Raw genomic sequence first — 143040 nt, forward strand, 5'->3', positions numbered from 1 at the left:
TCCAAGACCTTGGAAAAAGAACGGAGGCAAAGATCAAGAAGACACAAGAAATGCTTAACAAAGACCTAGAAGAATTAAAGAACAAACAAACAGAGATGAACAATACAATAACTGAAATGAAAAATACACTAGAGGGCTTCCCTGGTGGCGCAGTGGTTGAGAGTCCACCAGCTGATGCAGGGGACACGGGTTCGTGCCCAGTCCGGGAAGATCCCACGTGCCATGGAGCGGCTGGGCCCATGAGCCATGGCCGCTGAGCCTGCGCATCTGGAGCCTGTTCTCCACAACAGGAGAGGTCACAACAGTTAGAGGCCTGTGTACCGCAAAAATAAATAAATAAATAATACACTAGAAGGAATCAATAGCAGGATAACTGAGGCAGAAGAATGGATAAGTGACCTGGAAGACACAAAGGTGGGATTCACTGCTCTGCAGAAGAGAATAAAGAAAAAAGAATGAAAAGAAATGAAGACAGTCTAAGAGACCTCTGGGATAACATTAAATGCAATAACATTTGCATTATAGGGGTCCCAGAAGGAGAAGAGAGAGAAAGGACCCGAGAAAATATTTGAAGAGATTATAGTCAAAAACTTCCCAAGCATGGGAAAGGAAATAGCCACCCAAGTCCAGGAAGCACAGAGAGTCCCAGGCAGGATAAACCCAAGGAGAAAAATGCTGAGACACATACTAATCAAGTTGACAAAAATTAAAGACAAAGAAAAATTATTGAAAGCAACAAGGGAAAAATGACAAATAACATACAACGGAACTCCCATAAGGTTAACAGCTGATTTCTCAGCAGAAACTCTACAATCCAGAAGGGAGTGGCATGATATATTTAAAGTGATGAAAGGGAAGAACCTACAACCAAGAGAACACTACCCAGCAAGGATCTCATTCAGATTCGATGGAGAAATTAAAACCTTTACAGACAAGCAAAACCTAAGAGAACTCAGCGCCACCAAACCAGCTCTACAACAAATGCTAAAGGAACCTCTCTAAGTCGGAAATACAAGAAAAGGATCTACAAAAACAAACCCATAACAATTAAGAAAATAGTAATAAGAGGATACATATCGATATTTACCTTAAATGTGAATGGATTAAATGCTCCACCAAAAGACACAGGTTTGCTGAATGGACACAAAAACAAGATCCATATATATGCTGTCTATAAGAGACCCATTTCTGACCTAAGGACACATACAGACTAAAAATGAAGGGATGGAAAAGGATATTCCATGCAAATGGAAATCAAAAGAAAGCTGGAGTAGCAATACTCATATCAGATGAAGCAGACTTTAAAATAAAGAATGTTACAAGAGACAAGGAAAGACACTACATAATGATCAAGGGATCAATCCAAGAAGAAGATATAACAATTATAAATATATACGTACCGAACATAGGAGCACCTCAATACATAAGGCAACTGCTAACAGCTGGAAAAGAGGAAATCGACAGTAACACAATAATAGCAGGGGACTTTAACACTTTACTTACACCAATGGAGATCATCCAGACAGAAAATTAATAAAGAAACACAAGCTTTAAATGACAGAATAGACCAAATAGTTTTAATTGATATTTATAGGACATTCCATCCTAAAACAGCAGATTACATGTTCTTCTCAACTGCACACAGAACATTCTCCAGGATAGATCACATCTTGGGTCATGAATAAAGCCTCAGTAAATTTAAGAAAACTGAAATCATATCAAGCATCTGTTCCGACCACAAGGCTATGAAACTAGAAATCAATTACAGGGAAAAAAACTAAAAAACACAAACACATGGAGGCTAAACAATACGTTATTAAATAACCAAGAGATCACTGAAGAAATAAAAGAGGAAATCAAAAAATACCTAGAGATAAATGACAACAAAAACATGATGATCCAGAACCCATGGGATGCAGCAAAAGCAGTACAAGAGGGAAGATTATAGCAATACAAGCCTACCTCAAGAAACAAGAAAAATCTCAAATAAACAATCTAACCTTACACCTAAAGGAACTAGAGAAAGAAGAACAAAACCCAAAATTAGTAGAAGGAAAGAAATAAAAATCAGAGCAGAAATAAATGAAATAGAAACAAAGAAAACAATAGCAAAGATCAATAAAACTAAAAGGTTGTTCTTTGAGAAGATAAACAGAAATGATAAACCTTTAGCCAGACTCAAGAAAAAGACAGAGAGGGCTTCCCTGGTGGCACAGTGGTTGAGAGTGCACCTGCCGATACAGGGGACACGGGTTCGTGCCCCAGTCTGGAAAGATACCACATGCTGCGGAGTGGCTGGGCCCATGAGCCATGGCTGCTGAGCCTACGCATCCAGAGCCTGTGCTCATCAATGTGAGAGGCCAAAACAGTGAGAGGCCCGCGTACCACCAAAGAAAAAAAAAGAAAAGAAAAGGAGGGAGAGGACTCAAATCAATAAAATTAGACATGAAAAAGGAGAAGTTGCACCAGACACCACAGAAATACAAAGCATCCTAAGAGATTACTACAAGCAACTCTATGCCAATAAAATGGACAACCTGGAAGAAATGGGCAAATTCTTAGAAATATATAACCTTCCAAGACTGAACCAGGAAGAAATAGAAAATATGAACAGACCAATCACAAGTAATGAAATTGAAATTGTGATTAAATATCTTCCAACAAACAAAACTCCAGAACCAGAGGGCATCAGAGGTGAATTCTGTGAAACATTTAGAGAAGACCGAAGACCCAACCTTCTCAAACTCTTCATAAATTTGCAGGGGAAGGAACACTCCCAAACTCATTCTATGAGGCCACCATCACCCTGATATCAAAACCAGACAAAGATACTACAGAAAAAGAAAATTAGAGACCAATATCACTGATGAATATAGATGTAAAAATCCTCAACAAAATACTAGGAAACAGAATTGAACAACACATTAAAAGGATCATACACCATGATCAGGTGGGGTTTACCCCAGGGATGCAAGGATTCTTCAATATACACAAATCAATCAATGTGATACACCATATTAACAAATTGTAGAATAAAAATATGATCATCCCAATAGAAGCAGGAAAAGCTTTGGACAAAATTCAACACCGATTTATGATAAAAAGTCTCCAAAAAGTGGGTATAGAGGGTATCTACCTCAACATAATAAAGGCCATACATGACAAACCCACAGCAAACATCATTCTCAATGATGAAAAACTAAAAACATTTCCTCTAAGATCAGGAACAAGACAAGGATGTCCACTCTCACCACTATTATTCAACATAGTTTTGGAAGTCCTAGACACAGCAATCAGAAGAAAAAGAAATAAAAGGAATACAAATTGGAAAAGAAGAAGTAAAATTGTCACTGTTTGCAAATGACACGATACTATACATAGTGAAACCTAAAGATGCCACCAGAAAACTACTAGAGCTAATCAATGAATTTGGTAAAGTTGCAGGATACAAAATTAATGCACAGAAACCTCTTGCATTCCTATACACTAACAATGAAAGATCAGAAAGAGAAATTAAGGAAACAATCACATTCACCACTGCAAAAAAAGAAAATAAAATACGTAGGAATGAACCTACCTAAGGAGGTAAAAGACCTGTACTCAGTAAACTATAAGACACTGCTGAAAGAAATCAAAGATGATATAAACAGATGGAGGTATAAACCATGTCCTTGGATTCGAAGAATCAATATTGTGAAAATGACTATACTACCCAAAGCAATTTACAGATTCAATGCAATCCCTATCAAATTACCAGTGGCATTTTCTACAGAACTAAAACAAAAAAATCTTAAAATTTGTATGGAGACAGAAAAGACCCCGAATAGCCAAAGCAGTCTTGAGGGAAATAAAAGAGCTGGAGGAATCAGACTTCCTGACTTCAGACTATACTACAAAGCTACAGTAATAAAGACTGTATGGTACTGGCACAAAAACAGAAATATAGATCAATGGAACAGGATAGAAAGCCCAGAGATAAACCTACGTACCTACAGCTAACTCATCTATGACAAAGGAGGCAAGGATATACAATGGAGAAAAGACAGTCTCTTCAGTAAGTGGTGCTGGGAAAACGGGACAGGTACATGTAAAAGAATGAAATTAGAATACTCCATAACAACAAAAATAAACTCAAAATGGATTAGAGACCTAAATGTAAGACCAGACACTATCAAACTCTTAGAGGAAAACATAGGCAGAACACTCTATAACATAAATCACAGCAAGATCCTTTTTGACCCACCTCCTAGAGAAATGGAAATAAAAAACAAAATAAACAAATGGGACCTAATGAAATTTAAAAGCTTTTGCACAGCAAAAGAAAACATAAACAAGATGAAAAGACAACCCTCAGAATGGGAGAAAATATTTTCAAATGAAGCAAATGACAAAGGATTAATCTCCAAAATTTACAAGCTGCTCGTGTAGCTTAATATCACAAAAACAAACAACCCAATCCAAAAATGGGCAGAACACCTAAATAGACATTTCTCCAAAGAAGATATACAGATTGCCAACAAACACATGAAAGGATGCTGAACATCACTAATCATTAGAGAAATGCAAATCAAAACTACAGTGAGATATCACCTCACAGCAGTCAGAATGGCAATCATCAAAAAATCTACAAACAATAAGTGCTAGAGAGGCATTTATTGGAGAAAATGGAACCCTCTTGCACTATTGGTGGGAATGTAAATTGATATAGCCACTAGGGAGAACAGTATGGAGGTTCCTTAAAAAACTAAAAATAGAACTACCATACGACCCAGCAATCCAACTACTGGGCATTTACCCTGAGAAAACCATAATTCAAAAAGAGTCATGTACCACAGTGTTCATTGCAGCTCTATTTACAATAGCCAGGACATGGAAGCAACCTAAGTGTCCATCTACAGATGAATGGATAAAGAAGATCTGGCACATATATACAATGAAATATTACTCAGCCATAAAAAGAAACAAAACTGAGTTATTTGTAGTGAGGTGGATGGACTTACAGTCTGTCCTACACAGTGAAGTAAGTCAGAAAGAGAAAAACAAATACCATATGCTAACATAGACATATGGAATCTAAAGAAAAAAAACGTTTAAGAAAAACCTAGGGGCAGGACAGGATTAAGGACACAGACGTAGAGAAACGACTTGAGGACACGGGGAGGCGGAAGGGTAAGCTGGGACGAAGTGAGAGAGTGCCATAGACATATAGACATTACCAAATGTAACATCAATAGCTACTGGGAAGCAGCCACATAGCACAGGGAGATCAGCTCAGTGCTTTGTGACCACCTAAAGGGGTGGGATACAGAGAGTGGGAGGGAGATGCAAGAGGGAGGGGATATGGTGATATATGTATATGTATAGCTGATTCATTTTGCTATACAGCAGAAACTAACACTCCATTGTAAAGCAATTATACTCCAATAAAGGTGTAAAAGGAAAAAGAAAAAAAGAAAGCACAGAGATAAACCTACACACCTATGGTCAACTAATCTATGACAAACCAGACAAGACTATACAATGGAGAAAAGACAGTCTCTTCAATCAGTGGTGCTGGGGAAAATGTACAGCTACTTGTAAAAGAATGAAATTAGAACACTCCCTAACACCATACACAAAAATAAATTCAAAATGGATTAGAGACCTTAATGTAAGACCGGACAGTGTAAAACTCTTAGAGGAAAACATAGGAAGAATACTCTGACATAAATCCCAGCAAGATCTTTTTGGATCCACCTCCTAGAGTAATGCAATAAAAAAGAAAAATAAACAAATTGGACCTAATGAAACATAAAAACTTTTGCAAAGCAAAGGAAACTACAAACAAGATGAAAAGACAACCCTCAGAATGGGAGAAAATACTTGCAAATGAATCAATGGACAAAGGATTAATCTCCAATATATACAAACAGCTCATGCAGCTCAATATTAAAAAAAAATGACCCAATACAAAAATGGGCAGAAGATCTAAATAGACATTTCTTCCAAGAAGACAGATGGCCAAGAAGCACATGAAAAGCTGCTCAACATCACTAATTATTAGAGAAATGCAAATCAAAACTACAATGAGGTATCACCTCACACCTGTTAGAACGGGCATCATCAGAAAATCTACAAACAACAAATGCTGGAGAGGGTGTGGAGAAAAGGAAACCTCTTCCACTATTGGTGGGAATGTAAATTGATACAGTTACTATGGAGAACAGTACGGAGGTTCTTTAAAGAACTAAAAATAGAATTACCATATGATCCAGCAATCCCACTACTGAGCATATACCCAGAGAGAACCATAAATCAAAAAGACACGTTCACCACAATGTTCATTGCAGCACTATTTACAATAGCCAGGTCATGGAAGCAACCTAAATGCCCACAGACAGACAAATGGATAAAGATGTGGTACATATATAAAATGGAATATTACTCAGCCATAAGAAGGAATGAAATTGGGTCGTTTGTAGAGACGTCGGTGGATCTAGAGACTGTCATACAGAGTGAAGTAAGTCAGAAAGAGAAAAACAAATATTGTATATTAATGCATATATGTGGAACCTAGAAAAATGGTACAGATGAACTGGTTTGCAGGGCAGAAATAGAGACACAGATGTACAGAACAAACGTATGGACACCAAGGGGGGAAAGCCATGGTGGGGGTGGGGGTGGGATGAATTGGGAGACTGGGATTGACATGTATACACATATAAGTTTAAAATACATAACCAATAAGAACCTGCTGTATAAAAAAATAAAATTCAAAAATTAAAATAAATAAAATTATAAAAAATAAAACAGAAAAAAAGTTCTTCCCTTCGCATAGATGTATTTATATGAATGAATTATTACCATGCTTATACCTATAAATACAAAAAAGAGGAATAAAATCTACCTTGAACCAAAAAAGGAAAAAGAAAAAATACCAGAACCCACCAGTTATACAGAGGAAAACCCTATCAGGGCACTTGCTCCAGTGGTAAACAATTCTGAAGTTGGTCAGAGGTGGGGAATCGTCTCCCATGAAGCCAGCAGCACCCCCCACAAGGAGCGTCCTCTTTGCAAAGCTGGCGGACCGTGCCAAGGCATATCTGAGTAAATGTGAGCTGAGCTCCAGGCCAGCTGCTGCTGAACTTTTCCCACCCTTCCCAGGTAAAACACCTGAATGTGTGCAAGGACTTGAAAGGCTAGAGGAAGGGCCATGGAGCCACACCAGTGACAGCATGCAGGCCGACTTGGTGCCTGCAGGCCAGGGCACACTCTCACCTCTCCATTCTCTGATCAAAATATAAAGTTTCCTTTGCTTCTGAACCGAACTCAGTCTTGATCTGTTGACTCCAATGACACTGGGCAGGGGGACCCTTGTTGGGGCCCACTCTGGAGGATCAGTAACAGAATTTGAGAACATTGTAACTTCAGTGAACAGATGTGTGAACCAAACTGTAAGGAATGCAGAGCAGTGTCTAAGGCTCATGTAAAATAAGATGTTTCTAACACTTCCATTTGATATTTCCATCACTTTATTACAAGCAAGGTCAGTGGAGGGTTATTGTCTTATTTGTCAGGTCAAGTTTAGAGAAATTAAGTGATTGTTTTCCAAGGATGTACATCTAATGATCTTGGCTGAAGCTTCAATCTTCTTTTGAACGCTTTTCCTTTGAAAATGATACCATTCTTTCAGCTCCCCCATTTCTGAGGAATATAAAATCTTGAAACTTACTGTTACCAAAGGGGAAAGGTGCGGGGAGGGATAATTTAAGATTTGGGGATTAACACATACACAATGCTATGTATAAAATGGATAATTAACAAGGGCCTACTGTATAGCACAGGGAACTACAGTCAATATTTTGTAATAACCTATAAAGGGAAAGAATCTGAAAAAACAGATATCTATATCTACATCATCTACCAAGTCCAGATAAAATGTAACTTAAGGGAGGCCGATGGTGACCGCTTCTGACCCTCAATCATCTAAAACTTGGACTCTGCCTACTGCCCAAGGCCCTTCATGAACATACATGAATGTACCCATAGCTTAAAATTTCCCCAGTTTTGGGCTTCTGGGAGACACTGATTTGGAAAGATCCCTGGTGTTCCCCTTGCTTGCAGGGGACCCTTCCTACTGCTGAAACATGCCTGTCACACCCAGAGGATGGTACACCGTCTGATCAGGAAGAGTTTGGAAAAGGTACCTCATCTCCTTATCTCCAAATGCTTAGGTTCCCCCCACCAGCCTCTTTCCGAACAATCTCCCTACTTAACGAAGTCAGCACCTTCAACATCCAGTTTCGCACAGTTTGGAATTTTTCTGGAGGATGAAGGGGAAGGGGGAGAACCATGAGAGACAAGCCCTAGGTGTTTGGACAGGAAAATGCCACTTTAATTTCCATTTAGTAAGAGGAATTAACCAAAGGTTCACCTTGCCCTGGAACCAGAATTGGGCTTGAAGCAATCCTGCTGTTTTGTTGCTAGATCTCAAAGAAACAAGTTGAAAAATGGAGGTCAGGAGCACTGCAATTCACTGCAGTGTTTAAAATGATACCTATCATCGAAAAATGTCTTGAGGTAAGTCATGGAAAAGGATTTTAACGAAAGGCAGAACTGCAGGAAAGGAATTTCAAGAGGTAGATTGAACTAGCCATTAAAGCACATGAAAAAGTGGTTGAACTTCACCAATAATGCAGTTGGCCAATAAGGGCGTATGCATTTTTCCTGAACATATTCAGGAAAAACACATACGCCCTATTTGGCCAACAAAACAGGCTGGCAATGCAAATCAACACTACAAAGAGGTATCAATTCGAATCAGTCAGAAGGGCTATCCTCACAAAATGTAAAAACCAGAAATTGCAGGACAGGGCTTGGAGAAAATGGAACCCTGCTACGCTGATGGTGGGAATGTAAATTGCCAATGGCCAGGCTGCAGAAGTGTATTGTGTTTCCTAAAAAATTTTAAAAACAGAGATACAGAGCATACAACACTTGCACTCATGTGCGTATATCCTGTGAAAACCAAAAATCTACAGGACACAAGCACCCCAAAGTTTAGTGTTGCTCTGTTTACAAGACCCTCGAATTGGAGACAATGTAAATGTCCTTGGGGAAAAAAATGGATAAAGAAGATGTGGTACTTACAGACAATGGAATATACCTCAGCCAGGAAATCAATGAAATAAGGCCAGTTGGAGCAACTCGTGTGGACTTAGGTACGATCATTCTAAGTGACATAAGTCAGACAGAAAAAGAGACTTATCATGAAATATCACTTATAAGTGGAATCTAAAAGTGGCTACACATGAACTAAATTACAAAACAGAGACAGAATCACACATTTAGAAACCACACTTATGGCTGCTAAAGGTGAAAGGTGGGGTGGGGTGAGGCATAAACCATGAGGTTGAAATTAGCACAGATACGGTTCCAAACCAAATAGCTAATTGACAAGACCAACTCTATAGCTCAAAGAACTGGACTCACAACACTCTAGTCACCGGAAAAGAATATATACGACTGGTAAGGATCTAAAAAAGAATTTATTGAGATCTCTCTGTAAGTGAATCAAGAAGATGTACAGCAACAAGAAACACAACATTGAAAACCAGCTGTACCCCATTATAAAAATAAATTACAAAAAAAAATTTAAAAAGGCAGTGAGAGAGAGAAATTCCTACAGAATTCCTTCAGGGTCTCTGTTGCACCCTGGATTGACCACATCTAGACCCATAGATAGAAGGGACTTAAGGATGACACTCGTGGAGTGAGAAAATTGGTGAGGATGGGCCAGCAAATGCAGCACCTTTAGAATAATACTGCCTGGCCCATTCCAAGGGTCCCAAATCTCCAGGTGTAGGGGAACCTTCCTAGCACTAAATTATGTAGGGGACACACAGAGGATGATACACTGCCTGATCAGGAAGAGTTTGGAGAAGGTACCTCATCTCCTCATCTCCTGGTGCTCGGGTGCTCCAGCCTCTTTTCTAACAATCTACTCACCAGGGGAAGTCAGCACCTTCAACATCCTGTTTCACACAGTTTGGAATTTGTCTGGAGGATGAAGGGGAAGAGGGGGAACCATGAGAGACAAGCCCGAGGTGTCTGAACAGGGACATGCCACTCTAATTTCCAATCAGGAAGAGGAATTGACCAAAGGCTCAGCTCACCACCAAAACCAGAATAGGGCTGGAAGCAATCCTGGAAAAATGCCTTGAGGTAAGTCATGAAAAAGGACAAGAAAACAAGGCAGAATTGCAGGAAGGGGTTTTCAAGAGGTAGATTGGACTCGCCATGAAAGCAAATGGAAAGGGATAGAACTTCTTCAACGATGCCATTGGCCAAAAATGGCGTATGTGTTTTTCCTGAACATATTCAGGAAAAACACATATGTGCCTTTTCGACAACCAAAGAGGCGAGCAGTGCAAATCAACACTACAAAGAGATATCACTTCACAGCATTCCGAAGGCCATCCTCACAAAGTGTAAAAACCAGAAATGCAGCATAGGGCATGGAGAAAGGGAGCCTTTTTACAGTGATTGTGGGAAGGTAAATTGCCAACGGCACTCTGGAGAAGTGTATTGTGTTTCCCCCCAAAATCTCAGAAACAAAGCTACAGAGCATTCGGCACTTCCACTCATGGGTGTATATCTTGGGAAAAGCAACACTCGACAGGCCACAGGCACCACAACGTTTAGTGCTGGTCTGTTTACAAGAGCCTCGACTAGGATACAACCGAAATCTCCTTGGAAGGAAAACATGGATAAAGAAGATGTGATACTTATGTACAATGGAATATAACTCAACCATGAAATCAATGAAATAAGGCCAGTTGCAGCAACTCAGGTGTACTTAGGTACGATCATTCTCAGTGACATAAGTCAGACAGAAAAAGAGACTTATCATAAGATATCAGTTATAGGTGGAATATCAACATTGCTACACATGAACTAAATGACAAAAGAGACACAGAAACACACATTTAGAAAACACACTTATGATTGTTAGAGTGCAAAGGTCAGTTGAAGTGAGGTATAAACCAGGAGTTTGAAATGAGCAGATGCCGTTCCATAGACCAAATAGGGAATCAACAAGACTTGCTCTAAAGCTCAAAGGACTGGACTCAGCAGAATCTACACACTGGAAATGATTATATACGACTGGTAAGTATCTGAAAAAGAATTTATCGATGTCTCTCTGTAAGTGAATCAAGTGGATGTACAGCAGCAAGAAACACAGCACTGAAAATCAGCTACACCTCATTATAAAAATAAATTCCAAAAAAAACCCCCCACACACAAAAACAAAGACAGTGAGTGAGAGATAAATTCCTACAAGTTCTTACAGAATTCATTCAGGGGCTGTGATGCAACCTCAAATGAACACATCTAGACCAAGAGTTTGGATGGGACCTAAGGCAGGACACTCGTGGGGCTGAGAGGCTTGGTGAGCATGAGTCAGCAAATGCAGCCCCTTTAGAGTAATGCTGCCTGGTCCTGATTCCATGGGTCCCAAATCTCCAGATGCAAGCCACCCTTCGTACAGCTAAAACATGCATGGGACACCCAGAGGATGGTACACCATCAGATAGGGAAGAGTTTGAGAAAACCACCTCATCTCCTCATCTCCTGGTGATCAGGTTCCCACCTCCAGCCTCTTTCCTAGCAATTGCCCCACTTGGGGAAGTCAGCACCTTCAACACCCTCTTTCGCACACTTTGGAATTTGTCCGGAGGATGAACTGGAACGGGGGGAACAATGAGAGAACGCCTAGGTTTTTGAACAGGCACATGCCACTCTAATTTCCAATGAGGAAGAGGAATTGACCAAAGGCTCAGCTTGCCCTCAGAACCAGAATAGGGCTTGAAGCAATCCTGCTGTTTGGTGGCCAGTTCCCAAAGAAACAAGTTGAAAAGTGGAGCTCAGGGGCTCTGCAATTCACAATCCTGCAGCATTGTAAAAGATACCTAACGTGGAAAAATGCCTGGAGGTAAGTCACGAAAAAGGACTTGAAAGCAAGGCAGAGTTGCAGGAACGGGATTTCAAGAGGGAGATTGGTCTCACCTCAAAAGCCCATGGAAAGGGACAGAACTTCTTCAACGACTTGGATACAACCAAAATCTCCTTGGAAGGAAAACATGGATAAAGAAGATGTGATACTTATGTACAATGGAATATAACTCAACCATGAAATCAATGAAATAAGGCCAGTTGCAGCAACTCGGGTGTACTTAGGTACAATCATTCTCAGTGACATAAGTCAGACATAAAATTGAGACTTATCATCAGATATGTTATAGGTGGAATATCAAAATTGCGACACATGACCTAAATGTCAAAAGAGACACAGAATCACACATTTAGAAAACACAATTATGACTGCTAGAGTGCAAAGGTCGGTTGAGGTGAGGCATAAGCCAGGAGTTTGAAATGAGCACAGATATCATTCCATAGACCAAATAGGCAATCAACAAGACTTACTCTAAAGCTCAAAGGACTGGACTCAGCACACAACACACTGGAAAAGATTATATATGACTGGTCAGAATCAGAAAAAGAATTTATTGATGTCTCTCTGTAAGTGAATCAAGTGGATGTACAGCAGCAAGAAACAGCACTGAAAATCAGCTACACCTCATTATAAAAATAAATTCCAAAAAAAACCCCCCACACACAAAAACAAAGACAGTGAGTGAGAGATAAATTCCTACAAGTTCTTACAGAATTCGTTCAGGGGCTGTGATGCAACCTCAAATGAACACATCTAGACCAAGAGTTTGGATGGGACCTAAGGCTGGACACTCGTGGGGCTGAGAGGCTTGGTGAGGATGGGTCTGCAAATGCAGCCTCTTTACAGTAATACGCTTTGTCCCCCTTCCATAGGTCCCAAATTTCCAGGGGCAGGGGACTCATCCTACAACTAAAAGATGCATTGGACACCCAGAGTATGGAACACTGTGTGACCAGGAAGAGTTTAGAAAAGGCACCTCATCTCCTCATCTCTTGGTGGTCGGCTTCCCCCCTCGAGCCTCTTTCTAACAATCCCTCCACTTGGGGAAATTAGCACCTTCAACATCCTGTTTCACACAGTTTGGAATTTGTCTTGTGAATGAAGCCCAATGAGGGGAACCAATAAGAGACAAGCCCTAGGTTTTTCAACAGGCACATGCCACTCTAATTCCAATAAGGAAGAGGATTTGACCAAAGGCTCACCTTGCCCCTGGAATCAGAATAGGGTTTGAAGCAATGCTGCTGTTTTGTGGCCTGTTCCCCACAAAATATGAAAACTCCACCTCAGGGCCCTGCAATTTTCAAACCGGCAGGGTTGTAAAGGATATCTATCATCGAAAAATGTCGTGAGGTAAGTCATCGAAAAGGACTTGAAAGCAAGGCAGAACTGCAGGAGAGGGATTTCAAGAGGTAGATTGGACTCGCAGTTAAAGCACATGAAAAGCAGCTGAACTACACCAATGATCCATTTGGCCAAAAAGGGCGTATGCATTTTTTCTGAATATATTCAGGAAAAATGCATACTCCCTTTTTTGCCAACCAAACAGGCGGGCAATGAAAATCAACACTTCGCATCAGTCAGATCAGCCATCATCACAAAGTGTTAAAACCAGAAAAGCAGGACAGGGCGTGGAGAAAAGGGAGCCCTGTTTCGCTGACGCTAGGAACGTAAATTGCCAACGGCAACTCTGGAGAAATGTGTTTCCTAAAAAATCTAAAAAACAGAGCTACAGAGCATATGGCACTTCCACTCATGGGCGTATGTCTTGGGAAAAACAAAATTCGACAGGACACAGAGAACCCAACTTTTAGTGCATCTCTGTTTACAAGAGCCTCGACTTGGATACAACCTAAATGTACTTGGAAGGAAAAACGGATAAAGAAGATGTGGTACTTATGTACAGTGGAATGTTAATGAGCCATGAAATCAATGAAATAAGGCCAGTTGCAGCAACTCGGGTGGACTTAGGGCGATCATTGTCAATGACATAAGTCAGACAGAAAGAGACATCATAAGATATCACTTAGAGGTGGAATCTAAAAATGGCTACACATGAACTAATTAAAGAAGAGAAACGGAGTCACACATTTAGGGCTTCCCTGGTGGTGCAGTGGTTAAGAATTCACCAGCCAATCAGGGGAAACAGGTTCGAGCTCTGGCCCGAAAAGATCCCACATGCCGCAAAACCACTACACCTGTGCGCCAGAAATACTGAACCAGCATTCTCCAGCTGGCAAGCCACAACTACTGAGCCCACGTGCCACAACTACTGAAGCCCGCACACCAGTGCCCATGTTCTGCAACAAGAGAAGCCACCCAATGAGTAGCCTGTGCACCGCAACCAAGACCCAACTCAGCCAATTAATTAATTTAAAAAACAAGTTGCCATCTGACAGTGCCTGGTGAGGGCCAAATTTCTGGTTCATAATGTGGGTCTTCTGGCTCTGCAATTAAATGATGTAATGGGCATTATATCTTTTGTGTGCTACATTTATTAGGTCACTAATCCCATATTTGAGGTCTCTGGCCTCGTGACCTAATCATCTCCCAAAAGCTCCACCTCCTAATACCATCAACAAGGGAGCTGGTTTTCAAGATTTGAAAATTAGAGGCACAAAATGTTTATACCATAACAGGGACCACATGGTTAATTTATTTTTCCTTTCATGTTAAAAGTTTTGCACATATATATTTATTATATAATCCTGAAACCCTTGTTTTTTTTAAGATTCTTTTCCCATATAGGCCAGTACAGAGCACTGAGTAGAGTTCCCTGTGCTATACAGCAGGTCCATACCAATACTTATCTATTTTATATATAGTAGTGTGTATATGTCAGTCCCATTCTCCCAATTTATCACTCCCCCATTTATCCCCTTGTAACCATGTTTATTTTCTATATCCATGACTCTATTTCTGTTTTGTAAATAAGTTATTTTCTACCATTTTTTTTAGATTCCACATGTAAGCAATATCATATGATGTCTGTCTTTCTGTGTCTGACTTGCTTCACTCAGTATAACAATCTCTAAGTCCATCCATGTTGCTGAGAAACCCTTAATTGTTAAGGATAACTCTCAATTTTTTCCAGTTTCATCAGCAATTCTTTCTGGCAGACATGTGATAATACTTTTTAAACAGGGGTATTGAGAAAGGCTCCTGACCTGCAAACAAAAAAACCATCATTCATATAGTGAAAACTTTGCACATCAAAGGATGACAGCACTTGGTCTCTATCATTTTGCACCCACTGCTGACAGAGGGCAGAGGAGTTTGACTCACTAACCTTCCTTATGTGCATTTCTTCCTAATGGGGTATTCCACCTAAAACTTATAAGAAGCGGGACTGCATCATGGAACATACCAATCACTACTACAGATTCTGAAGCGGCAAAAATAATAAAAATAAAAACATGACGAAATCATCCAAAGGGTTCTTTCTACATTGTTACATTAGTTTCCCTCCCACTGTGAAACCATTTCAAACGCTGTCACTTGAACATGTTTTTATTTTTTTCAACAACAATAAGGTTAACCTGGAGTCACATGCTCCAGTAATATTACACGATCCCTTGTGCAAGTATATAGGGATTCAAGAAGCTGTGGGAGGCTATCATGAGAGGTTGCCTGGAGTAATTAGGACATTTCATTTAATGTTGGCTCTTCTCTCTAAGATGTCTGCTGTCCTCTTCTTTTTGTAGCTACTGGCATTGAGAAAGTGAGCAAGGTAAGGCCCTTCTCTTTTCTTGCCCATGAATGCACCCGTGATGAACCCCACAGACCTTGGTGCTTCCAGAATCCCCTGAAACTCCTGACCTTTCATGCATGGCATCACATAGAAAAAGATGGTGACGTATATATTTGTATAAAACATGCTATAAAGTTTTCGACTCTTCCCTTCCTCATAATTCCAAAGAATATATTTTTTGGATTTCTGATTAATGCTGCTGGAGTTGATACATAAGTTGAGGGAGGTATCAGGGCACACCAAAAGAGAGTAACTGCACAGAAAATACAAGCAGATACATTTCTGTGTAGTTTCAAGCAGCTTATTTCCTATATCAACCATGGTGATATGTTGACCTTTCCTTTTTCTACTAGTAGTACAACAAACAAATATAAAGGATATTTAGGCTGCTTGTTTTATTCCCACCTCTCAAAATTGATCTGCATTCACATATAGGACAATGAGAGGTCCTTACTACCATCTTACCCAATACTGGAAAACTAGAGAATGTCCAAATTTTTCCAGGGATTATTTTCATATTCTCCAATCAGGCCTGTGAGGGAATCTTACCTATTCTGTTTAATGAAGTCATATCTCGCATGGCACCCATCATCACCAATACTGGAAAGAAATTTGAAGGGTCTTAGATTTTACCATATTTGAAATTCCAATATTTTAGCCTGGCACGTTTTTGGATTTTACAAAAACATGTTTTAAATGAGACAAAAAATAATTTTTATGAAACAAACAGAGAGCAATATTTGTATATTTTTATCTGTTCCACTTGCACACAAAAGTCTCATGAGGTGATGTAAAGCAGTCCTGTTGGATGCTGTGCATGTGTAAGTATGGATTAAAGCTTAGGAATCTTAAGCTTCAGTCATCTGAAACTTTTAAAGTAGGATGCAAGCAATCCTGTCCAACATTTGAACAGAGCAAGACACTGTCTTTATTATTTTTGTCAGGTAATTAATCTGTCTTTTGCCCCAAGGAAAAAAACAACTGGCAACTTCCATCAATGTGTTGTACAAAAATCTTTGAACAGAGAGTGCAAGCAGAGGCTGATAAAAGATGTGAAAACAAAAAGAGAGAGACCCTTTTGGCATTTTCTCCTAACTTATTGCAATGTCCCATTTAAAATGTGGGAATAATCAATCTTCTGAGGAAAAAGGCCCAAAAAAGGTTTTTGCTTTTGTCGAAAAATGGGATTGCTGAAGATTTCAGGAGGTAAGAAGAATTGGTGAGAATGACCATGAGACATCAGATAAAAGTCAGATCCATGGATGAAGTGATGTTTACCTCTGTGAATCAATGAGAGGTCGGAGCAAATGAAAATAAAGTTGAATACAACATTTTTTTTTTTTGCGGTACGTGGACCTCTCACTGTTGTGGCCTCTCCCGTTGTGGAGCACAGCCTCCAGACGTGCAGGCTCAGCGGCCATGGCTCACAGGCCTAGCCGCTCTGCGGCATGTGGGATCTTCCCAGACCAGGTCAAGAACCTGTGTCCCCTGCATCGGCAGGCGGACTCTCAACCACTGCGCCACCAGGGAAGCCCTGAATACAACATTTTATGAATAAATGTAACCTTTCAGGTATCCTAGAAAAAATTAATTTTCACTATGATACAACATATTTAGTTTACAAAGTTAACTTAAATTTAAAGCTTAATAATTAGATTTATTGAAGGAACCAAAACATCTTTGTTGTTTAGAATAAATAATGTGCTTTGCTACAGATAAGGAGGCTCATAAATAAATAGAAATATGACTAAATAAGTAAATAAAGAGGAAAATATAAAATTAGATGTTATTAAGAACTGACAGTCATCTAAAGAAAGAGGAGTGACAGAAAGAGAGAAGAACTCATATCAAACATATATAAAAAACTTCTAAATAAGAAGTCTTCAGATGTTTTTTTAAAAAGTCTTCAATAAGAAGATAATGTAAGAGCAAAAATGGGGAAAATATACCAAAAGATATTTCAAAAAAGAGAGTACAGAATGTTAAGTAAACATATTAAAAGATGCTTGGCTTCTTAGTAGTCAATTAAATGAAACAAAAGCAATCCTTGGAATTATCACTCACGAACCACAAAGTTCAAATGAAAATGACAGGTATTATCAAGTTTGACAAGAATGTGTGTAATCCTTGAATCTGATTCACTGCTGCTGAGCATGAAAATTCATACAAATGTTTTGAAAATATTTAGAGGTACATAAAAAGATAAACACAAGAAAGCTATGACTCGAAAATTTTACTACTACATGTATGCTGAACAATAATTTATACACATACCACCAAAGCTCAAGTTCTAGAATTTATATACTAGTGCTATTCTCAACAGACACAAACTAAAAATCACTCATATTTTAATACACATTGGAATAAATTACTTAGTAGTTAAATGTTTACACTATGGAATATGCAACAGTGTCAATACATGGTTACAACCGGCAACCGTATAAGTATATTCACAAACAACATAAGTAATAAAGTAATAAGTAATAAAATAGTCCTGTCCAAAAGTGGTTATACTGTGTCATAACATTTATAAAAAATACAAAATACAGGTAAAGTGATCTTTTTGTTACATACCAGAACAATAGTAAACCTTAAGGGGAGCCACTAGAATGGGACCAGGGGGCCTCTGAGGGTCTGGAATTTTTCCATGTCTTTATCTAGAAGCTAGGTATAGAGTGTATTCAGATTCTGAATTTTCTGAAATTTGTCATTTTCTTACAAACCGTGCATGTTTTTAGTTGTTTTTTATACATAACAAAAAGTAAAATATATAGACTAGGAAAGGTAATTATATTAGCACTTTAATATCCATGCTTTTCAAGGTGGAAGTGAAAGATATTGAACACTTGACATTGTGATTACTTCTTAAAAGCAAGCTGAATATTTGAGATTAATAAATAAGACATACTTCATATATAATACTCAAAGAGGAGGGGTAGAAAGGAGTATTATTTTTTTAATTTAATACACAATAGTTAAGATAGAAAATAAAGAAAACAGACTAGGTTTAAAAAGGAGCACACTGAACTTCCTTGGTGGCACAGTGGATAAGAATTTGCCTGCCGATTCAGAGGACAGGTGTTCAAACCCTGGTCTGGGAAGATGCCACATGCCAGAGAGCAACTAAGCCTGTGTGCCATAACTACTGACCCTGTGCTCTAGAGCCCACAGGCCACAACTATTGAGCCTGCATGACACAACTACTGAAGCCCATGCACATAGAGCCCATACTCCACAAGAAGAGAAACCACCACAAGGAGAAGCCCGTGTACCACAATGATGAATAGCCCCCGCTTGACACAACTAGAGAAACCCTGTGCAGCAACGAAGACCCAACACAATGAAAAATAAATAAAATTAAATCTTTTGACTTATGAGATGACTTACTAACATGGCTGCAGTTGGAGGCCTCAGTTTCTTGCCACATGGATCTCTCCTTAGGGCTGCTTGAGTGTCCTCATGACATGGCAGCTGGCTTACCCCAGGATGAGTGATCTAGGAGAAAACAAATCAAAAGCTGCAATGTCTTTTATGACCCACCGTTGGAAGCTGCACTTTGTCATTTCTGCAATGTCTTAATAGTTAAACACTCAGCCCTTTTCAAGTGCGAGGGGTCATACAGGTGCACGAAGATTGGGAGATAATTATGGGATGATTAGGGCCATCTTGGAGGCTGGCTACCAAGGTGGCTGACTAGCCAAAGACTGAATTTTGTTTTCTTCACATCTGGAGAGAAAATGGTCAGTGAATCCCATTGGTGGTCTTTGAGATGTATGAAAGTTACCTCTTGCTCTCACCTCCAGCTGTGTGGCTGAAGGGTCTTGGTGCTCCGGCCAGGTGTCAGCCTGTGCCTCTGAGGTGGGACAGCCAAATTCAGGACCCTGGTGTACCAGACACTTCCGGCGCCATGAAATGTCAAAAGGCAAATGCTCTCCCAGGGATCTCCATCTCAATGCTAAAACCCAGCTCCCCTCAAAAACCAGCAAGCTCCTGTGGTGGACACCCTATGGCAAACAACAAGCAAGACAGGAACACAGCCCCACTCATTATCAGAGAGGCTGCCTAAAATCACAATAAGGTCACAGACACCCCAAAACCCACAACCGGATGCAGACCCGCCCACCAGAAAGAAAAGATCCAGCCCAACCCACCAGAACACAGGCACTAGTACCCTCCATCAGGAAGCTTACACAACCCACTGAACCAAACTTTGCCACTGGGGGAAGACACCAAAAACAACGGGACACTACGAACCAGCAGCCTGCATAAAGGAGGCCCCAAATACAGGAAGTTAAGCAAAATGAGAAAACAGAGAAACACACAGCAGATGAAGGAGCAAGGTAAAACCCCACCATACCAAACAAATGAAGAGGAAATAGGCAGTCTACCTGAAAAAGAGTTCAGAGTAATGATAGTAAAGATGATCCCAAAATTGGAACTAGAATGGAGAAGATACAAGAAGCATTTAACAAGGACCTAGAGGAACGAAAAAGCAAACAATGATGAACAACACAATAAGTGGAATTAAAAATTTTCCAGAAGGAAACCATACGAGAATAACTGAAGCAGAAGAATGGATAAATGACCCAGAAGATAAAATAGTGGAAATAACTATTGCAGAGCAGAATGAAGAAAAAAGAATGAAAAGAATTGAGGACAATCTGAGACACCTCTGGGACAACATTAAACACAACAACATTCGAATTATAGGGGTCCCAGAAGAAGAAGAGAAAAAGAAAGGGACTGAGAAAGTATTTGAAAAGATTATAATTGAAAACATTGCTAATATGGGAAAGGAAAAAGTTATTCAAGTCCAGGAAACTCAGAGAGTCCCATACAGGATAAATCCAAGGAGAAATATGCCAAGACACATATTAATCAAGCTATCAAAAATTAAATACAAAGAAAAATTATTAAAAGCAGCAAGGGAAAAACAACAAATAACATACAAGGGAATCCCCATAAGGCTAACAGCTGATCTTACAACAGAAACTATGCAAGCCAGAAGGAACTGGCGGGACATATTTAAAGCGATGAAAGGGAAAAACCTACAACCAGGATTACTCTACCAAGCAAGGATCTCATTCAGATTTGACGGAGAAATTTAAAACTTTACAGACAAGCAAAAGCTAAGAGAATTCAGCACCAACAAACCAGTTATACAACAAATGCTAAAGGAACTTCTCTAGGCAGAAAACACAAGAGAAGGAAAATACCTACAATAACAAACCCAAAACAAGTAAGAAAATGATAATAGGAACATACATATTGATAATTACCTTAAATGTAAATGGATTAAATGCTCTTGACAAAAAGCTTTTGACAAAATTAAACACCCATTTATGATAAAAACCCTCCAGAAAGTAGGCATAGAGGGAACTTTCATCAAAACAATACAGGCCATATATGACCAACCCACAGCCAACATCGTTCTCAGTGCTGAAAACTTGAAACCATTTCCACCAAGATCAGGAACAAGACAAGGTTTCCCACTCTCACCACTAAAATTTAACACAGTTTTGGAAGTTTTAGCCACAAGAATCAGAGAAGAAAAAGGAATCCAAATCGGAAAAGAAGAAGTGAAGCTCTCACTGTTTGCAGATGACATGATACTATACATAGAGAATCCTAAAGAGGCTACCAGAAAACTACTAGAGCTAATCAATGAATTTGGTACAGGATACAACATTAATGCACAGATATCTCTTTCATTCCTATACACTAAAGAAGAAAAATTTGAAACAGAACTTATGGAAACACTCCCTTACCACTGCAACAAAAAAATAAAATACCTAGGAATAAGCCTACCTAAGGAGACAAAAGACCTGTACTCAGAAAAGTATAAGACACTGATGGAAGAAATCAAACATGACACAAAAAGCTGGAGAGATATACCATGTTATAGGATTGGAAGAATCAACATTGTGAAAATGACTATACTACCCAAAGCAATCTACAGATTCAATGCAATCCCTATCAAACAACCAATGGCATTTTTCAGAGAACTAGAACAAAAAAATTCACAATTTGTATGGAAACACAGAAGACCCCGAATAGACAAATCAATCTTGAGAAGAAAAACAGAGCTGGAGGAATCAGGCTCCCTGACTTCAGACTATACTACAAAGCTGCATTAATCAAGACAGTACGGTACTGGCACAAAAACAGAAATATAGATCAATGGAACAGGATAGAAAGCCCAGAGATAAACCCACGCACATATGGTCACCTCATTTTTGATAAAGGAGGCAAGAATATACAATGGAGAAAAGACAGCCTCTTCAATAAGTGGTGCTGGGAAAACTGGGCAGCTACAAAAAGAATGAAATTAGAAGATGCCCTAACACCATACACAAATATAAACTCAAAATGGACTAAAACCTAAATGTAAGGCCAGACACTGTAAAAGTCTTAGAGGAAAACATAAGCAGAACACTCTATGACATCAATCATAGCAAGATCCTTTTTGACCCACCTCCTAGAGAAATGGAAATAAAAACAAAAATTTAAAAATGGGACTAATGAGGCCGGGCGCGTTCCGCAGGGCCGACGGTTTGGGCGAGGTTGCTTGGGCCAGCGAGGGTGCGGGGCTCCGGAGCTCGGGGCTCGCCCCCGCCACTCCGGGTAGGCGCGCCGATGGCGTTTCTAGGGTGACGCTGCGCACGCCGACTCTCTCCGGGGACAGAGGAAACACCTATGAACCCTTCGGCCTCCTTCCTGGCCGGGCGCCAGAACATTGGGTCAGAAGTTGAGATTTCCACTATCGAGAAGCAACGGAGAGAGCTACAGCTTCTCATTGGAGAATTAAAAGATCGAGATAGAGAGCTCAATGATATGGTTGCAGTACATCAAAGACAACTTCTTTCATGGGAAGAGGATCGGCAGAAAGTGTTGACTTTGGAAGAACGTTGCAGCAAATTAGAAGGTGAACTACATAAAAGAACTGAAATAATCAGGTCACTCACAAAGAAAGTAAAAACCCTTGAATCGAATCAAATTGAATGCCAGAGTACTCTTCAAAAGACTCAACTACAGCTTCAAGAAATGGCCCCAAAGGCAACCCATTCCACTCTCCTCTCTGAAGACCTTGAGGCTAGAAACGAAAATCTCAGCAACACATTAGTGGAACTTTCCGCTCAAGTGGGACAATTGCAAGCTCGAGAACAGGCTCTCACCACCATGATAAAGCTGAAGGACAAAGATATTATCGAGGCAGTCAATCACATTGCTGACTGTTCGGGTAAATTTAAATTGTTAGAGCATGCCTTACGCGATGCTAAGATGGTGGAGACCTGTATTGTGAAAGAAAAGCAAGATTATAAGCAGAAATTGAAGGCACTTAAGCTTGAAGTCAATAAGCTAAAAGAGGATCTAAATGAAAAGACAACAGAAAATAATGGACAACGAGAAGAGATCATTCGTCTCAAGCAAGCGAAAAGTTGCCTGCATGATGAATTGGTTTTTGCTGGTAAAAATAGATGATTAGTTTAAGTAACCTGAACGTTCTACGATACTACCATGATGGGCTAAATGAATTGTACCTCTCTCAAAATACTTTATGTATTTAATTAATTTATTTTAACACCCTTTGAGAAATGAGGAGGGACCAGGCAGGGAATTTTAAAGCTGTTATTGTGCCTCCCAGTTCACTCTGTTTCCTCTTCTGTAAAATGAGGAGCTGCTCTCCCTTCTAGCTTGAGTGCATGACTATACTAGCTCACTAAAAACATAGTACTTGTGCTTAAAAATTCAATAAGAAAGAATCTTTTGAGCCAAGTATTTGCAAATACTAGATAAAAATTAGGAATTCAACAGTTTTTCAATTTTGCAAATAGATCACCTGTAGTTATTACAGTTGGAAAATACTCATGTGTTTTGTTACATCAGTACGACCGCAAAATAATAATGTTGGGGATGAATTTTTCATGACTTAAAAGCAAGTTTGTCAATAAAGTGTAACTTAGGCCCCCTTCTGATAAACATAAAAGTGGCACTCCCCACTCTCCCTCACCGCCATGTTCTCCTACACTCTAACCCCAACCCACCCCAGTGTGTCAGAGTTTCTAGCCTCTCCTTTCTCTGCTCCCAACTGAGAATCACTGATATTTAGAGCTTATCTATATATGGCCCTGACAGCCAAGAAGGTTTTGTTAGACTTGAATTTTGGTGGTTTGTATGAAGAAAATCATAGGTTTGGAGGTAAAGTTCCAAATAGAAATTAAATGAACTGGGACTTCCCTGGAGATCCAGTGGTTAGGACTCCGCGCTTCCACTGCAGGGGGCGCAGGTTCGATCCCTGGTCAGGGAACTAAGATCCCGCATGCCATGTGGTATGGTCAAAAGAAAAAAGAATTTAATTAACTAAGTGAACATGTTTGGGTCTACTCATACCTACTCTCAATGTCCTTCCTGCTAGGAAGAGACTACATTTCTATAAGTTAAAGGGCAGAATACAGTATTATATTACATTTTTTTCAAATAAAATGAAATTTTTAATTTTAATCTCATGTGATTAAAGATTGGGGAAATGCAGTTTCCTACCACTAGAGGTCACTATTTCCATTATTTCTAGGATTCCTGTGTCTCAAAGTAATTATGTCTTACATTGTTACAGATACTTACATAAAGATATACATATATTTGTACATCTACACGAAGATATGCATATGTTTGTAGCCTTATAGTGGAATTCCCGCAATCTTTGGATCAGCATCTGTGTGCCAGGCACTCTGCTAGTGACTAAGAAGCTCATAGGCCCAAAGAGAGTTTAGTGCTCTACAGATGCTGTGAATAAAATGTGCGAGGTCAGAGGAAGGAAAAACATTTACAGAACATTTTAATAATCTCCTTTTTTTTGGTTCATCTGTTTTTACTCATATGTTCTATTATGTATTACTAGGTAAAGTATATGTAATTTGTTAGATAATACTCTAATAAATCCATTTTATGAAAATAAATAAATAAATAAAAATGGGACTAATGAAACCTAAAACCTTTTGCACAGCAAAAGGAAAACAAAAACAAGACAAAAAGACAACACTCAGAATAGGAGAAAGTATTTGCCAATGAAGCAACTGACAAAGGATTAATCTCCAAACTTTACAAGCAGCTTATGCAGCTCAATATCAAAGAAACAAACAACTCAATCCATAAATGGGCAGAAGAACTAAATAGAGGTGTCTCCAAAGAAGATATACAGATTGCCAACAAACGCATGAAAGAATGCTCAACATCACTAATCATTAGATCAATGCAAATCAAAACTACAATGAGGTATCACATTACACAGATAAGAATGGGCATCATCAAAACAAATCTACAAACTATAAATGCTGCAGAGGTGTGGAGAAAAGGGAACACTCTTGCACTGTTGGTGGGAATGTAAATTGATACAGCCACTATGCAGAACAGTATGGAGGTTCCCTAAAATCTAAATATCCTACTACTGGGCATATACGTTGAGAAACCATAATTCAAAAACAGTCATGTTCCACAATGTTCATTGCTGCTCTATTTACAATAACCCAGACATGGAAGCCATCTAAGTGTCCATCAACCAATGAATGGATAAAGAAGATGTCGCACATCTTCAATATACAATGGAACATTACTTAGCCATAAAAAGAAATGAAATTGAGTTATTTGTAGTGAGGTGGATGGACCTAGAGTCTGTCATACAGAATGAAGTAAGTCAGAAAGAGAAAAACAAATACTGTATGCTAACACATTTATATGGAATCTAAAAAAATGAAAAGAAAACGGTTGTGAAGAACCTACCGGCAGGACAGGAATAAAGACGCAGACATAGAGAATGGGCTTGAGGACACGGGGAGGGGGAAGGGTAAGCTGGGATGAAGTGAGCGAGTGGCATGGACTTATATATACTACCAAATGTAAAACAGATAGCTAGTGGGAAACAGCCACATAGCACAGGGAGATCTGCTTGGTGCTTTGTCACCACCTAGAGAGGTAGGACAGGGAGGGTGGGAGGGAGATGCAAGAGGGAGGAGATATGAGGATATATGTATATGTATAACTGATTTACTTTGTTATAAAGCAGAAACTAACACACCATTGTACAGCAATTACACTCCAATAAAGACATTAAAAATAAATAAATAATTTATTTTTAAAAAAACAAAATTAAATCATTTAAATAAATAAAAGAGAGCACACAATAACATGGTAACTCTAAACCTACGTATTTTCAGTACTATACTAAATGTAAATGGATTAATATCTCCTATTAAAGTGTAATTTTTTATATTATGTGCAACTAAATTGTTTTTAACAATATACAGGTAAAATAAAAGAATTAAATTAAAAAGGAGACTATATTCCATGGATTTAAAAACAATAAAACAATTAGCATATAGTATGCATCTTAGAGAAAGTAGTCTTTAAGTTCAGAACAGTTTGTCATTATTATAATTAGTATTATTATCCCAATTTCTCAAATAATATTTCAATATTTTTTCTATATGAAAAAATATTTTACTACTTTTTTCTTTGCTTTCTTGTGGTCTAATACATGGCAAATATTTAGGTGCTAACATAATCTAAAAATGTATGTTGTTTTCTTACAGCCAACAAAAAGTGAATCAAGAAGAAATAGATAGCTTGAACAGACTGATCACTAAAAGTGAAATCGAATCTGTAATTTTAAAAAACTCCCTACCAATAAAAGTCCAGGATCAGATGGTTTCACAGGCAAATTCTACCAAATATACAAAGAAGAACCTACACTGATTCTTCTCAAACGCTTCCAAAATATTGAAGAGTAAGGAATACTTCCAAAGACATTCTATGAAGTCACCATCATCCTGCTATCAAAACCATAGGTGGGGGACTTCCCTGATGGCACAATGGTTAAGAATACACCTGCCAATGCAGGATACACGGGTTCGAGCCCTGGTCCATGAACATCACATATGCTCGTTAGCAACTAAGCCTGTGCACCACAACTACTGAGTCTGCGCTCTTGAGCTCGGGAGCCACAACTACTGAGCCTGAAAGCCACAACTACTGAATCTCGTGTGCCTAGAGACCATGCTCAGCAACAGAGAAGCCACCAAAATGAGAAACCTGTGCACCACAACAAAGAGTAGCCCTCGCTCACCGCAACTAGAGAAAGCCTGCGCACAGCAACAAACACCCAATGCAGCCAAAAATAAATAAATTTATTAAAAACAAACAAACAAAACCAGATGGGGACTTTTCTGGCAGTCCAGCAGTTAAAATTTTGCCTTCCAGTGCAGGGAGGGGCAGGTTCAATCCCTGGTCGGGGAGGTAAGATCCCATATACCTCAGAAACAAGAAACCAAAACATAAAACAGAAGCAATATTGTAACAAATTCAATAAAGACTTAAAAAAAAAAAAACACAGAGGGCTTCCCTGGTGGCGCAGTGGTTGAGAGTCCACCTGCTGTTGCAGGGGACGTTGGTTCGTGCCCCAGTCCAGGAGGATCCCACGTGTCGCAGAGTGGCTGGGCCCATGAGCCATGGCCACTGAGCCTGCATGTCCGGAGCCTGTGCTCCACGACGGGAGAGGCCACAACAGTGAGAGGTCCGTGTACCACAAAAAAAAAAAAAAAAAAAAACACAGAGAAAGACACTACTAAAAAATAAAATTACAGGCCAATATCTTTGATAAATATAGATCCAAAAATTCTCAACAGAATATTAGAAAACTGAATCTGACAACACATAACAAGATCATACACCATGGCCAAATTTGATTCACCCCAGGATCACAAAGTTGTTTCAACATATGCAAATCAATCAAAGAGATACACCCTATCAACAAAGGAAAAGCAAAAAACAAATGATCATCTCAATAGATGCCGAAAAAAGCATTTGAAAAACCTCAACAGCCATTCATGGTAAAAAACGCATACCAAAGGGGGTATAGAGGGAACATATCTCAACATAATAAAAGCTATTTATGACAAACCCACAGCCAATATAATACTCAATATTCATAAGCTGAAAGCCTTCCTGCTAAAATCTGGAACAAGAGGATGCCCACTCTCACCTCTTCTCTTCAACATAGTATTGGAAGTCCTAGCCACAACAGTCAGACAAGAAAAAGAAATAAATTCTAACCAAATTGAAAGGGAAGAGGTAAAATTGACACTATATGCAGATGACATGATAATACATATAAAAGAAACCCTAAGAATTCCACAAAGAACAACTAGAACTGATAAACAAATTCACCAAAGTTGCAGGATACAAGATTAACATACATAAATTGGTTGCATTTCTTTCTTTTTTTTTAAATTTATTTTGGCTGCATTGGGTCTTCATTGCTGCACACGGGCTTTCTCTAGTTGTGGCCTGTGGGGGCTACTCTTCCTTGCGGTGTGCAGGTTTCTCATTGCAGTGGCTTCTCTTGTTGCAGAGCACAGGCACTAGGAGATGGGCTTCAGTAGTTGTGGCACATGGGCTCAGTAGTTGTGGCTCATGGGCTCTAGAGTGCAGGCTAAGTAGTTGTGGTGCACAGGTTTAGTTGACCCACAGCATGTGGGATCTTCCTGGACCAAGGCTTGAACCCATGTTCCCTGTATTGGCAGGTGTATTCTCAACCGTGGAGCCACCAGGGAAGTCCCTGGTTTCATTTCTTTACACTAACAATGAAATATCAGGAAGTGAATGTAAACAAGCAATCCCTTTTAAAATGGCATCAAAAAAATAAAATGCTTAGGAGTAAACCTCACCAAGCAGGTGAAAGAATTATAAGCTGAGAACTACAAAACATTAATAAAGTAAATTGAAGATGATTCAAAGAAATGGAAAGACATCCCACGCTCTTGGACGGCAAGATATAATGGTGTTAAAATGGCCATACTACCCAGGGCAATCTACAGGTTTAATGTGATCCCTATCAAATTACCCATGACATTTTCCCCAGAACTAGAACAAATAATCCTAAAATGTATATGGAACCATAAAAGCCAGAATAGTCAACACAATCCTGAAGAAAAAGAACAAAGCAGGAGGCATAACCCTCCCTGACTTCAGACAATACTATAAAGTTACAGTAAGCAAAACCACAAGGTATTGGCACAGAAGGAGATATATGGATCAATGGACTAGAATAGAGAGCCCAGAAATAAACCCACACACCTATGGTCAATTAACCTTCGAAAAAGGAGGCAAGAATATACAAAGGGGAAAAGACAGTCTCTTCAGCAAGTGGTGTTTTGAAAGTTGGACAGCCATATGCAAATCAGTGAAGTCAGAACATACCCTCACACCATACACAACAATAAACTCAAAACGGCTTATATGCTTAAAATAAGATAGGACACCTTAAAACTCCTAGAAGAGAACATAAGCAAAACATTCTCTGACGTAAATCATACCACAGTTTTCCTAGGTAGTTCTCCCTAGGCAGTACAAATACAGTAAGTCACCTACATATAAACCTTCAAGTTGCAAACTTTCAAAGATGCAAACGTCCATTCACATGTCCAGTCATGTAAGTTAGTTCATGTGTCTGGTTGGCATACATTGTCATGTGTGTGCATCCTCTATAAGTGGTTGTGCTTTTGTGTAGTTTACAGTACTGTGTAGAGTACAGTAATACAGTACCTTTATTTCAAGCCCAAGATGTCTGGAGGCAAGCGTTAAAGCAGCGGTGATGTAGCTAGTACTGCTAAGAAGCACCAGGCGATAATGATGGAAACAAAATTGAAAATAATTGAAAGAGTGGAGTGAAGCAAAAAGATGTTAGACATCGCTCATTTTTATAACATGAATCATTCAATCATTGGCACGATTCTAAAGAACAAGGACAAGATCATGGAACGTGAAGTCTGCGGTGCCGATGATGTTGACAAAATATTGAAGAAGCATGGAAAAGTGATGGAGATGCAGAAACTTCTCAGTGTATGGATGTAGGATCAATGTCCTGCTCAGCTTAATGCTGATTCAAGAGAAAGCTAAAAAGCCTTTATGAAGACTTGAAGAATAAACATGGCAAGGAATCAGAGGACACATCTTTTAATGCCAGCCATGGCTGGTTTCATCGGTTCAAGGCTAGACCCAACTTTCACAATGTAAAAGTAAGTGGACACATATATATGGAATGTAGAAAAATGGTACTGACGAACCTAGTGACAGGGCAGGACTAAAGACACAGATGTAGAGAACGGACTTAAGGACATGGGAGGGAAGGGGAGACGGGGACGTAGTGAGAGAGTAGCACTGACTTATATACACTACTAAATGTAAAATAGCTAGTGGTAAGTTGCCACATAGTATAGGGAGATCAGCTCGGTCCTTTGTGCCCCCCTAGAGGGGTGGGATAGGGAAGGTGGAGGGAGGCTCAAGAGCGGGGGATATGGTGAATATATGTATACATAGAGCTGATTCACTTTGTTTTAAAGCAGAAACTAACACAATGTTAAAAAGAATTATACTCCAATAAACGTGTATTTAAAAACCCCACAACATTGTAAATCAACTACACTTGAAAATATTTTTTTAATGCAAAAAAATTTTTTAATTAATTTGATTGTGTGTGCGTACCACAGGTTCAATATATAAATTATGTCAAATTGATTACATTGTTTTTCAAAATAAAGAATTTTTGATATTTTACATCAGCTTCATAATATAAAGGCAGAAAAACTATATTATTTTTTTCGTAAAGTTCAGAAGTAGCCATTTTGCTCATTCTATATACTACAAACCACTAACTGTATTAAAAACGGATTTGTGACCTCTTCCTTCCAAAGAAATATTTCTCCACTCACACAGGTTTAATAGAAGGTTCCACCATGAACTGACTTGCCACCTTAGAGACACGAGATTTGCATCCTGAAATCTCTTTCTTGCAAAAATGTCCAATTAGCATCCTAGCATTACAGAAAAGAAATGCTTTTGTACAGATCTCAAATTCCAGGGAACTTTATTCAAGACATCATGTATTTTTAAATTATCAACACTCACCTGAGGTCTTTAAAAATCAACAAAAACATAATTTTGTGTTCCTTTTCATTTATTCTGGTTCTAACTGGTCATTCTAAATGAAAGTATTTGAGTATGTTAATGTCATCGTATAACATAATACTTCAAATGACTACCAAAGATCTCTCCAAAATGAAATATGAGGAACTCATAATTAGGCTCTCCAAAGATTTATTCTCTGAATCTGTATTAGCCTTCTGCTGAACTCCACACTGTTCATTATTCTCTGAGAATATTCTTTTTCTTGTATGGCCGTCTCACATGCTGTTTCATTTCATGTAGCTTTTTCCTACAATTTTATGCCTAGTTTATTTCTGAGAAAATGCTTTATTTCAGATTGATAATTATAGACACAAAGACTTCTCTATAATTCCCTGATTGTTTCAGGAACTCCTTCTTTTTTTTCTAATACCTACATTCTGAAGCTCTCCACAGAGCATTACTAAAATTGCATTTACATAAGTATCTACATATTAATCACACAATAATGCATTTACAATTGTATTATGATTTATTGCTAACTTTGGAGCATAAATGTAGCTGTATTATTTACCACCCTCTTGGAAATCACTTTAATATTTGCACTTAGGACTTGAAAGAGAATAGATAAATAAAAACCTGAAGAATATGCAAATACAAATTTGTATATTTCTCATAAAATTAGGTGATTAGCAAACCTTTAGCCAGAAAAAAGAAGAGCCCAGATACTCTGCAGGCATGATACTCGAGAATGTGTGGTCTTCCAGCAGGAAAACGTGCAGTAATCCATGTGGCAGAGTTTACCTCTGACCAACTGGGGTTAGTGACCTATGCATTCCTTACATGTAACATACCAGGAGAGGAAAAAGGGAATTTGTCAGTTGTGGCAATAAGTATAATGAAGTTTTGTAGCAGGTCATGCTCATATATTCAACACAGGTACAATCAAAATTATACTCAATTCTGGTAAATCTAAGTCTGTATCTTTTACCTTGTCTTTAACTATGAAATGTCGGAACTGACTTACAAAAAAAACAAAATGTTTTTTTTTGTTTGTTTAATTATGGTCATGGTGAGTAAGACAAAACTCAAAACAGCTAATGTGACTTAGTGATTCTCTCATCAGGAAACACAGTTTCTACTTCCCTGTTTATTCTCCACATCCTGTAGTAAGTAAAGTTTCAATAAATGATAAATCTACATGGCAAAAAGAAAAGAAAACCTACATGGGTTGATAAGATAATTTTGACAGGTTTTACCACGTATGTCAGTGTTTCTGGGGCTGGAAACAAGCCAAAGCTCCCTACTCGCATATTTTCACTGATGTCATTCCCCTTGATCCTCAATTTGAAAGTGGATAAAAATGTTTTCTATGTTTTCTTCTTTAAGAAATTAAATAAAGAATGCTGTCTAGACATGATTCTCTAATGATTTTCAGTCAGTGGTCATCAACAGAGGAAAAGCACAGAATCTCATCCCCACAGAAGGATGACATTCAGTCAGGTAAGAAAATTCTCCCCCAAATCAGAGCTTCATCTTTAACATGCAATCAAAGGCTTTCACAGGTTCTGCATCACTCTGCAGTCAGCCCTACCATATGGGATTGGCTCTGAGAATCTCACATCACATGACTGACAAACATGTCATAGTACACTGATCTGGTACCAGATCCTGCCTCTCTTAATGAACTCCTGCAGGGACATTGGAATATTCTAGGAGGTTTCCTGGAGCCATCTACCCTATACAGGTACACTTCCAAGTAGAAACAAGCTTTGATTCTCAATGGGACCCCTGCTCTGTCCAACCAACCTCTCTAGAAATATGATGTGCTAATCTCTCCTGATTAGAACATTTCAAGGTCTCTCCCTGTGCTAATTTAGTAAATGTAAGAGAGAAAGAAGAAAGAGGCAAACTATGCAGGGAGCAATATATAACATTCCTTTATTTAATGTATTTATCTGATATACCCAAATATTGAGAAATATAGATTCATTTCATAACAGTCAAGAAAAGAGAAGGAGGAACCTCCATGCCAACAGTATATATAAAATGGAATCAATATTGTATAACCTCCTGCTTAAGCTTAATTACAAGGTACTAACTCTTCTCATAAAGAAGCAACAACTCTCCATCATTTGAAGCACACTGAGGACTCAGACAGCTGGACACTGAGGGTGTAGTCTCCTCACTCGAATTCTGTACCTGCAACACAGAGCGCTGAAATATTCCCAAGAATTATTAAGGATGAGGTGGGGAACTGAAATAAGAAAGATGAATCCATAGTCTGCCCTACCATCTGTTCTGCGGGATATTACCACCATCGTGGCCCAATATGACCTTCTCATTTTTCTCTGGGCCTCCCTACATTCCATCTCTATCCTCTCATTATATCTTACCTACACTTGGAAACAACTCTAGTTTTTCCACTTATCCTTATCAACAAGTAATCCAAATAGCAACTGCGTATATAACTCCTTTGAAATCAAAGGTCTGACTCAGTAATCCATGACCTTCGAAGTCCAAAGTTTTCCTAATTTCCTTTATTATTTTTTTTCTACTTTCCATGTACTTACACTCTCAGGACCTCCACTGTTCTCAAGTTTGTCTTCCCTCCAAAATATGTCAACCTGGACCTAGACTTAAGTACCAGCCTCTAATTATCTCATACGGAATCTAGTTTTTAAAAAAGCCTCAGCAAACTTTTGGACTTTATTAAAGACTCTTTAAGATAACCCACGGGAGATAACAGTACACCCATATATATCTATTTAATACACCCTCAGAGTAATTTTTAATTTTTTTATAAAGTCTCTTCTGGCCAATGAAGACTCTCGCCTCTTCTTCTTCAAAATATGCAGTGTCTCACCCTTTTGACTACTCTCTGCTCCATCCAAGGTCCACTCCCTTTCCTGATATTACATTCTTTCCCAATTTTTTATGTTGGTAAAATAAAATAACATAAAATATAACATGTTAATTATTATAAAGTGCACCGTTCAGTGATATTAAATACATTATATTATTGGGCAACCAATATCACCATTTACTTTCTAATTCTTTTCTATCTTTTAAAACTATAACTTAATATCCTTTAAACATAACTTTCCTTTTTGTTCCATAACCACATGAAAAGCATCATTACCCTCTCAATTTCTATGGTGTTGACTACACTAAGTATCCCATATAGTTGAAATAAGTAGTTGTATTGTTATGACTCATTAAACGTCACAAAAATGGAATTTTTGGTAGCTACATTTCGTCAAGATCCCTCCATGTTGTAGCATACTCCTAGATCTTTTCCTTCTTAAGACTGAATAATATTGTATTATATGGGTATACCACATTTTGTTTATCCAGGAACTAGTGGATGAACACTTAGGTTGCTTTCATATTTTAGCTATTGTAATTATTACTGCTATAAACATTGGAGTACAAATATTTCTTTAAGACCCTGATTTCAATTCCTTTGGGTATACCTCATAGTAAAATTCCTGGATCATGTAGTAATTCTATTTTTCAATATCTGAAAAATTGACATACTGTTCTGCAAAGCAGCTGTATCATTCTACATTCCCACTGACATAGCACAATGCTTCCAACTCCCTCACATCCTCACCAATACTTGTTTTCTGCTTGTGTATGTGTCTGTGTTTGTGTGCGTATGCATGCACACAAATATATAAACATGCATTTAGTGATACGGAGCATCTTTTCAAGTGCTTAGTCATTTGTACATCTTTTTGAAGAACCATCTATTCAAGTCTTTTATCCATTTTTGAATCAGGATGCTTGCTTTTTGTTGAGTTGTAGGAGTTCTCTCTATATTCTGAATAGAAATCTCTTGTCAGATATATGGCTTTCAAATATTTTCTCCCATCTTGTGGGTTGCCATTTTATTCTGTTTACATTTGTTTGATACACATTTTTTTAAAATTATGTACTGAAAATTGTTTATTTTTTGGTTAGCTCTGCCTTTGTTATTCCTTCGTTTCATATTGAGGAAACACTGCCAACTCCAATGTCATGAAGCTCTTGTCGTGTGCCTTCTTCAAAGACTTTTTATTTTATTAGGCAGTATATTTAGTTTCTTAATACATTTTCATTAATTTTTGCCTATGATGTTAGGTAAGGGTCCAACTTCCTTCTTTTGCATGTTGACAACAAGACCTCTCAGCACCATTTGTTGAATGGTGCTTGGCACCATTGTCAAAAATGACTTTGACAAGACTTTGACAAGTCTTGGCAACTTGTCAAAAATCATTTGGCCATATATCAGTGTTTATTTGTGGGTGCTCTATTCTATTCCACTGGTCTTGAATAAGGGAGGAAATAGTATAATGTATCCAGGTTGATGAAGAACATAAGGAAAAACCAGTACTGAGAATTAGTAGGGCAATATAAATGAGCAGGGAGTAAAGGACAGTGTGAGAGAAGATCCTGTATTTGCGAGTTCAGGGAAATATGATCATGCTAAAACCACTAAAAACCTGACTGAACAATACAGTAAATTTTTTTGCAAGAAACATAACACTTACCCATCTCTGGGAAACATAGTATGGGCATAAAGGTAAACTACACACAAATATATTAAAAAGGGAAGGGTTTTCATAGTGTGAGAATATGGTGGGATTTGAAATACAATTTACTTCTGTTCTACCGTTCTCTCTAAAATTTATCAGAGTGTATATACAAGCAATTCCAATTCCAGTAATGTTCTTAACAGGTTTATATATGAACTTCAGCAGACCAGTAAATGTATATTCATAGTAGGACTGTTCCATAAACCCAAAACCATAAAACAAAAACTGGAAAGACAATAGTTCACTTTGTCAACACACATACAGATGGAATGATGGTTAACAGTCCAAAAACAGAAGGTGAGCATGGGTGCAAGACGTTAATCTCCAGGCTGGGGTGGGGTGCAGAGTTTGAGGGTAACACAGGTAGAAAATCCTTTTGTCCTATCCTTGATTTTTGAGGTATGGAAATTCACAGGTCACTACCTTCATTTAAAAATGAATGAATGCACTATTCAATTTTTTAAAACAGGTGAAGTGAACATGAGTGATATAAATTTCAAACTGCCACAAATCAAATAAGATACTAAGAAAAATTAAATAATATGATTTAAGAATGAAGCAGAGAGATGGTCCTAGATGGTAGCATAGAAAGAACCAGAGCTTGATGCCTCTCATGGACACACCGAAGTCACAAATATTTACAGAATAGTAATTGATGAAAAGGCCAGGACCTACCATAAAAGATGTTTTACAGCTAAAGACATAAGGAAGGCACCACGACAAGACAGGAAGGAAGGGGGAAAGTCTCAATATACTCAAGACCCATACCACCAGGTGGGTGGCCCAAAAGTCGGAGAATAATTACAATTTCTGAGGTGTTCCCAGGTAGCAAGGGGTATGAACCCCAACATCAGGCTCCCAAGCCCAGGGATCCTGTGCTGGGATGAAGAGTCCATAGAAAGTTGGGCTTTGAACACCAGTAGTGCTTATTTTCCAGAGAGCCAGAAGGTTGTGGGAAATAGAGGTTCCACTCTTAAAGGATGCTCACAAAATCCCACATGATCCGAGAATCAGAACATAAGCAGGAATTTGAAAGCATCCTGGGTCATACCTACCTCCTGATCTGGGAGAATCTCCCAGAGAGGCAAGAGGCAACTACAGCACACCCTCAGGGACATAGACACTGGCAGAATCCATTTTGGGGAGCTCCTTCTACCTCGTGGCCACTGGTAGCAGCAACCATAATTTCAGAATCCTCCCTCCAGCTTATCAGCCACAAGACCGAGCCCCACTCATTTCCACCAGACTATAGACACAAGCACTAGGGGGCTGCAGGCCAAGCAGCTAACTGAGTAGGGGCACAGCCACACCCACCAGCCAACAGGTGCCTTCAGACCCTATCAACGCACAGCTGCCCCTGGATATGGCCCAGCCACCAAAAGCCCCAGGACCAGCCTCCACACGTCAGAGCACAGGCATAGATCCAAGACCCCCAGAAACCCTCAGACAGAGACACTGGATCCCATCTCCACCCACCAGGGGGCAGGCACCAGCCTCAGAATCCCTGACCCCTCTGACAAGTGAGCCTGCTCTGGCCTTGGAATCAGCCTCACCTGTCGGCAGGTGATTACTGCACCAGGACTGGATGGAGCTTGGACCTACCCAACAGCAAACCTGCTCTAGCAGTGGAATCAGCCTCATACACCAACAGGCACACACCAGCTCCAGGAATAACACAGCCCAGCAGCCAGTGTAACCAGGCCACTCACTTGCAGGCCAGAAGCAGCTATGGACTCAGCTGGATCCTGACCCTGCCCATCAGAATGCCAACACAAGATTACGGATACCTCAGACCCTGCAGATAGCTGTGTCAGGGACAGTGATCCAACACCAACTCTGAGAATCCTGGGCCCCACCGCCAGAACTCAGGACCTGTGTCTTCCTCCCAGTAGTGAACCTGACCCCAGGACCAGTGATTGGGCACTAGCCCTTATATCACCTGAACTGCAACTCTACCCATAAGTGAACCAGCTCTAGATTTGATGTCTCCCAGCGTTGTACAGCCAGATGCCTTATGATTTAGTCCCAGCAAGCAACACAAACAGCCTCCATACAAGGCAGAGCCTGGCAAACATGCAGCCTGGGGGCAGCCAAGCCTACCAGACAACCCACAGTAGTTAGCCCACCACAACAGAAGAGCCCAAGCAGTCCACAAAGGGGGTACACCTAGATCATATAGTTCTGGTGACCAGGGGACAGTGGGCTGCTGGGACACATAAGACATCTCCTACAAAAGGCCACTTCTCCAAGGTCAGGAAATGTAATGAACCTACTACATACGTAGCAATAAAAACAGTAAGTTAGAAAAATGACATGACACAGAAACACGATCCAAATGAAGGAACAAAATAAAAACCCAGAAGAAGATCTAAGTGAAGTGGAGATAACAAATTTACTCAAGAAAGAGTTCAAGGTAAGGACTGTAAAGATGATCAAAGAACTCAGGAGAAGAATGGACAAACAGAGCAAGAAGTTAGAAGATTTTTAAAACAGACTCCTAAGAACAACCAAACAGAGATGAGGAATACAATAAACGAAATGAAAACTACACTAAAAGGAAACTACTGTAGACTCAGTGATACAGAGGAATGGATCAGAAAACTAAAGCACAGAGTACTGGCCATCACCGAAGATGAAGAGTAAAACAATAGAATAAAATGAATTGAGGAAAGTTGAACAGACCTGTGAACAACATCAAGTGTACTAACATTTGCATTATACTGGTCCCAGAAGGAAAAAGGAAAGAGAAAGGGGTGTAAAACATACCTGAAGACATAAAAGCTGACAACTTCCCTAACCTGGGAAAGAAAACAGACATCCATGTCCAGTAAACACAGTAAGGCCAAAACAGGAGCAACCCAAAGAGGACCACACCAAGATTCATTGTAATTAAAATAGCAAAAAAAATAAAGATAAAAAGACATTATTAGGGCTTCCCTGGTGGTGCAGTGGTTGAGAGTCCACCTGCCGATGCAGGGGACATGGGTTCATTCCCTGGTCCAGGAAGATCCCACATGCCACGGAGCGGCTAAGCCCGTGAGCCATAGCCGCTGGGCCTGCGCGTCCAGAGCCTGTGCTCCACAGCAGGAGAGGCCACAACAGTGAGAAGCCCACGTACCAAAAAAAAGAAAAAAAGAGGAAAAAAAAAAGACACTATTAACAGGCGCAAAGGAAAAGCGTCAAGTTACATACATGGGAACTTGAATAAAGTTATCAGCGGACTTTTCAGGATAACCTCTGCATGCCAGAAGGGAGTGGCATGGTATATTCAAACTCATGAAAGGGAAAATCCTATAACCAAAAATACTCTATCCAGAAAGGCTCTCCTTCAGATTTGATGGAGAGATCTAAAGTTTCTAAAGCAAAACTAAGAGTTCAGCATCACTTTACCAGCTTTATGAGATATCTTAAAGGGGCTATTCTAAGTGAAAAAGAAAAGGCCTCGACATAAACATTAGGAAAGGAAACTTACTAAAGGAAAAACCTCATTGGTTAAGGCAAATACTCAATAAAGGTAGTAATCAACCATGTACACAGCTAGTAGGAAGGATGAAAGAAAACACTAATAAAATCATCTATATTCACAATAAGAAGTTAAGGGACACACAAAACAAGTAGATATAAAATATAAGGTCAAATACAGTAACTGTAGGGGAGGAGAGTAAAAATGCAGGGTTGTTAATGTCCATTTGAAATTAAGACCTCAGCACTTAGTAATCTCACACACACACACACACACACACACACACACACACACACACACAAACTGAAAGAAATCCAAACATAATATTAAAGATAGTCCTCACATCACATATGAAGGCAATAAAAGGGGAAGAAAGGAACACTGAAAACATTAATTAGGGATTCTAAAAATACCCAGAGAGAAATGAAAATCAACACACAATGATCCAAAACCTATAGGATACAGCCAACACAGTTCACAGGGGGAAGTTACAGAGATACAAGCTTATTCTTAGGAAACAAGAAAAATATCAAATAAACAACCTAACATTACACCTGAAGGAATTAGAAAAAGAAGAAAAAACAAAACTGTAAGCTGTCAGAAAGAAACATTAAGAAAACAATACCATATGCAATTACACCAAAAAGAATAAGATACCTAGGAACAAACACACCTAAGCAGGTAAAAGACATGCACTCAGAAATCTATCAGTCATTGGTGAAAGAAGTTGAAGGCAACAGAAGAAGATGGGAAAATATAGCAGGTGCATGGATGGGAAGAATTAATACTGTTAAAATAACCATACTACCAAAGACAATCTACAGATTTGATGCAATCCCTATCAGAATACGAAAGCATTTTCACAGAACTTGAAAAAGTAATTTTAAAATTTGTATAGAAACACAAAGACCCCAAATAGCCAAAACAATCTTGAGAAAGAACAGAGCTGGAGGCAGCACACACCTTGACTTCAGACTATACTACAAAGCTACAGTAATCAAAGAGAATAGTACTGGAGACAAAACAGATATAAAGATCACTGGAATAGAATAGAGATCCCAGAAATAAACCCACACACTTATATTTAATTGATTTATGAAAAAGCAGGCAATAAGGAGAAAAAACTATCTCTTCAGTAAGTGGTACTGGGAAAATGGGTCAGCTATATGGAAAAGAATAAAATTACAATATTTTAGCACACCATATATAAAATAAACTCAAAAGTGAATAAAGACCTAAATGTAAGACCAGAAACCATAAAACCCCTAGAGGAAAATATAGAACATTCTTCAACATAAATGATAGCAACAATTTTAGGTTCAGTCTACTAAGGCAAATGAAACAAAGCCAAAAATAAACAAATGGGACTTCACTAAACTTAAAAGATTTTGCATAGCAAAGGAAACCAAAGAAAATATGAAAAGACAACGTGCTGAAAGAGCAAAAATATTTGCACATGGTAAGAAGTTAACACAAAAAGAGTACCAATCAAGGGTTAATATCTAAAATATAGAAACAGCACATACAATTCAATATCAAAAAAACACCCAAAATCTTTTTTTAAAAAGTGAGAAGACCTAAATAGTCATTCTCCAAGGAAAAAATACAGATAGACAGCCAGAACTCACAAGGATGTTAAACGTAGCTAATCAGCAGTAAAATGCACATCAGAACTGTGAGATATCACTTCACTCTTGTCAGAATGGCTGTCATCAAAAAGATCATAAATAACAAAGGTTAGTGAGGATATGGTGAAAAGTAAACTCTTGTACAGTGTTGATGTGAATGTGAATTAGTGCAGCTACTGTGGAAAGCAGAATGGAGGTTCCACAAAAAACTAAAAATAGAATATTAATTAATATCCATTAATTTCACTCTTGGGAATATATCAGAAGAAAACAAAAACACTATTTCAAAAAAATAACTGCACCCTAAAGTTCAAAACAGTGTTATTTGCCATAGACAAGATATAAAGTCAAACTAAGTGTTCATCAATAGGTTAGGAGAAAAAAATTATTTTTTATGATAACTTCAAAAAAAATGAAAATTTGCCATTTGCAAGAACATGGATGGACTTAGAGGGTATTATGCTTAGTAAAATAAGTTGCAGAGAAAATAAGCCTGTTATGATATCATTTACACATGGCATCTAAACAACTGAATACAACAACACAACAGACTCACAGATTAAAGAACAGACTAGTGGTTACCAGCAGGGAGAGACAGGGTGGATGCGCAAAGTAGTGGTAGGAGATTCTGATGAACAGTCCACTATGTATAAAATCAATAATCTACAGTGATGTACTGTATAGCATGGGGAATGGAGGCACTCTTTTTTTTTTTTTTTTTTTTTACGGTACGCGGGCCTCTCACTGTTGTGGCCTCTCCCATTGCGGAGCACAGGCTCCGGACGCGCAGGCCCAATGACCATGGCTCACGGGCCCAGCCGCTCTGCGGCATGTGGGATCTTCCCAGATTGGGGCACGAACCCATGTCCCCTGCATCGGCAGGCAGACTCTCAACCACTGTGCCACCAGGGAAGCCAGAGCCACTCTTTTATAATAAGTATAAATGGAGAAGAACCTAAACATTTATGAATCACTATGTTGTACCTCTGAAACTGATATAATAATATAAATTAACTATAGATCAATAAAATATAAAGAAAAAATAAAGGGGAGACATATTATTAGATAGAAATCAATTAAATAAACACAAGTTATGGAAATCAAGAAAATAAAAAACAACATGTAAAAAATAACATTGGCATTTAAAGTGTACAATCTATTCATTTAAAAGAAATCATTTAAGTGGTAAAAAATGTTACCCATTCTCACAATTTTGTATATCTAGGGTAAATTATTATCTACAAAAATATGTTACAAATATTCACACAAAAAGAAAGAGAAATTTGGATTAACCAATTTTAGTGTAGAAATTTAATATCAAAGACTCGATCTAAAATTGATTTGAATAAGTTCTGTCAACGTTGAATAAGTTCTGTTACCCACTTCTAGTCACTTTGTGATGTAAAATCTTTTAAAGCATAAAAATCAGCCTTTCTACATTATTCCATTAGACATACATAGAAGTTAAAAGAAATGAGAAGACAGATCAATTAAGAAAGTGAATTTACTGAGAAACAGTCATTCTTTCTCCCTCTTCCTTTTCCTTTCCTCCTTTTCCAGGTCTCTTTTGGTTCCAATCAAGAGAAGTACTGAGAGTTCTGAGAATATTTCTTTGAGGGCTTCAAATCACCATACCTACATCCTCTGCTACAACTACACACACAAGATCAAAAATAAACCTCTGCTATCTACTCATGTAGGGGGGATTCATGCAAAATAAACTCCTAACTGGAGACGAACAGGTGAGTTTTCTACCTGTTCTTTATAATGTCCTTCCATTATAGTAAATCCCACACATTATGAGGCAGAAGAGGTTATGTGAGCTTTTCCTTGAAGTCAAAAACCTTGCAGTCATTTTAAGTACCTGGTGATCATAGGGTACAGCCAGGGAAGGTGCCATCCCCCTTGGGGGGGCAGTGAATGGGCTCCCGCAACCATGCACCTCCTGATGTACAGATTCTGGAGAAGCAAAGGGCGGTCCCACCGCAGACAGCCTGTCAGGCTGTCGGGCCACTGGGCAAGCCGACCAGCCTGGAAGTGCCCCATCAGTTGCTGAAAGCAAAACTCTGTCCCCACTGTGAAGCCAGGCAATTTGGGCCAGAGAGTCAGAGGAGACCGGTAATCAACTCCTCCTCTCTGCTCACCTCCTTGGGGTTACAGCAACCCCATCTACAAACCCAAATCTGACCCTGGAGTGCCAAACTGGGAGTGGCAGGTGGGCTCTGCCAGTGCTTCAGCGTTGTCTGGACGTTGTCTGCTCTAATGGCAACTCTCAGCCCTTCCTCCTACTCCTTCCCTAGTCCTGGGGTCTGCCTTGGCCTCCTGCAGCTGCTGACATGATTTCATTCTTCTTTTTTCTCCAATTACAGTGAAGTGTCCTACAGAGGTTTGGAATCTCTTGAAGAAGGAAGATCTTTTAGTCAATACACCTTAACCGTGAGAAGCTGCTTTCAAGAATGAACCTGAAATACTGTATTTTTGTCCTGATGATTCCAAGCTCAAGTTTTTTAAATCATAAGCAAAACCAAGGTAAATAAGATATTCTGAGCCAGAGATGAAAAAGCAGTTTTTAGCACTCACTCCTCATGTCATATGACTGGATTTAAATCAATCAGCTGCCGTTGGTTTTTAAATCACATGACCCAACTTTAAATCAATCAGCTGCTTACCTCTAACTCACGTGACTTGGCTTTGAATAGTTAGACATACAGAGGTATAAAAATGATGTTCTGAACAATAAATGGAAAATCAACATCTTAGAAAGTTTTTGCTTTTCGAATGGACGATTCATTGCATACAGAGTAAAGGATTCTCTTCTGGATTTCTTGAACTGTAAACACATACAATGTCTCCCCTTGCATGTTTGACTTAGTTTTTTGCTCTATTCGTTGTTGTTCTTAACATCTTTATTGGAGTGTAATTGCTTTACCATGTTGTGTTAGCTTCTGCTGTATAACAAAGTGAATCAGCTATTTGTATACATATATGCCCATATCCCCGCCCTCTTGCATCTGCCTCCCACCCTCCCTTTCCCACCCCTCTAGGTGGTCACAAAGCACCGAGCTGATCTCCCTGTGCTATATGCAGCTGCTTCCCACTAGCTATCTATTTTACATTTGGTAGTGTATATATTTCCATGCCACTCTCTCACTTCGTCCCAGCTTAACCTTCACCCTCTCTATGTCCTCAAGTCCAGTCTCTACATCTACGTCTTTATTCCTCAGCAGCGACTCCTGCGAGGGGTGGATACTTCCTTTTATGCTCAGGGAAATCCCCTAGTTTGAATATGATTTGAGTTTGATCCTGTGAAACCATAAGAACTTCCCACCAGATATAAATGAGGAGATTCTGACATTTATTAGTATGCACGGTGAACACGGGTGTCCTGGCTGTACTTGCCAATGCTCCTATTTTACCCATCCATTTTTTTCCACCTTCCACCCTGTGAGTACCTTTCGCCAACCCTGAGCTCAGACCCCTGACTTATTAGAGTGACTTTTTCACGCTTTCTTTAAAAATGGACAGGTAATAAAATGAATTTAACCTAGAAGCAGCAGCTCAGTAAGCGAAATAAAATCACCAGAAGTTATCTAATCACAGCCACAGCCATCCAGGGCTCTGTCTTATCTGCTGGGTCATAAGAATGGGACCTTCCTAAACTTGAAGGGCATCCAATCAAATAAGTAAAGGTGTTGCTCACCTCTGGCTCTTGGAGGGATTGCTAGGCGGTCTACCCAGCGTATACTAACTGCAAAACACTCTCGTGGTTTTGAAACACCTATGTTCCAGGAAAGCATTTTGGGGTGCATGGGGAAGGTTTCTTTTTGACATGAAGCAAAAAATAAATCACCAAGCTCTTTGAGCACAGGGGGTCTTAAGAGGGCAGTAGAAGGAAGGAATGGGCAGAAAAGACGATCTCCTCTGACGTGAAGTTCGTTTTTCCATAAGAGTAGGATTTAGTCTCAGTTTAAGGAAAACACTTTTAAATAGCTGGGACAGCTCCAAACTGCAGTTTAGGGAACGAGTGCTTCAAAAGAACAGTGCTTTAAAAGTCCTGGCAAGGCAGCAAGAGGATGAAGAGTTGGTTTTGCCTAGTTTTGAACACAGGAGTAAAGAAGCAGAGGCATCTCTGACTAAAAGGCCCTGAGATCCTATGGCATCAATGGGTCCGTTGCAGGGGGCAGGGTGTGTGGGAAGTGATATTTCTCTCTCAACGTCTCCCAGGGCAGCCAGCCCTCCCTACCCCATGCCCCTACTCCCTTCACCCTTCCTCCCTCCACTGTTGGGTCCCCAGGGACAGCACTTCTTAAGCTGGAGTGCTCAGGAACCATCTCTGCAGTCTGGATTCTGGAACTTGTCAAGTTCTGGGACAGGAATCCAGGTCTGCAAGGCCACTGGGGTGTAGTCGGACCTGGAGGCCTGGAGGGAAACTGGAGCCCTGAAGAGCACCCACGTCCTTGAAGCCGAGGGAGGAACACATCCTCCTAACAGTACTTCTCAGGGCTCAGCGTGCTCCCCAACCGACGGTGATCCATACTCACTTGAGGCAGCAAGGATTGCCTCTAACTAGCCCCCTCGATTCCGCCTTAAGTGTGCTCGCACATGTGTGATAGCGCAGGCCCCGGCTCTCTTTACTCAGCTGAGGCCAGTGCTGCCAGGGTCCCTCCAGTCCCATCCCCTAGCCCCTCCCTCTGGGACTGTATCTAATAGAAGAAAGAGCACAGAGGAATTGGCTGAATCAATGGACCTGGGAGCCTGGATATGAGTTTGAAGGCCGAGAACCTAAGGCATAATTACATATTATTGGAAACTCTTGTGGGATGTGTAGTGAGAGGCTAGGAGGCTGAGAGGCTGAGTCGACCTGGTGAGTCCAGCCCCAGGACACCACACAGCCCCACTCCCCTTTCCCTGCCATCAGACGAGGGGTGCCGCAATGCCAGGCTGGACTCTGCACTTCCCCCTTCCTGATTCTCCTCCAGAAGAGCAGGTGGCCCTCCTCTGAGGCAGGGGCAAGACAACGAACCAAGTTCCCCTGAATTAAGGTGCTACTGGAAGCTCTTCCTGAACAGCAGTGCTGGCTTGAGGCGAACCCGTGCACCGCCAAAGTTGGGCTTGTCCTGCAGCTGAGGGATGCAGGCTTTAAGTCAGCTGCCCTGGCTTTAAATCAGCCCACCCTTTAAGTCAGGTGACCTGATTTAAATCACTGTCTGCCGCTCAAGCCTACAACTTGAAAAGTTCAGAACTTCACGTTGATCCCAGCAGCTAACACAGCAAAATGCACACTGTAGTCACCCCCAAGCCTGGCTTAGAGCCAGTATATAAAATAAGGACATGGGTGTGCACACGTGGTGATGAGGGCGTACTTCATGTACCAGAACGGTCTAGGCACTCTGGGGTACAGCGAGCAGTGCACGATGCAGCAGGTCCCTGGCAAAGCTGGCAATGCAGAGGGAGCGCAGGCACACCTAGGCATGCAGAGGTCCCAGGGCGGAAGCTGGGGCACAGCCAGCCGGGAGGGTGTGAAAGCGGAGAATCTGAGCCTTCTTGAGAAAGGTCGACACAGAAGATGGATGAGAAACAAAGACCAGATGAATCATGGATTTGAAAAACACACCCTGCTCTTGAAATTGGGGTGGGGGGCACGCCAGATTTGAATCCTCTTACTCCTCAGTTGCTAGTGCTTTGGCATTTGCCCAGTTACTTACAAAATGTGACTGATAATACCTAACCCATAGAATACTGCATTTGTACTTGTTTTGCGTGTTTAGGTTTCTATAGTGGAATAACCTTTTCTACAAGAAAAAGGTATATTTTATGAAATAAATTAAAAAGAGGGGACTTCCCTGGTGGCGCAGGGGTTAAGAATCTGCCTGCCAAAGCAGGGGACATGGGCTCGAGCCCTGGTCAGGGAAGATCCCACATGCCACGGATCAGCTAAGCCCATGTGCCACAACTACTGAGCCTGCAGGCCACAACTACTGAAGCCTGCGCACCTAGAGCCAGTGCTCCACAACAATTGCAGCAAGAGAAGCCACCGCAATGAGAAGCCCGCGCACCGCAACAAAGAGTAGCCCCCGCTCGCTGCAACTAGAGAAGGCCCACACGCAGCAACGAAGACAAAACACAGCCAAAAATAAATTTTAATTTTTTAAAACAGTACTATATCCTTCTGTACAACTTCTCTGGGAAGAACAGAGAGAAGGAGTGGGAGAGTGAGAAAGACCAAATCTTAGTGCACATCCCTGATGCAGGTGTTCTGCTGGCTCAGATAGTTTTATCCCCACTTTTACATAGGAGGAAATAAGCTCAGAGAGGCTTAGTAATTTTCCCAAAGCCAAACAGCTATTGAGTGGCAGAACCAGGATCTGAGCCAAGTCTGTTACCTTCAAAGCCTAAGCCCTCATCACAACAAAACTCAATTATTTACATTTATCGAATTACATTGCAACCTGGTGATTTCTTGGCACAATCCTGAATAAGAGTGAGAAAGAAAGAAATAGCATTGTTCATACAGTCAACCAAAATTTTTGGAGCAGCTGGTGGATGCCTGGCCCTGTTTGGCATTCAGCAGTGATCAAGACAGGAAGAGTCCAGCTTTCATGAAGCACATAGTGGGGAGGAGAGATGACTGCAACTTGGGTGAGGGATTTCACCTTGCTGGGCCTCTTTTTTCTCATCTGGAAAATGGGATGGGGTGTTTCTCATTTTGTGGGATTGTCCAGCCCTCACATTCTCTGATTCCATAAGAAGCATTTGTTTTCCTGTTTCTTTAAAATTCATTCAGGCCATGAGCTGTGATGAATGTCATTAGCTGCTACCCAAATCACTCTATTTCCACCCATTTCCTGTGATCAGGTCTTTCCCCCAATATGACTCACAATCAATCAAGTCGCAGAAGCTAAGGGGCACCCAGCAGAATAACTCCAGCCCTGGCTTCTCAGGAGCTCTGTGGTCTACCTGGACAGGTAAACATAACTCACCTGGAACAAGGTGGCCATCCCTAGTTTCGCATCAACATGATGTCAGGCACAAACCTCCTTGTTTTTCCATTTTGTCTTTAAGTTACTTGTTGAAACAACTGCACAAATATGTAAAAGATATAAAATCAGGCATCTTCTGCCCCCAGTGCCTATTAATATGTGAGTTTCTACCACTTTAATGATAAAGAGAGAACATTACAGCATTCCGCTGCTCTTATTATTTTTCATATTTGTTGATATTTGTACTGAATACATCTTTCAATATTTTAACAATGGAACAATTATTTAGGTTGTTCCACACACAGCCTTTAGTCGTAAGGGTTTTGTTGTTATATTTCTATTATGTTTCCTTTAAAAATAATTATCCTGTTTAAATGGATTAAGTCAATTTTATATGCATTTATCATATGATATTGATAAAATTAATATATAGAGGGCAGTAGTACAAGTTGATTGGACTTGAGAGCCTCTATTAGAGCAGTTAAATATAAATATTATATATATATAAGCTAAATTACATGCCGAGTGAGATTCTCCTACTCTTTTCACTCTGTGCCCCTCAAGACTGTGAGAAATGGAATATTTCTTGCCATCTCAGTAAACAAAGGATGCCACAGTCATCAGCACTTCCAACCCTCCAGTGTGAGCCGTGGGCCCTGAGGAACGCAGGATATGCAAAAACAGAATGCAGGCCTCAGAGAGCTGAGGTGCATATCAAAGGAAGGATTTCAGTGATCCCAGACTCTGGCATCTTTGCATACAAAGAAAAGCACTACATTCCTCACCTTGGGAGAGCTGGTTTTCCTTAGTTAACAATCACCTTCTGATGTTCCCCATTACCTGCACCAGTCTCCTGCCCTGTCCCCTCCCCTCGGTACTTCAGGGTGGAAGGAGCACAGAGGGACTCGGCTGAATAAGGGGCCTGAGAGCCTCTGGAGGAGTGTTCAGCCGCTTTCCCCGCAGTCAGGAGGAGGGGCGCTGACGCTGCAGCCAGACCCTGCATCTCCCTTGCCCAGTTTCCCCTCAGGACGCTCAGGCCGAGCCCCTCCCCACACCCCGCAGGCCCCGTAAACCAGGCCGAGGGCAGGGGCGAGAGGAGGGACTGAAGTTCCCCAGGACCAGAAGCTGGGGGCTGTTCTTTCTACACAGCAGCGATGGGTGACAGCGAACCCCTGACCCCCTTAAGCTGGTCTTGCACTGCCTGACCAGGGGGAGGGTCGGCACCCACTTACCCGGCCCGCCGTCCCCCCGACTGTCGCAGCTTCGGCCACTGGGGCCCTTCCAGAGCCGGCAGCCTCAGTGAGGCCGCCTCCCCTTGGGCTCTGGGGAAGTTCTGTGATGGCGGGGGGAAGAGACCCCTGAGCCAGGAGCTCCAGCTCTGCAGAAACGCGGGCTCCTTATGGGTGCAGTGGGTGGGACCGCTCTGCCCCGAGGCCTTCCAGGAGGGAGGAGGGTGCTGGGGGAGGGAGCCGCCAGGAGTGCATGGCCCCGTCGAGGGTCCTGGAGGGGTGGCCCGGCCTGGGGGCCCCGCCCACTGTGACCTCAGCCCAGGCTTTTTCCTGGAATCCTACACAAAATAGAAAGATACACAGTCTATAGTAAATATTCACAAATGCTTGTTGCTGCTGTGCTTACAAGGTGTAAAATCCATAAAACACTTTAAGTTCAAAATTAAATATGACTTTTTACCTTTCTAATTACGTCTCTGGTATTCACAATTGTCGTTAATGAATCAGAGACTGTGGCATCACTAGTTAAAAATGAGCTTGTTAAAAAAATAGAACTCAGGCCCACCAGACCTACTGAATCACAATCTGCACTTTTACAATCATCCCACTGTACTTGTGTACCCAAGAATAGTTGAAGGGTACATTTCTACCTCGACATGTCTTTTCTGTCTGAGAAATACACACGTTATCCAGTTTGATGTAAATAAAACAGTCAAAAATGCATATGCCTATGTTGAAACCATCATTTTATCATTTCTTTTCCAGGTAAGTATAGTCTCCATACTGGTTTTGTGGATCACATGCCATACTCTTTTCTTCTAGTTAGAAATAAGGTAGAGAAACTTACTTTGTTAAATATATATATATATATGTGTGTGTATATATATATATATGTATGTATATATATGTGGATAATTGAAGACACTGTTCTAAATTAAAACCCGTTCTCAGACATTGTTAGTAAAGTGTCTGGAATGGCGAACCCAAGGACCAGGAGATCAAAAATGAGGTGTACCAGCCTGAGTGAGCCAGAGCCCCCGAATCAGCTGCTCCTTTAACCCGGTTCTGTCTCAGCGAAGTACAGATACCCTCCGGCGACCTACATGCAGAGGCGGGGCCAAATCCAAAGCTGAGCCCCGGGAGCTGTGCGAACAAAGAAGAGAAAGGGAAATATCTCTGAGGAGCCTCAGGAGCAGCGGATTAAATCTGCAAAATCAACTATTTTTACTCTGCATCTGTGGAATACATGAACAGACAACAAATCATCCCAAATTGAGGAGGTGGACTTTGAGAGCAAGATTCATTATTTTTCCCCTTTTCCTCTTTTTGTGAGTTTGTATATGTATTCTTCTGTGTGAGATTTTGTCTGTATAGCTTTGCTTTCACCATTTGTCCTAGGGTTCTATCCGTCCGGGTTTTTTAATATTTTTTATTATTTTTTACTTAAAAAAACTTTTTTTTCTTAATAATTATTTTTATTTTAATAACTTTATTTTATTTTAACTTACTTTCTTTCTTTCTTTCTTTCTTTCTTTCTTTCTTTCTTTCTTTCTTTCTTTCTACTTTTTCTCCCTTTTATTCTGAGCTGTGTGGATGAAAGGCTCTTGGCGTTGCAGCCAGGAGTCAGTGCTGTGCTTCTGTGGTGGGAAAACCAAATTCAGGACACTGGTCCACAAGGGACCTCCCAGCTCCACATAATATCAAATGGCAAAAATCTCCCAGAGATCTCCATCTCAACACCAGCACCCAGTTTCACTCAAAGACCAGTAAGCTACAATGCTGGACACCCTATACCAAACAACTAACAAGACAGGAACACATCCCCACCCATTAGCAGAGAGGCTGCCTAAAATCATAATGAGTCCACAGACACCCCAAAACACACCACCAGACGTGGAACTGCTCACCAGAAAGACAAGATCCAGCCTCTTCCACCAGAACACAGGCACTAGTCCCCTCCACCAGGAAGCCTATGCAACCCACTGAACCAATATTAGCCACTGGGGACAGACACCAAGCAAAACTGGAACTACGAAACTGCAGCTGGCAAAAAGGAGACCCCAAACACAGTAAGATTAGCAAAATGAGAAGACAGAAAAGCACACAGCAGATGAAGGAGCAAGATTAAAACCCACCAGACCTAACAAATGGAGAGGAAATAGGCAGTCTCCCTGAAAAAGAATTCAGAATAATGATAGTAAAGATAATCCAAAATCATGGAAATAGAATAGAGAAAATGCAAGAAACATTGAACAAGGACCTAGAAGAACTAAAGATGAAACAAGCAATGATGAACAACACAATAAATGAAATGAAAAATACTCTAGATGGGATCAATAGCAGAATAACTGAGGAAGAAGAATGGATAAGTGACCTGGAAGATAAAATAGTGGAAATAACTACTGTAGAGCAGAATAAAGAAAAAAGACTGAAAAGAACTGAGGACAGATTCAGAGACCTCTGGGACAACATTAAATGCACCAACATTAGAATTATAGGGGACCCAGAAGAAGAAGAGATAAGAAAGGGACTGAGAAAATATTTGAAGAGCTTATAGTTGAAAACGTCCCCAATACGGGAAAGAAAATGGTTAATCAAGTCCAGGAAGCACAGAGAGTCCCATACAGGATAAATCCAAGGAGAAACACGCCAAGACACATATTAATCAAACTGTCAAATTTAAATACAAAGAAAAAATATTAAAAGCAGCAAGGGAAAAACAACAAATAACACACAAGGGAATCCCATAAGGTTAACAGCTGATCTTTCAGCAAAAACTCTGCAAGCCACAAGGGACTGGCAGGACATATTTAAAGTGATGAAGGAGAAAAATCTATAACCAAGATTACTCTACCCAGCAAGGATCTCATTCAGATTTGATGGAGAAATTAAAACCTTTACAGACAAGCAAAAGCTGAGAGAGTTCAGCTCCACAAAACTAGCTTTACAAAAAAAGCTAAAGGAACTTCTCTAGGCAAGAAACACAAGAGAAGGAAAAGACCTATAATAACAAACCCAAAACAATTAAGAAAATGGGAATAGAAACATACATATCAATAATTACCTTAAATGTAAATGGATTAAATGCTCCCACCAAAAGACACAGACTGGCTGAATGGATACAAAAACAAGACCCATATATATGCTGTCTACAAGAGACCCAGTTCAGACCTAGAGACACAAACAGACTGAAAGTGAGGGGATGGAAAAAGATATTCCATGCAAAAGGAAACCAAAAGAAAGCTGGAGTAGCAGTTCTCATATCATACAAAATAGACTTTAAAGACTATTAGAAGAGACAAAGAAGGACACTACATAATGATCAAATGATCAATCCAAGAAGAAGATATAACAATTGGAAATATTTATGCACCCAACATGGGAGCATCTCAATACATAAGGTAAATACTAACAGCCATAAAAGGGGAAATCGACAGTAACATATTGATAGTAGGGGACTTTAAAATGCCACTTTCACCAATGGACACATCATTCAAAATGAGAATAAATAAGGAAACACAAGCTTTAAATGATACATTAAACAAGATGAACTTAAGTGACACTTATAGGACATTCTGTCCGAAAACAACAGAATACACATTTTTCTCAAGTGCTCATGGAACATTCTCCAGGATAGATCATATCCTGGGTCACAAATCAAGCCTTGGTAAATTAAGAAAATTGAAATTATATCAAGTATCTTTTGTGACAACAACGCTATGAGACTAGATATCAATTACAGGAAAAGATCTTTAAAAAATACAAACACATGGACTCTAAACAATACACTACTTAATAACAAAGTTATCACTGAAGAAATCAAAGAGGAAATCAAAAAATACCTAGAAACAAATGACAATGGAGACACGACGACCCAAAACCTATGGGATGCAACAAAAGCAGTTCTAAGAGGGAAGTTTATAGCAATAAAATCGTACCTTAAGAAACAGGAAACATCTCGAATAAACAACCTAACCTTGCACCTAAAGCTATTAGAGAAAGAATAAGAAAAAACCCCCAAAGTTAGCAGAAGGAAAGAAATCATAATGATCAGATCAGAAATAAATGAAAAAGAAATGAAGGAAATGATAGCAAAGTTCAATAAAACTAAAAGCTGGTTCTTTGAGAAGATAAACAAAATTGATAAACCATTAGCCAGACTCATAAATAAAAAGAAAGAGAAGACTCAAATCAATAGAATTAGAAATGAAAAATGAGAAGTAACAACTGATACTGCAGAAATACAAAAGATCATGAGAGGGAGCTTCGCTGGTGGCGCAGTGGTTGGGTGTCCACCTGCCGATGCAGGGGACGCGGGTTCATGCCCCGGTCCCGGAGGGGCCCACATGCCACAGAGTGGCTGGGCCTGTGGCCCGTGGCCGCTGGATCTGCACGTACGGGGCCTGTGCTCTGCGGCGGGAGAGGCCACAGGGTGAGAGGCCTGCGTACCACAAAAAAAAAAAAAGATCATGAGAGATTACTACAAGCAACTCTATGCCAATAAAATGGACAACCTGGAAGAAATGGACAAATTCTTAGAAATGCACAACCTGCCAAGACTGAATCAGGAAGAAATTGAAAATATGAACAGACCAATTACAAGCACTGAAATTGAAACTGTGATTAAAAATCTTCCAACAAACAAAAGCCTAGGACCAGATGGCTTCACAGGCAAATTCCATCCAACGTTTAGAGAAGAACTAACACCTATCCTTCTCAAACTATTCCAAAATATAGCAGAGGGAGGAATACTCCCAAACTCATTCTACGAGGCCACCATCACCCTGATACCAAAACCAGACAAGGATGTCACAAAGAAAGAAAACTACAGGCCAATATCACTGACGAACACAGATGCAAAAATCATCAACAAAATACTAGCAAACAGAATCGAAAAGCACATTAAAAGGGTCATACACCATGATCAAGTGGGGTTTATTCCAGGAATGCAAGGATTCATCAATATATGCAAATCAATCAACGTTATACAGCATATTAACAGATTGAAGGAGAAAAACCATATGATCATCTCAATAGATGCAGAGAAAGCTTTCGAAAAAATTCAACACCCATTTATGATAAAAACCCTGCAGAAAGTAGGCATAGAGTGAACTTTCTTCAACATAATAAAGGCCATATATGACAAACCCACAGCCAATATAGTCTGCAATAGTAAAAAACTGAAAGCATTTCCACTAAGATCAGGACAAGACAAGGTTGCCCACTCTCACCACTCTTATTCAACATAGTTTTGGAAGTTTTAGCCACAGCAATCAGAGAAGAAAAGGAAATAAAAGGAATCCAAATCGGAAAAGAAGTAAAGCTGTCACTGTTTGCAGATGACATGATACTATACATAGAGAATTCTAAAGATTCTACCAGAAAACTACTAGAGCTAATCAATGAATTTGGTAAAGTAGCAGGATACAAAATTAATGCACAGAAATCTCTGCATTCCTATACACTAATGATGAAAAATCTTATAGTGAAATCAAGAAAACACTCCCATTTACCATTGCAACAAAAGGAATAAAATATCTAGGAATAAACCTACCTAAGGAGACAAAGGACCTGTATGCAGAAAATTATGACACTGATGAAAGAAATTAAAGATGATACAAATAGATGGAGAGATATACCATGTTCTTGGATTGGAAGAATCAACATGGTGAAAATGACTCTACCACCCAAAAGCAATCTACAGATTCAATGCAATCCCTATCAAACTACTACTGGCATTTTTCACAGAACTAGAACAAAAAATTTCACAATTTGTATGGAAACACAAAAGACCCCAAATAGTCAAAACAATCTTGAGAACGAAAAACAGAGCTGGAGGAATCAGGCTCCCTGACTTCAGACTATACAACAAAGCTACAGTAATAAAGAATGTATGATACTGGCACAAAAACAGAAATATAGATCAAGGGAACAGGATAGAAAGCACAGAGTTAAACCCATGTACATATGGTCACCTTATCTTTGATAAAGGAGGCAGGAATGTACAGTGGAGAAAGGACAGCCTCTTCAATAAGTGGTGCTGGGAAAACTGGGCAGGTACAGGTAAAAGTATGAGATTAGAACACTCCCTAACACCATACACAAAAATAAGCTCAAAATGGATTAAAGAGCTAAATGTAAGGCCAGAAACTATCAAACTCTTAGAGGAAAACATAGGCAGAACACTCTATGACATAAATCACAGCAAGATCCTTTTTGACCCACCTCCTAGAGAAATGGAAATAAAAACAAAAATAAACAAATGGGACCTAATGAAACTTCAAAGCTTTTGCACAACAAAGGAATCAATAAAGAAGACCAAAAGACAACCTTCAGAATGGGAGATATTTGCAAATGAAGCAACTGAAAAAGGATTAATTTCCAAAATTTATAAGCAGCTCATGCAGCTCAATAACAAAAAAACAAACAACCCAATCCAAAAATGGGCAGAAGACATAAATAGACATTTCTCCAAAGGAGATATACAGATAGCCAACAAACACATGAAAGAATGCTCAACATCATTAATCATTAGAGAAATGCAAATCCAAACTACAATGAGATATCATCTCAGACCAGTCAGAATAGCCATCATCAAAAAATCTAGAAACAATAAATGCTGGAGAGGGTGTGGAGAAAAGGGAACACTCTTGCACTGCTGGTGGGAATGTGAATTGGTACAGCCACTATGGAGAACATTATGGAGGTTCCTTTAAAAACTACAAACAGAACTACCATATGACCCAGCAATCCCACTAATGGGCATATACCGTGAGAAAACCATAATTCAAAAAGAGTCATGTACCAAAATGTTCATTGAAGCTCTATTTACAATAGCCCGGAGATGGAAACAACCTAATTGTCCATCATCAGATGATTGGATAAAGAAGATGTGGCACATATATACTATGGAATATTACTCAGCCATGAAAAGAAACGAAATTGAGTTATTTGTAGTGAGGTGGATGGACCTAGAGTCTGTCATACAGAGTGAAGTAAGGGAAAGACAAATACCGTATGCTAACACATATATATGGAATCTAAAAAAAAAAAAATGTCATGAAGAACCCAGGGGTAAGAGGGAATAAAGACACAGACCTACTAGAGAATTGATTTGAGGATATAGGGAGGGGGAAGGGTAAGCTGTGACAAAGTGAGAGAGTGGCATGGACATATATACACTACCAAACGTAAAATAGATAGCTAGTGGGAAGCAGCTGCATCGCACAGGGAGACCAGCTCGGTGCTTTGTGACCACCTGGATGGGTGGGATCGGGAGGGTGGGAGGGAGGGAGATGCAAGAGGGAGGAGATATGGGAACATATGTGTATGTATAACTGATTCACTTTGTTATAAAGCAGAAACTAACACACCATTGTAAAGCAATTATACTCCAATAAAGATATTAAAAAAAAAACAGTTCTCTTAACTTGCTGTTTTTTTATTGGGTCACACTAGGAGCTCTTCCCATGGCCACATGTTATGTGTACTTTTAATTTCAGGGACTGCTGACATTCCAGGATATGGCCATAGATATCTCTCAAGAGGACTGAGAACGCCTGGACCAAGATCAGTGGGAATTGTACAGGGATGTGATGTTAGAGAAGTATAGGAACCTGCTCTCCTTGGGTGAAGATACCTTCCTTCCAGAATTCCTTATCCAACCACAGGGTTTAGAGTCCTTCATTTGTAGAATGTCTCCTGGAATCTTCTGCTTCCTACAATACGGTTTCAGATTGCAATGTTTCAGGAAATATTGGGAGTTCGTGGGTATAATTTATTTTATTCTTTTAAAATTGCAGACTTCCTCAGCCGCATAGCAGAGGGAGAGCAGCTCGGTGCTTTGTGACCACCTAGAGGGCTGGGATAGGGAGGGTGGGAGGGAGGGAGACGCAAGAGGGAGGAGATATGGGAACATATGTATATGTGTAACTGATTCACTTTGTTATAAAGCAGAAAATAACACATCATTGTAAAGCAATTATACTCCAATAAAGATGTTAAAAAATATAAATAAAAAATAAAATTGCAGCCTCCCTTTTAATATACTTTGTAACTGCTTGGGATGTGTCTATATGAACTGTGTACTATATGCTTCTGTTATAGTCCTTACAATATTTTATTGTCTTATTTTCTGTAACAATTTTCCATGGATTCTTTGGGTTTAAGGTATATTAAAAGGGAGACTGTGATTCTGGGACTTCCCTGGTGATGCAGTGGTTAAGAATTCGCCTGCCAATGCAGGGGACACGGGTTCGATCCCCGGTCCGAGAAGATCCCTCGTGCCACGGAGCAACTAAGCCAGTGGGCCACAACTACTGAGCCTGCACGCCACAACCACTGAAGCCGGTGCGCCTTGAGCCCGTGCGCCATTTATTTTTTGGAAAATAAAACCACCTCTGAGTGATTAAAATTTAGGCCAGCTAGTCAAAATGCTTTATCACCTGTTCTTCTAAAACACTGATCAACGGAACAAGTTTTACTAGGGATAACAGTGTAATTATATTCTGGAGTTCATATCGGCAATATGGTTTATGACCTTGATGCTGGATCATGACATTTCAATGGTATAACTGCTATTAATTGTCTGTTCAACGATTAAAGTCTCACGTGATCTGAGTTCAGACTGGAGTCATCCTGATTGGTTTCTGTCTATTGCAGATTTCTTCCAGCATGAAAGGACAAGAGCAATACGGCTTACTTTACAAAATGTCTGCAAACTAAATGATGATATAATCTACATTCAATTAATTTATACGTACCCTACTGTAGAACCGGGTTTGTTACGGTGACAGAGCCTGGTAATTATGTAAAACTGAAACCTTTATCAGCACTGGTTCAAGTTCTCTTCTAAGAATACGTTTATAATCAACATTCTTTCACAAATTACTCAATTTAATTCACCATAGCATTCCTCATATTAACTAAATGGAAAATCCTAGGCTATATACAAATCCAGAAAGGGCCAAAATCATCAGCCCCCATGGATTATTACAACCCATTGCTGAGGCATTTAAATTTCTTATTAAAGAACCACTATGTCCATCAACACCATCAATTTATATATTATTGCCCGAATGCTAGCCTTAACCCTGGCTCTTACAACAGGCTCTTCCCATATCTTATCCACTAATTAATATAAATGTAAGCATATTATTTATATTAGCCATATCACACCTAGCCATTTATTCCATCCTCAGATCTGGATGAGCTTCACATTCAAAATACTCACTCACTGGAGCTCTAAGGACAGTAGCACACACAATCTCATATGAAGTAATGTAGCAGTTATTCTATTCTCAGTCTTACTGATAAATGGATCATTTACACTTTCAACAGTAATTATTACACGAGAACACCTATGACTAATTTTCTCCTGAGCCCTACCCAGAATTTGATTATCTCCGCAGTAGCAGAAATCCAGTGAAGTCCCACTTGATTTAACAGAAGTAGAATCAAAACCTGTATATGTCTTCAATGTAGAAAATGTAGCAGGCCCACTCACCCCCTACTTCCTAGAGAATATGTCAATTTCCTTATAATAAACACTTCCACAACAATGTATTTTTAGGAGCATTAGACTATCCCTAAGTGCTAGAATTATATACAGCCCAAATCATCATTAGAACACATCTAACAATCTCCTTTCTATGAATTTGAGCATCCTATCCACAATTTTGATATGATCAACGTATACATCTCTTATAAAAAGTTTTTTGACTACTAACATTAGCCCTATGTATATGAGAGTTTTCACTACCTGGCATCGTCCCAGGCAACCCACCACAAACTTAAGAAATATGTCTGACAAAAGAGTTACTTTGATAGAGTAAATCATAGAGGTTTCAATGGTCTTATTCCTGGAATTGAATTCTTCCTAAGAATTTTACATTCTCCATGCTATGACATTACACCATATGCTATATAGTAAGGTTTGCAAGTAAGCTCCAGACCCATACTCCCAAAATGTTGTCGTATATCCTTCCTGTACTAATAAACTCTCATTGTTTTTACTATCATTCTACTGACCATTATCTCAGGAAATATATTTGTATAACAAGCTCACACTAGTTAATGGTATCCCCATTCTAATAAAAAACACGAACCCATAAGCTACAGAAGCATCCAACAAATATTTCCTAAAACAATCCACCACATCAGTACTGCTTATAATGGCTATTATCATTAATCTAATATACTCTGGTCAAAGAACACAATGAATAACAAAAATCTTTAATCCAGCAGCATCCACCCTCATGACAATCGTCTTTGTCACAAAAGTAGGACTTTCCCCATTTCAATTCTGAGTGCCTGAAGTCACACAAGGCATCCCATGAACAGCAGACCTGATACTATCAACATGACAAAAGTGCACCCCTATCAGTTTTATACCACATGTCACCATCCATCAACCTAAATATACTATTAATCATAGTGATATTATAAATCATAGCTGGAGGCTGAGGCAGACTTAGCCATACTCACCTGGAAAAAATTACACCCTCCTCATCAATTGCCCATATAGGATGAATAACAGCTATTATAATGTATATTCAGATTATAACAATCCTAAACATACTAATTTACATCATAACAACACTATCATCTTCTTATTTATGCCCAGATAATGTACTACAAGAGTATCATTATCACACACATGAGATAAAACACCTCCCATCGGGCTTCCCTGGTGGTGCAGTGGTTAAGAGTCCGCCTGCCAATGCAGAGGACGTGGGTTCATGCCCCGGTCCGGGAAGATCCCACATGCCGCGGAGCGGCTGGGCCCATGAGCCATGGCCACTGAGCCTGCACTTCCGGAGCCTGTGCTCCGCAATGGGGAGGCCACAGCAGTGGGAGGCCCACGCAGTGCAAAAAAAAAAACAAAAAAAACCACCTCCCATCACAATCCTTTTCCTCACCATTATAGTATCATTAGGGCATCACCCATCACTATCAGGGTTTTTACCCAAATGAATAATTATCCAAGATATAACAAAAATTACATCATTCTACCAACACTAATAGCCATCATAGCAGCCCTCAGCATATATATTTACTTGCAGCTAACATACGCCACATCACTAACTATATTCTCTTCATTAAACAACACAAAAACAAAACAATTTGAACATACAAAGAAATAACCTTCCTATCATTACCAATCATAATATCCACACGATTACTACACATAACACCCATTCTGTCGGTGCTGGACTAGGAATTTAGGTTAGTTCAGACCAAGAGCTTTCAAAACCCTAAACAAGTAAAATTTACTTAATTCCTAAAAATAAGGATTGCAAGAGTTTATCCTACATCAATTAAATGTAAAGCAAACATTGTAATTAAGCCAAATCTTTATGAGATTGATGAGTTTTAACCCCAGGAAACTTTAGTTAACAGGTAAATCCCCTAGTCAACTGGCTTCAGTCTACTTCTCCTTCATTTGAGAAAGAAAAAAAAGGCAGGAAAATCACCGGCAGAATTGAAGCTGCTTCTCTGAAGTTATAATTCAATTTGTTGATTCACCACAGGGTTTGCCAGAAAGAGGGCTCAATCTCTGTCTTTAGATTTACAGTCGAATGCTAACTCAGTCATTTTACCTCTGTCCATACACTGCTGATTACTTTCAACATTTCACAAAGATATCGACATTTTATATTTATTATTTGGTGCTTGAGCTGAAGTAGCAGGCAGCACCTTAAGTATATTAATTCAGGCTGAGCTATGCTAACCTGGAGTGCTACTTGGAGATGCCCAAATCTGTAAGGTAGTCATAACAGTCCCTGCACTTGTAATAATTTTCTTTATAGTTGTATCCATTATGATTGCAGGGCTTGAAAACTGACTTGGGCCACTAATAACTCGGACACCTGAGGTAGCATTTCCCCAAATAAATCATGTAAACTTTTGACTACTTCCCCCATCATTCTTACTCCTACTCATATCACCAATAGTAGAAACTGGTTCTGGTACCAGTGGAACCGTATATTCAGCTCTAGTCTGCAATCAGGCCCATGCAGGAGCCTCTGTCAACCTAACCATTTTGTCCTTACATTTAGCAGGTGCCTCTTCAATTCTTGGTATTATTACTTTTATTACTATAGTCTTTCATACAAAACCAGCAGTCATATTCCAATACCAAACACCACTATTTGTTTAATCTTCCCCAACTATAGTCATATTACTATAATTACCAATGTCAGTCTGATCAGCCAGAATTGCCATACTGCAAAGAGATAGAAATCTAAACACTACTTTCTTTGAGAGATAGAAATCTAAACACTACTTTCTTTGACCCTTCAGGAGGAGACCGAATCCTATACCAACACCTATTTTGATTCTTTGGTCACCCTGAAGTCTGTATTCACGGCCTACCAGGGTTTGTTATAAACTCACATATCATTACATACTTTTTAGGACAAAAAGTGCCTTTCAGCTATTTGGGAATAGTATGAGTCATGTCTACTGGCTTTTTAGGATTTCTCTTGTGGGCTCATCATATGTTTACTATAAGGATAGCTGTCGACTCAGGAGCATACTTTGCATCAGCTACCGTAATTACTTCTATCCCTACAGGAGTGGCTGCGTTGGGTCTTGGTTGCTGCAAGCGGGCTTTCTCTGGTTGCGGTGAGCGGCACTACTCTTCGTTGTGGAGCGCGGCCTTTTCATTGCGGTGGCTTCTCTTGTTGCAGAGCACGGCCTCTAGGCGCATGGGCTTCAGTAGTTGTGGCTTGCGGGCTCTAGAGGGCAGGGTCAGTAGTTGCGGCGCACAGGCTTTTTGCTCCGCAGCATGTGGAATCTTCCCAGACGAGGGCTCAAACCCGTGTCCCCTGCAGTGGCAGGCGAATTCTTAACCACTTGCATCACCAGGGTAGTCTCTGGTTAGCAACTGTTCACGGAGGTAATATTATATGACCTCCCACTATATTATGAGTTTTAGGCTTTAGTTTTTCTTTTTATAGTAGGTGGTTTGACAGGAATTATCTTAGCCAACTCATCCCCAGACATTGTCCTCCAGGATACATACTATGTAGTAGCACACTTCCGTGACCTAATGTCCATGGTAGCAGTCTTCACTATTATAGGAGGCTTCCTACACTGATTCCCACTATTCTCAGGTTATACAGTTAACTCAGCATGAGCAAAAATTCACTTCTCAAGTATATTTGTAGTAGTAAATATGACTTCCTGCAGCACTTTCTAGGCCTCTCAGGGATGTCACTATGTTAGTCTGAGTACCCTGAGGCACATACAACATGAAGTATTTTGTCTTTAGGATCATTCATCTCAGTAGCAGCAGTAATGCTTCATACTTTGAAAAGCATTTGTGTCTAAACAAGAAGTCTTAGCAGTGGAAACTGCTACTCCTAACCTAGAATGGTTACACGAATGCCCTCCACCATATCCTATGTTTCAAGATCCTACCTATGTAAATGTAAAATAAGGAAGGACTAAAGTCCTTTTCAACCAGTTTCAAGCCAACACCATAACAATTATGTCTTTCTCAACAAATGAGATAAAAGTAAAAAGTGATGTAGCTTTGTCAAAGTTAAATCATAGGCTAAAATCCTGTATATCACTAAGGTATATCAATTTCATTTAGGCTCTCAAGATACAACATCACCGATTATGAAAGAACCTTTACATTTTCATCATCACACATTAATAGTGATTTTTAAAATAAGTTCTCTAGTCCTCTATATTATTTCACTAATATTGACTTCTAAACTAACTCATATACATACAATAGATGCACATGTAGAGAAAATGTGAATGATTTACTAGCCATTATTGTAATCTTAGTTGCTCTATCATCATTGTGAATCCTTTACATGATACATGAAATCAATAACTCTTCCCAAACCATAAAAAACTATGGGTCAGTAATGATACTGAAGCTACAAATACACAGATTATGAAGATTTAAATGTTGACTCCTCTGTAATCCTCACATCAGAGCTAAAACCAGGAGAATAATGACTAATAGAAGTCAACAACCGAGTACTTGAGATAGTCATTGAATATTAGTTTCATCTGAAATTGTTGTACACTCCTGAGCTGTTCCTTCTCAGGCTTAAAAGGAGCTGCTATCCCAGGACGACTAACTTAAAGAATCCTAATACCAACAGGACCAGGCCTATGTTGTGGACAAGAGAGCTCGTTTTCCTGAGTTCAAAGACAGGACAGAGGGATATGGCTGAGATATGGGGTGAATCTGGAGCCCATGGGGATGCACTCGCCAAGCTCCAGGATAGGAATGGGGTCTCTGGGGTCCCAGGCCGCCCACCACACCCTCCCGAGAGGCATCTTGTCAACATTCCCTGTCAGTGATGAGGCAGCCCTAGCACTTGTCACGCCCCAATGTTGTGTCCTATGTGGGCCCCATGTTCTTGGGACCACACCCACACTCTGTAGGTCCATGCTATAGGGTCCTTCGTGCCTCAGGAGTAGAGGCCACACAGCAAGCAGTCCCCTCCCCAACCAGCAGGAGGAGGGGAGGAGAGCAGGGGCACCAGGGGAATCTCACTCAGACAAAAACACCCCAGGGGTGCCAACGGGGCCAGTGATGATGCAGATGAGGCACAGGCCAAGAGATGGAACCAGAGGACCCAAAAGGCAGCTGGTCAGGTCCTGGCTCATCTGCACCCCGGACACCTTTGTCCCTCATACACCCCCTTCCTCATACACCCTTCTCCTTAAATGCAGATTCTTCAGATGCAAACCGGCAGAGCTTCAGACTGAAAGGCAGCTCTTTCAAAATGACCTGTCAGAAAACACTGCAGGATTCCACTCCAGTGGGTGCCCTGGAGTCGACAACTCAGGGACTGAAGTGGATATCGGTGCCAGGGGCCGTGGGAGGGAATGGGGAGTGAGACTTTCATGGTTGTGGAATTTTGGTTTTGCAAGATGAAAAGTTCTAGGAATGGTGGTGATGGCTCCACGAGAAAGTGAATAGATCTGATGCCTCAGAAACATGCACTTACAACGGTGATGATGGTAAAGTGTATGTGAAGTGTGTTTTATTTCACTTAAATTCTTAAAATAATGTTTTGTTAATTGAGATTCCATTTTGACTCCTCTTCATCACAAATGTCAGAGGCCCAGACACAGTCCCCTACCTTAGGGGCCATCACGGTACCCTCACAGAGCATGTGGGAGACCATTCTTGGGGGGGGCTAGTCTGTGCTCACCTGACCTCTGTCCAGGGGGACCCAGGCAGTGATGACCCCTATAGATTAGATTTATGATATGTGATGATGTTAATATGATGCCACCAAGTGTTGTTACTCACCAGAACACAGAGCAGCAACCCACTCAAACATGCCTGACCTCATATGAATGTGAGAAGATTAAGAGAAGAAAAGGAACCACAGGTTAATCAGGGCAACACTCTTAATGCAGAGGTTGGAAATCTCAAAGGGGACAGGACACACTGCAGGCAAAGAGCACATAGGCGGTCTCCCCATACATGTGATCCTGACCCATGCAGATGTGGTGAGACCTACACAGTCCCCGCACCCTATAACTGGGGTCACACATCCACATTCACCAGGGTGACCCACCTCCCCAGACCATGCATCTAAAGTCACACGTTTTCTCTCAATAGGTGACCCCTCCTACCCAGACACCTCCACCTGGGTCACATGTCCACAGTCCCAGGGTGACCTCACCTCCCCAGACCCTGCACCTGGCATCACACGTCCCCTTGGTCAGGACACCATGGCTCTGTTGGTGACTCCCCTACTGTGGAAACAAGCTGGGTCCCTGGGACCTCCTGGGATGGGAAAAAGTGTAAGGTGGGTCTCCTATCCCCACACTTGTCCCAGAGGAGTCCTCTTTTCCCTTTGGTTCTGTGTGATTTTAACTGATTTTAAAGCTTTCATGCTAGAGTTGAACACATGACCTTGGTTCTGGCAGGCTCTGTCCTTTCTCGTCTCACTGACATGTTGAGAAAACTCACAGGACAGCAGGGCTGAAAGCCGAGGGGCAGCTCTGGACTCTGCTGAGTAAGTACGGTAGACTGGAAGGAGAGCTCAGCAGCAGCCTCATCTGTTACCCATCGGCCTTTTGCCCGATCTGCGTGCCCTGCAATCAATTCACCAGCTAAACCTGCCTCCCTACGCACTATGCACATGCTGGTGAATTGGAATTATTGCCAGGTAGCCCTACTGCGGATTCTCCACGAGCCCCAGGGAAGGTGAACCTTGCAGGGATTAAGACTAAGGCCCCGACCATAGCACTGACCCTTGGGAGGACCAGGTAACCACACTCAGAAGAGAGGCTCTTATGTACACAAGCCCACCTCAGCTCCAGACCCCAGACATCTAAGCACGGACCTTCAGATGCAGGCACAGATCTTCCCAGTACTGAGGCCAGGCCAGGTTTCTACCCAGGTTCTCATAGTCCTAGCGTAAACAGAACATGGTCAGGTCTAAATCTCCTTATTATAGACAACACATGGTCATCTCTAAACATAATCAGTAGACAGGACATGCAGAGGTCTAAATCTACCGTGTAGACAGAACTTGATCGTGTTTAAACTAGCTTAGGGCTGATCTCATAGGAGGTACAGATCACACACATGGGTCTCTCATCTTTGGACACCCACATCAGGAAACTGAACAAAATCTTTTTCATTAAACATTTCAACAGGCAAAACAGAAATGTTACCAATTTCTCTGGCCACCTGATGGTCAGGATCCATGGGTGAGCCACGAACTTCTTAGAGTGCAGCCCAGTCTGCTGCCAGGACAGACAAGAAGTGGACTGATTCCAGCCTCCCAGGCTTCCAGAAGGAGACGGCCACACTGGAAGCCCAGACAGGACAGTCCTGCATGCTTCAGGCTGGGAGATTAGGTCTGTCCATTCCGCTGGCCGATTCCGGGTGGGGAGCTCAGGGCCGCTGAGAGCCCTGCACTCAGGTCCTGCTTCCCTGCAGCATGTGCGTGTGCGTGTGCGTGTGCGTGTGCGTGTGCATGTGTGTGTGTGTGTGTAGAGGGGGTGGTGGCTGACCGCTCCCATGGCTCCCGTCCCGGGCACCGCGCTGTCTTCGAGGGGAGGCATGGGGAGAGGTAGGGACACAGAAGTCTTTGGAGAAGAACACCCACCACGGAACTCCTTGTACACTGGCTCGCCCCACCCGGGGACCCCCTGCCCATCGTGGGCTGCATGTCACCCCCAAGCCCCCACCCCTGAGGGCAGGGCACCTGCTCTTTCAACAACACAGGGTCTCACATAAAGGAGACCCAATGGGGACTGTCACGCCCCCACTCCTGATACTGTGTTTGAGGAGAATGAACCCCCTTGACTGGGTGATGGGACCCTGTGAGGAAAGAGGTGGCAGCCCCATCCAAGTCGGAGCCTGGCTGAGAGTTGGGAACACAGGAGCCAAGTGCAGGGCCTGGAGGCCAGGCCAACAGGAGGGGCACCCCCAGCCTTGGTCGGGCTCTCCAACTGTGACATTGTAGCTTTAGGGGACCTGGTGCACGTGATTGAATGTAATGGGGGTCTAAACTGGACCCTGAAAGGAGCTTAAAGAAGGTGTGAAGGATGTTACTGAGACAGTGACAGTCATTGGGAGACAGACTGTGTATCAGGACACCCTGCTCCATCCATTTAAATCCCTGAGATCTGTGACCTTTACGTGGCTACGCAGGATTGTTAGAGCAGCTGCGTGTGGATATATCTGGGGCACAATTCAATCTGCAACCAACTTGCAAGTGGTTCCAGCAAACACACAGTTGTGCACAAGGCAGGCACAGCACACACACAAACATATGCACGTGCACAGCACAATATATTCACACACTAGCATATGAACACACATGCACAAATATGCCCATGCACACACTAACTTGTGCAAGTGCACATACCTATGCACATGCACAGCATACATATGCAAACAGGCACAGGCACACACATAGCACACACACGAGAATAAAGTGAATCCGTAAAGCATTAATTCCTGAACACAAGTGAAGCTGACATGTATTTTTCCCTTTTCTTAGCTTTGATGTTTTTCACAATAGAAAGTTTAAGAAAAAAGTTAATGGCAAATGATTTTTGATTCATAGGACTTTCTGACGTTATTCCACAAATATTATGACAGGGGAAATGAATGTAGATATTACATGTGTCCACTAATGGATGAATGGAGAAGAAAAACACAGTCCATCAATAGAAGGGAATGTTATTCAGCCTAAAAAGGAAGGCAATTCGGACACAGGCTGCAGCAGGGATGAACCTTGAGGGCATTATGCTCAGTGATGTAAGCTAGACACAAGAAAAACAAACAGTGCTTTATCCACTCATACAAGGCCCCTAGAGCAGTCGGAAACATAGAGACATAAAGTAAGATGTTGAGTGCCAGGGGCTGAGGAAGGGACAATGGGGAGTGAGTGTTTAATGGGGACGGTTTCAATTTTGCAAGATGAAAAAGTTCTGGAGGACGATGGCGGTCAGGTTTGCACAACAGTGCGAATTACTTCTTGACCCTGAAATGTGCACTTAGAGATGGTTAAGATAGTAAATTTTATGTTATGTGTATTTGACCACAATTTTTAAAACTTTTTAAAAAACAACAGGAAATAGTCCATGAATACCACAAGATGCACAACTTCACTAACAACTGAGGGATAAAAACCATAAGAAAAATACTGTGCATACACCTACCACAATGGCAGACATGAAAGACACAGTATCAAATATCAGCAGGACCTGAGCAATGGAAAGCCTGGTGCACAGCGGGAGGTGCAACCACTTCTGAAACAATCGGGCCTCAGAGAGTGAAGTCCGTACAGAGCCACAGTGCTCCTCCCAGCTGAACACAAACCCCCAGCCCTGCACCAGGACACATGGACATGGACTCTGCAGCCACAGGAGCCAAACCTGAAAGAACCTGAAGGCCATCACAAGCGGATGGAGAAATGAACCATGCACGCTCCTATGAAGGAATATTCCACAGCAATGGAGTACATTTTGTTTAAAGGTAGTAAAACTATAAAAATTATTTTTTTAAAAAAACTATATTCACAAGATGAAAGAATCTATAATTCTGTCACCTAGGGATTGTCGAATGCTCCTAAAAATAGATTGTTGTGGAAGTGTTTATTATAAGGAAATTCACATATTCTCTAGGAAATATGGGGTGAATGGGCCTGCTACATTTTCTACATTGAAGACATATACAGGTTTTGATTCTACTTCTGTTAAATCAAGTGAGGCTTCACTGGATTTCTGCTACTGCGGAGATAATCAAATTCTGGGTAGGGCTCAGGAGAAAATTAGTCATAGGTGTTCTCGTGTAATAATTACTGTTGAAAGTGTAAATGATCCATTTATCAGTAAGACTGAGAATAGAATAACTGCTACATTACTTCATATGAGATTGTGTGTGCTACTGTCCCTAGAGCTCCAGTGAGTGAGTATTTTGAATGTGAAGCTCATCTAGATCTGAGGATGGAATAAATGGCTAGGTGTGATATGGCTAATATAAATAATATGCCTACATTTATATTAATTAGTGGATAAGATATGGGAAGAGCCTGTTGTAAGAGCCAGGGTTAAGGCTAGCATTCGGGCAATAATATATAAATTGATGGTGTTGATGGACATAGTGGTTCTTTAATAAGAAATTTAAATGCCTCAGCAATGGGTTGTAATAATCCATGGGGGCTGATGATTTTGGCCCTTTCTGGATTTGTATATAGCCTAGGATTTTCCATTTAGTTAATATGAGGAATGCTATGGTGAATTAAATTGAGTAATTTGTGAAAGAATGTTGATTATAAACGTATTCTTAGAAGAGAACTTGAACCAGTGCTGATAAAGGTTTCAGTTTTACATAATTACCAGGCTCTGTCACCGTAACAAACCCGGTTCTACAGTAGGGTACGTATAAATTAATTGAATGTAGATTATATCATCATTTAGTTTGCAGACATTTTGTAAAGTAAGCCGTATTGCTCTTGTCCTTTCATGCTGGAAGAAATCTGCAATAGACAGAAACCAATCAGGATGACTCCAGTCTGAACTCAGATCACGTGAGACTTTAATCGTTGAACAAACAGACAATTAACAGCAGTTATACCATTGAAATGTTGTGATCCAGCATCAAGGTCATAAACCATATTGCCGATATGAACTCCAGAATATAATTACACTGTTATCCCTAGTAAAATTTGTTCTGTTGATCAGTGTTTTAGAAGAACAGGTGATAAAGCATTTTGACTAGCTGGCCTAAATTTTAATCACTCAGAGGTGGTTTTATTTTCCAAAAAATAAATGGCGCACGGGCTCAAGGCACACCGGCTTCAGTGGTTGTGGCGTGCAGGCTCAGTAGTTGTGGCCCACTGGCTTAGTTGCTCCGTGGCACATGGGATCTTCCCCGACCGGGGATCGAACCCGTGTCCCCTGCATTGGCAGGCGAATTCTTAACCACTGCATCACCAGGGAAGTCCCAGAATCACAGTCTCCCTTTTAATATACCTTAAGCCCAAAGAATCCATGGAAAATTGTTACAGAAAATAAGACAATAAAATATTGTAAGGACTATAACAGAAGCATATAGTACACAGTTCATATAGACACATCCCAAGCAGTTACAAAGTATATTAAAAGGGAGGCTGCAATTTTATTTTTTATTTATATTTTTTAACATCTTTATTGGAGTATAATTGCTTTACAATGATGTGTTATTTTCTGCTTTATAACAAAGTGAATCAGTTACACATATACATATGTTCCCATATTTCTTCCCTCTTGCGTCTCCCTCCCTCCCACCCTCCCTCTCCCACCCCTGTAGGTTGTCACAAAACACCGAGCTGCTCTCCCTGTGCTATATGGCTGAGGGAGGCTGCAATTTTACAAGAATAAGATAAATTATACCCACGAACTCCCAATATTTCCTGAAACATTGCAATCTGAAACCGTATTGTAGGAAGCAGAAGATTCCAGGAGACATTCTACAAATGAAGGACTCTAAACCCTGTGGTTGGATAAGGAATTCTGGAAGGAAGGTATCCTCACCCAAGGAGAGCACGTTCCTATACTTCTCTAACATCACATCCCTGTACAATTCCCACTGATCTTGGTCCAGGCGTTCTCAGTCCTCTTGAGAGATATCTATGGCCATATCCTGGAATGTCAGCAGTCCCTGAAATTAAAAGTACACATAACATGTGGCCATGGGAAGAGTTCATAATGTGACCCAAGAAGAAAACAGCAACTTAAGAGAACTGGTTTTAATTTAGAAGAGTGCCTTCAATTATCTATCTATATCTATCTATCTATAAATATATATATATATATTTTTTTTTTTTACAAAGTAACTTTCTCTACCTTATTTCTAACTACAAGAAAAGGGTATGGCATGTGATCCACAAAACCAGTATAGAGACTATACTTATCTGGAAAAGAAATGTTAAAATGATGGTTTCAGCACAGGCATATGCATTTTTGAGTGTTTTATTTACATCAAACTGGATAAAATGTGTGTATTTCTCAGACAGAAAAGACATCTCGAGATAAAATGTACCTTTGAACTATTCATGGGTACACAACTACACTGCGGAGATTGTAAAAGTGCAGATTGTGATTTAGTAGGTCCGGTGGGCCTGAGTTCTTTTTTCTTAACAAACTCTTTTTTTTTTTTGCGGTACGCAGGCTGCCGCTCCGCGGCATGTGGGATTCTCCCAGACCGGGTCACGAACCCGTGTCCCCTTCATCGGCAGGCGGACTCCCAACCACTGCGCCACCAGGGAAGCCCCAACAAGCTCATTTTTAACTAGTGATGCCACAGTCTCTGGTTCATTAACGACAATTGTGAATACCAGAGACGTAATTACAAAGGTAAAAATTCATAGTTAACTTTGAACTTAAAATGTTTCATGGATTTTACACCTTTAATAGGATAGTAAGCACAGCAGCAACAATCATTTGTGAATATTTACTGTAGACCATGTATCTTTCTTTTTTGTGTAGGATTCCAGGTAAAAGGCCTGGGCTGTGTGGCCACAGTGGGCGTAGCCCCCAGGCCGGGCCGCCCCTCCAGGACCCCGACGGGGCCTTGCGCTCTTGTAGGCTCCCTCCCCCGGAGCCCCCTCCCCCGGCGCACCCCTCCCTCCCAGAAGGCCTCGGGGCAGAGCGGTCCCACCCCACGCGCCCAGAACGGAGCCCACGTTTCCCCAGAGCTGGAACTTCCGGCTCCTGGTCTCTTCCCTCCGCCGTCACGGAACTGCCCCAGAGCCCGAGGGGAGGGCGGCCTCACTGAGGCTGCCGGCTCTGGAGGGGCCCCGGTGGCCGAAGCCGCGACAGTCGTGGGGACGGCGGGCCGGATAAGTGGGCGCCGACCCTCCGTCTGGTCCGGTGCCCTGGCGGCAGCACAAGACCAGCTTCTTAGGGGCAGGGGTTCGCTGCCATCCGCCGCTGCTGTGCAGAAAGGGCGGCCCCCAGCGTCTGGTCCCGGGGAACTTCGGTCCCTCCTCTCGCCCCTGCCCTCGGCCTGGCTCGCGGGGCCTGGGGGGCGTGGGGAGGGGGTTGGCCTGATCGTCCTGAGGGGAAACGGGGCAAAGGAGGCACAGGGTCCGGCTTCAGCGTCAGCGCCCCTCCTCCCGACTGCGGGGAAAACGGCTGAAAACTCCTCCAGAGGCTCTCAGGCCCCTTATTCAGCCGAATCCCTCTGCGCTCCTTCCTTCCTGAGCTAAAGTACCGGGGGGAGGGGACAGGGCAGGAGACTGGCGCAGGTAATGGGGAACATCAAAAGGTGATTGTTAACTAAGGAAAACCAGCCATCTCAAGGTGAGGAATGTAGCGCTTTTCTTTGTATCGGAAGATGCCATTTCTCACAGGCTTGAGGGGCAGACAGGGAAAAAGAGTCGGAGAATCTCACTCAGCATGTACTTTGGTTTACATATAGATAATATGTATACTTAACTGTGCTAATAGAGGTTCTCAAGTCCAGTCAACTTGTACTACTGCCCTCTACGTATTAATTTCATCAATATCATATGATAAATGCCTATAGAAATGACAATCCATTTAAATAGGATAATGATTTTTAAGGGAAACAGAAATATAACAACAAAACCTTTACCACTAAAGGCTGGGTCTGGAAAAACCTAAATAAATGTTCCATTGTTAAAATATAGAAAGATGTATTCAATAGAAATATCAACAAAATGACAAATAATAAGGGCAGCAGAATGTTGAAATGTTCTATGTTTATCATTAAAGTGGCAGAAAATCATTTATTAGTAGGCACTGGGGGCAGAAGATGCCTGATTTTATATCTTTGTCATATTTGTGCAGTTGTTTCAACAAGTAACTTAAAGACAAAATGGAAAAACAAGGAGGTTTGTGCCTGACATCATGTTGATGTGAAACCAGGGATGACCACCTTGTGCTAGGTGAGTTAAGTTTACCTGGCAGGTAGACCGCAGAGCTCCTGAGAAGCAAGGGTTGGAATTTTTCTTCTGGGTGCCCCTTAGGTTCTGTGACTTGATTGGTTGTGAGTCATGTTTCGGGAAAGAACTGATCACAGGAAAAGAGTGGGAAAAGAGTGATTTGGGGAGCAGCTAACAACATTCATCACAGCTCACGGCCTGAATGAATTTTAAAGAAACAGGAAAACAAATGCTTCTTATGGAATCAGAGAATGTGAAGGCTGGACAATCCCACAAAATGAGGAACACACGTCCCATTTTCCAGATGAGAAAACAGAGGCCCAGCAAGGTGAAATCCCTCAACCAAGTTGCACTCGTCTCTCCTCCCCACTACATGGTTCATGAAACCAGGACTCTTCCTGTCTTGACCACTGCTGAACCCCAAAAAGGGCCAGGCATCTAGCAGCTGCTCCAAAAATTTTGATTGACTGTATGAATAATGCTATTTCTTTCTTTCTCACTCTTATTCAGGATTGTGCCAAGAACTCCCCAGGTTGCAATGTAATTCAATAATTGTAAATATTAATTGAGTTTTGTTGTGATGAGGGCTTAGGCTTTGAAGGTAATAGACTTGGTTCAGATCTTGGTTCTGCCATTCAATAGCTGTTTGGCTTTGGAAAAATTACTAAACCTCTCAGATTATTTCCTCTTTTGTAAAGTGGCGATGAATCTATCTGAGCCAGCAGAGCACCTGCATGAGAGATGTGCACTAAATATTGGTCTTTCTCACTCTCCCATGCCATCTCTCTGTTCTTCCCAGAGAAGTTGTACAGAAGGATATAGTACTTTTAAAAATTATTTATTTATTTATTTTTGGCTGCGTTGGGTCTTGGTTGCTATGCGCGGGCTTTCTCTAGTTGCGAGCGAGCCGGGCTACTCTTTTTTGCAGTGCACGGGCTTCTCATTGCAGTGGCTTCTCTTGCTGCGTTTGTTGTGGAGCACTGGCTCTAGGCGCGCGGGCTTCAGTAGTTGTGCCCTTCAGGCTCAGTAGTTGTGGCTCATGGGCTTAGCTGCTCCACGGCATGTGGGATCTTCCTTGACCAGGGCTCGAACCCATGTCCCCTGCCTTGGCAGACAGATTCTTAACCACTGCGCCACCAGGGAAGTGCGATGTAGTACTTTTTAAAGAGGGGTTTCAATTTATTTCAGATAGTGTACATTTTTCTTGTAGAAAAGATTATTCCAGTATAGAAACATTAACACACAATACCACTACAAATGCAGTATTCTATGGGTTAGATATTATCAGTAAATTTTATAAGTAATTGGACAAATGCCAAAGCACTAGGTACTAGGGAATAAGAAGACTCAAATCTGGGGTGCCCCCACCCGAATTTCAAGAGCAGGATGTGTTTTTCAAATCCATATTTCATCTGGTCTTTGTTTCTCATCCATCCTCTGTGTCTGCCTTTCTCAAAAAGGCTCAGATCCTCCGCTTTCACACCCTCCCGGCTGGCTATGCCCCAGCTCCCACCCTGGGACCACTGCATGCCTGGGTGTGCCTGCTTTCCCTGTGCATCACCAGCTTTGCCAGGGAGCTGCTGTATTGTGCACTGCTCGCTGTACCCCAGAGTGCCTAGACCGTTCTGGTACATGAAGTACGCCCTCATCACCACGTGTGCACACCCATGTCCTTATTTTATATACTGGCTCTAAGCCAGGCTTGGGGGTGACTACAGTGTGCATTTTGCTGTGTTAGCTGCTGGGATCAACGTGAAGTTCTGAACTTTTCAAGTTGTAGGCTTGAGCGGCAGACAGTGATTTAAATCAGGTCACCTGACTTAAAGGGTGGGCTGATTTAAAGCCAGGGCAGCTGACTTAAAGCCTGCATCCCTCAGCTGCAGGACAAGCCCAACTTTGGCGGTGCACGGGTTCGCCTCAAGCCAGCACTGCTGTTCAGGAAGAGCTTCCAGTAGCACCTTAGTGCAGGGGGACTTGGTCTGTTGTCTTGCCTCTGCCCTCAGAGGGGGGCCACCTGCTCTTCTGGAGGAGAATCAGGAAGGGGGAAGTGCAGAGTCCAGGCTGGAGTTGCGGCACCCCTTGTCTGATGGCGGGGAAAGAGGGGCGGGGCTGTGTGGTGTCCTGGGGCAGGACTCACCAGGTCGACCCAGCCTCTCAGCCTCCTAACCTCCCCCCACACACCCCACAAGATTTTCCAATAATATGTAATTGTGCCTTAGGTTCTCAGTCTTCAAACTCATAGCCAGGCTCCCAGGTGTCTTGATTCAGCCAATTCCTCTGTGCTCTTTCTTCTATTAGATACAATCCCAGAGAGAGGGTCTGGGGGATGGGACTGGAGCGACCCCGGCAGCATTGGCCTCAACTTACTAAAGAGAGCCAGGGCCTGCACTATCACACATGTGCGAGGACCCTTAAGGTGGAATCGAGGGGGCTAGTTAGAGGCAGTCCTTGCTGCCTCAAGTGAGTATGGATCACCGTCGGGTGGGGAGCACGTTGACTCCTGAGAAGTACTGTTAGGAGGATGTGTTCCTCCCTCGGCTTCAAGGACGTGGGTGGGCTTCAGGGCTCCAGTTCCCCTCCAGGCCTCCAGGTCGGACTACACCCCAACAGCCTTGCAGACCTGGATTCCTGTCCCAGAACTTTCCAGGTTCCAGGAAGAATCCAGACTGCAGAGATGGTTCCTGAGCACTCCAGCTTAAGAAGTGCTGTCCCTGGGGACCCAACAGTGCGGGGAGGAAGGGTGAAGGGAGTAGGGGCATGGGGTAGGGAGGGCTGGCTGCCCTGGGAGACGTTGAGAGAGAAATATCACTTCCCACACACCCTGCCCCCTGCAACGGACCCATTGATGCCATAGGATCTCAGGGCCTTTTAGTCAGAGATGCCTCTGCTTCTTTACTCCTGTGTTCAAAACTAGGCAAAACCAACTCTTCATCCTCTTGCTGCCTTGCCAGGACTTTTAAAGCACTGTTCTTTTGAAGCACTCGTTCCCTAAACTGCAGTTTGGAGCTGTCCCAGCTATTTAAAAGTGTTTTCCTTAAACTGAGACTAAATCCTACTCTTATGGAAAAACGAACTTCACGTCAGAGGAGATCGTCTTTTCTGCCCATTCCTTCCTTCTACTGCCCTCTTAAGACCCCCTGTGCTCAAAGAGCTTGGTGATTTATTTTTTGCTTCATGTCAAAAAGAAACCTTCCCCATGCACCCCAAAATGCTTTCCTGGAACATAGGTGTTTCAAAACCACGAGAGTGTTTTGCAGTTAGTATACGCTGGGTAGACCGCCTAGCAATCCCTCCAAGAGCCAGAGGTGAGCAACACCTTTACTTATTTGATTGGATGCCCTTCAAGTTTAGGAAGGTCCCATTCTTATGACCCAGCAGATAAGACTGGATGGCTGTGGCTGTGATTAGATAACTTCTGGTGATTTTATTTCCCTTACTGAGCTGCTGCTTCTAGGTTAAATTCATTTTATTTCCTGTCCATTTTTAAAGAAAGACTGACAAAGTTACTGTAATAGGTCAGGAGTCTAGCTCAGGGTTGGTGAAAGGTACTCACAGGGTGGAAGGTGGATAAAAATAGGTGGGTAAAATAGGAGAGTTGGCAAGTACAGCAAGGACAGCCGTGTTCACCGTGCATACTAATAAAGGCCAGAATCTCCTCATTTATCTCTGGCGGGAAGTTCTGATGGTTTCATAGGATCAAACTCAAATCATATTCAAACTAGGGGATTTCCCTGAGCATAAAAGGAAGTATCCATCCCTGGCAGGAGTCGCTGCAGAGGAATAAAGAGGCAGATGTAGAGAAAGGACTTGAGGACACAGGGAGGTAAAGCTGGGATGAAGTGAGAGAGTGGCATGGAAATATATACACTACCAAGGGTGAAATAGATAACTAGTTTGAAGCAGCTGCATATAGCACAGGGAGATCAGCTCGGTGCTTTGTGACCACCTAGAGGGGTGGGAAAGGGAGGGTGGGAGGCAGATGCAAGAGGGCGGGGATATGGGCATATATGTATACAAATAGCTGATTCACTTTGTTATACAGCAGAAGCTAACACAACATGGTAAAGCAATTACACTCCAATAAAGATGTTAAGAACAACAACGAATAGAGCAAAAAACTAAGTCAAACATGCAAGGGGAGACATTGTATGTGTTTACAGTTCAAGAAATCCAGAAGAGAATCCTTTACTCTGTATGCAATGAATCGTCCATTCGAAAAGCAAAAACTTTCTAAGATGTTGATTTTCCATTTATTGTTCAGAACATCATTTTTATACCTCTGTATGTCTAACTATTCAAAGCCAAGTCACGTGAGTTAGAGGTAAGCAGCTGATTGATTTAAAGTTGGGTCATGTGATTTAAAAACCAACGGCAGCTGATTGATTTAAATCCAGTCATATGACATGAGGAGTGAGTGCTAAAAACTGCTTTTTCATCTCTGGCTCAGAATATCTTATTTACCTTGGTTTTGCTTATGATTTAAAAAACTTGAGCTTGGAATCATCAGGACAAAAATACAGTATTTCAGGTTCATTCTTGAAAGCAGCTTCTCACGGTTAAGGTGTATTGACTAAAAGATCTTCCTTCTTCAAGAGATTCCAAACCTCTGTAGGACACTTCACTGTAATTGGAGAAAAAAGAAGAATGAAATCATGTCAGCAGCTGCAGGAGGCCAAGGCAGACCCCAGGACTAGGGAAGGAGTAGGAGGAAGGGCTGAGAGTTGCCATTAGAGCAGACAACGTCCAGACAACGCTGAAGCACTGGCAGAGCCCACCTGCCACTCCCAGTTTGGCACTCCAGGGTCAGATTTGGGTTTGTAGATGGGGTTGCTGTAACCCCAAGGAGGTGAGCAGAGAGGAGGAGTTGATTACCGGTCTCCTCTGACTCTCTGGCCCAAATTGCCTGGCTTCACAGTGGGGACAGAGTTTTGCTTTCAGCAACTGATGGGGCACTTCCAGGCTGGTCGGCTTGCCCAGTGGCCCGACAGCCTGACAGGCTGTCTGCGGTGGGACCGCCCTTTGCTTCTCCAGAATCTGTACATCAGGAGGTGCATGGTTGCGGGAGCCCATTCACTGCCCCCCCAAGGGGGATGGCACCTTCCCTGGCTGTACCCTATGATCACCAGGTACTTAAAATGACTGCAAGGTTTTTGACTTCAAGGAAAAGCTCACATAACCTCTTCTGCCTCATAATGTGTGGGATTTACTATAATGGAAGGACATTATAAAGAACACGTAGAAAACTCACCTGTTCATCTCCAGTTAGGAGTTTATTTTGCATGAATCCCTCCTACATGAGTAGATAGCAGAGGTTTATTTTTGATCCTGTGTGTGTAGTTGTAGCAGAATATGTAGATATGGTGATTTGAAGCCCTCAAAGAAATATTCTCAGAACTCTCAAGACTTCTCCTGATTGGAACCGAAGGAGACCTGGAAAAGGAGGAAAAGAAAAGGAGGAGGGAGAAAGAATGACTGTTTCTCAGTAAATTCACCTTCCTGGTTGATTGTTCTGTCTTCTCATTTCTTTTAACTTCTATGTATGTCTAATGGAATAATGTAGAAAGGCTGATTTTTATGCTTTAAAAGATTTTACATCACAAAGAAACTAGAAGTGGCTAACAGAACGTATTCAAATCAATTTTACATAGAGACTTTGATATTAAATTTGTATACTAAAATGGGTTAATCCAAATTTTCTCTTTCTTTTTGAGTGAATATTTGTAACATATTTTTGTAGATAATTTATCCTACATATAAAAAATTGTGAGAATGGGTACAATTTTTCACCACTTAAATGATTTCTTTTAAATGAATAGATTGTACACTTTAAATGCCAATGTTGTGTCTTACATGTTGTTTTTTAATTCCTTGATTTCCAGAACGTGTGTTTATTTAATTGATTTCTATCTAATAATCTGCCGCTCCCCTTTATTGTTTCTTACTTTATATTTTATTGATCTATAGTTAAGTTACATTATTATATTAGTTTTAGACGTACAACATAGTGATTCATAAATGTTTAGGTTCTTCTCCATTTATACTTATTATTAAAAAGTGGCTCTATTCCCCATGCTATACAGTACATCACTGTAGATTATTGATTTTACACATAGTGGATTATTCCTCAGAATCTCCTACCACGATTTTGCTCCTCCACCCTGTCTCTCCCTGCTGGTAACCACTAGTCTGATCTTTAACCTATGAGTCTGTTTTTTTTGTTTGTTGTTGTTGTTGTATTCAATTTTCAGATGCCATGTGTAAGTGATAACCTACCATGCTTGTTTTCTCTGAGGCTTATTTTACTAAGCATAATACCCTCCAAGTCCATCCATGTTCTTGCAAATGGCAAAATTTCATTTTTTTTGAAGTCATCATAAAAAATATCTTTTATCCCCTAACCTATTGATGAACACTTAGTTTGACTCTATATCTGCCTATGGCAAATAACACTGTTATGAACATTGGTGTGCAGTTATTTTTTTGAAATAGTGTTTTTGTTTTATTCTGATATACCCAAGAGTGAAATTGCTGGATATTATGTTAGTTCTATTTTTAGTTTTTTGTGGAACCTCCATTCTGCTTTCCACAGTAGCTGCACTACTTCACATTCACATCAAGAGTGTACAAGAGTTTCCCTTTCTCCACATCCTCACCAACATTTGTTATTTGTGATCTCTTTGATGACAGCCATTCTGACAAGACTGAGGTGATATATATCTCATCGTTTTGATTTTCATTTTACTGGCGATTAGCTGTGTTTAGCATCTTTGTGTGTTCTGGCTGTCTATCTGTAGTTTTTCCTTGGAAAAATGTCTATTTAGGTCTTCTCATTTTTTTAAGAAAGATTTTGAGTGTTGTTCTGATATTGAGTTGTATGTGCTGTTTCTGTAGTTTAGATATGAGCCCTTGCTTGGTCATCTTTTTGGTGTTAACCTCTTATCATGTGCAAATATTGTCTCTCCTTCAGCAGGTTGTCTTTTCATTTTGTCTTTGGTTTCCTTTGCTGTGCAAAATCTTTTAAGTTTAGTGAAGTCCCATTTGTTTATTTTTGCTTTTGTTTAATTTGCCTTAGTAGACTGAACCTAAAACTGTTGCTATCATTTATGTTGAAGAATGCTCTGTATTGTCCTCTAGGGGTCTTATGGTCCTACATTTAGGTCTTTATTCAGTTTTGCGTTTATTTTATATATGGTATGCTAAAATACTCTAATTTTATTCTTTTCCATGTAGCTGACCGGTTTTCCCAGTACCACTTATTGAAGAGACAGTTTTTTCTCCATATTGCCTGCTTTGTCATAAATCAATTAAATATAAGTGTGTGGGCTTATTTCGGGGATCTCTATTCTATTCCAGTGATCTTTGGGTCTGTTTTTGCTCCGGGCCAATTCTCTTTGATTACTGTCACTTTGCAGCATAATCTGAAGTCAAGGTGCGTGATGCCTCCAGCTCTGTTCTTTCTCAAGATTGTTTGGCTATTTGGGGTCTTTGTGTTTCTATACAAATTTTAAAATTACTTTTTCAAGTTCTGTGAAAATGCTTTGGTATTCTGATAGAGATTGCATTAAGTCTGTAGGTTGTCTTTGGTATTATGTTTATTTTAACAGTATTAATTCTTCCAGTCCATGCACCTGCTATATTTTCCCATCTTCTTCTGTTGCCTTCAACTTCTTTCACCAGTGGCTGATAGATTTCTGAGTACATGTCTTTTACCTGCTTAGGTGTGTTTTTTCCTAGGCATCTTATTCTTTTTGGTGTGATTGCATATGGTATTGTTTTCTTAATTTTTTTCTTTCTCACAGATTTGAGTTTTGTTTTTTCTTCTTTTTCTAATTCCTTCAGGTGTAATGTTAGGCTGTTTATTTTATATTTTTCTTGTTTCCTAAGAATAAGCTTGTATCACTATAACTTCCCCCTGTGAACTGCGTTGGCTGTGTCCCATAGATTTTCGATCATTGTGTGCTCGTTTTCATTTGTCTTGAGTATTTTTAGAATACCTCTTTAATTTCTTCAGTGTTCCTTTTACTCCCTTCATCTGTGATGTGAGGACTATCTTTAATATTATGTTTGGATTTCTTTCAGGTATGTGTGTGTGTGTGTGTGTGTGTGTGTGTGTGTGTGATTATTGAAGTTGCTGAGCTTTTAATTTCACATGGACGCTAACAACCCTTCACTGTTACCCTGCTCCCCCACAGTTACTGAATTTGACCTTATATTTTACATCTACTTGTTTTGTGTGTCCCTTAACTTCTTGTTGTGAATATAGATGATTTTTTTACTGTTTTCTTTCATCCTTCCTATTAGCTGTGTACATGGTTGATTTACTACCTTTGTTGAATATTTGCCTTATCCAATGAGGTTTTTCTTTAGTAAGTTTCCTTTCCTAATTTTTATGTTTCAGTTGTGGCCTTTTCTTTTTCACTTAGAAAAGCCCCTTTACGATTTCTCATAAAGCTGGTGTGGCAATGCTGAGCTCTTTTAGTTTTGCTTCTCTGTAAAACTTTAGATCTCACCATCAAATCTGTAGGAGAGCCTTGCTGGGTAGAGTATTTTTGGTTATAGGCTTTTCCCTTTCATGACTTTAAATATACCATGCCACTCTCTTCTGGCATGCAGAGGTTATCCTGAAAAGTCAGCTGATAACTTTATGCAAGTTCCCATGTTTGTAACTTGTTGCTTTTCCTTTGTTCTGTTTAATAGTGTCTTTTTATCTTTATTTTTTTGCCATTTTAATTACAATGAGTCTTGGTGTGGTCCTCTTTGGGTTGATCCTGGTTTGGCCTTACTGTGTTTACTGGATTTGGATGTCTGTTTTCTTTCCCAGGTTATGGAAGTTTTCAGCTCATATGTCTTCAGGTATGTTCTACACTGCTTTCTCTTTCCTTTTTGCTCCTGGGACCAGTATAATGCAAATATTAGTACACTTGATGTTGTTTCATAAGTCTGTTCAACTTTCCTCATTTCATTTTAATCTGTTGTTTTACCGTTCATCTTCAGTGATTGCCAGTACTCTGTCCTTCAGTTTTCAGATTCATTCCTCTGTATCATGTAGTCTACAGTAGTTTCCTTTTAGTGTATTTTTCATTTCAGTTATTGCATTCGTCTTCTCTGTTTTGTTGTTCTTTAATGGTCTAACTCTTTTTTAAAAAAAAATTCTAACTTCTTGCTCTGGTCGTCCATTCTTCTCCTGAGTTCTTTGATCATCTTTATAGTCATTACCTTGAACTGTTTGTTGAGGAGATTGGCTATCTCCACTTCACTTAGATCTTCTTCTGGGTTCTTATCTTGTTCCTTCATTTGGATCGTGTTTCTGTGTCACCTCATTTTTCTTAACTTGCTGTTTTTATTGCTATGTATGTAGTAGGTTCGTTACATTTCCTGACCTTGGAGAAGTGGCCTTTGGTAGGAGAGGTCCTATGTGTCCCAGCAGCCCACTGTCCCCTGGTCACGAAAACTATATGATCTAGGTGTACCGCCTATGTGGGCTGCTTGGGCTCTTCTGTTGTGGTGGGCTGACTACTGTGGGTGGTCTGGTAGGCTTGGCTGCCCCCAGACTGCTTGTTTGACAGACCCTGCCTTGTATGGAGGCTGTCTGTGCTGCTTGGTGAGGCCAAATCATAAGGCAGCTGGCTGCACAACACTGGGAGACATCAAATCTAGTGCTGGTTCACTTATGGATAGAGTTATAGTCCAGGTGATATCAGGGCTAGTGCCCAGTCACTGGTCCTGGGGCTATGCTGGCTACTGGGTGGAAGACACAGGTCCTGAGTTCTGTCTGCAGGGCCCAGGAATCGCAGAGTTGGACTTGGATCACTGTTCCTGACACAGCTATCTGCAGGGTCTGGGGTACCCCTAATCTTGTGTTGGCATTCTGATGGGCAGGTTCAGGACCCTGCTGAGTCCATGGCTGCTTCTGGCCTGCAAGTGAGTGTTCTGGTCACACAGGCTGTGGACTGTGGTATTCCTGGAGCTGGTGTGTGCCTGTTGGTATATGAGGCTGATCCCACTGCTAGAGCAGGTTTGCTGTTGGGTAGGTCCAAGCTCCATCCAGTCCCTGTGCAGTAATCACTGCTGATGGTGAGGCTGATTCCAAGGCCAGAGCAGGTTCACTTGTCAGAGGGGCCAGGAACTCTGGGGCTGGTGCCTGTCCACTGAGGTGTGGAGGCTGGTCCTGGGGTTTTTGGTGGCTGGGCCTATGTCCAGGGGCAGCTGGGCATTGAGAGGTTCTGAAGGCAGCCTTTTTGCTGCTGGATGGGGCTATGCCCCGGCTCAGTTAGTTTCTTGGCCTGCAGCATCCTGCAGCACTTGTGTCTATAGTCTGGTTGAAATGGCAGGGTTATGTCCTGAGGCTAAAAAGATATAGGGAGGATTCTGAAATTATGCTTGCTGGTACCAGTGGCCACGAGGTAGGAGCTCCCCCAAATGGCTGCTGCCAGTGTCTATGTCCCTGAGGCTGTGCTGTAGTTGCCTCTTGCCTCTCTGGGAGACTCTCCAAGATCAGGAGGTAGGTATGACCCAGGATGCTTTCAAATTTCTGCTTATGTTCTGATTCTCGGATCATGTGGGATTTTGTGAGCATCCTTTAAGAGTAGAATCTCTATTTCCCACAACCCTCTGGCTCTCTGGAAAATAAGCACTACTGGTCTTCAAAGCCCAACTTTCTAGGAACTCTTCTTTTCAGCATAGGATCCCTGGGCTTGGGAGCCTGATGTTGGGTTCATACCCCTTGCTACCTGGGAACACCTCAGAAACTGTAATTATTCTCCGACTTTTGGGCCACCCACCTGGTGGCATGGGTCTTGATTCTATTGAGATTTTGCCCTTCCTTCCTGTCTTGCCAAGGTGCCTTTCTTATATCTTTAGCTGTAAAACATCTTTTATGGTAGGTCCCGGCCTTTTTCATCAATTCCTGTTCTGTAAACAGTTGTGACTTTGGTGTGCCCATGAGAGACATCAAGCTCTGGGTCTTTCAATGCTACCATCTTGGACAATCTCTCCACTTCATTCTTAAATCACATTATTTAATTTTTCTTAATATCTTATTTGATTAGTGACAGTTTGAAATTTATTTTCACTCATGTTTACTTCTCCTGTTTTAAAAAATTGAATAGTGCATTCATTCATTCTTTTTTAAATGAAGGTAGTGATCTGTGAATTTCCATACCTCAAAAATCAAGGATAGGACAAAAGGATTTTCTACCTGTGTTACCCTCAAACTCTGCACCCCACCCCAGCCTGGGGATTAACCTCTTGCACCCATGCTCACCTTCTGTTTTTGGACTGTTAACCATCACTGCATCTGTATGTGTGTTGATAAAGTGAACTCTAGTCTTTCCAGTTTTTGTGTTTTGTTTTTTGGATTAAAGAACAGTCCTATTATGAATGTACATTTACTGGTCTGCTGAAGTTCATATATAAACCTGTCAAGAACATTACCAGAATTGGAATTGCTTGTATATACACTTTGATAAATTTTAGAGACGATGGTAGAACAGAAGTAAATTGTATTTCAAATCCCACCATATTCTCACACCATGAAAACCCTTCCCTTTTTAATATATTTGTGTGTAGTTTACCTTTATGCCCATACTATATTTCCCAGAGATGGGTAAGTGTTATGTTCCTTGCTAGAACATTTACTGTATTGTTCAAAGTCAGGCGTTTAGTGGTTTTAGCATGATCATATTTCCATGAACTCACAAATACAAGATCTTCTCTCACACTGTCTTTTACTCCCAGCTGTTTTATATTGCCCTCCTAATTCTCAGTTCTTGTCTTTCTTTATGTTCTTCATCAACCTGGATAGGTTATACTATTTTCTCCCTTATTCAAGACCAATAGAATAGAATAGAACACCCAGAAAAAAATCCTGATATATGGCCAAATGATTTTTGAAAAGTTGCCAAAACTTTTCAAAGTAGAAAGGATAGTATTTTCAACAAATGGTGCTGAGAAGTCTTGTTGTCAACATGCGAAAGAAGGAACATGGACCCTTACCTAACATCATATGCAAAAATTAATGAAAACATATCAAGAAACTAAATATAAGACCTAATAAAAAGTCTTAGAAGAAGACACAAGACAAGAGCTTCATGACATTGGATTTGGCAGTGTTTCCCTCAATATGAAACAAAGGAACAACAAAGGTACAGCTAACAAAAAAAATAAACAATTTCCAGTACATAATTAAAAAAAAAAATGTGTATCAAAGAAATGTAAACAGAATAAAACGGCAACCCACAAGATGGGAGAAAATATTTGAAAGCCATCTATCTGGCAAGAGATTTCTATTCAGAAAATACAGAGAGCTCCTACAACTCAATAAAAAGCAAACACCCTGATTCAAAAATGGATAAAAGACTTGAACAGATAGTTCTTCAAAAAGATGTACAAATGACTAAGCACTTGAATAGATGCTCCATATCACTAAATGCGTGTTTATATATTTGTGTGCATGCATACACACACAAGCACACACACACATACACAAGCAGAAAACAAGTATTGGTGAGGATGTGAGGGAGTTGGAAGAATTGTGCTATGTCAGTGGGAATGTAGAATGATACAGCTGCTTTTCAAAAGAGTATGGCTATTTTTCAGATATTGAAAAATAGAATTACTACATGATCCAGGAATTTTACTATGAGGTATACCCAAAGGAATTGAAATCAGGGTCTTAAAGAAATATTTGTACTCCAGTGTTTAGAGCAGTAATAATCCCAGTAGGTAAAATATGAAAGCAACCTAAGTGTTCATCCACTAGTTGCTGGATAAGCAAAGTGTGGTATACTCATATAATACAATATTATTCAGTCTTAAGAAGGAAAAGGTCTAGGAATATGCTACAACATGGAGGGATCTTGAGGAAATTTAGCTACAAAAATTCCATTTTTGTGACTTTTAGTGAGTCATAACAATACAACTACTTATTTCAATTATATGGGGTACTTAGTGTAGTCATAACCATAGAAATTGGGAGGGTAATGATGCTTTTCAGATGGTTATGGAACAAAAAGGAAAGTTATGTTTAAAGGATATAGAGTTACAGTTTTAAAACGTAGAAAAGAAGTAGAAAGATAAATGGTGATGTTCATCGCCCAATAATATGAATGTATTTATACATTCATATTATATATTCCTATAATATCACTGAACGGTGCACTTATAATAATTAACATGTTATATTTTATGTTATTTTATTTTACCAACATAAAAAATTGGGAAAGAATGTAATATCAGGAAAGGGAGTGGACCTGAGATAGAGCAGAGAGTAATCAGAAGGGTGAGACATTGTATATGTTGAAGAAGAAGAGCTGAGATTCTTGATTGGACAGAAGACACTTTATAAAAAAGAAAAAAAATTATTCTGAGGGTATATTAAATAGATATCTGTGGGTGTACTGCTATCTCCCATGGGTTATCTTAAAGAGTCTTTAACAAAGTCCATAAGGCTTGCTGAGGCTTTTTTAAAAACTGGATTCCCTAGGAGAAAATTAGAGGGTGATACTTAAGTCTATGTCTAAGTTGACAGATTTTTCAGGGAAGACGAACCTGAGAACAGTGGAGGTCCTGAGAGTGTTAAGTACACGGAAATTAGAAAAAATATAGGGCTTCCCTGGTGGCGCAGTGGTTGAGAGTCTGCCTGCCGATGCAGGGGACACGGGTTCGTGCCCCAGTCCGGGAAGATCCCACATGCCGCAGAGCGGCTGGGCCCCTGGGCCATGGCCACTGAGCCTGCGCGTCCGGAGCCTGTGCTCCGCAACGGGAGAGGCCACAACAGTGAGAGGCCCGCGTACTGCAAAAAAAAAAAAAAAGAAAAGAAAAAATATAGTAAAGGGAATTAGGAAAACTTTGGACTTCGAAGGTCATGTATTCATGAGTCAGACCTGAGCTTTCTAAGGAGTTATATACACAGTTGTTCTTTGGAATACTTATTGATAAAGATAAGTGGAAAAACTAGAGTCGTTTCCAAGTGTAGGTAAGATATAATGAGAGGATGGAGGTGGAAAGTAGGGAGGCCCAGAGAAAAGTGGGAAGGTCATATTGGACCACTATGGTGGTAATATCCCACAGAACAGATGGTAGGGCAGACTATGGATTCATCTTTCTTATTTCAGTTCCCCACCTCATTCTTAATAATTCTTTGTGAATATTTCATTGCTCTGTGATGCAGGTACAGAATTCGAGTGAGGAGACTACACCTTCAGTGTCCAGCTGTCTGAGTTCTCAGTGTGCTTCAAATGATGGAGAGTTATTCCTTCTTTATGAGAAGAGTTAGTACCTTGTAGCCAAGCTTAAGCTGGAGCTTATGCAATATTGATTCCATTTTATATATACTGTTGGCATGGAGCTTCCTTCTCCTCTTTTCTTGACCGTTATGAAATGAATCTATATTTCTCAATATTTGAGTATATCAGATAAATACATTAAGTAAAGGAGTCTTATATATTGCTCCCTGCATAGTTTGCTCTTTCTTGTTTCTCTTTTACCTTTACTAAATTAGCACAGGGAGATACCTTGAAATGTTCTAATCAGGAGAGATTAGCACATCATATTTCTAGAGAGGTTGGTTGGACAGAGCAGGGGTCCCATTGAGAATCAAAGCTTCTGTTTCTACTTGGAAGTGTACCTGTATAGAGTAGAGGGCTCCAGGAAATATCCTAGAATATTCCAATGTCCCTGCAGGAGTTCATTAAGAGAGGCAGGATCTGGTACCAGATCAGTGTACTATGACATGTTTGTCAGTCATGTGATGTGAGATTCTCGGAGCCAATCCCATATGGTAGGGCTGACTGCAGAGTGATGAAGAACCTGTGAAAGCCTCTGATTGCATGTTAAAGATGAAGCTCTGATTTGGGGGAGAATTTTCTTACCTGATTGAATGTCACCCTTCTGTGGGGATGAGATTCTGTGCTTTTCCTCTGTTGATGACCACTGACTGAAAATCATTAGAGGATCATGTCTAGACAGCATTCTTTATTTAATTTCTTAAAGAAGAAAACATTTTTATCCACTTTCAAATTGAGGATCAAGGGGAATGACATCAGTGAAAATGTGCGAGTAGGGAGCTCTGGCTTGTGTCCATTGCCAGAAACACTGACATACATGGTAAAACCTGTCAGAATGGTCTTACCAACACATGTAAGTTTTCTTTTCTTTTCTCCCTGTAGATTTATCTTTCATTGAAACTTAACTTACTACAGGATGTGGAGAATAAACAGGGAAGTAGAAACTGTGTTTCCTGATGAGAGAATCACTAAGTCACATTAGCTGTTCTAAGCTAAGTCTTGCTCACCGTGACTGTAATTAAAACAAACAAACAAAACAGTTTTTTTTGTAAGTCAGTTCTGACATTTCATAGTTAAAGACAAGGTAACAGATACAGACTTAGATCTACCAGAATTGAGCAAAATTTTGATTGTACCTGTGTTGAATATATGAGCATGACCTGCTACAATTCTTCATTATACTTATTGTCACAACTGACAAATTCCCTTTTTCCACTTCTGATATGTTGCATGTAAGGAATGCATAGGTCACCAACCCTAGCTGGTCAGAGGTAAACTCTGCCACATGGATTACTGCATGTTTTCCTGCTGGAAGACCACACATTCTCGAGTATCATGCCTGCAGAGTATCTGGATAAAGTAGAGATAATCACCTAATTTTATGAGAAATATACAAATTGTATTTGCATATTCTTCAGGTTCTTATTTATCCATTCTCTTTCAAGTCCTAAGTGCAAATATTAAAGTGATTTCCAAGAGGGTGGTAAATAAGACAGCTACGTTTGTGCTCCAAAATTAGCAATAAAGCATAATACAATTGTAAATGCGTTAATGTGTGATTAATATGTAGATACTTATGTAAATGCAATTTTAGTAATGCTCTGTGGAGAGCTTCAGAATCTAGGTATTAAAAAAAAAAGAAGGAGTTCTTGAAACTCTCAGGGAATCATAGAGAAGTCTTTGTGTCTATAAATATCAATCTGAAATAATGCATGTTCTCAGAAATAAACTAGGCATAAAATTGTAGGAAAAAACTTCATGAAATGAAAGAGCATGTGTTGGCCATACAAGATAAAGAATATTCTCAGAGGATAATGAACAGTGTGGAGTTCGGCAGAAGGGTAATACAGATTCAGAGAGTAATACTTTGGAGAGCCTAATTATGAGTTCCTCATATTTCATCTTTGGAGAGACGGTAGTCATTTGAAATATGATGTTATAAGATGACCTTAACATACTTAAATACTTCCATTTAGAAATGACCACTTAGAAGCAGCATCAATGAAAGAGAACACAAAATTTTGTTTCTGTTGATTTTTTGAAGACCTCAGGTGAGTGCTGATAATTTAAAAATACATGATGTCTTTCACTGCAAAGTAAAGGAGCTGTTACAGTGGAGGATTCCTGGACTGAATGTCAATATTATGACATAGTATGAGTGTGTTTCGTATTTGGTAATTGCAATCACTGTTGCTTTTTTTTTTTTTTTTTGCGGTACGCGGGCCTCTCACCGCCGCGGCCTCTCCCGCTGCGGAGCACAGGCTCCGGACGCGCAGGCTCAGCGACCACGGCTCACGGCCCCAACCGCTCCGCGGCAGGTGGGATCCTCCCAGACAGGGGCACGAACCCACGTTCCCTGCATCGGCAGGCCGACCCCCAACCACTGTGCCACCAGAGAAGCCCTCATTGTTGCTTTTGTTGTGGTCATCCATTTACAATGCTTGGTGTCAGTTGACTTATCTCTTGTAAAAATAAAATACAGTCTGTGTGTGTGAAAAAAAAACATACATGATGTCTTGATAAAATTGTATGGAATTTGAGATCTGGAAAAAGCATTTATTTTCTGTGATGCTAATTGGACATTTTTGCAAGAAAGAGATTTCAGGATGCAAATCTCGTGTCTCTAAGGTGGGAAGTCATTTCATGGTGGAACATTCTATTAAAGTTGTGTGAGTGCAGAAATATTTCATTGGAAGGAAGAGGTCACGAATCCCTTTTGAATAGTGGTTTATTGTATACTGAATGAGCAAAATGGCTACTTCTGAACTTTAGAAAAAAAATATAGTTTTTCTGCATTTATATTATGAAGCTGATGTAGAATCTCAAAAATTCTTCATTTTGAAAAACAATGTAATCATTTTGACATAATTCATATATATTGAACCTGTGGTACACACACACAATAAACTTACATTTGAAAAATTTTTTGCAATTAAGAAATATTTTCTAGTGTATTTGATTTACAATGTTGTGGGTTTTTTAAATACATGTTTATTGGAGTATAATTTCTTTATAACACTGTATTAGTTTCTGCTTTACAACAAAGTGAATCAGTATACGTATACATATATTCCCCATATCACCCCCTCTTGAGCCTCCCTCCCACACTCCCTATCCCACCCCTCTGGGGCACATAAAGCACCAAGCTGATCTCCCAGTGCTATGCGGCAGATTACCACTAGGTCTTTTACATTTGTTAGTGTATATATGTCAGTGCTACTCTCTCACTACATCCCTGTCTCCCCTTACGCCCTGTGTCCTTAAGTCCGTTATCTACATCTGTGTCTTTATTCCTGCCCTGTCACTAGGTTCCTCAGTACCATTTTTCTAGATTCCATATATATGTGTTCACGTACAGTATTTGTTTTTCTCTTTCTGACTTACTTCACTCTGTATGACAGACTCTAGGTCCAACCACCTCACTACAAATAACTCAATTTTGTTCCTTTTTATGGCTAATACTCCATTGTATATATGGGCCACATCTTCTTTATATATTCATCTGTCGATGGACATTTAGGTTGCTTCTATGTCCTGGCTATTGTAAATAGTGCTACAGTGAACATTGTGGTACATGTATCTTTTTAATTATAGTTTTCTCCAGGTATATGCCCAGTAGTGGGATTGCTGGGTCATATGGTAGTTCTATTTTTAGCTTTTAAGGAGCCTCCATACTGTTCTCCATAGTGGCTGTATCAGTTTACATTCCCACCAACAGTGTAAGAGGTTTCCCTTTTCTCCACACCCTCTGAAGCCTTTATACATTGTTGTATAAATTTCTGCTGTGCAGCAAAGTGATTCAGTTTTTTATATATATATATATATATATATATATATATATATAAGAATATATATATATTCTTTTCCATTATGGTTTATCACAGGATATTGAATATAGTTTCCTCTGCTGTACAGTAGTTCTTTGTGGTTTGTCCATCCTATGTAGAATAGTTTGCTTCTGCTATTCCAAAACTCCCAATCTTTCCTTCACTCTCTCCTTGGCAACCACAACTCTGTTTTCTATATCTGGGTGTTTGTTTCTGTTTCGCTGACATGTTCATTTGTGTCCTGTTTTCGATTCCACATATAAGTGATATTATGTGGTATATATCTTTCTCTTTCTGACTTACTTCACTTAGTATCATTATCTCTAGGTCCATCCATGTTGGTGTAAATGGCATTATTTCATTCTTTTTTATGTCTGTGTAATATCTATTGTATACGTATACCACACCTTGTTTATACATTCATTTTTCAATGAATATTTATGTTGTTTCCATGTCTTGGCTATTATAAATAGTGCTGCTATGAACATAGGGTTTCATGTATCTTTTTGAATTATAGTTTTTTCTAGATATATGTCCACAAGTGGGATTGCTAGATCATATGGCAACTCTCTTTATAGTTTTTTTGAGGAACCTCCATACTGTTTTCCATAGTGGCTGCACCAACTTACATGGCCACCAACAGTGTGGAAGGGTTCCGTTTTCTCCATACCCCCTCCAGCATTTGTTAATTGTAGAGTTTTTTAATGATGGCCATTCTGATCAGTGTGAAGTGATACCTCACTGTAATTTGGATTTGCATTTCTCTAATAATTAGTGGTGATGAGCATCTTTTCATGTGCCTATTGGCTATCTGTATGTCTTCTTTGGAGAAATGTTTATTTAGGTCTTCTACCCATTTTTCCATTGAGTTGTTATTTTGTTATTGAGTTGTATGAGCTGTTTGTATAGTTTGGAAATTAAGCCCTTGTCAGTCTCATCATTTGCTAATATTTTCTCCCAGCCCATAGGTTGTATTTTCATTTTGATTATGGTTTCCTTTGCTGTGCAACAGCTTATAAGTTTGATTAGTTCCTGTTTCTGTTTTACTTTTACAGTAAGTCCCCTACATATGAACAAGTTATGTTCCAAGAGTGCGTTTGTAAGTACAATTTGTAAGTCCAACAAAGTTAGCCTAGCTACCCAACTTACACAGTCAGCTATATGGTATTGTACCGTAATAGGTTTATAATACTTTCCATGCAAACAATACATAAAAGACAAACACAAAAACAAAGAAAACATTTTTAATATTACAGTACAGTAACTTGAGAAGTACAGTAATACAGTACAACAAGTGGGATACTCGGGCTGGTATCAAGGGAAGAGGCGAGAAGAGTTACTGATTGGAGGAGGGAGAGGAGGTGGGAGAAGGTAGAGGTGAAGGATTATCAGCAATAGGAGACAGAGGGCAAGCTGCAATTTCACTCACACCTGACGTTGATGACACAGGTTCTGGTTCCTTGCTGGATTTAATTCCATCTACCCTCTTGAAAAAATGATCCATTGATGTCTGGGTAGTAGCTCTTTTTTTCTCATCATAGATGACAAGGTAGCACTGGATTGCATTGTGAATGGCTGCTGCCACATTTGGGTACCATTCTAGATTCAGGTCCTGTGCCTCAAAAACTAACAGTGCTTCCTCAAATAAAGGAGATTCCCTTGCCATTTTCTGTGTCGTGAATCTCTTCAATTCTTCAGTTACTTCTTCTTCCTCCTATCCCTCTTCATCCTTTCTCTGGACCTCCAATTCCATCAGTAAGCTCCTCAAGTTGCACAGCAAGGAGTTCAATGAAATTGTCCTCTTGCAGATCTATCTCCAGCTTCTCACTGAGGGTCACTACGTTGCTGAAGACCTCTTCGGACTTCTGATCTACCTTCTCAAATCCACAAAAATCATGAACAAACTGTGGTCAAAGGTTCTTCCAAACCCCATTCATCGTGACCACCATACCCTCACACCATACAAAGTCAATGTCTTTTATTGTCTTATAGATGTTATAGTCCTTCTAAAGTTGTCCCTAGGTTGTTCCTGATTTGTCACTTACCTTTACTGCCTGACAAAAAGTGTGACATAAATAATATTTCTTGAAAGTTGCTCTAACTCCCTGGTCCATAGGTTGGATGAGCAATGTAGTCTTCAGTGACAGATGCACTACTTTGACGTTGGGATGAAAGTCATCCATGGATGGGGGGTGGCCCAGAGCATTGTCGAGGAGCAAAAGAAGGTTTTGCTGGAATGTCCTTCTCCAAGCAATATTTCTCTGTATCTGGGATAAAGTGGTGGCAAAACCAGTCCTGGAACGTGACCTGTGTAATCCAGGATTTGGGGTTACGCTTCCACACAACAGGAAGAGAGCCCTTGGCTATGTTTTTAAGGGTTCTTGGGTTCTCTGAATGATAAACTAAGAGAGGCTTTAGCTTCAATTCACTGGAAGCATTGCCACCAAACAACAGTTAGCCTATCCTTTACTGTTTTACAGCCCGGCATCAACTTTTCCTCCTTACTGATGTAACTTTGGTCCAGTATCCTCTTCCAGTACAGTTGTGTCTCATCTACATTAAAAACGTGGCTGGATAAATACACACCATCATCAATAATTTCTCAAAGTGTTTCCGGAAGTTCCTGGACAGCTACCTTATCTGCACTTGCTGCCTCTCCACTTACTTTTACATTGTGAAAGTTGGCTCTAGCCTTGAACTGATGAAACCAGCCATGGCTGGCATTAAAAGATATACCCTCTGATTCTTTGCCGTGTTTCTTCTTCAAGTCTTCATAAAGGCTTTTAGCTTTCTCTTGAATCACCATTAAGCTGAGCAGGACTCAGCACTGATGTTGATCCTGCATCTGCACACTGAGAAGTTTCCCCATCTCCTCCATCACTTTTCCATGCTTCTTCGATATTTTGTCAACATCGTTGGCACAGCAGACTTCACATGTTCCATGATCTTGTCCTTGTTCTTTAGATTCGTGCCAATGATTGAATGATTCATGTTATAAGAATGAGCCATGTCAAACATCTTTTTGCCTCGCTCCATTCTCTCAATTACTTTCACTTTGTTTCCATCATTATCGCTTGGCACTTCTTACCAGTACCAGCTACATCTCCACTGCCTTCACACTCGCTTCCAGACATCTTGGGCTTGAAATAAATGTACTGTACTACTGTACTCTATACAGTACTGTAAAGTACACAAAAGCACAACCACTTATAGAGGATGCACGCACGTGACAATGTATGCCAGACACGTGAACTAACTTACATGATTGGACATGTGAATGGACGTTTGCATCTTTGAACGTTTGCAACTTGAAGGTTCGTATGTAGGTGACTTACTGTATTTGTACTGCCTAGGGAAAACTACCTAGGAAAACTGTGGTATGATTTATGTCAGAGAATGTTTTGCTTATGTTCTCTTCTAGGAGTTTTAAGGTGTCCTATCTTATATTTAAGCATATAAGCCATTTTGAGTTTATTTTTGTGTATGGTGTGAGGGTATGTTCTGACTTCACTGAATTGAATACGGCTGTCCAACTTTCAAAACACCACTTGCTGAAGAGACTATCTTTTCCCCATTGTATATCCTTGCCTCCTTTGTCGAAGGTTAATTGACCATAGGTGTGTGTGTTTATTTCTGGGCTCTGTATTCCATTCCATTGATCCATGTATCTCTTTCTGTGCCAATACCATGCGGTTTTGATTACTGTAACTTTGTAGGTTTAGGAGGGTTATGCCTCCTGCTTTGTTCTTTTTCCTCAGGATTGTGTTGACAGTTCTGACTTTTTATGGTTCCAGATACATTTTAGGATTATTTGTTCTAGTTCTGGGGAAAATGTCATGGGTAATTTGATAGGGATCACATTAAATCTGTAGATTGCTTTGGGTAGTATAGCCATTTTAACAGTATTAATTCTTGCCGTCCAAGAGCGTGGGATGTCTTTCCATTTCTTTGAATCATCTTCAGTTTCCTTTACTAATGTTTTGTAGTTCTCAGCATATAAGTCTTTCACCTCTTCGGTGAGGTTTATTCCTATTTTATTTTTTTGATGCCATTTTAAAAAGGATTGCTTGTTTACATTTCCTTTCTGATATTTCATTGTTAGTGTAAAGAAATGCAACCAGGGACTTCCCTGGTAGTTCCATGGTTGAGAATCCACCTGCCAATACAGGGGACACTGGTTTGAGCCCTGGTGCAGGAAGGTCTCACATGCTGTGGAGCAACTAGACCTGTGTGCCACAAGCACTTAGCCTGCACACTAGAGCCCGTGAGCCACAACTACTGAGCCCGTGTGCCACAACTACTTAAGCTGGTGTGCCTGGAGCCTGTGTTCCACAACAAGAGAAGCCACTGCAATGACAATCCTGTGCACCACAACGAAGACTAACCCCCACTGGCCACAACTAGAGAAAGCCTGTGCATAGCAGTGAAGACCCAATGCAGCCAAAATAAATTTAAAAAAAAGAAAAACCAAGAAATGCAAACAATTTATGTATGTTAATTTTGTATCCTGCTACTTTGCTGAATTTGTTTATCAGTTCTAGTAGATTTTGTGTGGAATTTTTAGGGTTTCCTTTATATATATTATCATGTCATCTGCATATAATGACAACTTTATCTCTTCCCTTCCAATTTGGTTAGATTTTATTTCTTTTTCTTGTCTGATTGTTGTGGCTAGGACTTCCAATACTATGTTGAAGAGAAGAGGTGAGAGTGGGCATCCTTGTCTTGTTCCAGATTTTAGCGGGAAGGCTTTCAGCTTACGAACATTGAGTATTTTATTGCCTGTGGGTTTGTCATAAATAGCTTTTATTATGTTGAGATATGTTTCCTCTATACCCACTTCTTTGGTAAGTGTTTTTATCATGAATGGATGTCGAAGTTTTTCAAATGCTTTCTTCGGCATCTATTGAGATGATCATTTGTTTTCTGTTTTTCCTTTGTTGATGGGGTGTATCATGTTGATTGATTTGCATATGTTGAAACAACTTCGTGACACTGGGGTGAATCAAATTTGGTCATGGTGTATGATCCTCTTATGTGTTGTCAGATTCTGTTTTCTAATATTCAGTTCAGAATTTTTGCATCTATATTTATCAAAGATATTGGTCTGCAATTTTCTTTTTTGGTAGTGTCTTTCTCTGTGTGTTTTTTTAAGTCTTTATTGAATTTGTTCTAATATTGCTTCTGTTTTATGTTTTGGTTTCTTGTTTGTGAGGCATGTGGGATCTTAGCTCCACCACCAGGGATCGAACCTGCACTCCCTGCACTGGAAGGCGAAATCTTAACTGCTGGACCACGAGATAAGTCTCCATCTTTTTTTTTTTTTTTTTAGTAAATTTCTTTTTTTATTTATTTTTGGATGCATTGGGTGTCCTTTGCTGTGCACGGGCTCTCTCTAGTTGTGGCGAGAGGGGGCTACTCTTCGTTGTGGTGTACAGGTTGTTCATTGTGGTGGCTTCTTTTGTTGCATAGCATGGGCTGTAGGTGGGCGGGCTTCAGAAGTTGTGGCTATTAGGCTCAGTAGTTGTGGCTCGTGGGCTGTAGAGCGCAGGCTCAGTAGTTCTGGCACACAGGCTTACTTGCTCCGCGGCATGTGGGATCTTCCCAGACCAGGGCGAACCTATGTCCCCTGCATTGGCAGACGGATTCTCAACCACTGTGCCACCAGGGAAGTCCCACCCATCTGTTTTTGATATGAGGGTGATGGTGGTTTCATAGAATGTCTTTGGAAGTATTCCTAACTCTTCAATCTTTTTGAAGAGTTTGAGAAGAATCAGCGTAAGTTCTGCTTTGTATATTTGGTAGAATTTGCCTGTGAAACCATCTGATACTGGACTTTTGTTGGTAGGGAGTTTTTTAAATTACAGATTCGATTTTGCTTTTAGTGATCAGTATGTTCAAGGTATCTATTTCTTCTTGAGTCAGTTTTGTTCGGCTGTAAAAAAAAAACCTATATTTTTAGGTTATGTTAGCACCTAAATACTTACCATGTATTAGACCACAAAAGAGTGAAGAAAAAAATATTAAAATATTTTTTCAAATAGAAAAAGTATTGAAATATTTTTAAGAAATTGGGATAATAATACTAATTACAATAATGACAAATTGTTCTGAATGTAAAGACTACTTTAAGACGCTTATTATAAGCATGATATTATATATGCTTATATATTATATGATATTATATATACTTATTATAAGCATGATATTATATGCTTATTGTTTTATTGTTTCTAAATACATTGAATGTTTTCTCCTTTCTAATGTAATTCTATTTTACCTGTATATTGTGAAAAAATTTAGTTGCACATAATATAAAAAATTACACTTTAATAGGAGATATTAATCCATTTACATTTACTATTGTACTGAAAATACTTAGGTTTAGAGTTACCATGTTATTGAGTGCTCTTTTTTATTTATTTTTAAAAAAGATTTAATTTAGGGGGGGCATAAATTATTTATTTATTTATATCATCTTATTGTACTATAATTGCTTTACAATGGTGTGTTAGTTTCTGCTTTATAACAAAGTGAACAAGCTGTATATATACATATATCCCCATATCTCTTGCGTCTCCTTCCCACCCTCCCTATCCCACCCCTCAAAGTGGTCACAAAGCACTGAGCTGATCTCCCTATGCTATGCAGCTGTTTCCTACTAGCTATCTATTTTACACTTGGTAGTATATGTAAGTCCATGCCACTCCCTCACTTCGTCCCAGCTTACCCTTCCCCCTCCCCATGTCCTCAAGTCCATTCTCTATGTCTGCATCTTTATTCCTGTCCTGCACCTAGGTTCTTCCAAACAATTTTTTTCTTTTTTTTTAGATTCCATATGTATGTGTTAGCATACAGTATTTGTTTTTCTCTTTCGGACTTACTTCACTCTGTATGACAGACTCTGGGTCCATCCCCCTCACTACAGATAACTCAATTTCATTTCTTTTTATGGCTGAGTAATATTCCATTTTATATTGAAGATGTGCAATATCTTCTTTATCCATTCATCAGTTGTTGGACACATAGATTGCTTCCATGTCCTGGCTATTGCAAATAGAGCTGCAATGAACATTGTGAAATGTGACTCTTTTTGAATTATGGCTTTCTCCAGGTATAAGCCCAGTAGTGGGATTGCTGGGTCATATGGTAGTTCTATTTTTAGCTTTTTAAGGAACCTCCATACTGTTCTCGATAGTGGCTGTATCAATTTACACTCCCACCAATGGTGGAAGAGGGTTTCCTTTCTGCACACCTCTGCAGCATTTATAGTTTGTAGATTTTTTTGATGATGGCCATTCTTATCTGTGTGTGGTGATACCTCATTGTAATTTTGATTTGCATTTCTCTAATGATCAGTGATGTTGAGCATTCTTTCATGTGTTTGTTGGCAATCTGTATATCTTCTTTGGAGAAATGTCTATTTAGATTTTCTGCTCATTTATGGATTGGGTTGTTTGTTTTTTTGATATTGATCTGCATGGGCTGCTTGTAAAGTTTGGAGATGAATCCTTTGTCAGTTGCTTCATTGGCAAATATTTTCTCCCATTCTGAGGGTTGTCTTTTCGTCTTGTTTACGTTTTCCTTTGCTGTGTAAAAGCTTTTAAGTCTCGTTAGGTCTCATTTGTTTATTTTTGTTTTTATTTCCATTTCTCTAGGAGGTGGGTCCAAAAAGATCTTGCTGTGATTGATGTCATAGAGTGTTCTGCCTATGTTTTCTTCTAAGAGTTTTATAGTGTCTGGCCTTACATTTAGGTCTTTAATCCATTTTGAGTTTATTTTTGTGTATGGTGTTAGGGAGTCTTCTAATTTCATTCTTTTACCTGTAGCTGTCCAGTTTTCCCAGCACCAGTTATTGAAGGGACTGTGATTTCTCCATTGCATATTCTTGCCTCCTTTATCAAAAATAAGGTGACCATCTGTGTATGGGTGTATCTCTGGGCTTTCTCTCCTGTTCCATTGATCTATATTTCTTTTTTGTGCCAGTACCATACTGTCTTGACTACTGTAGCTTTGTAGTATTGTCTGAAGTCAGGGAGCCTGATTCCTCCAGCTCTGTTTTTCTTCTCAAGATTGCTTTGGCTGTTTGGGGTCTTTTGTGTTTCCATACAAATTGTGAAATTTTTTGTTCCAGTTCTCTGAAAAATGTCATTGGTGGTTTGATAGGGATGGCATTGAATCTGTAGATTGCTTTGGGTAGTATAGTCATTTTCACAATGTTGATTCTTCCAATCCAAGAACATGTTTGTGTCATCTTTGATTTCTTTCATCAGTGTCTTGTAGTTTGTTTCATAAATGTCTTTTGTCTCCGTAGGTAGGTTTATTCCTAGGTATTTTATTCTTGTTGCAGTGATAAATGGAAGTGTTTCCTTAATTTCTCTTTCAGATTTTTCATCTTTAGTGTATAGGAATGTAAGAGATATCTGTACATTAATATTGTATCCTGCAACCTTACCAGATTCATTGATTAACTCTACTAGTTTTCTGGTAGTATCTTTAGGATTCTCTATGTATAGTATCATGTCATCTGCAAACAGTGAGAGCTTAACTTCTCTTTTCCTATTTGGACTCCTTTTATTTCTTTTTCTTCTCTGGTTGCTGTAGCTAAAAATTCCAAAAGTTTGTTGAACAATAGTGGTGAGAGTGGGTAACCTTGTCTTATTCCTGATCTTGGTGGAAATGGTTTCACTTTTTCACCATTGAGAACAATGTTGGCTGTGGGTTTGTCATAAATGGCCTTTATTATGTTGAGGAAAGTTCCCTCTATGCCTACTTTCTGGAGGGTTTTTATCAGAAATGTGTGTTTAATATTGTCAAAAGCATTTTCTGCATCTATTGAGATGACCATATGGTTTTTATCCTTCAGTTTTTTTAATATGGTGTATCACATTGATTTGCATGTATTGAAGAATCCTTGCATCCCTGGGATAAACCTCACTTGATCTTGGTGTATCCTCCTTTTAATGCACTGTTGGATTCTGTTTTCTAGTATTTTGATGTGGATTTTTGCATCTATGTTCATCAGTGATATTGGCCTGTAGTTTTCTTTCTTTGTGACATCTTTGTCTGGTTTTGGTATCAGGGAAATACCTGATAGATAGACATTCTTAGTCTCATAGAATAAGTTTTGGAGAGTTCCTCCCTCTGCTATATTTTGGAAGAGTTTGAGAAGGATAGGTGTTAACTCTTCTCTAAATGTTTGATAGAATTTGCCTGTGAAGCCATCTGGTCCTGGGCTTTTGTTTGTTGGAAGATTTTTAATCACATTCTCAATTTCAGTGCTTGGGTTTGGTTTGTTTATAGTTTCTATTTCTTCCTGGTTCACTCTTGGAAGGTTGTGCTTTTTAGGAATTTGTCCATTTCTTCCAGATTGTCCATTTTATTGGCATATAGTTGCTTGCAGTAATCTCTCATGATCCTTTGTATTTCTGCAGTGTCAGTTGTTACTTCTCCTTTTTAATTTGTAATTCTATTGATTTGAGTCTTCTCCCTTTTTTTCTTGATGAGTCTGGCTAATGGTTTATCAATTTTGTTTATCTTCTCAGAGAACCAGCTTTTAGTTTTTTTGATCTTTGCTGTTGTTTCCTTCATTTCTTTTTCATTTATTTCTGATCTGATCTTTATGATTCTTTCCTCTGCTGACTTCGGGTTTTCTTTTCTTTCTTTCTCTAATTGTTTTAGGTGTAAGGTTAACTTGTTTATTTGAGGTGTTTCTTGTTTCTTAGGTAGGATTGTATTGCTATAAACTTCCCTCTTAGAACTGCTTTTGCTGCATCCCATGGGTTTTGGATCTTCATGTTTTCATTGTCATTTGTTTCTAGGTATTTTTTTATTTCCCCTGATTTCTTCAGTGACGTCTTGGTTATTAAGTAGCGTATTGTTTAGCATCCATGTGTTTGCATTTATTTTTTACAGATTTTTTCCTTTAATTGATATTTAGTCTGATAGCATTGTGGTTGGAAAAGATACTTGATACATTTCAATTTTCTTAAATTTACCAAGGCTTGGTTTGTGATCCAAGATATGACCTATCCTGGAGAATGTTCCACGAGCACTTGAGAAAAAGTGTATTCTGTTGTATTTGGATGGAATGTCCTATAAATATCAATTAAGTCCATCTTGTTTAATATATCATTTAAAGCTTGTGTTTCCTTATTTATTTTCATTTTGTATGATCTGTTCATTGGTGAAACAGGTGTGCTAGAGTCCCCTACTATGATTGTGTTACTGTCAATTTCCCCATTTATGGCTGTTAGCACTTGCCTTATGTATTGAGGTGTTCCTATATTGGGTGCATAAATATGTACAATTGTTATATATTCTTCTTGTATTGATCCCTTGATCATTATGTAGTGTCCTTCTTTGTCTCCTGTAATAGTCTTTATTTTAAAGTCTTTTTTGTCTGATATGAGAATTGCTACTCTAGCTTTCTATTGATTTCCATTTGCATGGAATATTGTATTCCATGCAATATTGTATTGCATTGTATTGCATGGACAATATTGTATTGTCCATGTATTGACACCCTTTCAGTCTGTGTGTGTCCCTAGGTCTGAAGTGGATCTCTTGTAGGCTGCATATATACTGGTCATGTTTTCGGATCCATTCAGCCAGTCTATGTCTTTTGGTTGGAGCATTTAATCCATTTACATTTAAGGTAATTATCGATATGTATTTTTCTATTAATACATATTAGGGATGTTTTCAACTATAATCTCTTCAAATATTTTCTCAGTCTCTCTCTTTTTCTCTTCTACTTCTGGGACCCCTATATTCGAATGTTGGTGTGTTTAATGTTGTCCCAGATGTGTGTCAGATTGTCCTCAATTCTGTTCATTATTTTTTCTTTATTCTGCTCCTCAGTTGTTATTTCCACTATTTTATATTCCAGGTCATTTATCCATTCTTTTCCTCAGTTATTCTGCTATTGTTTCCTTCTAGAGAATTTTTAATTCCATTTATTGTGTTGTTCATCATTGTTTGTTTTCTCATTAGTTCTTCTAGGTCTTTGTTCAACGTTTCTTGTATATTCTCCATTCCAGTTCCAAGATTTAGGATCATCTTTATTATCATTACTCTGAATTCTTTTTCAGGTAGACTGCCTATTTCCTCTACATTTGTTTGGTCTGGTGGGATTTTATCTTGCTTCTTCATCTGCTATGTTTCTCTGTCTTCTCATTTGGCTTTGGAGACTGTGTTTGGGGTATCCTTTTCTCAGGCTGCAGATTCGTAGTTCCTGTTGTTTTTGGTGTCTGCCCCCAGTGACTAAGGTTGGTTCAGTGGGTTGTGTAGGCTTTCTGGTGGAGGGGACTGATGCCTGTGTTCTGGTGAGTGTGTCTGGATCTTGTCTTTCTGGTGGACAGGTCCACATCCGGTGGTGTGTTTTGGGGTGTCTGTGGCCTTATCATGATTTTAGGCCACCTCTCTGTGAATGGGTGTGTCTGCATTCCTTTCTTGCTAGCTGTTTTGCATGGGATGTCCAGCACTGGATCTTGCTGGTCTCTGAGTGGAGCTGGGTCTTAGCATTGAGACGGATATCTCTGGGAGAGCTTTCATCGTTTGATATTAGAAGGTGCCTGAGGTCTCTTGTATACCAATGTCCTGAACTCGGCTCTCCCACCTCAGAGGCACAGGCCTAACACCCGGCCGGAGCACCAAGACCCTGTCAGACACACGGCTGGGGGTGAGAGCAAGAGGTAGTTTTGGTGCATCTCAAAGACCACCAGTGAGATTCACTGACCATTTTCTCTCCAGAAGTGAAGAAAACAAAATTCAGTCTTTGGCTAGTCAGCCACTTTGGTAGCCAGCCTCCAAGATGGCCCTAATTATCCCCTAATTATCTCCCAGTCTTCATGTACCTGTGTGGCTCCTCGCACTTGAAAAGGGCTGACAGTTTAACTAATAAGAAATTGCAGAAATGACAAAGTGCATCTTCCAAAGTTATAAAAGACATTGCAGCTTCTGCTTTGGTTTCTGCTAGATCACTCATCCTGGTGTAAGCCAGCTGCCATGTCATGAGGACACTCAAGCAGCCCTAAGGAGAGATCCATGTGGCAAGGAACTGAGGTCTCTTACCTAGAGCCATGTGAGTGAGTCATCTCAGAAGTCAAGAGATTTAATTTTATTATTTTTGGTTGCGTTGGGTCTTCGTTGCTGCACAAGGTTTCTCTAGTTGTGTCAAGCAGGGGTTACTCATCATTGTGGTTCACGGGCTTCTCCTTGCGGTGGTTTCTCTTGTTGTGGAGTATGGGTTCTAGGTGCATGAGCTTCAGTAGTTGTGTCATGCAGGCTCAATAGTTGTTTGCAGGTTCTAGAGCACAGGGTCAGTAGTTGTGGCATATGGGCTTAGTTGCTCTGCGGCATGTGGCATCTTCCCAGACCAGGGATTGAACACCTGTCCTCTGAATCGGCAGGCAAATTCTTATCCACTGTGCCACCAAGGAAGTTCAGTGTGCTCCTTTTTAAACCTAGTCTGTTTTCTTTATTTTCTATCTTAACTGTTCTGTATTAAATTAAAAAAATAATACTCCTTTCTACCCCTCCTCTTTGAGTATTATATATGAAGAAGTATGTCTTATTTATTAATCTCAAATTTTCACCTTACTTTAAAGAAGTAATCACAATGTCAAATATTTAATACCCTTCACTTCCACCTTGAAAAGCATGGATATTAAAGTGCTAATATAATTACCTTCCCTAACCTATCATTTTTACTTTTTGTTATGTATAAAAAAACAACTAAAAACATGCATGGTTTGTAAGGAAATGACAAATTTCAGAAAATTCAGAATCTGAATACACTGTATACATAGCTTCTAGATAAAGACACAGAAAATTGCCAGATACTCAGAGGGCCCCTGGTCCCATTCTAGTGATTCCCCTTTAGGTTTAATATTGTTCTTGTATGTAACAAAATATCATATTACCTGTATTTTATATAAATGTTATGGCACAGTAAAATCACTATTGTATTGGGCCTTTTTATTTTATGTTGCTTGTGAATATGCCTATATAGTTGCCTGTTGTTGTGATTATGCATTGCCACTGTTGCATAGGATTCCATAGTGTAAATATTTAACAATTAATTTATTCCAATGTGTATTACAATATGAGTGATTTTCAGTTTGTGTCTATTGAGAATAGCACTGGTATATAAATTCTAGAACTTGAGCTTTGGTGGTGTGTGTATAAATTATTGTTCAGTATACATGTAGTAGTAAAATTTTCGAGTCATAGCTTTCATGTGTTTATCTTTTTAGATATTTCTAAATATTTTCAAAACAGTTGTATGATTTTTCATCCTCAGCACCAGTGAATGAGATTCAAGGATTATACACATTCTTGTCAAACTTGATAATACCTGTCATTTTCATTTGAACTTTCTGGTTGGTGAGTGATAATTCCAGGTTTCACTTTTTTGCATTTAATTGACTACTAAGAAGCCAAGCATCTTTTGATATGTTTACTTAACATTCTGCACTCTCTTTTTTGAAATGTCTTTTGGTATATTTTCCCCACTTTTGCTATTACATTATCTTCTTATTGAAGACTTTTTTTTTTTAACATCTGAAGACTTCTTATTTAGGAGTTTTTAACATATGCTTGCTATGAGTTCTTCTCTGTCTCTCCTCTTTCTTTAGATGAGGGTAAGTTTTTAATGTTAATAACATCTAATTTGTTATTTTCCTCTTTATTTATTTAGTCTTATTTCTATTTATTTATGTAACCTTCTTATCTGTAGCAGAACATATTATTTATTCTAAACCACAAGTATGTTTTTGTTTCTTCAATAAATCTAATTATTAAGCTTTACATTTGTTAACTTTCTAAACTAAATATGTTGTATCATAGTATTAATTTTTCTATGACAGCTGAAAGATTACATTTGTTAAGAAAATGTTGTATTCAGCTTTCTTTTCATTTGCTCCTACTTATCATTGATTCACAGATTATCATTGATTCACCATTGATGAATGGATCTGACTTTTCTCTGATTTCTCATGGTCATTCTCACTAATTCATCTTGCTTCCTGAAATCTTTAGCAATGCCATTATTCCACAGAAGCAAAAACCTTCCTTGGGCCTTTTTCCTCAGAATATTGATTATTCCCACATTTTAAATGGGACATTGCAATAAGTTTGGAGAAAATGGCACAAGTGTCTCTCTCTTTTTTTCACATCTTGTATCAGCCTCTGCTTGCATTCTGTGTTCAGATTTTTGTATGACACATTGATGGAAGATGACAGTTGTTTCTCTCCTTGGGGCAAAAGACAGATTAATTACCTGACAAACAAAATAAAGACAGTGTCTTGCTCTGTTCAAATGTTGGACAGGATTGCTTGCATCCTAATTTAAAAGTTTCAGGTGACTGAAGCTTAAGATTCCTAAGCTTTAATCCATACTTGTGCCATGCACGGCACCCAACAGGACTGCTTTACATAACCCCATGAGACTTTTGTGTGCAAGTGAGACAGATAAAAATATAAAACTATTCCTGTCGTTTTGTTTCATAAAAATGATCTTTTGTCTCATTTAAAATATTTTTTTGTAAAATCCAAAAAACGTGTCAGGCTAAAATATTGGAATTACAATACGGTAAAATCTAAGACCCTTCAAATTTCCAGTTTTGTTGATGATGGGATGCCATCAGAGATATGACTTCATTAAACACAATAGGTAAGATTCCTTAATAAGCCTGATTGGGGAATATAAAAATAATCCTCGGAAAAATTTGCACATTTTCTAGTTCTCAAGTATTGGTTAAGATGGTAGAAAGTGCCCTTCATTGTCCGATATGTGAATGCATATCAATTGTGAGAGGTGGGGATAAAACAAGCAGCCTAAATATCCTTTATGTTTGCTGTACTACTAGTAGAAAGAGGAAGGGTCAACATGTCATCATGGTTGATATAGCAAATAAGCTGCTTGAAACTACACAGAAATGTACCTGCTTGTATTTTCTGTATAGCTACCCTCTCTTTTGGTGTGCCCTGATACCTCCCTCAACTTATGTACCAACTCCAGCAGCATTAAGCAGAAATACAAAGAAATCTATTCTTTGGAATTATGAGGAAGGGAAGAGTCGAAAATTTTATAGCATGCTCTGTACAAGCCTACAGGTCACCATCCTTATTTATGTCATGCCATGCATGGGTTCAGGGGATTCTAGAAGCACGAAGGTCTGTGGGGTTAATCACAGCTGCGTTCATGGGCAGTAAAAGAGAAGGGCCTTATCTTAGTCACTTTCTCCATGCTAGTAGCTACAAAAAGAAGAGGGCAGCAGACATCTTAGGGAGAAGAGTCAACATTAAATGAAATGTCCTAATTACTCTAGGCAACCTCTCATGATAGCCTCCCATAGCTGCTCAAATCCCTACATACTTGCACAAGGGATAGTGTAATATTACTGGAGCATGTGACTGCAGATTAACATTATTTTTGTTGAAAAAAATAAAAATAGGTTCAAGTGATAGGGTTTGAAAGGGGTTCACAGTGCGAGGGTAACTATTGTAACAATGTGGACAGAACGCTTTGGATGGATTCATCATGTTTTTGTTTTTTGCTGCTTCAGAATATGTAGTAGAGATTGGTGTGTTCCATGATGCATTCCCGCTTCTTATAAGTTTTAGATGGAATACCCCTTAAGGAAGAAGTGCACGTAAGGAAGATTAGTGAGTCAAACTCCTCTGCCCTCTGTCAGCAGTGGGTGCAAAGGGATTTAGACCAAGTGCTTTCATCCTTTGATGTGCAAAGTTTTCACTATACGAATGATGTTTTGTTTGTTTGCAGGTCAGGAGCCTTGGTCTCAATATCCCTGTTTAAAAGGTGTTATCACATGTCTGCCAGAAAGAATTGCTGATGAAACTGGAAAAAATTGAGAGTTATCCTTAACAATTAAGGGTTTGGTAGCAACATGGATGGACCTAGAGATTGTTATACTGAGTAAAGCAAATCAGACACAGAAAGACAGATATCATATGACATTGCTTATATAAGGAATCTAAAAAAGAAAACAAAGGTACAAATGAACTTATTTACACAACAGAAATAGAGTCATGAATATAGAAAAGAAACATGGTTACCAGGGGATAAGTGGGGAAGGGATAAATTGGGAGATTGGGACTGACATATACACACTACTGTATATAAAATAGATAAGTATTGATAAGGACCTGCTTCATAGCACGGGGAACTCTACTCAATGGTCTGTACTGGCATATAGGGGAAAGGAATCTTAAAAAAAAAAGGTTTTTGGATTATATAATAAATATAACTGTGCAAACCTTTAACATGAAAGGAAAAATCAGTTAACTTTGTGGTCTCTGTTATGGTGTAAACATTTTGTACCTCTAATTTTAAAATTTTGAAACCCAGCTCCCATGTTGATGGTATTAGGAGGTGGGGCTTTTGGGAGGTGATGAAGTCATGAGGCCGGAGACCTCAAACATGGGATTAATGACCTAATAAATGTAGCACACAGAAGACCTTATGCCCATTACATGATTTCATTGCCGAGCGAGAAGACCCACATTATGAACCAGAAATTGGTCCCTCACCAGACACTAAGTCAGCTGGCAACTTATTCTTTTTTTTTTAATTAATTAATTAATTTTTTGGCTGCATTGGGTCTTTGTTGCGGTGCGTGGGCTTCTCATTGGGTGGCTTCTCTTGTTGTGGAACATAGGTTCTAGGTGTGTGGGTTTCAGTAGTTGTGGCACATGGGCTCAGTAGTTGTGGCCTGTGGGCTCTAGAGCACAGGCTCAGTATTTCTGGTACACGGGCTTAGTTGTGGGATCTTCCCGGACCATGGCTCAAACCCGTGTCCCCTTTATTGGTAGGCAGATTCTTAACCACTGCATCCCCAGGGAAGCCTCTGGTAACTTGAACTTGAACTTTTCAGCTTCAGCAATTATGAGAAAACAAAAATATTCTGTTCTTTATAAAATACCAAGTCTCTCGTATTTTGTTTTAGCAGTCAAAGAACTGGCTGAGGAGAAATATCTGTGAGCTTGAAGACATATCAAGAGAAACTTTTAAATGTCAAAAGAAAAGAGAAAATGGGCAGGAAAGAAATCAACAACAGAGTAATCAATAATTGTGGAACAATGAAAATGCTGTGACCTATACATAATGGGCATAGCAGGAGGAGAATAAAGATAACAAAGAACAGAAAATATTTTTTAAAAATGACTGAGAATCTCCCCAAATGAATGTCTGACACTAAATCCACAACATCCAAACTTAGAGGAACATATGAATAGTAAAGAAAACTGACCAATATCTCTCAGGAACATCAATGTGAAAATCCTCAACAAAATATTAACAAATCGAATCCAACAATATTTTGAAAGAATTTTATATCATGAATGAGAGAGAATAATCCCAGGTATGCAAGGCTGGTTCAACATTCTAAAATCAAATAATTATATCCATCATATCAACACCATAAAGACAATCATTAGCATATCGATAGATTCAGAAGACCTTGGAAAAAATCTAACACCCATTCTTCATAAAAACTCTCAGTTAAAAAAATAGACTGGAGCTTTCTCAAGTTGATAACAAAGATCTACAGGAAACTTTTATCTTACATCATGCTTAATGGTCAAAAACATGAAACTTTTCCACTAAGTTCAGGTAAAAGCAAGGATGTTCCCTTTCATGACTACTTTTCCATATTTTACTCCAAGTCCTTGTTAATGCAATAAGGCATGAAAATAAATAAAACAAATACAGATTGGGTAGGAAAAAATGAAAGCAGCCTAAAGAAAATGTGGACCAATATACTTTATAGACATTTCACCAAAGAAAATAGACACTATGCATATAAGTATACAGAAGAATAATCCAGATTACATGCTGCCATGAAAAAGCAAATTAAAAATACAATTACATACCACTATGTAACACTCAGAATGGCTAAAATGTGAACAATGACAAGAACAAATTCTGTAGGGGATGTGGAACAATAGGAAATGTCACTTGTTATTGGTGGAAATGAAAAATAATACAGCTACTTTGGTAGTCTGATTGACACTTGCTGTAATATTGAACATTCCCTTACTGTACAATCCGGCAAGTGTTCTCATGGATATTTACTGAAAGTAGTTTAAAACATACTTCCAGACGAAAACCTGCATATGGATATTTATAGCACCTAATTCAATATTGTCAAAATGTGAATGAAACTAAGGTGTCCTCCAATAGGTGAATGAAATGATATAGTATTAATATATTCTGGGAATGGGATAATATTGAACACTAAAAAAGTAAGCTATCAAGCCATAAAAATATATGCGAATTCTTTTTTTCTTTTGAAATATAGGTGATTTTCTTTATTTTGTAATTTAAACTTTATTGGAGTATAGTTGATTTACAATGTTGTGTTCATTTCAGCTGCACAGCAAGTGATTCAGTTACACATATATATATTCATTCCTTTTCAGATTCTTTTCGGATAAAAGTATTCCCAGAATATTGAGTAGAGTTCCTTGTGCTATAGAGTAGGTCCTTGTTGCTTATCTATGTTATATATAGTAGTATTCGTATGTTTACCTTAAGTTCCTGATTTATTCCTACCACCCCACCTTTCCTGTTTGGTAACCATAAGTTTGTTTTCCAAGTCTCTGAGTCTGCCTCTGTTTTGTAAGTTAGTTCATTTGTATCAATTTTTAGGTTCCACCTAGAAGTGATATCATACAATATTTGTCTTACTGTGTCTGACTTACTTCACTTAGTACAATCATCTCTAGGTCCATCCATGTTACTGCAATTGCATTATTTTCTTCTATTTTATGACTGAGTCATATTCCATTTTATATATATGTATCACATATTCTTTACCTATATTCATATGTTGATGGACATTTTGGTTGCTTCCATGTCTTCGCTATTGTAAAGAGTGTTGCAGTGAACATTGGGGAAGATGTGTCTTTTCTATTTATGCTTTCCTCCAGATATGCACACAGGAGTGAACTTGCTGGATCATCTGGTAGCTCTATTTTATTTCATTTCATTTCAATTTCAATTTTTTTGGAGTATAGTTGATTTACAATGCTGTGTTACTTTCTGCCGCACAGCAGAGTGAAGCAGTTATACATATATCCAATCCTTTTAGGATTCCTTTCCTATACAGGTCATTACAGAGTATTGAGTAGAGTTCCCTGTGCTATACAGTAGGCCCTTATTTGTTGTCTCTTTTATATATAGTGGTGTGTATATGTCAATCCCAATTTCCAATTTATCCCTCCTGCCTCCCCTTACTCTGGTAACCTCCATTCTGTGCTCCATAGTGGCTGTTACCAATTGGCATTGCCATCAGTAGCGTAGTATTGGTGGGGCAGTGGTTAAGAATCCGCCTGCCAGTGCAGGGGACACAGGTTCGGGCCCTGGCCAAGGAAGATCCCACACGCTACAGAGCAACTAAGTCTGTGCACCATAGCTACTGATTCTGCACTCTAGAGCCCACGAGCCACAACTACTGGGCTCACGTGCCACAACTACTGAAGCCTGTGCTCCACAACAAGAGAAGCCACCGCAAAGAGAAGGCTGTGTACCACAGGGATGAGTAGCCCCCACTGGCTGCAACTATAGAAAAACTGCATGCAGCAACAAAGACCCAAAGCAGATTAAAAAAAAAAAAGTAGTAGGTTTCTCTTTTTCCACACCCTCTGAAGCATTTCTTGTTTCTAGACTTTGTGAGGATGGCGATTCTGAGTGGTTCCAGGTGATACTTCTTTGTACATCTGATTTGCATTTGTCTAACATAAAGCAATGGTGTGCATCTTCATTGTGCTTTTTTTTTTGAACAGTGTAAAATTTACCCCTTGAAAAAGGGTTATTGAAAGGTTGCCTTGTTTTGAAGTCTATTTCAATTACCTACAGCAAGACGTTTTTTGAGGGCTGTTATCATTTACAGCTTCCCAGGCATTGTGACTATGAAGTGCCTATAAGGTCCAGTTTTAGAATTGTTGTTATGGGAAACAGAAGGCGGCAGGATCTCTACTGTCCCTCTCTGGTTACTGACACAACCTTAGATATAGGGAAAGTCCTGTTCCTGGGTTTTAAATTAGAGTGGAATGTGCCTGACCAAACATATAAGGGCTTCTGGCCCATTCCTTCTTCCCCCTTACCCTTCATCCCCCAAACAAGTATAAACCCCTGCAAAATCACCTGTTGAAGTTGCTATCTTGTAGAGTGAGATGGCCCTAACGAAGGGGTCGGGAGGTCGGAACCCAAACACCAGGATATATTGAGACCAGGTGATTTTCCAAATATCATCCAGCCCAGAGAGTCCACCATCCTTTGGGTGTCAGAGGGTTGGTTTAGTAGTATGAGGGCACACTTAGATCTGGAGGTTGTGATCCCATGCAGAGGTTACCAGGTACTACATGTTCAAGGGGGGCGAATTAGCTGGCATATCCTCCCGAGGTCCTCAGGCCTACAGCAGTCCAGCCTTGGGACAAAATTTGGTCTGTGTCCAGGGATGTGACACTAGCACATTCACTGCGACTAAACGAATTTAGTGCTCATTTTCCTTTTCTGTAACTTAATTTTTAATTTATAATGGAATATAGTTGATTTACCATGTTGTTTTCGTTTTTATTATACACCAACATGATTCATTTATAAAGAGATAACTATATATTCTTTTTAGAATTATTTTCCCATTGAGGTTACTAAAGGGGTATTGAGAAGAGTTCCAAGTGCCCTACAGCAGGTCCATGTTGATTACAAGTTTTCTCTCTGTAAATATGTATATACTAACTCCAACCTCATGATTTATGCCTCTAACACACCTTTGCAGTTTGGTAACCATAAGTGTGTGTTCTAAGTCTGGGACTCTTTCTGTGTTGTAAGATATACATTTGTATCAATTTTTAGATTCCACCGATAAGTAATATCATATATTTATCACTGTGTGATTTATGGTACGTAGTATGAATGTATCTAGGTCCTTCTGAGTGACTGCAAATGGCCTTATTCATTGCATGGCTAAGTAATATTCCATTGTATATATCTACCATAATTTCTTTATCCAGTCTTCCTTCCAAGGACGTTTATGTAGCTTCCAGGTAGAGGCGCTTGTAAACAGCGCTGCATAAATTTTGGAGTGCCTGGGTCCTGTCAATTTACGTTTTTTCCCAAGATACAGGCCCAGGAGTGGAAACGCCATGTGCTCTGAAGCTCTGTTTTTTAGATTTTTAAGGAATCACCACCCACTTCTCCAGAGTGGCTGTTAGCAATTTACATTCCCACTTGTCAGGGTTCCCTTTTCTCCACGCCCTGTCCTGCATTTCAGGTTTTACACTTTGTGAGTTGGCCATTCTGACTGGTGCGAAGTGATACCTCTTTGTAGTATTAATTTACATTACCCACCTGTTTTGTTGGCCAAAAGTGGAGTAAGGGTTTTTCCTGAATATATTAAGGAATAACGCATACGGCCTTTTTGGCAAACTGCATCACTGGTGATGTTCAGCACCTTTCATGTGCTATAATGGCGAGTGCAAACTACCTCTTAAAATCCCTTTCCTGCAATTCTGCCTTGCTTACAAGGCCTTTACAAATACTTGGCTCAAGAAATGACTCCCTTAGAGGTGTCAATTACAACCCTGAATGTTTGTGAATTGCAGTGTCCCTGAGCACCAGTTTTCAACTTATTGTTTAGGGAAGCAGCCACAAAGGGGCAGGATTTCTAAAGACCCATTACTGGGGCACCTGAAGAACAGGGAAACTCTTCCAGATTAGGAAACTAGAGTGGCGTATGCCTGTCCAGACATCTAGGGCTTGTGTCTCATTCCGTCCCCCATTCCCCTTCTTCACAAGGAAAATGTCAAGCTGTGCAAAACCGGCCGTTGAGTGTGCTGCCTTCCAAAAGTGGGGAGACTCTAAGGAAAGGAGCTGGGGAACCCGAATACCAGGAGGAGTGGAGACGATGTGACTTTTCCAAACTCTTCCCGAACAGACGGTGTACCATCCTCTGCCTGTCCCACTCATATTTTAGCTGTAGGAAGGGTTCCCTGCACTTGGAGATATGGGACCCATGGAATGGGGGCCAGGTAGTATTACTCTAAAAGTGCTACATTAGCTGTCCCATTCTCACCAAGCCTCTCAGCCCCACGAGTGTAGTGCCTTAGGTCCCATCCATCTGTGTGTCTAGATGTGTTCAGTCCAGGTTGCATTACAGCCCTTGAACAAATTTTGTAAAAACTTCTCTCTCAAATTCTCAGGGGAAGATGCCGGAAGAGTAAGACGCGGAGATCACCTTCCTCCCCACAGATACAACAGAAATACATCTACACGTGGAACAACTCCTACAGAACACCTACTGAACGCTGGCAAAAGACCTCAGACCTCCCAAAAGGCAAGAAACTCCCCAAGTACATGGGTAGGGCAAAAGAAAAAAAAGAAAAAACAGACAAAAGAATAGGGACGGCCCCTGCACCAGTGGGAGGGAGCTGTGAAGGAGGAAAGGTTTCCACACACTAGGAAGCCACTTTGCAGGCAGAGACTGTGGGTGGCAGAGTGGGGAAGCTTCGGAGCCACAGAGGAGAGCGCAGCCACAGGGGTGCGGAGGGCAAAGCGGAGATATTCCCGCACAGAGGATCTGTGCCGACTGGCACTCACCAAACCGAGAGGCTTGTCTGCTCACCCGCTGGGGCGGGCGGGGCTGCGAGCTGAGGCTCGGGCTTTGATCATAGCACAGGGAGAGGACTGTGGTTGGCAGCGTGAACACAACCTGAAGGGATTAGTGCACCACGGCTAGCCGGGAGGGAGTCCGGGAAAAGGTCTGGAGCTGCTGAAGAGGCAAGAGACGTTTTCTTCCCTCTTTGTTTCCTGGTGCGCGAGGAGAGGGGATTAAGAGCGCTGCTTAAAGGAACTCCAGAGACGGGCGCGAGCCGCGGCTAAAAGCGTGGACCCCAGAGACTGACAGGAGACGATAAAGCTGCTGCTGCAGCCACCAAGAAGCCTGCAAACCTGTGCAAGCACAGGTCACTATCCACACCTACCTTCCGTGTAGCCTGTGCAGCCTGCCACTGCCAGGGTCCCGGGATCCAGGGACAACTTCCCCGGGATAATACACAGCGAGCTTCAGGCTGGTGCAATGTCACACTGGCCTCTGCCACCGCAGGCTCGCCCCGCACTCTGTGCCCCTCCCTCCCCCTGGCCTGAGTGAGCCAGAGTCCCCGAATCAGGGGCTCCTTTAACCCCGTCCTGTCTGAGCAGAAAAACAGATGCCCTCCAGTGATCTACACACAGAGGCGGGGCCAAACCCAAAGCTGAGCCCCTGGGAGCTCTAAGAACAAACAAGAGAAAGGGAAATCTCTCCCAGCAGCCTCAGAAGCAGCGGATTAAAGCTCCACAATCAACTTGATGTACCCTGCATCCGTGGAATACATGAATAGACAACAAATCATCCCAAACTGAGGAGGTGGACTTTGAGAGCAAGATTTATGATTTTTTCCCTTTTTCCTCTTTTTCTGAGTGTGTATGTGTATGCTTCTTGTGAGATTTTGCCTGTATAGCTTTGTTTCCACCATTTGTCCTAAGGTTCTATCTGTCTGGGTTTTTTTTAATGTTTTTTATTAATAATTATTTTTTAATTTAATGACTTTATTATATTTTACTTTCGCTTCTTTCTTTCTTTCTTTTTTCCTTCCTTCCCTCCTTCGTTCCTTCTTTCCTTCCTCCCACTGTCTCTCCCTCTCTCTCTCCCTCCCTCCTTCCTTTCTTTCTTTCTTTCCTTCTTCTTCCTTCCTTCCTTCCTTTCTTTCTTTTCTTTCTTTCTTCCTACTTCTACTAATGCTTTCTCTCTACTTTTTCTCCCTTTTATTCCGAGCTGTGTGGATGAAATGCTCCTGGTGCTGCAGCCAGGAGTCAGTGCTGTGCCTCTGAGGTGGAGGAGCCAACTTCAGGACACTGGTCAACTAGAGACCTGCCAGCTCCACATAATATCAAATGGCAAAAATCTCACAGAGATCTCCATCTCAACGCCAGCACCCAACTTCACTCAATGACCATCAAGCTACAGTGCTGGACATCCTATGCCAAACAACTAGCAAAAGAGGAACACAACGCCACCCACTAGCAGAGAGGCTGCCTAAAATCATAATAAGGACACAGACACCCCAAAACACACCACCAGACGTGGATCTGCCCACAAGAGAGACAAGATCAAGCCTCATCCACCAGAACACAGGCACTAGTCCCCTCCACCAGGAAGTCTACACAACTCACTGAACAAAACTTAGCCACAGGAGACAGACACCAAAAACAACGGGAACTAAGAACCTGCAACCTGCAAAAAGGAGACCCCAAATACAGTAAGATAAGCAAAATGAGAAGGCAGGAAAACGCACCACAGAAGAAGGAGCAAGATAAAACCCCACCAGACGTAACAAATAAAGAGGAAATAAGCAGTCTACCTGAAAAATAATTCAGAATAATGATAGTAAAGATGACCCAAAATCGTGGAAATAGAATAGACCAAATGCAAGAAACATTCAATAAGGACCTAGAACAGCTAAACATGAAACAAACAAAGATGAACAACACAATAAGTGAAATGAAAAATACTCTAGATGGGATCAATAGCAGAATAACTGAGGCAGAAGAACGGATAAGTGACCTAGAAGATAAAACAGTGGAAATAACTACTGCAGAGCAGAATAAAGATAAAAGAATGAAAAGAAATGAGGACAGTCTCAGAGACCTCTGGGACAACACTAAATGCACCAACATTCGAATTATAGGGGTTCCAGAAGAAGAAGAGAAAAAGAAAGGGACTGAGAAAATATTTGAAGAGATTATAGAACACTTCCCTAATATGGGAAAAAGAAATAGTTAATCAAATCCAGGAAGCACAGAGAGTCCCATTCAGGATAAATCCAAGGAGATATACGCCAAGACACATATTAATCAAACTGTCAAAAATTAAATACTTAGAAAGCATATTAAAAACAGCAAGGGAAAAATAACACACAAGGGCAGCCCCATAAGGTTAAGAGCTGATCTTTCAGCAGAAACTCTGCAAGCCAGAAGGGAGTGGCAGGACATATTTAAAGTGATGAAGGAGAAAAACCTGCAACCAAGATTACTCTACCCAGCAAGGATCTCATTCAGATTTGATGGAGAGATTAAAACCTTTACAGACAAGCAAAAGCTGAGAGAGTTCAGCTCCACAAAACTAGCTTTACAAAAAAAGCTAAAGGAACTTCTCTAGGCAAGAAACACAAGAGAAGGAAAAGATCTACAATAACGAACCCAAAACAATTAAGAAAATGGGAATAGGAACATACATATCGATAATTACCTTAAATGTAAATGGACTAAATGCTCCCACCAAAAGACACAGATTGGCAGAATGGATACAAAAACAAGACCCATATATATGCTGTCTACAAGATACCACTTCAGACTTAGAGACACATACAGACTGAAAGTAAGGGGATGGAAAAAGATATTTCATGCAAATGGAAACCAAAAGAAAGCTGGAATAGCAATTCTCATATCAGATAAAATAGACTTTAAAATAAAGATTATTAGAAGAGACAATGAAGGACACTACATAATGATCAAGGGATTGATCCAAGAAGAAGATATAACAATTGAAAATATTTATACACCCAACAGGACCTCAAAACATAAGGCAAATACTAACATCCATAGAAGGGGAAACACATTCATAGTAGAGGACTTTAACACCCCACTTTCACCAAAGGACAGATCATACAAAATGAAAATAAGGAAACACAAGCTTTAAATGATACATTAAACAGGATGGACTTAATTGATATTTATAGGATACTCCATCCAAAAACAACAGAATACACATTTTTCTCAAGTGCTCATGGAACATTCTCCGGGATAGATCATAACTTGTGTCACAAATCAAGCCTTGGTAAATTTAAGAAAATTGAAATTATATCAAGTATCTTTTGTGACCACAACGCTATGAGACTAGATATCAAATACAAGAAAAGACCTGTAAAAAATACAAACACATGGAGGCTAAACAGTACACTACTTAATAATGAAGTGATCACTGAAGAAATCTAAGAGGAAATAAAGAAAAACCTAGAAACAAATGACAATGGAGACACGACAACCCAAAACCTATGGGATGCAGCAAAAGCAGTTCTAAGAGGGAAGTTTATAGCAATACAAGCCCACGTTAAGAAAAAGAAAACATCTCAAACAACCTAACCTTGCACCTAAAGCAATTAGAGAAAAAAGAAGAAAACCTCCCCAAAGTTAGCAGAAGGAAAGAAATCATAAAAATCACATCAGAAATAAATGAAGGAAATGATAGCAAAGATCAATAAATTTAAAAGTTGATTCTCTGAGAAGATAAACAAAATTGATAAACCATTAGCCAGACTCATCAAGAAAAAAAGGGACAAGACTCAAATCAACAGAATTAGAAATGAAAAAGAAGTAACAACTGACACTGCAGAAATACAAAAGATCATAAGCAACTCTATGCCAATAAAATGGACAACCTAGAAGAAATGGGCAAATTCTTAGAAATGCACAACCTGCCAAGACTGAATCAGGAAGAAATAGAAAATATGAACAGACCAATCACAAACACTGAAATTGAAACTGTGATTAAAAATCTTCCAACAAACAAAAGCCCAGGACCAGATGTCTTCACAGGCGAATTCAAACATTTAGAGAAGAACTAAAACCTATCTTTCTTAAACCCTTCCAAAATATAGCAGAGGGAGGAATACTCCCAAATTCGTTCTACAAGATCACTATCACCTTGATACCAAAACCAGACAAGGATGTCACAAAGAAAGAAAACTACAGGCCAATATCACTGATGAACATAGATGCAAAAATCTTCAACAAAATACTAGCAAACAGAATCCAGCAGCACATTAAAAGGATCATACACCATGATCAACTGGGATTTATCCCATGGATGCAAAGATTCTTCAATATACACAAATCAATCAATGTGATACACCATATTAACAAATTGAAGGAGAAAAACCATATGATCATCTCAATAGATGTAATCTTTCGAAAAATTTCAACATCCATTTATGATAAAAACCCTGCAGAAAGTGGGCATAGAGGGAACTTACCTCAACATAATAAAGGCCATATATGACAAACCCACAGCCAACATCGTCCTCAATGGTAAAAAACTGAAAGCATTTCCACTAAGATCAGGAACAAGACAAGGTTGTCCACTCTCACCACTCTTATTCAACATAGTTTTGGAAGTTTTAGCCACAGGAATCCAAATCGGAAAAGAAAAAGTAAAGCTGTCACTGTTTGCAGATGACATGATACTATACATAGAGAATCCTGAAGATGCTACCAGATAACTACTAGAGCTAATCAATGAATTTGGTAAAGTAGCAGCATACAAAATTAATACACAGAAATCTCTGGCATTCCTATACACTAATGATGAAAAATCTGAAAGTGAAATCAAGAAAACACTCCCATTTACCATTGCAACCAAAAGAATAAAATAACTACGAATAACCCTACCTAAGGAGACAAAAGACCTGTATGCAGAAAATTATAAGACACTGATGAAAGAAATTAAAGATGACACAAATAGATGGAGAGATATACCATGTTCTTGGATTGGAAGAATCAACATTGTGAAAATGACTCTACTACCGAAAGCAATCTACAGATTCAATGCAATCCTTATCAAACTACCACTGGCATTTTTCAGAGAACTAGAACAAAAAAATTCACAATTTGTATGGAAACACAAACGACCCCGTATAGCCAAAGAAATCCTAAGAATGAAAAACGGAGCTGGAGGAATCAGGCTTCCTGACCAAACTATACAACAAAGCTACAGTAATCAAGACAGTATGTTACTGGCACAAAAACAGAAATATAGATCAATGGAACAGGTTAGAAAGCCCAGAGATAAACCCACACACATATGGTCACCTTATCTTTGATAAAAGAGGCAGAAATGTACAGTGGATAAAGGACAGCCTCTTCAATAAATGGTCCTGGGAAAACTGGACAGGTACATGTAAAAGTTTGAGATTAGATCACTCCCTAACACCATACATAAAAATAACCTCAAAATGGATTAAAGACCTAAATGAAAGGCCAGAAACTATCAAACTCTTAAAGGAAAACATAGGCAGAACACTCTATGACATAAATCACAGCAAGATCCTTTTTGACCCACCTCCTAGAGAAAAGGAAATAAAAACAAAAATAAACAAATGGGACCTAATGAAACTTCAAAGCTTTTGCACAACAAAGGAAACCATAAACAAGACCAAAAGACAACCCTCAGAATGCGAGGAAATATTTGCAAATGAAGCAACTGACAAAGAATTAATTTCCAAAATTTACAAGCAGCTCAATAACAAAAAAAAAAAAAAACCCAAGCCAAAAATGGGCAGAAGACCTAAATAGACATTTCTCTAAAGAAGATATACAGACTGCCAAAAAACACATGAAAGAATCTCAACATCATTAATCATTAGAGAAATGCAAATTAAAACTACAATGAGATATCATCTCACACCGGTTAGAATGGCTATCATCAAAAAATCTAGAAACAATAAATGCTGGAGAGGGTGTGGAATAAATGGAACACTCTTGCACTGCAGGTGGGAATGTGAATTGGTACAGCCACTATGGAGAACAGTATGGAGGTTCCTTAAAAAACTACAAATAGAACTACCATATGACCCAGCAATCCCTCTACTGGGCATATACCCTGAGAAAACCAGAATTCAAAAAGAGTCATGTACCAAAATGTTCATTGCAGCTCTATTTACAATAGCCCGGAGATGGAAACAACCTAAGTGCCCATCATTGGATGAATGAATAAAGAAGATGTGGCACATATATACAATGGAATATTACTCAGTCATAAAAAGAAACGAAATTGAGCTATTTGTAATGAGGTGGATAGACCTAGAGTCTGTCATACAGAGTGAAGTAAGTCAGAAAGAGAAAGACAAATACCGTAGGCTAACACATATATATGGAATTTGAGAAAAAAATGTCATGAAGAACCTAGGGGTAAGAGAGGAATAAAGACACCTACTAGAGAATGGACTTGAGGATATGGGGAGGGGGAAGGGTAAGCTCTGACAAAGCGAGAGCGAGGCATGGACATATATACGGTACCAAACATAAGGTAGAAAGCTAGTGGGAAGCAGCCGCATAGCACAGGGAGATCAGCTCAGTGCTTGGTGACCGCCTGGAGGGTTAGGATAGGGAGGGTGGGAGGGAAGGAGACGCAAGAGGGAAGTGATATGGGAACATATGTGTATGTATAACTGAGTCACTTTGTTATAAAGCAGAAACTAACACACCATTTTAAAGAATTATACCCCAATAAAGATGTTAAAAATATATACATATATAAAAAATAAAATTTAATAAAAAGAATTTCTCTTTTTTGTTTTTCTTGTTATTTAATTTTATAATGAGGTATAGCTGATTTTGAATACTCTGTTTCTTCCTGCGCTACATCTATCCACTTGATTCACTTAAAGGGAGACATCAATAAATTATTTACAGATACTTACCAGTCCTATATATCCTTTTCCGGTGACAACAGTGTGCTGAGTCTAGCTCTATGAGCTATACAGTAGGTCCTATTTTGTTTATGGAACTATATCTAATTACAACCTCCTGGTTTATGCACCACCCCACCCCAACTTTCTCCTTTAGCAGCCATGAATGTGTTTTCTAAATGTGTGACTCTATTTCTGTTTTGTAATTGAGTTCATGTGTAGCCACTTTTAGATACCATCTATAAGAGATACCTTATAAGAAGTCTCTTTTTATGTCTGACTTATGTCACTTAGAACGATCATACCTCAGTCTCCAGGAGTTGCTGCAATGGGTCTTATTTCGTTGATTTAATTGCTTATGAATATTCCATTGTACATAAGTACCACATCTTCTTTATCCATTTTTTCCTTCCAAGGACATGTAAGTTGTACCCAAGCTGAGGCATTTCTAAACAGAGCAGCATGAAACGTAGGGGTGCCCGTGTCCTGTCGATTTTTGGTTTTCCCAAGATATACGCCCAAGAGTGGAAGTGCCCTATGCTCTGTAGCTCTGTTTTTTAGATGTTGCAGGAAACACTTCTCCAGAGTGGTTGCTGGCTATTTACACCGCCCCCCCCCCCAATCAGCGTAAAAAGGCTCCCTTTTCTCCATGGACTGTGCTGCATTTCTCGTTTTACACTTTTCCAGGATGGTCCTTCTGACGAATGCGAAGTGAGACTTCTTTGTAGTGCTGATTTGCATTTCCCTCTTGTTTGGATGGCCAAAAAGGGCGTATGCATTATTCCTGAATATATTAATTTATATAATGGGGTTTAGCTGATTTCCACTGCTGTGTTTTTGCCGCTTTACACCCACTTGATTCACTTACAGAGAGATACCAATAAATACTTTTAAAATTCTTACTAGTCAGATATATTCTTCGGCGGTGAAGAGGGCGTGTTGAGTCCAATTCATTGAGCAAGGAGTAGGTCTTATCTATTACATATTTGGTTTATGGAACGGTATCCGTGCTAATTGCACACTCTGGTTTTACGCATCACCCCGCCTCACATTTCCACATAAGCAGGCATAAGTGTGTTTTCTAAGTGTGTGACTTTGTTCTGCTTTGTAATTCAGTTCATGTGTAGCCATGTTTACATTCCCTCTATAAGTGACATGTTTCTTTTTCTGTGTGACTTATTTCACTTAGAATCAGCGTACCTAAATCCACTCATTATTCTGCTACTAGCCTTATGACATTGATTTCATGGCTGAGTGATATTCCATTGTACATAAGTACCAGGACCTCTTTATCCATTTTTCTCTTTCCTGGGATATTTAAGGTGTACCGAAGTCGAGGTTCTCGTAAACAGAGCAGCCCTAAAATTTGGGGTGGCTGTGTGTTGTTGATTTTTAGTTTTCCCAGGATATACGCCCAGTGGAAGTGTCGTATGCTCTGTAGCTCTGTTTTTTAGATGTTTTAGGAAACACCAGACACTTCTCCAGCGTGGCTGTTGAAAATTTACATCCCGCCCATCAGCGTAACAAGGCTCCCTGTTCTCCATGGCCTGTCCTGCCTTTCTGGTGTTTACACATTTTTCGGTTGGCCCTTTTGACCGGTGGGAAGTGAGACTTCTTTGTAGTGTGGATTTGCATTTCCCACTTGCTTGGTTGGCCAAAAAGGGCTTATGCGGTTTTTTTTCCTGAATATATTCGGGAAAAAACTCATATTATGCCCTTTTCGGCCAAATGTATTATTGTCAGAGTTCTGCCGCTTTTCATGTGCTTTAAAGGTGACTCCAATCTACCTCTTGAAATCTGTTTCCTGCAATTCTGCCTTGCTTTCAAATCCTCTCCGTTGCCTTACCTTAATATAGTTTTGGACGATGGTTGTCTTTTATAACTCTGCAGGTTTGTGAATTGCAGTGTCCCTGAGCTCCATTTTTCAACTCGCTTTTTTGTGAGCTGGTCGCAAAACCGCAGGATTGCTTCAGGCCCTATTCTGGTTCTGGGCGGCAGGCTGAGCCTTTGGTTAATTCTTCTTCCTGGTGGGAAACTAGAGTGACATGTGCCTGTCCAAACACCTACAGATAGTCTCTCATTGGTTACCCCTCTTCCCGTTCATCCTCCGCACAAATTGCAAATTGTGCGAAACAGGAGATTAAAGGCGCTGACTCTCCAAGTGGGGAGATTGTTAGTAAAGCGGCTGGAATGGTGAACCCGAGCACCAGGAGATGAAAAATGAGGTGCGTTTTAGAAACCTTTCCCGATCACACGGTGTCCCACTGTCTGGGTTTCCCATGCATGTTTTAGCTGTATGAAGAGTCCATTAAACCTGGAGAGTTGGGACCCATGGAATGGGTAGCAAGCAATATTGCTTTAAAGGGTCTGCATTTGCTCACCCAACCTCACCAATCCTCTCAGCCCCAAGTGTCCAGCCTTGTCTCATCCAGCTGTAGGTGTATATGTGGTCAATCCAGGGTGCATCATAGCCCCTGAACGAATTTTGTCAGAATTTCTCTCTCTTTCGCTGTCGTGTTTTTTTTCTGAAATTTATTTTCATAATGGGGTTTAGCTCATTTTCACTGCTGTGTTTATTCCACTCTACACACACTTGATTCACTTACAGAGATAGCAATACATAGGTTTTTAGATTCTTACTAGTCAGATATATTCTTCGGCAGTGAAGAGGGGGTGTTGAGTCCAGTTAATTGAGCAAGGAGTAGGTCTTGTCTATTACATATTTGGTTTATGGAACGGTATCTGTGCTAATTTCAAACTCTGGTTTTATGCATCACCCCACCTCACCTTTCCCCTTAAGCAGGCATAAGTGTGTTTTCTAAATGTGTCACTTTGTTCTGCTTTGTAATTCAGTTCATGTGTAGCCATGTTTACATTCCCTCTATAAGTGATAAGTTTCTTTTTCTGTGTGACATTTCAATTAGTATCATCGTATCTAAATCCATTTATTATGCTGCTAATAGCCTTATGACGTTGATTTCATGGCTGAGGGATATTCCATTGTACATAAGTACCACAACCTCTTTATCCATTTTTCTCTTTCCTGAGACATTTAAGGTGTACCGAAGTCGAGGTTCTTGTAAAAAGAGCAGCCCTAAACTTTGGGGTGGCTGTGTCTTGTTGATTTTTAGATATCCCAGGATATACGCCCATGAGTGGAAGTGCCCTATTCTTTGTAACTCTGTTTTTCAGATGTTTTAGGAAACACCAGACACTTCTCCAGAGTGGCTGTTGGCAATTTACAACACACCCATCAGCGTAACAACAGGTCTATGTGCCTGTGCAGTTCTCCGGTATGTAGCACCGGGCTTATTTCACAATGAAAAATTAAGGCTTGAGACGTAAGCCCAAGTTGCACAGCAGGCAAACAGAAAAAGGACTAGAATCGACTCTCAGATTTTTCCAACTATGCCACAGTATTTTGTGGTTCAGCACTTAAAAAAATTATATAAGAAAGTAAATTAAAAACAACATGTAGCTAATCTTTGCAAAGGGTATGTCTCTGACTAGGTGGTGTCTGGCATTTGTCATCTCCTGCCTGGATTACTACTGCCCTACAATTCTAACAATCTCTTCTATTTCAACTGATCTGGGCTTCCTTCGTGGCGCAGTGGTTGGGAGTCTGCCTAACGATGCAGGGGACACGGGTTTGTGCCCCAGTCCAGGAGGATCCCACATGCCATGGAGCGGCTGGGCCTGTGAGCCATGGCCACTGAGCCAGCGCATCTGGAGCCTGTACTCCACAAGGGGAGAGGCCGCAGCAGTGAGAGGCCTGCGTACTGCAAAAAAAAAAAAAGAAAAGAAAAGAAAGTTTTTGTTCATTAATTTCTATCCAACTGCATAAATCAAATTTGGAGGAAATAAATAAGATTGAGGTCTCCAAATATTTTCAAAGGAAGATGTCCACCATACATTAAATTGTAAACCAGAATATCTAAATACTATACCATTAAATCACATGTACAGTACGTGCTGTATATCCAACTGTTCCATATCCTGCAGATATGGAAGGCCGATTATACTACACCATTTTACATACGGGACTTGAGCATCCGAGGATTTTGGTGAGTCCTAAAACCAATCCCCTGCAGATACCAAGGGACCATTGTATATGCTTATATCTGCATTTTTATGTCTCAAAAAATATGTGCTAATTTATGACTGGTCATAACATCTGAGTAGGGGGCAAAATTGCCTACCACTTCATACATTTCTCAGACTGCATTTTTTGCATTCAGCTTACATTAGCTTACATTACTGTTGTAAACAGAACAATTTAAACATGGTCTGCCTCTTGGGGTTGGCAACTCACTTGCAGATGAGGTAGCCAGTACTGTTTAAACAATGGGTACAGTGGACACCAGTAAGTCTGTCTATAAAACAGGGAATATGAAATTAAGTAAGCAAAGTAGATACACTAAGAACAAGTTATACAATTTTCTGAAGAGTAGCATTTATTCGTTATCAAAACACGACCACTATCCTGAAAAGGAAAAATTCTGAAGAAAAGAGTGTTTTTGCAGGAACGTACTATCAAGAATTAACTACTATAAAGTCAAAATGCATTGTCTTTGGGAAATTTTGCATAACCTCCAATCAGATGCAATAGCATGGACTGGAGGATGCCCATCAGGAAGTGATATGACTATAGGAAAAGGGAGTGAAAAAAAAAAACAGGCTACCAGAAGAATAGAATTTGTTTTTGAGTGAAAAAATGGAATGCCTTCACTTTGAATGCTCAATATTAAAAAGAACAAACGGTTTCTGAAGGGCTCTTGGGGTACCAAAAAACTTCCATTCTTTCTCTCATTCACTGCTCCTCACATGCCACGGGTCTATGTGCTTGTGGAGTTACCGGGTTAACCAGTACCGTTTTTATTTCACAATGAAAAAGTAAGGATTGAGACATAAGCCCAAGCTGCACAGCAGACAAACAGAAAAAAGACTACAATGGAGTCTCAGATTTTTCCAACTATGCTACAGTATTTCGTGGTCCTGCAATTTAAAAAAATTATATGAGAAAGTAAATAAAAAACAACAACATGTAGCTGATCTCTGCAAAAAGTATGTCGAGACTAGGTGGTGTCTGACATTGGATATCACCTGCCTGGATTACTACCACCCTACAATTCTAACAATCTCTTCTATTTCAACTGATCCTCCACATGGAAGATGTTATCTTTCTAAAATATTTACTTGGCTGGAATGCTCTGTTGCTTAAACATTTTCACTTAGCACAGAATAAATCCCAAGTTTTAGCATAGCATTGAGAACTCTTTATAAACAAATATCAGTCTGTCTCTCCAACTGAATTATAAGTTCAAACTACGACTTACAAGGACCTACATCATCCACCTCCCTCCTTTGCCCTGCCAGCCTAGCCTCCCTGATCTCATCCTCTACTGCCCTGCCCTCACTCACTTTCCCCTGTCCAGCCACACTGGCTTCCTTACTATTCCTCAAACATGCCAAGCACAATCATGCCTCAGGGACTTTGCACATACTATTCCTTCTGCTTCAGAACACACCCTCCCACCCCATCTCCACTCTCCCAGAACACACCCTCCCACCCCATCTCCACTCTCCCACATATCCAATGGCTTGTTTCTCACTTCAAGGCTCTGCTCAATCGACATCTTAATAGAGGGGACTTCCCTGATCACCTACCACATTCCCTCGCCTCTTCACCTTCTTTTGTTATTCTCCAAAGCATTTACCACCACTTGACACTCCATATATTGACTTATTTATTCATCTCTCTCCCCCACGAGAATGTAAAGTACGTAAGGGCAAGAACTTTGTTCTCTTGCTACTTCCTACAACAGTGCCTTCAACTTAGCAGGTGTTATACAAATATTGGCTGAAAATGAATGTATGAATTCTTTGCCCTTTCACACGACCCTCTAGTCACACCAGAGGCTGCCCCTCCAGAGCACAAGTTCAACCTGTGCCTTTTGTACCTGTTCCCAATACCTGGGCTGTCCTTTCCTCATTCCGGCAAAATCCTCTTCCTCCAAGCCCAGCTCAAACGCTGTCTCCTCAGTCAGGCCCTTCCTCAATTTCTCCTCTATATTCCTGCTGCACTTGATTCTTTTATCATAATTAACCCACTTATAGTCACTACATGTTTATTTTCCTAGATAACTGTAAGTTGCTACTGAACAAAGACTTCTACTCACCTCTGTATCCCCGTGCCCTAACAACAAACCTATAAGGCTCACGGTGTTTACTGAAACAATTTATTTTCTGAGTCCTATGCTGTCCTTGCTTCTGCTGAGTCCTACTCCGACAGCATTCTATTTCCCTCCCAGAAGGCATGTTTTGGAAGCACCAAACCTAAGAACAAATAAACACTACTTTTTTGGGACAATAACCTATAGCGCCTATTCCCTTTACAATTACAGTTTTCAAGTTAAGCTTTGTTCATTGAGTGGCTGTCCTGTTGCTGCCGTTTGCTTATGACTGTGCGCTGGACCATCTGCTCCATGTCCTGGTGATGCTCCCTAGTGACAAACACGGTGAAGGTGCTTCAAGGACTTGTGAATGAGAAACCTTGCCTGCCATATCAGTAAACAAAAGATGTTGCAGCCATCAAGCCATCATCCCCGCTGGTGAGCCCTGAGGAAACTCAGGATGGAAACAGGATATCTGCCATCAAGCAGTCAAACACTGCGGCCATCCCCAACGGTGCGTTCTGAGGAGACTCAGGATGAAAGAGCACAGGGTACCGGCCCTAACTAGCTGAACTGAATATCAAAGGAATGATTTTAATGAGTCCAGACTTTTGCATCTTCCCATATATAGAAAAGCACTGAATTCTTTAATTGAGATATCTGGTTCTCTTTAATTAACAATAATTTTTGTGGCCTTCTGACTTTCCTGGTCTTTGTTGCAAAAACTACATATCCTGGTTCCTCCCCCTCTCTTTTGGGAGCCATCCCTCAGACTGATCCCCGAGCCTGCCTCCCGGGATTGAAGTCCTCAGAAAGTCTGCTAAATAAAACGTAATTCTCAACTTTTACATTGTGCTAGACTGAGTTTCTAAATTCAGTCCTAGATTGATTTTCTAAATTATGTGAAATATATTTTATAACTGAATATAATAAATTTATTTTTTAAATTGAAAAACATGGGTAGGATTTTTTTAATGTTTATTCTAATATTTAGTACTTGATGAAAATTATTTTACAGAGGTTTGTCTAAACATGGGAAAATTCACTCACTATAATTTCTAATTATGACCAAACTTGAAAGGCAATGGCCTTTCAACATCCACATCTTATTGTTCAATATTCTTGAAAATAGAAAGCCACACTAGTCCTTGTGGGCACAGCGCTATCAGCTAACCAACCTCTTAATGGCACAGGGAACAAAACGCTTCACCATTACAGAACTCAAAGGATACAAACCAGAGTTGGTTCAAAAAGTCTCTTCACTGTTCCAGTTCTATCCCAGCTTGGAGGGTGGGAAATTACAATTTGTGAATCCAGGTTAGTGAAGGACACATTTCCCCATGGACCAAATGTTTATTTTGCTTAGGAAGGGTAATGAATACACAAGGGAAAATGGAGAGTTTCTTTGTAAAATGCCGTACAACTGCTTTCATTTAGATAATTACTTTTACCTTGTCTTTTCTTAGTAAATGGCTTTCAGAGTCGGTTATTTCAGAACATCACATCAGAACAAAGTGTTTTTTCTGTTTCTGTTTCATTTTTATTGAATTTAAAATATCTTTGTTGTCAACCATTAGGCTGTCAAACTTCTGTCAATTTTTGTTCATCTGTTTTTAAAAATTGTCCAGAGTTCAGTGGGCAGGACCCCCTTCCCAGGAATGGGTGTGCCCTAAGCAAGGACTTGTGATACTCAGTTCCATGTGGCTGGCTTCCTCTCCACCAGGGGCCTCATCTGATGGGTCATTCCTGGTTCTTACATATTTGGAACAGCTCCCCTTCCCTAAATCAGCCCTCAAGCTCTCTGGTCCCTGAGGCAGACTGCTCCTTGTTATGGAGATGATGTATCAATTTCTCACAGACAGATGTGCTTAAATATATTTATTAATAATATATTTTGCTATTTTAAGTGTCTGCATTTGGTTCTGACACCTAAGCTTGCATTTTCTCAGAGCTGACAGAAGAAAACAAAGATGACGTTTTCTTCGCTTTCAGGTGTTAAAAGTTGAAGCCTCAGCATAGGACAAACATAATTAGAAAAAAAGTTTACTGATTGAGCATAATCCTCCTTCCAGGCATGAATCAAGAAGACCTTCTGATGGGAAAGGCAGAATTGGAGAGGGAACAAGAGTCAGACCTTTGTAAGGGCTGCTAGACTCGGGCTTGACTGGGTGGATAGGCGAGGGAGTGGAGGCAGTGTTTGATAGAACTCTCTAGGTTAACTTTGGGAAACCCAGGAGTAGAATAACTTGTGTACTGCTTTCTGCCTGGAGATCTGAGAGATGGTCAGTCCCACCCTGAGCTCCTGTGCCACTAGGACCCCAGAAAGAGAGTGGAGGTGTGTATACGGGGCTGCCAAGAGTAGCAGACCAGGCTGAGGCATCCTCAGAGAGAACCCTGCCCCACAGCAAGCACTCTCCTGTGTGGCTGAGATAGGGTCCACCGGCCTCCCCTGACAGAGGCCCGCAAACATGAGAGGGCCTTGCTTGTGTCGGAGAGAGGGATGGATTCAAAGATTTCAGGTTCAGAACAAGAAAGAGTTCTGTGACAGACACCCATGGAGATGTGGTCAACCAGCACGCACCAGGGAAGAGAAGTGACACCATCCAGGGACTGAAAGGGACCACATCTCAGCAGATGTCAAGGACCAACCATTTGCCCTGGAGTTAAGTCCACCCTGTGTAATCGAGAGAGAGAAAATACTGAATTTCACTGAGACTATTCCTAAAAACAAGTTTGTACTTAAGACTGGCAATTCCAAATCAACTCATACTGGAAAATATACTCATACTGGACTCATACTGGAAAAATACGGTATCAAACAGAGGTTCAGGGGAGCTGTAGGAGTGTAAAGTTATATTTTGCACACCCAAGTTTGTGACCTGGGTACGTCTACTAGTCATTGGATTATAAATTGACTTCCGGGGATGTTTCCCTAAATGTGCCGGCCGGTTGAAGTGTCTGCTTTCTTTCACAGCCATATTTATTGGCATAGCTAAATCCATGGCTGTTTTAGCTTGTCTGACTTTTAATGAGCTTTATTTGTCTAAGTCCAAGCTGGAGAAATGCACCCACTCTCAGGGTACTGGCAACCATGAAAGGCAGAATCTGCAGAGCTGAGGACAGAATCTGACATGGTGACATGTCTCAGATGAGGCTTTCCTGGGGTCACATTAATGTGAGCACTTGGATGGAAGCCTTGAAACCGAGAGCATAGAGGCTCCGTCTTACTTATATTTTCATCAAGTACCCAGATTGGTTCGTGAGGACATAAGTTCTCAATAAATGTTGAAAAAACGGAGCCAAACTCAATGTATTTTCCCTCTTTTCGATTCCTAATGTCTTTCCCAACCTTGCTAACTTAGCCCTTTCCTCCCAGACAGCACTTTCCTCTCTGGAGAGGGTGGCGCCCCCACGAGGGCTTGCTGTGCTGCTGCTTCGAGAAGCACAGCATCAGGCATCCAAGTTCTCAAGTCCACTCCCGCCCAGGCCAGAGACTGAGGACACAGGAGGCGAACACTGGAGGAGGGGAGAGGCAGGAAAGACCAAATGGGACCACACAGCCCAACTGCAGAGCAGGTCATTTGGCAGGGGCTTATTTTAAACTTCACGTCTCAGTGACTCTCTGTGGAAGAGAAAAAATTCATCTATCTTGCATATAGTTCTCCACAGAGGAGTCTGTGTCTCAGTGGCAGAATGCAGGAGGACGTTCTCATTGGATCATCTCAAACCCATCTGCTGTCCCTGAGTATGTGAGCATCAGAAGCTGACTCAGTGGTTCTTAACAGTGGACAACTTGGCCCTAGGGGACATCTGGCCATGTCTGGAGACATTTTGGCTGTCACAGCTGTGGGGAAAAATGCTACTGGCCTCTAGTGTGTAGAGACAGAGGATACTGCTAAACATGTTTGACCCCAGCAAAGAATAATCTGGTCCAACATGTCAATAGTGTTGCTGTTAAGAAACCCTGGGTTAGCATTTTAATTCAAATTGTATTAAAAATGTAAATATTCAAAAAACAATTTACTGGTATGTGTTAGTTACACCTTAGGCAAGACAGCCATAGCAAGATTACCACACTGAATGGACAATATTTAAAACATCACTTGATAAGTAATTGACAAAATATGACCCTTGCCTTTGTCAGAAGTTTGTGGAAGTGGTAATAGAGAGGATAAGCAGTGATCTTGGCACCCACCAAGTGCAAACGCCCTGCATATTGCGACTGGCTGCTTTGCTGGTGAAGCCTGTAGAGTCTGTTGCACTGCAAGGGATGCCTTGGTGCATGGGTCACACCTCCCACTTGGGGAGTGAAACACTCTGAGAGGCTGCGCTGAACACTCTCAGCTGAGCCCCTCCCTAAACACTGCCCTCAGCTGGGGTGAGCAGCCTTGCCCAAAGTCACCTCAGGCACCTCCTCCATCAGCTTGAGGCTAATGACTTGTCTGAGAAGGAATGTAATGGATTCGAGGCTCTGCCGAGGGGCCCTCCTAGCCCCTCGGGACTCCCAGCGGGATCACCTGAGGCTTTTGTGTGCGCAGTGCGGTCGCTCCTCCCTCTGCCCAGTCCTCAGCTCTCCTTCCCCCTCACCACCCCTTGGTGCTGAGGGTCCGCCCCAGTAAACTTTCTCAGAGTTTGTTTCCCAGGGAACCCACATTGAGACATGCACTGATATAATAATTTTGGGCAAATGTAACAGTGCCATGTAAGGATCTCTTTAGGGCACATTAAGGTTTCAGAACAGTACAGAAGAAACCAGGTGATAATTCATATGAGAACACTTTGTGTTCCTGTAGCTCAAGAGGGTTGGAGGGATAGTGAAAGAGAAAGTACTTTCAATGGATGCAAAGCTACTCCTTGAAATGATGTATGATGACTGACTGGAAGTAGAACGTGGGTAAACAATGTGATGTCACTGGACCAGTCCCTTTCTTATTTAAAAGTTTCAGTTTCTGGGTTTTTTTGCTTGTTTGTTTGTTTGTTTTCCTACAAATATCCACATGCCATTTATTGAAACTGACTAGGTGGGCTATGACATGGGAAGGACTCTGTAGTAAGTACAGCCTGCCCACTCACCTTACAATTCTGTGTTCGAAGAAGCCCGTCGCTTCTCCTTCATTTGATTTATCATCTTTAGTAGCAATATATGCTTAGGGAAAAATAGAGAACATTTTTTTCTACTTCAATATGTATTTCTAACGGGGGGAAAGAGTTTAGCAAAGGCCTTTCAGCTTTTCCACATAGGAATCTGCATTTTTATGTAAATTATATTTATATAATGGGATTTGTTCTCCAAATTCTCTTATGGTCTGTATGGTTTCTTATGATTCATTTCATTTGCAGACACTACAGAAGATATGAAAACTGTTACTATGCAAGACTAAGGGCACTTATTTTTTTCTGTTATTGATTATAATAACGATGTAGATGCATATCAATAACATATGCAGAGCAGACAATAGGTGTGTGGGTTGAAAGGGGAATTGGAAATAAAAGTGGAGATTGAATTATATCCCAGTGAGGCTGCTCATCTTTGTAGTGCTTATTCTTTTTTTTTTTGCGGTATGCGGGACTCTCACTGTTGTGGCCTCTCCCGTTGCGGAGCACAGGCTCCGGACGCGCAGGCTCAGCGGCCATGGCTCACGGGCCCAGGCGCTCCGTGGCATGTGGGATCTTCCCGGACCGGGGCATGAACCCGTGTCCCCTGCATCAGCAGGCGGACTATCAACCACTGCGCCACCAGGGAAGCCCTGTAGTGCTTTTATTCTTTAAGAATTTTAAACCTCTAGGGACTTATTTCATGTTGACATTCAGTCAGAAGGCATTGCATTACACACCTGTCTCTATTTCAATCTAATTGAAGGTTATTTTATTCCTGATGAGTGCCCATATTGTTATAATGTATGAAATATGATTTATATTGGAATAACACAGGACTAATTTTTTTTTTGCTACCAGTTATCACACTCTTGTATTTATGTCACACTCCTTCCTCCTTTGATAAGGCAAAGTGCTTTCATAAAAATCTCATTTATTTTCATAAAATTTCTGAGGGATAGATTGGGCAGGTTTAAACTTTTTTTTCACTATGGATTAGGAAGTTGGGACTTAGAAAGTGTTGCCCTTATACCACGTATTGGTTTGGGGCACAGTAAGTTGCCGTCATACTTGGTGGCAACCAGAAGATTAGGAGAAAAAAAACAAAAGTTTAATTTCTGTGAAGGTCAGAATATACAGCAGAACTCCATCAAAGCCAGTTTTATCAATTGTCTATTTGTCATTATTTGACTTGAGGCTGATTTGAAACTTTTATTTTCATTCTTTGTGGATTTTGTTCTTTGGGGTTGTTTTTTTGGTCACGCTGAGTGGCTTGTGGGATCTTAGTTCCCCGACCATGGATTGAACCCACACCCACAGCAATGAAAGCACAGAGTCTTAACCACTGGACCAGCAGGGAAGTCCCTGGATATTGTTATATAAACCCTTTCTTGGGGAACGCATTGAACTTGCCAGAGAAGAACAATTGAAAGGAATCTTGATAATTGCAAATGAACCTGATCTGTTGCTTAAAGAAAGTCCAACACAAACTCTACTTGAAACTAAATATGAGCAGTGAGTCCTACTATCTGGAGGTTTAGAATACACATGAACAGGGCTTTAATATTTGTAGTACAAAACATGGTTTTAGCTAAAGGAAAATAAAACGAACAAAAACCAAATTTATCTCTGGGGTCTGTGAATATTTTTAACTCCAATTTCATCTTCCTGTTCTGAGTGGGAGGGAAGGAGTAAGTGTCCAGAGTAATAAAGAACTTCTGGAAAAGTATCGAGAGTTTTGAGACCCTGAAAAGACTATTGTGAAAGGACCAAAGACTCAAAGTTTAAATGAAGGCTCCATCCTTTGTTACTGATGGCATGTATGCAGCAGGCAGATAATAAGGTCAACTTACTGGTCTTGGTGGTGAACCACTCAGTTCACTATGCTTAGGTTCTTCAGTTCATGAATGTTCTTTTATGCTTTTATGTGGAACTAGCTTAGTCAGTTGAGCAAGCAGACCAGGCCCTTTTAAAGAAAACTGCTTTACTCTGTATTCAAGGCTTTTCTTTCTTTCTCTTTCTTTTCTTTTTTCCTTTTGTTGCACAAATTGTTCTTTTCCTTTCTCAGTCAACAGGCAGCCTTGGCTATGGCCATCCTCTGTTGAGGGCACTGAGGTGGCTTTGACACAGGAGCAGTGAGTGGGGTCTCCATCACTCACACGCTAGGACTCAAAGGATGGGGATGATTTCAGTTTGTGGAGGTGCAGCACGGTTATCTGAAAAAGTGTTCTTGTATCTGAAATGAGTATTCCAATGACTTGTTAATATTCTCACTTTCCTCATATTAAACCCATCCTGACTAAGGAATTTTTCTTACAACTTTATTCTCTGTTGCACGTAATAAATAATGAAATTTATCAACAAGGCATTTCCACTTATAATTAGCATCTGTGATGCCTATGCGAAGAGGGAATTCAAAGTTTCTCTACCCTGATACCCCTTTTATAACCCTCTAGAGAGAAGTTAGGGCAAGAGCAATCACTCTCAAAAGCAGATGTGTTGTGCAAATGCTAGAACATCCTGGAAGGTTTTTCGTTTTTTGTTTTTTGCCTAGAGCTGGTGTCCCCTAGGTGGGTTGCATGGATGTGTTTTCTTCTGTGTGTCTGGACTTAAGAATCTGGGCTCAGTCAGCCCTAGCCAGCTCTCACTTTCACTTTGCCCACATGCAGCCAAGTTTACTACTACCATATCAGCCTGAAAAACCTAGGGCAGGTGGCCTGGTCCACTTTAATATAAGTTGAGTATTGAGTAATCTGCTCCCTCTTTCCCCTTGTCTCCATCTCCAATATCCCTGGCCCTATGGGATGTGGATTTTCTTTTTCTTTGAGTTTTAAGATTCAAGATTTGAGTCTGGGTTTGAGGGGAAGAAGGATCCCCAAGTCTCTAACCAAGGCAAAAAACGGAATTTTCCTGTGGTCCAGCCCAATATCCTAGTTCCTACAATGGATTTTGGACCCAAAGCTTAAGCTAAATAATACAGTATTTTGCATCTCTTTGCCCTCTTCATATATAAGTATAGCGTTCTCAGGAAGAAGGCTGTATTTTACTGTGATCTGGTGGAGAGAGAATTAGACAAACTTGGCTCTGCCACTGTAGTAAATGATTCAAACAAGTTATTTCACTTGAGCCTGAGTCTCCCAGCTGTAAACTGGTTGTTAAACGCTCTTTGGTTGTGAGGATTTATTACAATTTGTTAAGATTTAAAAATTATCTAGTACAGTGCCAGACACAGAACATGTGTCTATAATATGGAAACAAAGATGAAATGAGCACATTCTAGGCTAGGAAAAATGTTTGGCTACTATTAGATTTATTATATAGAAATGTGCTTTCTGCATGCTTGTAAGTGTCTAGCATTCCACTCACAAAGCCCAGGGGTGAGTACTCCTCAGGGCTGCAGGAGCCTGGAAGAATGAAGAATAAAGCAGAGGTCACAGGACTGTGAAGCTCTCTTAAGGCCGAGCAGGCAGCAGTGGCTGGCTTGGATGAGCGCAATAGCTTTGTGAAGCCCCTGAAGACGAAGTGAGGAAGTGAGGGTATTTATCATGTCCAAATGGTGAGGCAGAGTGGAAGTGAGAGAGTGAATAACTTGTGGGGAAACTTCCATACTAAGTCATGTTTGCCACCTGCTGGGGGTATTTATGGCTTACACCACACAGGACTTGACAGAGTGGGATTCCTGGGGCAGGGTCTGCATGTCTATCTGTTCATAGGATTTGTTTCCAAGGCTGCATCCTGCTTTCTTCCTGAGCATATTCCGCCTCTGTATCTCAGGTATCTGTTTTTCCCCTCTCTGTCTTAAAATCTTCTGACCACCATCACTCTTATCCTCTTTGACTTTCCAAGAGCTGCTGAAACTTAAAAGTCTCTCGTAGGCAGTCCCCACAGAGCGTGCTGTTGGGCTGCTGTCCCCGCAGATGAGGCCTCACTCTTGTTGTGGATGCTGTGAGTCTCCTCAACATCCATTAACATCCTCCCCCATTAGCGTGGACCCTGTCTCCAGCCTGGCTTGGTGTAAACCCAGAGGGCAATCCCCTCCTCCTGGCTACAGTTCTGGTCATTTACAACAAAGCCAGTCAGTGTCTGGCATGCTCCCAGCTACAAGGGTGAGTTTGGGGTGGTTCAGTCACTGAAAATGTGAGGAATTCTGTTTAAAGGTTGTAGAACTCAAGCTCTGTGTCCTACTGGTAAAGTGAGGAAACATCAGTAGCATTCCTAGGGCTTAGGTGAGGCCACTTTGGGATGGCCCTGACTGCGAAGGAAAAGGTGCTGTGTCCTTATGACATCTCTGTATAAACCAACTTCAAGGCTCATCCAGCCTCTGGACTTCCCAATCAGACGGACTAGTAAGTTCTTTTTGGACATTTATTCTTAATTGCTATTGTGAACATCTTAACGGATGTAATTATGGGTATGTGCCTCTGTGTACACCAGATCTCAGAAACTCCTCATTATGGATGAGAGTGCCAGTTTGGACTCAGGTACCATAGGTAAGGCTGCCAGAAAGAGAAAGGAAGATGCACAAAAAATGTGTGCTGCACAGGGTTGAAGAAGCTGCACGGAAACAAAATCCTCACTCTTGCAAAGATGACAGGTAGTTCAAAGGCTCAGAAAGGAACTTGTTTTTGGTTAATGCACTAAAGCAAAAATTTACCAAAGTATAACTTTTGAGTAGAAAAAGAATTATTTTAAGATCTGACTTTACAGTTTCAGTTGTAAACCTCCCTGTCTCACCAAAGCTTTCAGCCGATGCTTTTAACACTAAAACCTTGTGCAAGTGGATTCTGGTGGCAAACAGGAAAGAGTTTTCAGTTTTACATCTGGGTTGACATGGTACAGAATAAGAGTAAAACAATTCATAAGCTAAAGCTCAGAGTCAGAGGTTAATCTGAATCCATGACTCCATCCCTCTCAATGTTTGGAGTAGCTAGAGGAATGATCTCCTCTAGTGGGGTGTGATTCAAGCTTATTTTATTTGACCGGCCAGAAAGGATTTTTTTTTTTTTTTTTTTTGGTAAAACCATTTGAGTTACATATAGGAGGGGAAAATTACAATATACATACTTTTGAATTTGTACAGATGCCAAACAAAATAATCTCAATCTAGCATGAGATAGATTAAGGGTGATGCTATTTCCAATTCCAAATTGAAGTCAGCAGGAAATAAATGATTACAATTGAACAATTTTGAGTTTAAATATTTTCATCAGTCATGTTGTTGTTTTAAGCCACCTCTTGTGTCACTATAGGGATGGACACCATTGGTTGTGTTTTCCTGGTTCAAATTCTAGAGGATGCACATTGGTCTATGTTCTCACATTGGCTGCAGCCCATTCCTTGCGTTTCATATTTAGGAAAGTGGATATATGTTTGTGAACCTAACACTTTGAGCTTGGGTTTACTATGTACCAGAAGTAACTGAATTTATTCTGTAAGTATAAAAAAACTAAGTCTTAACTAGAACAAAAACTTCAGAAAATGTCAGAGTTGTAAGGTGTAGCTTTTCAAGTTTATTTTCAGATTTGATACAGAAAAGAGAAACAGCTGTAGTATGTCTGCATTACTGGCATCATATGATTTATTTTTCATAGGAAAATAAAAATGAAATGGACCTTGAAATGAAAGTTGTTTGTTAACCAAATTTAAATTTAGACCTTATGGCAAGAAATATGGAAAAAAGGAAGAGCTGTCTCCAGCCATACTTAGCCACGTGCTGGCTGAGTCCCTCCACTTCCCTCAGGCTTCTCCGGCGAGCACTCCCTTTACACATCTCTTTCATAAAAATCCCCACCCCAATCTCCAACCAGGCACAGTAATATGTACAAATACTATATTAAAAATACATATACACACAACTATTCTTATTCCCAAGTGGAGATTTTGGGGTGTATATTTCAGATATGTAAAAACAGTGCTTTTCTGTTACTCTTGTTTTTGTCTAACTTGAATATTTGCAGCTGAGAATTCAGCCCAAGTATTATTTGTGCTGAGAGGGTACTCAACTATGGAATATAGTTTATCTGCTGTCTGTGAATCTATCCCATAGAGGTGGATTTCAATTAGATTGAGAAGTACTGAGAGATAAGTTTTTCATTCTGGAAAGGGTTGATTTTTGTACTGCTCGCTGGAGTTTCAGTCTCCTCTCGCATGGTAGATGTATGTCTCTAACCTACTCGAATAGTTTCTTGATCAATAGTTTCTTGTCTTTCAGGCATTCTCTAGCTGGGGGTCTTGGGAACTGATGAAGCAGCTTCTGGCGAAGACAACAGGAACCCACACCCAGAAGCCAGAGTCTTCTCTCTGCCCCTGTGGATTATTAGGCTACATTTTGCTGATTTTCTTTACTGCCCCCTATACGTGGAAAAACCTCTCTCTTCATTATAAGATATTTCACCTCCTTCCCTCCTTCCTTTTTCCACTTGCGGAGAAGCAGGGAAGAATGCCAGCTCTGGGGTCTGACTACCTGGGCTGAATGCTTCTTCCAACACTCTGGCCCTTAGAGCAAGTGCCTGGATCACTCTGAATTGGTTTCCTTATCTGTAAAAACATTTGCTGCTGTGAGGATTCAATGAGTTCATATGTGTAAGGCATTTAGAATAGTGTCTGGCACTTTGCAATTGCTCATAAATGTTAGTCAGTAGTTGTTAATAGCTAGTAGTTATTCTGACTCTACACAAGGCATTCTGAGGGCCACAGAGATGGGAAAGGGACAACTCTTGGTTCCAGGCGGGAGAAAAGATAGCTCCTCAGGAACCCAGAGGCCCCACCTTTGGAGGGGACCTCACTTTCCCATCCTTCTTCTTTGCCCCCATGTTTCATGCTGTCCTATCCCTGCCTTTGTCTGAGGAAGAGTCTTCCAAAGCTCATGCCTTGACTCCCAGGTGCTGTGACTGACATGTTCTATGAGGTGTGTCCTTCACATTCCCCCACCCCACCCCTCAAGCCCTTGACACTTTGGCTCTCTCTAAATGGCTACAGAGACCCCTTAACTCTGGACAAATCTTCCTTCCTTGCCTACACCAACTAAGTCAAATAACTAGTGCTATTTACTGAACTCTTAAGGTACCAAATTATTTTCAGGTTGAATGTTTCCCTTCTATCCTTAATTCAGTCTAAATTTAAGCACGATTTACCTCGATTTTTCTTAAAACTGAGAAAATTGTTTTAAGAAATAGAAAATATCATAAAATGGGAAAGAACCAGAACACTTATGCAGATAAGCATTTCAATTAATATATTCTATATAACAAAGAATGCTTCATAGTTGATATACAAAATAGTTTATTTTCCCTTTCCCTTTCTTTATAAAAAAAACTCATTTTCTTTTTCTGATAAAAGACGCTACACATGGACATTGAAGGCAATTTAGAAAACAGACTAAAGAAAAAGTATGAATTACCTCCAATCCCATATGAAGTGGGGCACTTTTAATATTTTCACAACCTCCGTGAATTAGAAAAAAAAACACTATTTCTGCATTTTTTGAACATCTATTGTGTATAATGTAATTCCCATTGTTTTTATTGTTGTAAATATATGTCTTCCACAAATCGCAAGTGTGCAAAAAAAAAGTTTAAAATTTTTGCGTAGATGAGGGCAATTATTAAATACAAACCTAGATGCTTTCAAGGATTGTTAAAATCAATGTTGTGGAAAGAAGAAGGAAGGGACAATGGACAATTCCTCTTGTAGTCCTTCTGGTCAAAATTATAATTAATTTTGGAGTCAGATTCACTCATTCCAATCATCTTATTATTTCAATAATGAGGAGACAGAGGCCCAGGGAGCTTATATGCCTTGTTCAAGTTCACATGCTTTCTTAGTTCTCTCTTTTGCTGAATTGTCCTGTCAATGATCCCTGCTTTGACTCCTCCATTTCTCTGGGTAAGTTACACAGATTCTGCTTTTCTGACAGTGCATGTGAGTAGGTTTTCCTGGAAATGTAATGTGAATCTTCTATCTTCTGTATTTATAACAGTTTTTTTTGTTTAGGTTAACTTATTCAATATCTATTCTATCTTGATGATTTCATTTTCTGAGAATTTCGCATTGCCTAGTGTGATCTAAAGCTGATGGGTGCATTTAGCACCATAATTTCAAGAACTATCCTGGGACATTTATATTCAAGCAGTTTCTTTGTGAAATGCTTTCCCATCATTCCTGTCTCCCAGCCAGGAATAGATGGCTTACTATGCCTCAGAATTTAACAAATTCCCAGTTGAAGAGTCAGCATCTAATTGAATTAATGAAACAGTATAGATGGATGAGAAATATATTGGCCACACCAAAAAAATATCAGCATAATCTCTGAACAGAATTCAGGGAAGCTCAAAATACTCCACAATTTCCAAAATCATTCAGAGAAAGCCCATTAGTCTTGGGTTCAGCACTGTACTGCGGAAGTCAATTATTATTATTAAAACATCTAAATCTGTGCAATTCCTGCATTTCAGCTCTCATATTACTGTTGTCTTCTCTTTTTATTGCTAAAACCAATCTTGAAAGAAAAGAAGTTGTTACCTATACTATAGTTGCATTTACCATAGCCTGTTGGTGGTTGTTTTCTGGCTGTTTTATGATTCCTTTTTTTTTTTTCTTTTTGATGTAGACTATTTTTAAAGTCTTTACTGAATTTGTTACAGTATTGCTTCTGGTTTATGTTTTGGTTTTTTTGTCGCGAGGCATGTGTTCCATCCCAACCAGGATTTTGGTTTTTCTGGACCAGGATTTTTGGTCGCGAAGCATGTGCTCCATCCCGACCAGGGATGGAACCCCCACCCCCTGCACTGGAAGGAGAAGTCTTAACCACTGGACCTCCAGGGAAGTCCCTGTCTTCTGGCCCTTTAGAAATAGATTTTTTCTTTTTCTTTTTTTATTGAAGTATAATTTACATACAATGTTATGTCAGTTTCAGGTGTACGAAATAGTGATTCAACATTTATATATATTATGAATTGATCACCGTGATAAGTCTAGTAATCTGTCACTGTGCAAAGTTATTACTATATTATTGACTATATTCCCTATGCTGTACATGACATTCCCATGAATTATTTGTCTTATAGCTGGAAGTGTGTATCTCTTAATTCCCTTCACCTATTTTGCCCAGCCCTGTACCCCCTGCCCTCCAGTGACCACCAGTTTATTCTCTGTATTTATGAGTCTGCTTCTGTTTGTTTTATTTGTCCATTGTTGGTAATTTCTTTCCAGTGTAATATTGCTATTTCTGTGCATCTGTACAGAATGGATTATTTCTAGGACTTATGAGTTAAAGAGACACACCTAGATTTCAGAAGAAACAGATTATCCCTGAAAATTCAAATCAAATCAAGTCAATAGGCCTTGAAGCAAAAGCCAAAAGTAGTTTGGAGGAATGTGAAAAGAGGTGGTTGAGTGAAAGTTGCTGGTGAGTTCCTAGAGGTACACAGGCATAAGTAGGACCTGAAGATCAGAAGAAATTAGCTTTGGTGGGTGTCTAGAAAATTCATTTGGCGGAGCTAGGCCTGGGGTGCGAGCAGGGTAGCTTTAAAATGGGAATACAAATTTCTTAGGAGCAGAGGGACATAACCACCCACCTTTCCTCCTTACTGCCAGCTGGAAAAATGACGTGATGCATGGAGCTCAAGCAGCCTCATTGGACCATGAGATGAGGGTCACACTCAGGGAAGTGAAAAAGCTACAAAGAGGCTAGGTCCCTGCCAACTTTATGGAACGCTCATGTTTACTCTTTACTCCCCAAATTCCATACTTCTGTGGAAGAAATGGACCTCATGTGTTTAAATCATTATTGAGTTGGGTGTTCTGCCTTTTGAGCTGAATCGAATCCAGAAAGTTATACCACACATGCTTCTTTTCACTTTCCAGATTCCAAAATGTTCTTTCTATAATTTCTCTCCTGCTCTCCATGTCCTTATATATTTATTTACCAAAACAAAATAAAAAGTACTTCTTTTTGAAATTTTATTGAAATTTTAATGAGCTTTCAGTAGAAAATGCCTATAAATATATGTGCCCAGTCTACCATCTTTAATAAAAAAAAAAAACCCCAAAAAAACTGTCTTGATACAAATTACAAAACAGAAATAGACTGAGAGACATAGAAAACAGACTTAAGGTTACCAAAGCAGTTAATAGTGGGGTGGGTGGGGAGACAAATTAGGATTTGGGATGAGCTACTATATATGAAATAAACAACAAGGACCTACTATATAGCACAGGGAGTGGTATTCAATATCTTGTAACAACATATAATCGAAAATAATCTGAAAAAGAATATATATATATATATATGACTGAATCACTGTGCTGTATATCTGAAACCAACACAACATTGTAAATCAAATATACTTCAATTAAAAAAACAAAATTAAATAAACCATAATGTTATAAAAGACCACAGATCCCTACAATATAAAAACAATAATAATCTTGTGTAGCATATTTGAAGGCTGCTAATAGAGTACACCTAAATATTTCTCATCTCAAGAAAAAAATTGTAACCGTGGTGATACTGACTAGACTTATTATGGCAATCATTTCGAAATATATACAGATATTATATCATTGTGTTGTATACCTGAAAAAAATATAATGTTTTATGTCAATTATACCTCAATAAAATTTTTAAGATAATAAGCACTAAAAATAAGAAGTCTGTTCTGTTGAATTATGACATAAAATCAAATAATAAAATCTGTATTTGTCAGTAAGTGCCACCCTCAGGAAAACAGTCTGGTTAAGAGCAGGGGCTATGTGCCACATGAAGCAGCTGACTGAGCTGGAAAAGCTTGGCCTTTAGGGGCTTATCTGTATGTGTCTCACTTCTCTGTGTCTCACTTTCCTCCTCTATAAATTTGTGATAATACCTACTTCACATAATGTCTGACATACTTTCCATTGGCCTCAACTCTTTCTCTGTACTTCTGTGTCCCATTTCTCTGCTGACCTGTAAAGACCACATCAGCTTGGCTCCCAAGCCTGTATTCCGGACAAGGGGAAGCCTGTATTCCGGACAAGGGGAAGCACTGTCAGGAGACGGGAAGTAAGGAGGAGTGAGAATTCAGGGGAAGTCTCCCTCCATGACTTTGCAGGGAACTTCCCTGACTACAGCTCAGGTTGAACAACCCTCCTCTGGCCCTGGGTCACCCAGGAATACTGTGCCTCCTGTACCCCTTTATGTCAGGGGCTGATGACTTTCTTCGGTGCTAGTCCCAGGATGCACCCACAAGATTCATCCTTCTTGGTTCCCTATATCCTGCCCGCTCCTCTGTAAATAGTACCTTCATAAAAAAATGCCTTCAAAAATCCTAGCTAAGCGTGCCATCTGTTTCCTCTCAGGACTTGGGTTGAATACACTGATCAATAAATACTATTTTTTAAAACATCTTTAGTGGAATATAATTGCTTTACATTACTATATAACAAAGTGATTCAGGTATATGTATACATATATCCCCATATCCCCTCCCTCTTGGGCCTTCCTCCCACCCTTCCTATTCCACGGCTCTAGGTGGACACAAAGCACCGAACTGATCTCCCTGTGCTATGCAGCTGCTTCCCACTAGCTATCTGTTTTATATTTGGTAGTATACATATGTCCATGCCACTCCCTCACTTTGTCCCAGCTTCCCCTTCCCCTTCCCCGTGTCCTCAAGTCCATTCTCTACATCTGTGTCTTTATTCCTGTCCTATCTCTAGGTTCCTTTTTTTTTAGATTCCATATATGTGTATATACATACAGTATTTGTTTTTCTCTTTCTGACTTACTTCACTATGACAAACGCTAGGTGCAACCACTTCACTACAAAAAACTTTCATTCTTTTTCATGGCTGAGTAATATTCTATTGTATATATGTGCCACATCTTCTTTATCAATTCATCTGTCAATGGACACTTAGGTTGTTTCCATCTCCGGGCTATTGTAAATAGAGCTGCAATGAACATTTTGGTACATGACTCTTTTTGAATTCTGGTTTTCTCAGGGTATATGCTCAGCAGTGGGATTGCTGGGTCATACGCTAGTTCTATTTTTATACTTTTAAGGAACCTCCATACTGTATAGTGGCTGTATCAACTTACATTCCCACCAACTGTGCAAGAAGGTTCCCTTTTCTACACACCCTCTCCCACATTTATAGTTTGTAGATTTTTT

General features: G+C 40.2%; 1 protein-coding gene across 1 annotated transcript; it reads left to right on the forward strand.

Annotated features, from left to right (window-relative positions):
• Positions 1-22439: 22439 nt before the first annotated feature.
• Positions 22440-63451, forward strand: LOC115864432 (coiled-coil domain-containing protein 62-like). The gene is made up of 2 exons (XM_060298702.1): positions 22440-23211; positions 63285-63451. The coding sequence occupies exons 1-2, from the start codon at positions 22440-22442 to the stop codon at positions 63449-63451; spliced, it is 939 nt and encodes a 312-aa protein (XP_060154685.1).
• The last annotated feature ends 79589 nt before the right edge of the window (positions 63452-143040 follow it).

This window comes from Globicephala melas, chromosome 5 (genome assembly GCF_963455315.2).
Source record: "Globicephala melas chromosome 5, mGloMel1.2, whole genome shotgun sequence".
In the NCBI taxonomy this organism is placed as follows: domain Eukaryota; kingdom Metazoa; phylum Chordata; class Mammalia; order Artiodactyla; family Delphinidae; genus Globicephala; species Globicephala melas.

What these genes read in the sequence shown, in the direction of transcription:
- LOC115864432 (XM_060298702.1), top strand. Translation starts at nt 22,440, where the DNA reads ATGAACCCTTCGGCCTCCTTCCTGGCCGGGCGCCAGAACATTGGGTCA. An exon ending in TGATGAATTGGTTTTTGCTG is followed by an intron (nt 23,212 to 63,284) that starts GTAAAAATAGAT and finishes CCTTAAATGCAG; the next exon opens with ATTCTTCAGATGCAAACCGG.